This window comes from Phalacrocorax aristotelis, chromosome 4 (genome assembly GCF_949628215.1).
Source record: "Phalacrocorax aristotelis chromosome 4, bGulAri2.1, whole genome shotgun sequence".
In the NCBI taxonomy this organism is placed as follows: Eukaryota; Metazoa; Chordata; class Aves; order Suliformes; family Phalacrocoracidae; genus Phalacrocorax; species Phalacrocorax aristotelis.
In genome coordinates this window covers 53,308,445-53,452,623 of record NC_134279.1, presented here as the reverse complement: position 1 = coordinate 53,452,623, position 144,179 = coordinate 53,308,445, and the positions used below count along the sequence as shown (strand labels likewise).

The window sequence follows — 144,179 nt, the reverse complement described above, 5'->3', positions numbered from 1 at the left end:
TGTGTCTGCCCAGCACCTCCACCGTCTCGCATCTACCAAGGGCTGCCCCTGTGGTGTGTTATGGATAGACCTGTGCAGGCATCACCTGGGACGCAGGCTTTCCAAGGACTTCCTGCACAGAGCTTGGGGTGCACTTTGCAGGTGCTTCCTCAAGCTTAGAGGGTTGCAGCTCCCAGACGTGGACAAGTGCTCTGGCCATATCAACTTAACCTCCATTGAACCAATATCCAAAATACAATATATAACAAAATATATAAGATAATCTAATTGCTGGACACTGCCTACCCTTCCCTTTCAGGTGCCCTTCTCTACTCCACAGGGTGCCCAGCCTCAGCAGAGGAGTGGGTGGTCTGCTCCTCTCCAGCCTCAGAGGAGGGTCTGGATTGCCCTCTGGGGGCAGCTGGGTTCCTGGATAGTCCCGGGAGAGAGGAAGGCACCTTTCAGGACTGGATCTCCCTCCAGAAACATGCAGACGCACCTGCATACAAGAGGTTACAGGGCGTTACAAATGCCTCTCCATCTGTGCAATGCTATTCTACTGTCCAAATACAAAATGATGCAAAATGTAATTAAATCCTTTTTGCTGTTACCATGCAGGTTAAAGCTAACGCATCTTGTCTTATTGCATATGCCAAAAAGTTTCAACCTGGGATCAGTCAAAAATCATTTATTGCTTTCAGGTTGTTCAGTTAGCAAGCAAAAACTATCCCACCCCGCACCCAAAAGCAACCTGATGGCCTTTGAGGAAAAAGCCAACCTCCTGTGTGACAATATGCCAGAAATACCCACCAACCAAGCCTGCTGAAATTAAGCTATCAAAAAAGAGATTGTCTTCTAAAATGTCTAATAAAATGTGTCTTAGGCACACAGAGGCAGCCCCTAACCCCAGGCCACGAGGAACTAATTCCCCAGCCCAGGTATTGCTCATGTGACAATTCTGGGAGCAGGCCTGCTGCCTGGCTCTCAGCACGCACCACCCACCTACAGACCTTGTGCAGATTCACAGTTCATTTCTCCTCTTTCACCTGCCTGCCCCTGAAGATCTCACCGGCAGATTGACAGTAGCTACAGTCTCCAGGTGAGAAAAACCACTGGGAACTTCAGGGGCAGTGCAGTGTCACCAGGCTACCCACGGTCACCATGCATTATTGGAATGGGGTGGTTTTAAACTCACTGCAGGACTACTTTGATTCATTAGCAGCAAATCAGTTTCAGATATTAATTACTGCTGGCACTGCAGGGCCAAGTTCAGTTCCCCAGGCTTTATCCAGAAGTGTAGGAGACTATGGAGATACAACCTGATATGTTTATCTTTGCGAAGCACGCTCTCTGCCTCAGTCGTGTGCCAGATGTAGCCACAGCTGCAGGAAGTTGTTTATCTGCCCTCGCGACCTTGCAGAAGTGTCGGGCGATGGTAAAATCATGTTTTTATTGAGCATCTCCTCTCTTCAGCTGGAAACTCTTCACCACCAGTTAAAACGTACTTTAAATTCTATCAGGGAGCCAAGCACTGATACTTCAGAGCTCTGTAATCCAATTATATCCTTTACTCTGTGCTTGCTGTAAGAATTTATTTTGGGGAGCTAGCTTGAAAATGTTCACCTAGGTGAAAAAAACTGACTGTTTGAACACCTGTGATAGCTACTGTTACTGGTGCTCTTTCTAAATCTCTTAAGTCTGTATATTTACTGCTCTTTACATCTCCACATTTGATAGAAACTTAATCTATCACATTAGGCATACTATGACATTATTCTGGAGCATAAGGAAGATCCTAATAAGCCTAGGCTGGGCAGGCCTCAGTGCCCCTTGGATTTCACTAAAGGTGGACACTGAATTCTCCCAGGTCCCTCTAAAATATTTTAGTCTTTATAGTTCTCCAAAGGAAAAGGAATACTGTGTGTCAGATAATTTTGTCGAAATAAATTTACAGCTGCAAATGACAGAGCAAGAGCATTTGTCAGTAGAGCTAGATACTAATATACCTTGATTGATCAACACTATGGTGTAAGTGATAGTCCTGAGCACGGGAGAAAAAGGATTAAGCAAAATACAAGTGGTATGTATCCATCAACCTTATCACTCAGGAGAAAAAATAACAGTGTCATTAGCTAAGTTTCCAAAATAGCCCAGTTTCCTGCTTGAAAGTCAATCCTTCAGAAACAGGTTAAGCCTTCATTTTGTTATGACATGCTGGTAAAGTCACAAGGGTGCCTTTGGTCTTTTTCTGTCAACATTAATGTGTTAAGTGAAAATAATTGTTCCAATGGAAAATACTTGCTTGGCTCATAATACATTATAATTGCCAACGTTTCTTTTTAGTCAAACAGCAGTTGCATCACAGAAAGATCTTGTTTACCAAAAAAAGTGAGTAAAAGAATTTGGTAATGCATTGTTTTAATTTTTTCCTTCTACTTTTAATCACTTCATTTGAGCTGAATTAACATACAAATTTTTAGTAATTGTTTATCTTTTGCATTTTTAGAATAAGCAATGCAATTAATAGTAATCTAGTCACTTGAATATTAAATCTTCCACATAACATTAAAATCAATGCACATTTATTACGCCTGCGTCTTAGCTGGTAACTTCCAGACATTCACAGTAGCTATGTTTAGACACATTTACTATGTGCTCATGACAAAACCACAGAGCCATAGATGCTTTAAAGCTTGGAGTAGATCCCCATAAAGATGAGGCTGCCCTTGAAGGTTTGCACTGACAGGAGGTCAAATTTGAGAATTACATAATTATTCACAGCAAGCTCGTTTGTTAGGGCCCAGAGATAGTCAGTTTATATTTGGATACAGACCTGATTTTCTTTTAAGTTAGTTTAGTGTTCTTCAAAGTGTTGGGAGCAAATATCTTATTTAGTCACAGGCAAATGACAACTCGGGTAGGAGCAGCATAAATTCCCCACCTGTTCCTACTGAGGTGCCTCATTTCTTTTTCTGAGAGGCATCCTGATGGGGCTGAATGGGTAGGTCTGTCTCTATAGTCATTTTGGCCTTGGAATATCTACCTAGCCTCTGGGAAAGGTGCCTGCTAAGAGCAGTGGTGGTGGCGGTACCATGGTGCAGCTACTTGTGGTTATAAGACTCAAGAATCCTTTCACAGGGATACCAAGTAACCACTAAAGGTCAATAACTCTCACCAGTGATATGGGGACAAACTAAACCTACAAATAAGTTCCTCATGCAAGATCTTCTAGTTTCCCAGTGGAAAGCAAATCCTTATTTATTTATCTGGGCAATTAGATGACTGAATTACATAGACTTAGAGCATACAGTTTTTCAAAAGTGTTAGCCTGAGTCTATGCTTTATATGAATCTTTACTTCCTAAAATCCCCTTTTCCAAAAGCAAAAGAGCTCTACTCTAGGCAAAGACACCTTCAATAAAACTGTAGAAGTGGACCTAGGACATAATCCAGTTATTTGTGAGCACAGTAGAAACCCACTGACTTCACAAAATTATCCTCACACATTTTTAGTGACATATGATGTTGACATGCAAAATTTTTGAGGTTTCAATTCTACTATCAGCAATTAGGTGGACCAAATGAACCCACTGTCTTATTTAAACTGTATTCAGGTATTAATGGAGTACTAGCTGATCAGTTTTTTAAGCATGAACTCCTATTGCTATGGTATGACTTCTGCAATTCCTGGGCATATAATACAAACTAGGTAGGGAGGTTAGATTTCTCCTCTATCTGGCACGGATGAAATTGCTGCCAGAACAGTGGGATTCATTCTGGTGCTCGCAATCGAAGAGTGACTCTGCTCGATTGAAAGAGATTCAAAGAACAGCCATAAAGGAATTATGTCTTTTATGGACAGATGCAAGTGGTGGTCCTCATCTAAATTAACAAATAAGAACAGGGATGATTTGATCATAGGTGCATGCACTTTTGTTGAGTCTACAAGCTGGATTTTTAAATCTATCAGAGACCAAGGTATAGTAAGTCCATAGAGTGAGAAGCTGAAGCCACACAAATTCAGATTAGAAATAAAGTGTAATCTCTTTACCTGTGAGGATTACTAATCACTGGAACAATTTACCAAAGGCTGTTGGAATTCTCCACCACTTAAAATCTGTAAGTCAAGAGTAAATGTTATTTTTTTCCTAAAAGATGTTTTAGGTCAAACTTTCATGAAAGTCTCACATCTTTGCTGGGGAAGAAGAGGGCCTGAATTCACACAGCAGCTTCAGAGTCCATGGCACTGTCAAAACTGAAGTCACAAACATTCATTTTATGTAAAATACCATATAAAGAAAAAGTAAAAACAGAAACAGACATGATCTATTTATTCTTTTCTTAATTAAATATCATGGAAGTATACACATTTTCACAAAACTTTCCACCTGAAATTAATCCAAAAAAGTCCACCTAAGTGCACCACTGGGAAATTTTGGCCAGCTCTAGGTTCAAAAATGTAGCCTGAGGGCTCTGTGGTTGCTGTTCCTTTTTCTGTACAAACCTCCAGTTGAGTGCAATGCAAAATGTGATGCTACGAGAAACTCAGGACTGGACTGTATAGACAATTTCAACTCAAGCAAAAAAAAATAGAGGTGATATTTTATATGTGGCATCACTAATGTTTAACAGCTTCTTTAAACAAGAACATTTTTAAAAATGAGTGTTCTGATCTTTGGTTTTTTTGTTATTTTGTTTCATTAAGAAACAGTTTAAAAGTTGAACATACCCTTTTATGTCTCCTCCTCAAATTTATCTTTTCATGTCTCTACGGCCTCTATTTCTTTTGTTCACACCATAAATCTAGGTTCCAAGCCAGATATTTGTAATAAGTCTATAAAGAAAACAGAAAGAGGTGTGGTAAGTTTATCAGCTTGAACCACACATTTAAGTTTCTGGTGTACATAAAAATTCCAGACTTAAGTCTCTTGACTCTCCCTTCCAAAACATTTCCTGCATGGTTTAAGAGGGGGGGGGCAGAGTTTTTTCACAGGAAAGACACAAAATACAGTTCAATTAATTTTTTTAAAGGGTCTAATAGCAGAATTTATTGGATCCTCGGCAGTGGCATGTTCAGACTAGCCCCGCTGTCGGAACCCACCAATCACGTTTGATTTCTACAGCAGAAAGAACGGATGTAAGTAAGAAGCGATGGTATTTCTTGCTAAGATTTATGCCTTTTCTTCATTTCCAATGAGAAACAAAGAAAGAACAAACCCCATTTTGTTTCTGTGGGAGCATACAGGATTTTGGTACAGACCAGACTGAAGCTCCTGCAAGTTGAGGCGTAGGGAGCCAGCCCCCACTGTGCCAGGGCTCAACACTGCTGGTGGGCAGCGGTGGGATAGCACCGTGTCAGTCCCACAAACAGGAATCCAAAACCCCAGGGTGGAAAAATTAGCACTGCAGAGAAACCCCTTTGTTTTTCCTCCCTGGCATCTCAAAAATTCTGTATCATAACAGCTTAGCACTAGTCACAGAAGGACTTGAGGAAGTAACAGAGAACTATGTAGAGTTATTTTAATTTCCTCCTAAGTAGCCTCTTCCAATTCATCAGATCACTTTCCAAGTCTCTTTAGATGTAAGTGGAAACAAATGCTGCATGCAGATAAAAGGAAGGAACCAAGCAGGGAAAAACATCCACTGTCACAGCATTTTTAGGTGTGATGAACACCAAAGTTGCCTCTCCAGCACAGATGTCACTCCAGCATGGGTTGCTGGAAATTAAACCATCTTTTCCTGAAGTCCTTAAACAAGTTGGAAGGTGTTGATTCCATTAGGAGATGAATACACAGGACTGCAGGCTAAAACTGACTGGATCAGGGTGAAATCAAAAATTAGAAGTTAGATGTGCATTTCCTTAGCCAGCCTGGATTTTCAGAGGAGATCATCGAGCAGGTCAGGAGTTGAATTTAACCAAGGAGGTGGCCTTGGTAAGAAATGCTGAATCAGGATATTTTCCACCAGACTTTCTGATCACTACACACCAGTAGGCAGAGGAGATGATACTGTTATAACTGTTTTTTCCAGAGGCAGAGAGGAAGCAAGTGCCATTGTCCCCCGGACACCAGGTCAGGCAGGAGCTGAGGGCCAGCAGAGGGACTCGACATGAATGTTGCACAGATGGTCCCATCAAAATGTCGGAGTGATGAGCAGCAGGCTGGCCACTCAGTGGGGCTTCACAATTCTTACATACACTGCTCGTGACAGCCAGACCTCTGACTATTGTGCTAATAAATGCGAGTAAGGTCCTGAGTTTAACTCTATCCCTATTTGGCAAAGCCACTTAAGCTTGGGTTTAATCCTTTGCTGAATAGGGACAGGCTCCTAAGTCAGCCGCAAGATAACTGAATTTGAAGGATGGGGGAGAGTCACTCTCACCCATTTAGAGCTGTGATGTGCCATGGTCTGTCTTCTTAGCCAGCGCTGTTTGTGCACCTTGCCAGGCCAGCCCACCAGGCACAGACCCGTCACGCACGACACTCAGTGCTTTTGTCCCTGCGTCCCTGTCAATGACAGCAGGAGGCAGGGCCACTTACACCCTTCTGAAACGGTGTAAATGACTGACAGTGCAGGAGAGGTCTTTATCATTTATTCCCCTGTGCCCTGCCTACCCTGAGAGCTGGCTCAGATAAGCCAGGCTAGAAGGTTTAGTGATCCTACCTTGTATTTCTTCTTGCATCTATGGGCTGCACGGTTGGAAAGAAAAAAGAAATTGTTTATGTACTGGTCCAATTTGCTACCATTTTATCTCCCCTTTTTTTCTTCCATTACCTACTTCAGGACTGGGAGTGATTTTAGTAGGAGTACTGTTCTGTATGTAAAGCACAGCAGAGCTATAGGTAGAGCAGGGCCAGCGTGCTGCTCTATGCTCCCGGCATGAAGGGCAGAGGCACGTGCTAGCAACACATCCCGACTGCTCTGACAGCCGTTTTGTTGCTCTCATTTTAAAGGTTTTAAAGCCTGTCAGGGTAAGTCTCCATTAAACCAGCCCAGAAATCAGCAGTCTGGAGCGCGCAGCCTGCTTCTCCTCCTACATAACAATGCCAGCCCTGTGTGACCTCAGCTTTGTTTTGAGTCCAGACAATAAGAATATTTATTAACTGCTGTCTCAATTGCTGAATGGCACACAATGAATCTGGCAAGTAAGTCGCAACGTTAGCCAAAGCTGCTTGCAGTATCTGAACACAAGGGCTGAGATTATTTATCATCAGAGACCCCACATGCCTCAATCATATCTACCCGCTCATAACCGTTTATTTTTCTAGCCTGTAGTTCAGAGAGCAACAGAACAGCCTGTCAGTGCAAATCTGTAGGTAAGGCACTACAAGTAATTAACTTGCGGATGACCTTTTATTTGCTTTTACCACTTCCAGATTTTTTTAAAAATTATTTTGCCCAGCCGTGCACACAGACACTAATGAAGTGGGTACAGGCACACTTGCCTAGCTGTATCATAGCCTTTCTGGCTTCTCATGTCTCTATCACACTGAGAAGGCTATTTCCACTGGGAGAAGCTGCAGGGTACGTTTAAAAGTGCTTTAAAACTGGTATCAACCCCCAGCTCCCCTCACCTGGATGCTGCCATTTTAAGAGATTTGCCTCTTAATTCTGTGCCCCTCACTCAAAACCTAATCCTGCACCATCATGCATATGACAGATCTGGTAGGTAAGGGAAGCTAAGCTGTCCTACCTAAAAAATTACCAGCTATTTATCACTGATTAGCTGTATCTGAACATGCTTGCAGCACGCAGTGCTCTTCAGGCACTCTTTCTGTCTCAGCTGTAGTCAATATTTATCACAATTCTACAAGGGTTTGTAGTGTTAAGTCTCTAATAAATATTTATTGAGAAAATTACTAATATAACACTTTCCTGATAAATATTTACTAGATATTTTGTCAGGAAGCACACCGGGGGGGAAATTTTCCTTTAAAAATCCGTTACTACAAAAAATCAATTAGAAAAGCAAGCCAAGATAAAAATTAATCAAACAGCTGGCAAAAAGAAGTATACAAAATTAAGCATATGCCAGCAAGGGAAGAAGTACACAACAAAACAAGGCTTTGCCAGAATAAAGGAAGGTGTGTGAGCTAAAGGGGAGCTGCCTCTGTTCCCACTCCCGGTTTTGTTCGGAACTAGACTGGGATTTGTAACCAAAAGCTGCAGATAAAATTAATTTCCTTTGAAAAAAAATCACATTCTTTTGCAGAGAGGCACCTTCATTTGGAAATACTGCAAAGCCAGCACTAGTTTGTCTCATTTCCAACCCGCACATCAGACTGAAAACTTGAGCTCAGATGTATTTAGGATCAAGTCCTGCTAAGATAACTAAGTTTGAAGCACAAATGATATACTATTAGCACAGACCTTACACACTAGCTATGCTATCACCTTTTTGCCCTTTATAACAATTTGTGAATACTTGTAATAATAAGAAAACAAAGATGTTAAATTATCTTTCAGGTATTGCACTGAGTTAATCAGGAAGAGTTAATTTGCCAGAATGATATTTATACAATAAAGAAAAATGGAAAAAAAAAAGAATATTCATTAACAGCTTTCATTTCCCCGTGACATGTTTAAGTTTAGCAACACAAATGATTTTCTACAGCTGTTTTTACAGCTGTTAATTGTACTTAGTAGTTGAAAACCTGAATTTCTTTCTAGCCACAGGTCATGGACAGTAAGGGTTCATTGAACCGCTGTATCTTTCCCAAGGCAGGATCACTGGTAAGTATGAGCAGATACCTGAATGAAGCCTATGTCTTCATGTTAATGGCACAACTCAGCAAAGCACAGATAACGTTTGGAAAAAATACACATCTGCATTCTGGAACAATGCAATAGACTAACATTCTCAAACCTAGCGTTTTCCTTGATGAAGAAGGCAGTGTCATCTCTGGAACACAGGCATTTTCTTTGGCCTCCCATACCAAGGGAGAGGTACCCACTCTGGATGATGCTCATTTGGGAAGGTACTACTGATACTCTGTAAGAGCATCCCCATAGCCCATGATAAATATAGGTGATGTTCTTCAAACATCCTGGCATAGACTGGGTATCTAAACAGAACTCAGCTGCATTCACAACTCTCTGTGTTCACAACATTTCAGTACAAAATGGGGAGTCTCTTCTTTCCAAATGGGGCCATATGGATATTTCAGATGTGACCAGATCCACAGTCCCATCTTGAACCTGCCTCTACCTAGGAACACCAAAGCATGAGGACATTTTTTTTTTTCCTTTTTTCTCCATGGCAGATGAAATATCAGAGTTAGAATACAGGTTCTACATAATAAAGAGAAAATTCATAGCCAAGATTATTCTACAACACATCTTAGGGAAAAAATTTGTAGTTTTCAGTCCTTGCTGCTGTGAATGACTCAGCTAATGAGCAGTGGAAAAGCAACCACCTGAACTGTGCTCTCCATGACCTCTACAGACCATATGCAGGCTCCTTTCAGCAGCCACTGTACAGTTTCTCCAAGCTGTGTAAGTCAAATAAGCTGCCGGTCATGCCCACACAGGTTACAGCTTGGCTGCTGGGGAGTTTGGCCACACATAGGCCATGCTTTCAGGCTGACCCTCGGAATGAAAAGCAACCTCAAAATGGAAAGGAGCCACAGAGTGGTCCACAAGAGGTGGTGTAGACAAAGTCTTTCTCTTCAGATAGTTTTGAAGCAACTTTTATCTTCCTGGAACAACTTCTACAGCCACAGAGAACAGCAGCTATGACCCAAATTCCCTTCTGTTTCCCGATGATTCTTATGAAACAGGTAGCAGGATTAAAATACTTTCCATTCACAGTCCCAGAGACCTTAGGAGAGTGCCACTAATGCCATCCATTTCTACGGAGTGCGTAAAGCAGCACACAGAAGTTCTTTGTTTCCTTGAGGAAATCTTGGCCCTTCCTAATTGTGAGTTATAAATGTTGCTATTACCTTTCTTATTGCCTGCCAAGTTTACGTAGAGCTTTCCCTCTTCAGCTGATAGCACTATTAAAACTAACTGCCCTCCATGCTTTTATCAGCATTGGTCTTTCTCCTCTGGCAGGCAGTTGATGGCCCTGAACTCTCAACTCTTGTATTTGAGTCTGAAAGCTTCAACAGGAAAGTAAAAAAGTAAAAACCTTTAATTTTGAACCCGTGCCTGAATGCAGTCTGTCTATTCCAGGAAAACCACAATCATTTTGCAAGCAAATAGGTTCTGGCATATTTCTAAAATAACATAAAACAATATACAGAAGACAGAGACAGGTGAGAATGTCTTCCATAAACCCTTTGAGGATTTTGGTACAGAGTCAATTATTTGCCACTATTAAGGGTCTGAATTCTGCTCCTGCCAAGCCCTAGAGTTGTGTCATGGACCGGTGCCCTTTGACAAAGAAAGTATTAATGATTCATCTCTGAAAATTTTAAGTCATCTTCCTTGCTCTCATTTTAACCATAACTTACCTATATAATCATAAGTAAAGGCGTATTTATTTTTCATTAACCTATTCTGCAAATCAAAATGATTCAAGTGATAATTATGAGCTTTAGGTAGTTTTCTCCCTTACAAACTCCCTTAGATAATGATAGTTTTTTTTAAATCTAAAAGCAGGTTCATATAGCAAACAACAACCTGCCCAGACTTAGCCTTCACAGCATATGACCAGCCTGCGATCAATACCGTATCATACAAGCTATAATAAAGCTGCTTTTATTCCCAGGGTGAAACTCCAAACGGTCTCAGATTCCAAGTCGACTATGTCAGCAAGATACTTGCTAGCTATGATCAGTGAAAACTCAGCAAATAATAGCGCTGAATAGTGAACAAGTCATATATCTTAGCATCATGGCTCTGAGATGTAGAAGTCACACCTTGAAGTCTATGGATTCATGTGTATGAATTACGTATTAAGAGCTATGCAAACACAAGAGAGTTTATCCCAGGAGAACAGCTCCAATCCTACATGGGAGCTCTCATCTTATCAGAGAATAATTCCTGCTTTCCATCAGCTAGTGAAAACACTCACATTTTCTAATTTGAAAGCCAAGGGCACATAGTGATCCTTGAATGGTGGGAAGTGTGCTTCAGTGCAGGTTTCTCACATATCTGAGCACACTTTTTTGGTCCCCTGTGATTTATGTTTTCTTGGCCCCAGTATCTCGGTATTATCTTACAATGATTAAAACCAGTAGAGCACAGGCTACTACTTTAACCTTCAAAATGTAGCAATCTGTTGGATTTCTTGGTTTATTTTCCCACAAATCACAGAAGTGTGTGACTTTATTTCATTATGTTAATTAGCTGAATCAAGGAATGTTTTACTAATTAAAGTCCCTAGACCGGTTGGTACCAACCAACTTAATTAACACAGAATATCGTGTCCCATAACTGAGTACCTAGATTTTAGGGTCCTCACCCATATTGGTTTTAAGTTCATTAAGGTCTAAAGGCCAGTGGCCTTGATTTGTACTTTCAAGGCTTCCCTTATCCTAAATTCACATAATTCACATCAAATACTGTCTCACAGAGATTACCAAGAAAGCTACCTGTAGCAGTTTTATTCACAAAGCTTTTTGGGCTTCGTTAACAACTTAAAATCTTCCTTGAGAAAAAAAAATCTGAACAAAGCAACCAGCAAAAAGCATCTGAGGAACTGAATAATGTCCCTATTCTCCCTCATAAATTAAAAAAATAAACCAAAATCACCACATAAAATCAGTGGGTAAGTCTACCAAGTCCAGAATTGCTGTGAAATCTGCTCTGGGCTGGCTAGTAAACTGCTGACTTTTGTCCCTCATGCAGATAAATTCCTTTGAATAATATGATGGTCTGAGCTGGAAATCTCTGAAGCAGACCTTTGCTCTCCCACCCCTACAGGCATTCCACAAAGTGCTATCAGACATTATGGTCTGCTGTGACCCACAGGAGTCTAGCTTCGTGGTACATAAATCTGAGGTCTGATCTGTTCTTTCCAGCATTTTCTATATGGTTCAGCCAAGCCTTGACCCTCCTTCCCACCTTTTGCCCATCATCTTTTCAGGCTCGCTCTCCGTTCTCCTTGATGAACAAGTCTTGTTACAAGTAATATCTCATGGCAGCATATAACCTGTCTCCTTTAACAGGTAGGAAACACAAAGCAGTTACATTTACAGATAACTCTCTTGCATGGCCAGGGCCTTTGTGGAAAAGTGCTTTTTTTGTCAAGGTGAAAGCCTCACTGCTTGACACTCATCAAACCAACTCTAGGTCCAGAAGCATAAATAATTAATACCCATTTCTATTCTGAATCCTTTAAGATTCTTTTTCCACCAGGAGGATCTTCACCAGGGAGGACAATTCAGCTCAACAGCTCAGACCTCTGTGTTTATGAAGAACAAGCCTGGCACTCTGGAGGTACCTGTCTCCATCAGTTACACTAGGAAGCCACCTACCTAGCCTCAGCTAGGTGGTTAATTTTTAGGAGGGTAAAGTTAGGTAAGATGAACTCCCATCCATTAAGAAGGAATAAATGTCACAGAGCTGAGAACAAGTATTTGCCATGAAAAGCTAACACGCAACCACCAAAGGCTGCAATTGTCAAATTACAAAGCCTACAAACGCTATGGATATATCGACTGCTAGAAATGGCTAACGCCAGGGCGGACTGCGAGGTGAGAGCCCCGCAGCGCTGCTGGTGGAAGGATGCTCGGAGGATGCTCGGGGACCTCCCAGGCAGCAGGAGCCGGAGCCCAGGGCAGGGCGGGCGGGCCCCAAGGGAACCAAAGAGTGCTGGTGCCACCTAGAGGGAACCATTGACCTGAAAAGTGGGAAAAATCACTACCGCACACGGGTGGTACAATGTGCCACCTGTGTACAGCACCGGGGAAGAAATTCCTAGAGAGAATGGCTCTTACTGCTGTGCAAAAAATATACACAATTACGAGAAGTGGCAGCGTACAACTCACATCAACCTCAACATAACTTGCAAATATAAATATAGAAGGTATATTTAAAGTGACCAACTGCTGATGCCTCTTCAAACCATTTCCCAGCCTCACAGCTGTATTCCTTCCCTTCTTCCTGCAATTATCTGAACTCTGAGGAAATAGCCGGCACACCAACCGCATCTGGAGGTCGGATCCCGTGTCCCTGCACTGCTGCAGCACCGGTGGTGGCTGGAGCCAGCTGGCAGCGGGGTGCTTTGGGTGTCCAGGAAGCACCAACTGCGTGGACAAGAAAGCCTTGGGGACGCAACCTCACAGCCCTCTGCTGATCACCAGCGCTGCCAAATAACCCACCTGAAGCCTAGCATCTGCCCGTGTAACTTGAAACTGCTCTGCATTATAGCACGAAAAGAACTAGCAGCCACAAGGAAAGGAAGGACTGGTGCATAAATACAGGTCACCTTCTTTCTTCCACCATTAAATCTGTCACTTGCAACCTATGGGTGACTGTGATAACTACAGCAGTGACAATATCTCATGGGGACACTGTGGCACTTGGTGGGGATTTGCTGATGGGTGGACTCTGCAGCTGTTTCATAGTAGACTGAAGTAATTTTTGAGCAAGTGTTCGCCAAAACAGTGCTTTTCGCACCCTTAAGCTGCTGCACATGGTCCCTGCCACAGGCTGGTCTGTGGGCATGGCATTCATGCTGTGGCTTTTACTTGCTCCACAGGAAACCCCACATGGTAGCAGTGCTGGAGCCAAGGAATAAGACAGATACTGAAAGGGATCTGCTCCATCTGTTACGTCTGTTACAGCTGTACTTCTCCAACACTCATTTCTCTCTCTTCCCACCTATATGTCCTGGTAGAGTGCAGAGCAAGACTTGGCTCATGCTGACTAAATCCGTCTTTGCCTGGCTTTGCTAATAACATCGCAGTCAATGCAACACAGCTGGTGACACAGGGTGCCAAGGAGAGAGAGTGCCTCGATCCTTCCTTGCCCTACAGACCCATGCATAGTGCCTTTCTGTTCTCTGTTCCTGAAATAACGGTTAATTGACAGAAGAGTATTTGATGCTGAACATTTGCTAGTTCACTGGGTTAGTTAGATTTAGGACATGATTGAAGTGCCAAAAAGTTGGGTACCTGTCACCCCAAAGGGGAACACGGCACGATGTACTGCATGTCCCTGGGTGCGTGTGACCATCCTGCTGGAGCCCTGCTGTTGTCATCAGCTCCATCCCCCAGCAGCGTGCCTGTAGGCCCTTTGGCTGTCACAAGCCAGGCACCGTAACAGCCTTCACTTTACAAACACCCCCAAAGCCCAAACTGCACAGAAAAATATAAGTTCAGTGCAGTGGAAGCCAACGGCCTGCTCAGTATGCTGCAGGGTCATGCCGTACACCCAGCCAGGAATATTTGAAACATGATTTCATGAAAATGGCATCCACTTAGGCCACCAAAATTGCTGAGCAAAGCTGTTTTAAGTTTTAAAAGTTTGCTGCTGAGACAAAGGAAGGACCTTCTTTATGGGCCAGATCGTTTCTCCCCCTTGCCTTATCTGTCTTGTGAAAGGTGCAGAAGGACCAGCCTGCAGAGAAAAGGCTGCAGTGCATCTCCTTCACGTTTCAGAGAGGAGCTGAGGCTGAAAAGAAAGAGGCACGTCTGCCGTGCTTCAGAGAGACATGCTGCAAGAGCAGACACCCTCCAGCTCTAGGGAATGCACAGCACAAGAGGACATGGTGCCTCAAGTCAGGACCTGCAGAAGCACACTGCTGGCGTGACCTGCAGGCTGCCGCAGGGGCTCCCATGCTGTCACTGTGGCTGCTCCCTGCTTACACACGGCCTGCTCTGCCCAAACCAGTCACCAGGGCAGCACTCTTGAAACGTGGCCGTGTGGGACGCAGAAATACGTACCTGCCCATCTGCTCCCCAGGACAAGGGCGGCCATGGCAGCGCAGCTGCTGCCTGACCTCCCCAGGGTGCAAGGCTGGGGAGCAGCGATGACAGCACCCTTCCCTCCTCCCCAGTGCTGCCCCAGCGCACTCTCCTGCCCCCCGCCCTCACCGGCTGTGTGATTACTGGTACATTGCCTGCTCCTCCCTCCCACTCCCCAAAAATGTCCACTGACCTGCCTGGTATCTTCATCTCCTGCTAATTATCCAAAACAGCCATGAAATCCCTGAACCAGATATAGGATTCAGTTATATTGAATTGACAAGAGAATTCGACTGAGCTCCAAACCTTGGCATAAATTATATTGACTTCAAAATATTTATTATAACCCATTATGCAGATATAACTGGAGAGCTACCAACACATGTTTTAACAGAAAATGTGAACTCCCATGATTTTTTCCCAAAGCAATGTTATTGATGTCATGAGTGCTTCAGCTGAGCATGTGATGCTTTGCAAGATTCACTGATAGGATGGATTAACACAGTCGTATACATCAAAATAATTTAGGGAGGTTTTATACCTCTGTTTAGGAAAGTACACTGGTGAAATTTTAAAATTTTCTTTCAATCAAGCCTGAACCTCACCAAAAAGAAGTTACTATATGGGTTTGGTAGCTGGTAGCGATGCAGTTAAAGTGCTTATGACATAATTCAATCCCATATGGGAAAATTCATCAATACCTTTAAAGGTGCCTTGGGAGGTACCACTATACAGGCAGCCACACGGGTGCTGTGGAAACACATTGGTGTCAACAGAAGTTCCTCCTGAAGTCCAGAATCTGTGTGTACTTCAGGCCTGAATCTCAGTGAGCTGCAATGTGATGGCCATTGCTTTATTTTCTTAATCTGTTGATTTCATGATGGTTTGAAGTAGTACTAAAGACTAATAAAATTAGGTGGTTCTCTATTTAAACACTTGGAAATTTAGTCAAACTATTTTTCCTGAGAATCCTGACTTAAAATCTTATTTTACTCTAGAGCAGTAGTAAGTACTAGCGTAACTATGCCCACACTAGACATCGTTACTTTTTTCATACATATGGTGACAAGTTTGAAACACCTTTCAGTATCTCCTTGAAGGCAGTGAGTCAGGTAATTGACTCAGTGATACTTGGTCAGATAAACCAACACCTGAAGGCCTGCCAAGTAACACTCGAGTTTCCCTTATGAAGGGAAGGCTTGACCTGTGTCCCTGCATGCGTGCAAGAGAGATGCAGGCAGGACATTTTTTACTGGGGGTCCGAGGGAACCGACTCCCCTTGGTGCTGAGCTGGTTTGGCTTCTTGATTTCTCAGCGCAAAAGGAAGGCAAACAATGTCTTTCCTTTCTTGTCATGACAAAACCTGTGGTATTATCAGAACAAATCCTGAACACGGGCCCCCACAGACATGCACCGTGAAGGAGGCAGGTGATGGGTAAGCGTGCCATTGGGCTGCGCCCCGAAAGGGGAACTCGGTGAGATGACAGGCGGCTGCAGGGAAGCTGTTTCTGGGTTACCGGAGCAGACCACGGCATAACTAGCGGGCTTGTCTCTCCCCAGCGTTGTTAAACCCACGGCAGCTGCCCCACCGCCCCTGAATCTAAAGGAAGAGGTGTAACGCAGCCGGCCCAAGCGCTGAAGGATGCACGCAGGAAGGTTATATACACAGATCTCGGGACACCCGCGAGCTGGTTTGGGCGCCAGCTGCAGGGACCGAGCCCCGCCACCGCGACTCCAGCACCCCCCGGCTCCCTTCGGTCCCCCGGGGCTCACCCGTCCCCCGGCTGGGCGGGCCCGCTTTTCCCGAGAGCGGGAAGCGGGATGGAAAGGGCCGCCGCCGCCGCCGCCACCGCCGCCAGCCGCGCGGCAGTGGGCGGAGCGGGACCGGGGCCTGCGGCGGGCCGGGGCGGAGCAGCCGGGGCCGGGGCCGTGGCCGGGGCCGGGGCCATGCCGGCGGTGCTGGGCGCCGCCTGGGCCCTGCTGGCCGCCGCCTTCCTGGCGGCGCTGCTGCTCCTGCGGCGCGGGGGGGCCCCGGCCTGGCAGTCCGGCGGCGGCGGCGTCTCCGGCCTCTTCCAGGACCTCATTCGCTACGGGAAGACGAAGGGCGGCTGCGGGCAGCGCCCGGCCTGGCTGCGCCTCCTTCAGGTGCCCAAGAGGTGAGGGGGCGGCTCGGAGGGCTGCGGCGCGGCCCGCCCCGCTAGGCAGCCGCGGCCCGCCGCCATTGCTGTCGCGTGCCCGCCGCACGCCTCGTCCCGCAGCGCCGTCGGAATAGCGATGTGTGCATTCCCGTGGTTCGGCTGAAGGTGTCGAAAATAAATAGCTCAGTAGCTAATAGCTTTTTTTTTTTTCCTGCAGAAGTGTTGCTCTGTTTTTACAGGTGAGGAACCGAGGAGCACAGAGGCTGCGATCAGAGTCCACATGTTCCAAATCGGAACAAAAGGCCTTGAATCGTGGTCCCACGCAGTGTCTGCAGAACAAACCTTCCTCCAGGATTCGAGTCAGGGGCCTGGGAATGTGCATTCCTGACTGTGCAAATACACTGCAGGTTTACTGTCTTAAACTGATTCTCACTTGTCGTCGTCTTCAAGATTTCTTTATAAAATGTGACTTGGGATACTAGTAACAGCACATTAACATAACGATCTGGACCCTGCGTGAACAGTCTCTAATAAGGCAAAAGAACCGCTGTGTTATCCAAACACCTCTTCATAGATGTTTAATAGGGCAAAAGAAGGGAAAGAGGGGGAATAAAACCCTATTTACAGCTCTCTATAGGCTACTGGGATTTCATAATTTTTGATCAGCTGAGATTCATGACTAGAACTAGGCCTTTGACTTGGACATAGGCACGACAGGATCTTGCAAGGCCAGCAGGACAGGACTGGGAGGCTACTTAACACAAAGATCTGGTCGTCCCTAACATAATGATCTTCTTATCACTGATGCATTTTATATACATAGCTTTCAAGCCAAATGTTAAAAAAAAAAAGTGTTGTGACACAGCATGTTATTCATGGAAAGGTTGTTATGTAGCGTCTTGGTTATCAGGCTTCTGGTTACAGAAAGAATGCAGAGATGTGTCTAAGCTCTGCAGTACCCTTAGCGAAAATAAGGGCTAGGAAAGGCTTTGTCTTAATTGCAGCATACTGCAAAGTGCCACGTTCTTAAGGTCAGTTCTCATTTGAGCTGAACTTTCTCCAGCAGAAGTTTCCCACCTCCCCTTCTTAGGGAAGATGGTGTCTGAAGAATGTGGCTTTTTCAGGGAATTGATCTTGGGCTCTCAACATCTATGAAGCAATTCTGTTACTCGAGCAGTGAACCCATAAACCTGCTAGCTGAAAGAATAGAGAAGATCCTGAAGGTAGCTGTTGAGGCATTTTCTGTTTCCATTCATCTGCATCTTGTTTCCAAATAAGCATTGTATTTTCACTAGCCTGGGCTTGTTTTTAACTTTGCCATTCTGTCTTGTCCAATGGTATGATTCATTTCGGGTTGATTTGGCAAATAGTGAACATTCCTCATCCTGAGGCATGACACACGTACTTACTGCAGTGCTGGATCGCCCTGTAGGTCTGATACATCCCCAGCATAACTGGGATTGCTGAAAGCTCACAGGGCAAGTCTCAGCTAAGCTGGCAGGGCTTGTCTGTGTACTGGTAGCAAAAAGCAACATGTGTGGAGATAGTCCTCTGGCGAGTGATGAGACAGAAGTCTACTAACAAGACTGCAGGGAAGGAGCTTGAAACTTGGAGGTGGTGATGAGTTTTTGTTAATATGCAAGTTCTATTTGTCTTCTAAGCAGAAGGTGAGGGATAGGGGCTAAATTTTAATTCTGCTGTTGCAAATCAGCAGAGTGAATGTTGCTGTCTCTCCTGGGTAGGAGGTGGAACCGAGGAGAAGTGGTCATCTTAAAGGGGCTACCAGCTGCTAATGGGCAAGGTGCTCTGGAGCGTGCAGGGGTACTTGCTACCTCTGTGGTTCTGACTTGGCCTCTCCGTTGCTGTTGAGAGATACCCAAGCTGCTTTGAGAGGGGGTTGCTTTATTTGGTTTCACTAGGCAAGGGTGTTTTACAGCCCCCAAAAGAACAGTTTGCATGTTCCAGAGAAATAAATCGTCTCTGACTATACAGTTACAGCCTAGTTTTGTACCAATAGTTACATTGTCAAGACCAGGCCATCAGCATCTTCCCATGGTATGTATTTCCTCTCTTTGCAGGTGTTTCCAGAGGCCCTGATTTTTATTCATAGCCAGAAGGAAACACTGGATCTGCTAGTTTGAGCTGGATATAATAGGCTGTTTAACTCCATCCAGCTACCTATCTTGACCATAATGTCTTGTGTTTCAGTAATGTATAATGTGCTTTGACAAGTCCATTATGGGGTTGGGGGATTCTTTGTTTTCTTTAAAAAAACATGCGGTCTTGCCTTGTCGTCACCCAGAGGTACTGGTGGTCTCTCCTTCTTTTCTATTTGATTGTTACAGATCTTGAATTTGCAGAGGGACAAGACATTTTCGTGTAGAGCCAAGTAATTACTTCTGGGTGCCTTTTACCATCTGCATTTGTCTTTTACGAACTTTAACGTGTCATGTAATGCTTCCACTCGAAGTGAAGAAAATGGGAATGCTGCTAGGCGCAACAGCCTGGAAAGGCCCAGAAAATTAATTTGGATGTGCTTTCGTTGGTGTAAATTATAAAGAAAAATTTGTGTACATCATGATTAGTTGTAAACATTGAGGAATACCTTTGCAATGTGTGGTTTACACTTTTTCCTCTTTAGTGCAGCTATGGTTAGTAAGGTAAGCTAAGACAGAGGTTATGGCAGGAAGCATTTCACTGGGGGAATGAAGGTGTTAGGGTTATTCCTCCTTGGTACCACTGGAGTCCTGAGTTCTGTGCTTACTGATGTGGGGACCAAAAGGGGATGTACTCACCATCAGGCAAGCATGTCCTGCAGCTACATTTCCAACTAAGGAACGATGAGAACATTAATGAAGACCCTTTTTGTTCCCACAGGTGGTTTACTCACTTTTATGTAGTTTCTGTGCTCTGGAATGGCTTTCTGCTGATCTGGCTTTTCCGAGCTGAGTTCCTTGGAGGGTCGCTCCCATCATGGATTCAGCATGTGCACCGTGCTCTTGGCAGAGATTCTCAGAGTGGGGACGTGGGCAAGTATTCCAGCTATTATGATGCAGCTATATAAATACTAGCTGCACAGCTATCCTGTGCTGAATTTGTATTCTTCAAGTGCTACTTTGTCAGCTGCTTTTTAAACTAGGCTCCAAGTGACTTTCCTGGAATACCAAGTCTCTTTGCCATTATTCAAGGTAGCAATCATTCTAATTTATGGATATGATGGCTTTCAGCAGTCCTTTCAGCAGAAAGGGCTGTCAGCACCTTCTAGAAGTAACCTTGCTGTGGTCAGCAGTGCCTCACATGTACAAATATTTTTCCCCAGTACTCAGTTAATTTAAAATGAGGGTAAAATTTTGCTGTGGGGAGGGGGAAATAATAGCCTTTTTGAAGTGCTGGCGGGGTTAAATTGTTACCATCTGTCTCAAAGTTGCCTTTTTTTATCTGCAAGCAGATAGTGAGCACTTCTCCGTGCTCCTGGTTCTCCTGCTGCTTTGGCTGCATAGCTGTCGAAGACTTGCAGAATGCCTCTGGACCAGCGTGTTTTCTAATGGCGTCATTCATATTGTACAGTATTGCTTTGGACTTGGTTACTACATTGCTGTTGGCTCAACTCTGCTATGTCAAGTGCCTGCTAACGTTAGGAATGGTAAGTGCCTGCTGAATTATTACCAAAGATGTGGGTTTGCTCCCATTTGTTTCCATCGTGGCAAATGATTTCGTAGAGGGCTGCTTGTATGAGAAGTGTGTTAACTAATGAGACATAAAAGTACTTACTGGCGTAGTTCAAAGTAACTACATTTCAGTATATCGTGTAATCAACCAGCATTATACACTGACACAGACACTGACATGTCCATGTTAACCATCACTGTTATTTCCTGAGATGTGTCACATAGGTAGTCTCAGGATCATTACCGATCAGTTTTGCATTGAGATACATACACTTTATGAAGAACAGTAATAGGTACCAGTTCTCAAATGCCACTATGCAACTTTAGTTCTCAAACTGGAGTTTGATTTTTTGTGGTAAGCTTTCCTGTAAGGTGAGCCTGCAAGGCTGTCTTGGCCACCTCCATTGAGAACTTGCCACTGCTCTGCCTTCCATCAGTCAGTGTTTTCTTTCCATTGATACTGTAATACCTCCATTAATACAGCAGAAGTTTGAATTATATGACTTGATTCTGCCAACGTATTCCACCAAGTCTCACAACTGAGCTGCTGTTCCCCTGCACAGGTGAACCATGAGCTGGTTGTAGCACTTCTCCCATGGCTGATTTTTGTAAGGCGGTCATTACCACGTATGTAACTTTAGTGAAGTTTTTAACCACTTCCAACCACATCAGCTCTAGTTTAATCCAGTGATTTTTTTAAAACAACCTTCAGATCTCCTATGTGTAGGTAAAGCCATTTTCTTTCTGGACTTTTCTTCTACTTTTCACATCTTGTAGATTCTTAGAGACAGTGTGTTGGCTTGTAGATTGGAAATCATCCTCAGTACAGTTAACATTTTTTTTGAAGGCCTAAATGGTTCACACTGCGCACGCGCGTGCATGTGTGTGTAGGTGTTTGTATGTATCTCACTCACTGTGAACAAGACAAACAACTGTGTACTTATATGTTGACCTGGGCCACAACATCTTTAGGCTGATAAGAATTAGAGTGTTGAATATTGAGGTCTTAGACTGTCAGTTATGTATCGGTTGTACACCATGCTGTACCTCAAGCTACTGGATTAAAAACTAGGTATTTTTAGTACATAGCAATGAAGGGAAATGAACTACCAGCTGAGCACTTCATGGTGCAGGATTCAAAAGCATCTTTCAAGGGATTAGATGCTCACTACTAGAATTTTGTAAGTGTCATGGTTTTAGCTGGGATAGAGTTAATTTTCTTCACTGCAGCTGGCACAGTGCTGTGCTTTGGACTTAGTATGAAAATAATGTTGATAACACACCGATGTTTTAGTTATTGCTAGGTAGTGCTTGTACTAGTCAACGACTCTTCTAGCTTCCCATGCTCTGCTGGGTGCACAAGAAGTCGGGAGGGGAGGCAGCACAGCCAAGAGAGCGGATTCAAACTGGCAAAGGGATATTCCATATCATGTAACGTCATGCCCAGTATGTTAACTGGAAGGAGCTGGCCAGGGGAGAGAGGCGGCAATCGCAGCTCAGGGGCCGGCAGCGTCAGTCACAGAATCACACAGAATCACAGAATCCCAGGTTGGAAGGGACCTCAGGGATCATCTAGTCCAACCCTTCTAGGAAGAGCACAGTCTAGACAAGATGGCCCAGCACCCTGTCCAGATGAACCTTGAAAGTGTCCAACATGGCCGAATCAACCACTTCCCTGGGGAGATTATTCCAATGGTTGACTGTCCTCAATGTGAAAAATTTCCCTCTCATGTCCAATCGGAATCTCCCCAAGAGCAACTTGTGTCCATTCCCCCTTGTCCTCTCCATGTAACTCCTTGTAAAAAGGGAACCTCCATTTTCTTTGTAGCTACCCCTTAAGTACTGGTATATTGTAATGAAATCCCCTCTAAGCCTCCTTTTCTCAAGGCTGAACAAACCCAGCTCTCCCAGCCTACCCTCGTATGGCAGGCTTCCCAGTCCTGTGATCATCTTGGTGGCCCTTCTCTGGACCCCTTCCAGCCTCTCCACATCCTTTTTGTATAGCAGGGACCAGAACTGGACACAGTACTCCAGGTGTGGCCTGACAAACACTGAGTAGAGTGGGATGATGACTTCTTTATCTCTGCTGATGATGCCCTTTTTGATGCAACCCAGCATCCTGTTGGCCTTCCTGGCCGCAGCAGCACACTGTTCGCTCATGTTGAGCTTCCTGTCCACCAGGACCCCCAGGTCCCTTTCCACAGAGCTGCTCCCCAGCCAGGTGGATCCCAGCCTGTGCTGCACTCCCGGATTATGTTTTCCCAGGGGCAAGACCTTACACTTGTCCTTGTTGAACTTCATAAGGTTCTTGCTGGTCAACTCTTCCAGCCTATCCAGATCTCCCTGCAGAGCAGCTCTCCCTTCTGGAGTGCCTACTTCCCCACTCAACTTGGTGTCATTGTCAAACTTCATCAGGCTACACTTGATGCCGTTATCCAATAGAGATGTTGAATAACATTGGGCCCAATATCGATCCCTGGGGGACTCCACTAGTGACAGTTTGCCAGTTCGAAGAAGAGCTATTTACCACCACCCTTTGGGTGCAGCCTGTCAGCCAATTCCCCACCCACTGCACAGACCACTTGTCTAGGCCATAACACGTTAATTTCTCCAGGAGGAGGCTGTGGGGGACAGTATCAAAGGCCTTGGAGAAGTCCAGGTAAACAATGTCCACTGCCTGCCCCATGTCAACCAGGCAAGTCACTTTGTTATAGAAGGCAGTCAGGTTTGTCAAGCACGATCTGCCCTTAGTGAAGCCATGTTGGCTTTTCCCAATCACGTGCTTCAATTGACTTGTGACAGCCCCCAGGAGGATTCATTCCATAACTCTCCCAGGGATTGAAGTAAGGCTGACGGGCCTATAGTTACCCGGATCCTCCCTTGAGCTCTTCTTGTAGATAGGGGTAACATTTGCCTTCCTCCAGTCCTCTGGGACATCCCCGTTCTCCATGACTTCTCAAAGAATATGGAGAGTGGCCTTGCAATGATGTCAGCCAGCTCTCTCAACACCCTCGGGTGGATGGCATCAGGGCCCATTGGTTTGTGGGGGTCAAGCTCCTGTAGTAATTCATATACTAACTCTTCCTTCACTGATGGTTCGTTGGTGTTTGGTTCAATTGGCAATTTTGTTCCCAAAGCCTGGGATCCTACAGTGCTGGTAAAGACTGAGGTGAAGAAGGTGTTGAGAACGTGTCTTTTCTGCATCATTGGTGATTGATTCTCCTTTTCTGTTTAACAGTGGGCCTACGTTTTCCTTCTTTTTCTCCTTATGGTTGACATGTCTAAAGAACCCTTTCTTGTTATTTTTTATGTCTACAGCCAGTTTCAATTCAAATTGGGCTTTTGCTTTTCTAACTGCATCTCTGCACTCTCTGGCAATGCCCTTGTAGTTCTCAGCGGATAATCCTCCACTTCTCCATTTCTGGTGTCTTTTCATTTTGGATTTGAGTAGACCCAGGAGGACATAGTTGAGCCATGGGGGCCTTTTGCTCCGCTTACTTCCCTTTCCTTTGTAGGGGATAAATTGGCTTTGTGCTTCCAATAGAGAGTTCTTGAAGAATTCCCGGCACTCACTAGCTCCTTTATTCCATGGAAGCTTCCCATTGAATCCCTCCTAACTGAGCCCTGAGTGCACTGAAGTTTGCTCTTCTAAAATCCCGAATCCTTGTCTTAGAGGTGACCTTCAGCACACTCAGCAGGATCCCGAACTCCACAATGTTGTGGTCACTGCAGCCAAGGCTGTCACTAAACGAGATATTACAAAGCAGGCTTTCTCAGTCTGTGAACAGCAAGTCCAGCAGTGCCTCATTCCTGGTTGGCACATCTAACATTTGTATGAGTAAACAGTCCTCTACACATTCCAGGAACTTGGTGGATGACATGTGAGCTGCCGTATTGTCCTTCCAGCAGATGTCTGGGTAGTTGAAGTCACCCATCAGGACCAGGTTCTGTTGGCCAGAAGCTTGCTTTAGAGCCCCAAATATTGCTTCATCGGCTTCGTCAGTGTGGTTAGGAGGTCGATAGCAGATGCCCACTGTGAGGTCCTGCTTGGAGATGATCCCTTTGACTTTAACCCAGAGGCATTCAATAGAGCAGTCACAATCACCGTAGTTGACTTTGATACATTCAAGGTGTTCCTTGATGTAGAGTGCAAGTCCTCCACCTCTTCTACCTTGCCTGTCTTTACGAAAGAGCTTGTAACCATCCATTGCGATCCCCCAGACGTTTGAGTTGTCCCACCATGTTTTAGTTACTCCTATGATGTAATACCCTTCTGAGTGGGCACGGAGCTCCAGTTCCTCCTGTTCGTTACCTAGACTGCGTGCATTTGTGTACATACACTTGAGGTGTTTACTCTTTTGTTTCACCTCTTGGGAGACAGCTAAGGAACCTTTATCACAACACTGCTTGGCCTGACTTACTGCCCTGTTGGATGTGCTGGTGTGAGCGTTTTCGCCACAGATCCCACCCCCCAAGTCCTTTAGTTTAAAGCCCGCCTCACCAAATTAGCCAGCCTACTGCTGAAGATTCCCCTACCCCTTTTAGACAGATGGATTCCATCCCTCCCTAGCATGTTGTCATCATTGAAGAACACCCCATTGTCATAAAAGCCAAGTTGATGGGTGGTGAGCAGTTTATCATTTGTGGTTTTGTTTTTTTCCCTTTTTCCCTTTTCATTATATTATCATTATTGTTATAATCATTATTATTATCATTATTATTTTATTTTAATTGTTAAACTGTTCTTAACTCACAAGTTGTTGGTTTTTTTTTTTTTTGCTTTTGCTCTTCTGAGCAAGCGGCTGCGGGGTGTTTAGTTGCCAACTGGGGCTGAACCACGACAGTAGGACAGTAACGTTTTAAAAATGTGTACAGTGTTTTGGGATGATGCTTGGGAAGGTACTTCTTGGCCATATATTAATGAAACCTACCTCATTTAGGAAGAGAGCTTTCTGTGCAGATCTGCTGGTATCACATTGTAGGAGTTGTGATATACATTTGGGCCTCTCTTCATCAACACAGATGCCTTGTGATTCTAGCTAATCTTAGAAAAAGTAAATCAGGTAAGATGTTTCATTTCTGTCAACCATTTCCTTAGGTATTTTTTTCCTGGTTGTTTCAATAGCCTTCTGTAGCTTCTAATAACCTTATAACATGAGTGTTGTTCGGTTCTTGTAGTGTGGTGCTCCCTGTAAGACTTCCAGTAGATTAAAGGAGGCTGTTTGGAAAAGAAATTGGACGGCTGAATAGGGGGTGGGTGTGTCTGTGCCTGTATATATAGTTTATAGAACTTCAAATGAAGGTCTATCTTCTGGTATCCTTAGGACAGACATGCTAATGCTTAGGACTTGTGCCACTCCTCATGGACCTCACTTCTGTCTCTATGTGGGCTGGAAATAGGTTTCCTTACTCTGTATTTGTGCGGACAGCCAGAGGCGGCATCTTATTTCGTTTAGAAGTGCAAAGCTGCCAGATCAGATGGAGGTGGATGATGATAATAACTTTAATGAGCATGTAGTTCTGTAATTGTGAGTAGAAGAGGAAAGTTTGTTTAATGCATATTGTTCTCAACTAATTTCTTTCTGTTTGTTTGCAGGAAAGGTTCTAAGTCTGAGCCACAGTGTACCTTTTGGAGACTGGTTTGAGAGAGTTTCTTGCCCTCATTATTTTGCAGAGCTCCTCATTTATGTGTCTATGGCCATCATGCTTGGGTTTCACAATGTGACATGGTGGTGTGTAGTGATGTATGTTCTTTTTAACCAGGCACTGGCTGCTGTTCTGTGTCACGAGTTCTACCAGAAAAATTTTAGTTCCTACCCAAAGCATCGAAAAGCATTTATACCATTTGTTTTTTAGAATATTTCTTCTACAGTATCTTTAGTGCAAATTGGGAAATGTTTTCTATAAGGGAATAAGAGATTTACAGTTTGTTAAAGCCAAGGTAAAATCGCACATTAATTCTAGTTTAAAAGCTCATAATTTTAATGATAATGTCGTCGTGCTACCAATTTATGTGGGCAAATGTAAGGTCTCTGCACATCATACAAGCTAAAGAATGGTTTACTGTAGAGCTTAATTCAAACTGAAAGGATGCTAACTGGCTCTTTTCTGTTTTATAATTATATCTTGTGCATAAAACACTTGCTGTTGTGCAGCAAGCCCAGATACCTACACATGAAAACTGTGTAGTGAGAGTGCAGGGACTCATTTGAACTACAGTATTTCATGCCTTGTCTAATATTTAAGCACATTTTTTTCCTAGTTTCTTTTCTTTGAATTGCTTCAGAGGGAGGCAAATTGTGTATTGTCTTTCTGTGCTTCCCTGTTGGTAATTAAAACCAGCCCCTGCTTTATAACTGCAAGCACAAAAACTGGTGGAGAAAGCTGTGGGGGAGGAATGACTCATGCTCAGCAGTGGAGATAAACAGACCCATTCTCTGCATTATCTCTTCTGCACCGAAGTGTTTCATTCATTGAGGAGAACTCCTTGTTTATCCCTAAACTGGGAAAATCATGGAAGGCTCTCTGTCTAGAGAGACAGTAGAAGAGAATTTGCAGAAAATTAACGTCTTCAGTTATGGTATGTCGTCCTTATAGTGGGTTATTGGAATCCCTCACATGTTAGAGGGGGCAGTTACACAGGATGGCCATATCCACAACTACACTGGTTTTTAAACAGCCCGTGAGAGCAGATGCCGAGGTGGATAATGCGTGGAATCCAGTACCTGACACGAGTTGCAAAGAAATTCTGTCCTGGGGAGGTGATGTCACTTGGCACGGCAGGGCAGGGGGTTGCAACTTGCCCTTAAATATTTTGGTACTTTTCATGATACTGGAGTGAGTGATCAGTTTGCGTGATGTAGCATGTGGATGCAGGTGTTTCAGCAAGTTTTCTACTTACCGGCGTGTACTATTTTGTATATGAGAGGAATTTTTATATACTGGAGCATATCTTAAGAATTATCTAATTAAAAAAACGTTTATTATACCTATTTCCATTCCTACTTTCCTATTTCCATGTATAATTTTTCAAAGTTCTTTGGGGATTTTAGAAACCGGGTTGCGGCGAGGGTCGCGCGGGGCGGGGCGAGGCTGAGGGCGGGGCGGCCGTCAACGGCGTCCGCAGCCAATCGGCGTGGCGCCCCGCGGCCCCGCCCCGCCCCTCCGAGGCGGGCCGTTGCAGGAAGCGGTGGGGGGAACGGTTGGGGAGGCGCGCGGCTGGAGCGATGACGCGGCTCCTTTAAGAGGGGGCCTTGTGCCGTGCCGTTAGCCCCCGATTCGCCTCACCACCGCGCTTGGCCGCCATGGCCTTGCCGCCGTCCCCGCCGGTCGCCGCGTTGTTGCTGGCGGCGTCCCTGTTGCTGGCGGCCCCGGCGGGGCTGGGCGCCGCTCCGGAAGAAGAACCCGTCAGGAAGAAGGAGGCACCGCCGCAGCCGGCGGCGCAGGGAGGCGAACCGCGGGCTGAGGTGAGGTGAGGCGAGGCGGGGCCTGGGCTGCGACGGCTGGCTGCGGAACCACCGGCCCCCTCCCCGCAGGACGCCTCGCCTTTCGGAGGCCGCGGGACTCCTAAATTCCCTCCTTTTAGCAGGAAAAGGGAAAGCTGCAGGGCCAGCTGCGGGTGGCCCGGCAGCTTTCCCTTTTCCTGCTAAAAGGAGGGAATTTCGATCCGACGTGAAAAATGATCTAACGTTTGCTTTTTACCAGATAAATATTTCCCCCGCCCCCCGCTTGCTTGCATGCTGAGGAGGCGAGCCGACCTCTCAAAGTCTTCCTCACAGGAGCAGATGAAATCAGGCTTTGTTGCAGCTCAGAGCCTGCCGGTTTTCCGTCAAATATTTAAGATTAACATCTTTGCGTTAAAACTTTTTAAATGGTGTTCGTGGTTAGGGGGTTCTAATGCCGGGTGGTCACACAGAGGGATTTAAAAATTATTGACGTATGGCTTGATGTAGTATATAGAGCAATCCGGGTTTTAAATATCAAACCCAAAAATTTACAGCACTGCTAAAGATGGAGGAACTCTGGGAAGTCCTCATATATAATGGTTGGAAACTTCTAAACATCAAACCCAAAAACTTACAGCACCGCTAAGAGCGGAATGCTGGGAAGTCACCCTGTTAAAACACGTTGCAATCTGTCTCCACTGGTAGATGTGCTGAATCAAGCTTTCTTAGCCATCTCTGGTCAAGCATGTGAATGCCAGCTTCCTTGTTTTGGCACTCGCTTTTAACTGTAGATATCTTAATCTCTATAAAAGTAAACACTTCAGTGAGTAAGTGAGATCTGGAGTGTGCTGGTCCAGTTTGACCACTGGCACGTGTTAAAAGCTTGTTTTCAACAACCATAGAGCATGTATGAAAAAAGCTGATGCAAACTTGTGTAAAATTTTAACGTGGCTGAGATGCAAAGAGTCTGTAAGGGAAGAAAGTGGTCCTGGCAATTTTTGAAAGGACTTTGTGTTTCTGCTAAGCTATCTCAGTTGCCCAATTGAAAAGTTCAATTCTTAATATTTATATCAGAAAAATTGCCTGTTTGGTCGAGGTCATAAGGTAAATAGCCAGAGATTTTAAAGACAGCAATATTAGAGCTGAACTAAAGCAGCTTTCCCCATGTTTTGTTGTAATAGTGGTTCTCATGTTCTGGTAATAATGTGCCTGGTGAAGTGCTGTTTTAATAATCGGTGCGCAGTCTGATCTTCTTGCTAAGTGCCAAGCTTGCAATTTGAGGTAGGTGGCAGCCAGTAGATAGTTAACGGTCATTAATGCTGCATGAGAGGTGCATACTTAAAACGTGAGGCTTCAGAGTATGATATGACAGGAGAAGTACAAGTCTCAGTATTTCTGAATACTAACTGTTCAAGCCTAATTAACTAGTGGTGTTTTTTGTTGGATTCCCCCCCCCCCCCCCCGCCTCTTACAGAAAGCATCCTCACCAGTTGCTCCTGTTCACATTGTCAATGAAGAGTCAGCTGACAAGACTAATTTGGGCTTTATTCATGCATTTGTGGCTGCTATATCGGTCATCATCGTATCAGAACTGGGGGATAAGACATTCTTCATTGCAGCCATCATGGCAATGCGGTACAACCGTTTGACTGTACTGGCTGGTGCTATGCTTGCCTTGGGACTGATGACGTGTTTATCAGGTTAGCACTCTTTTCTTTCCATTTTATCTCTTAAAATATGCTGGGTACGTATTTATCAATACATATCAATTAAAGTTAAAATTAAGGTAGTAGCCATATGTAGTTTTCTGCTTTGAGGAGAATGTGGAGGTTTTCCTGGAGACCGTGACTCAGATTGAATATTTAGGCTGTAAAGAGGTGTTTGGGCTCCCTAGACCTCACTGTGCGTTTAGGGAAGAGGAGTGGGATTGGGAACCTAAGTACTTGCTTTCATTTTTGGGCCTCTGGTTTCCTTTTTATTTTTAGCTCTTGTTAAATAGCATGCCTAGAGGGAATGTGGGAGTGACTTCTCTCTTTCCTCCTAAGGCGAAAGATTCTTAATATGATGACAAATTTCCCTTGTCTGACTTGTGTCCCTGCATGTGTAGCTGTTTGTATTTGTGCTGGGAGCCGCAGAAGTGAAAGATGATGTTCTGCTGTGATCCTTTGGGATGGGTGGTGCTGACAGAGCCAAGAGCTAGTCGGGGAGTGAGGTGTCCGGCGGCACTCAAGGAACCTGTAGGTGTGGGTGCTTACGTGATTGTAAAATGGAGTAGCCTTCAGGTGTATCAGATGCAGCATAAATTTTATTGTATGTATGTATGTAGAAATGAGGTGTGCTCATTTCTAACGATGCCCATTTCAGAAACAATTGAAATAGAGTTTATTGGTTTATATAGGCTGGAGACAGCTGATTAACTGGCTTCAGGCTTCTTGTCGAGTGTTTCCATGAATGCTTTTGGATGTGTAGCTATTGCTAGATGTATTGCTGCAATTTTTATTGCAGTCTTGGAGGAGTTTCTGTTTGTACTGTGTGAAATGATAGCTTTGCATGAGTTTCTTCTATTACTCAACAGTCTTTGACGTTTCTTCCACTTCTGCACTACTTGTTTCGTTTAATGTTATTTAGTACTGCAGGTGGTGCACTCTTCTGTGAATTTTTCAATCTCTCTTCTCCTGCCTGTTATGGCTGTCCCACTTTCTATACTAATTATTTCTTGATGCTTTCTCATAAAAGCTTTCTTTTCTGTTTATCCCCCAGTTTAGAGGTTCCCAACTATTACTTCCTTTTCAGAAAGGAGCCTTTTTATTTTTTTCTTTTTTTCCCTTCTCCCCTCTCTCCTCTGTGCCTGTTTTATAGAAGCTGTGTCTGGAAATTCCTGGGGTTCTTGGCCACCTTGATTTCATGAAAACATGCTCACTTAACCTCAGTGGCTCCAAGTAATCGCTACTTGGGGTGTTTTTTCAACTCTAAGCTGTGCTTAGATACTTCTACCCTTCTGACAGAATAAGCTCCCTTATCATTCTGATTGTTTCATTATTTGTATGTTTGTATATGCAAGTAATGCTAAACAACCACATCTTTTTGTATGGTTTCTTGCATTGCTTTATTTCAGTATTTTCAGTCTTTAAAAAGACTCTTTTTTGATTGAGCTGTGCAATTAATACTGTTATTCATGTGTGTATGTACCTTGTTTTCTAATAGTACAGCCTGATTACTTTTGATCTCATAGTCTTGCTGTTGGTAGTGGCCATGCAGTTTAATTTCCAGATTATGTAGTAACTTCTGAGTGCATTTTTCAATTAAGAAAGTCTGTGCAAGAAAAAACACATGGTAATATGCTTCCTTTTAGCTAATTGCACGTGGTGTAAAACAACAGAAACAGTTGTGAGCGCATGGTCTAAGCAGCCTCGAATGTTAGGTGTGGAGTTTTAATTTCCTCTCATATATATAGTCCTTTTATGTTCAAAAATGCTAACTAATCTTACGTTGTGAAGAAGCAAGTACTTTGTCCTGGATACATATTTCTTCTTTGAGAACTAGTTTTGGCTTCGTTTGATCGCCTTTGATACTCATAAAAGTAGATGTACCATGGAGGTAGCTTTTTGGTCTTTGAGTGGGATCAGTGCTTTTAAATTAAAGGAAGATCAAAGCTGGTTGTGTTGTGTGTTTGTGGAGAGTGTGGGAGAGAATGGAATAGTCACATGCAGGCATTTGCATGTGGCAAAAGAAGACAGACACGGATTCATGGAGCTGGATGATTTGTGGGTAGGTCTAGTAGATTTAAGCTCTAGAAAATCTTATTCTAACTTTATCTGATAAATGAAGTGATTGTAAAGAGATGTTATCCAACATGTAGTTGTATATAAACATGGAATGAAGTGGTATACACCGTGACTAATAGAACATGAGCACAGATGATAGTTTCATGGCATGCTTGGAGAAAGGTGGGACTTGCATAGTCTTTGGGAAAGATAATGTTGCTTGGACTGGCTCTTGGGAATAACAGCGCACCAACTTTGCCTGGTATGCCTTGTCTGAGTGTTAGTAGGCTTCAGTCTCTGGTATGTCTAGTAGTGGTTGGCGTTTCTAGAGTGTCATTATCTTGCAAAGGACCAAACCAAAACAAAAACTAAGAAAAGATACAGTATGTATTTATTGGACAATATTTGAATTATAGGCTTTGATAGCGAGCATTTCTTAGAAACAATTGTGGTCCTCATGGTTATTTTCTAAAATGACACATTTGTTTTCCTTTCAGTTTTATTTGGCTATGCCACCACAGTTATTCCTCGTGTATACACATACTATGTGTCAACGGCACTGTTTGCAATTTTTGGCATCCGAATGCTTCGAGAAGGCTTGAAAATGAGTCCAGATGAGGGTCAGGAAGAGCTGGAGGAAGTTCAAGCAGAAATTAAAAAAAAAGATGAGGAAGTAAGTTATAAACTTTTTGTGAATTGTGGCTGATGAAATAGTTACAGCTGTGAAGCTGTAGAATGGCACTGTCATGTTTGGGGTGTTCAGCTCTGTCTGTGATTGATAATCTGACACAGAGAATGTGTGGTAAATGGGACAGAAGTGATGGCCCCTGGAGCCTGTTTCAACAGGTAATTCCAGTTCTGTGGCAAGGCTGGCTTCTCAGGGGAAAAAGGTGACATTCTCCATAGAGTCTTTTTTTTTTTTTTTTTTTCTCCTAATGCATTACTAGCCAAGAGGATATCAAGAGTTTGCTCTTGCCTCTACTTTTATTTCTTTTTATGGTCAGGCAGAATAATAGGAGGAAATCTGCTGTGTAAGTGCAACCAGTACAGGACTGACCGTAACTGGAGGTTAGAGATGATTACAGGTGTGTATATGGGTGGGGGTGTGTATATATATAGGTAGTTTTTTAAAATGGTGTCTAGTATAAATAATACATTGATAATGCAGCAGTTAGTGGCTAATAAAATTCCAGATTCGAGCCTTACAATTTAAGTATTTGGTTTGGGTTTTTTAGATGACACTTCTAATTTAATGGTTGGTTTTGTTTTTTACTTTTTTTTCTCCCCTTTGTCCTCCACAGCTTCAGAGAACTAAACTGTTAAATGGGCCAGGGGATGTGGAATCAGGGCCAGGCACCAGTATACCTCAGAAGAAGTGGCTACATTTTATTTCTCCAATCTTTGTTCAAGCTTTTACTTTAACGTTTTTAGCAGAATGGGGTGATCGTTCCCAGTTAACGACCATAGTCTTGGCCGCCAGAGAGGTGAGTGTTGCAGAATGCCCTCTTTTCTTTTGTCCTCCTTGGGGTGCCCGCAGAGAAGTGGGAGAGACAAAATACTCTTGCAAGAGGTGTCAGATTCACACCTGCTGTCTTGCTGTGCCTTACTGAGGCCTTGGCACAGCTGTAACACTGAAAACAAATGTACTGAAGCTCTGTGTAGCATTAAAACTATTGTTACATGATTGGGACTGCACAGGCATTTCTGAAAATAGTTGCTTTATATCATGCAGCTGAATACAGTTGGTTTTGTTACAGTGTTGAGAGATGTTACAGAACCTCTTTTTCTGTGATCTGTGTGGTCATACAGTTTTAACACAGTAGCTTTAAAAAAAGAGACCTCCATCCCAGCAAACTTAAAGCTGTTAAAAAGATACCTCTTTTTAAAAATCTAACTGAATGTGGTACAGTGTATAGAACTAAAATAAATTCTGAACTGCTGTGCGGTAATACTGTAAATGAAATTATATTCAGCATGATGATTGGAATGTATATAACTATTATTTTTAAAGGAAAGTTAGGGCTTATAGTCAACCTTTTAACAAGCATAAGTAGCTTGCCTGTGCTCTTTCATGCATGGAGGAAATTTACGTTTTTTTCTCTAGGACTTGTGCTTCTTTCAGTGCACTTTCACACCTTCCCTAGGAATAAACCGGGGCTGCATAATGAAGGAGGCTATAATCTGTAGGAACCTCTTGTCTTTATTACAGTGCAGGGAAGGTGCTGGGAGCCAACGAGGCAGCAGCAGGATGAGAGGATGATCTCATTGTTCAGGCAGTTACATGCCATCTTGAAAAATGAGGAATTATTACTGCCTCTGCTCAAGTTTTTATATGGAGTCAGGCAAGTTGCTTCTTAAGCCTGTCTTTTCACAGGTGGTGGCTGACTATTGGTTTGCATTTTCTGAGCATCCCATTGGGAAGTGTCCATCAGACTCTGATCTGTGAAGTGCTGTGCATTGCAACTAAAGGCTGTGGATGTTGTGTCTTTAGCATATGAAGTGTTTGCATAAGTGCTACAAAAATGAATACTATTAAAAAATGATTGAAAAATATCTTGAGTTTGTCTTTCCAAATCAGTGAATGATTATGATCTGGATCTTTTTTCATTTAACTGGGGTATTGTTTTATACCACTTTTGTTTCATAATATATTCAGATAAATCCTTGTCTGTGAATTACTAAGATAAATGGCAGGAGTACTACAGAAGTGTTTATTAGGAAAGAAATTATACAGAGATGAGTAGTGTGGTAGATCAGCTGGGGCCATACATTCTCACTTCACTTCCATGTGAAAAGAAAACAAAACACTATGTGAATGTTCATTAAGTGAGTAGTGTTCACCTTGTCACAACAGACAAACAGGGCTCCTTTGGAGGGGAAAAAGGTGGTAATTTGGCTGTCTTGGTATATACACTGGGGCAATAAGTTAAGTCTGTCTTAAACCTAATCCTGACAACAGTCTTTAAGAACTTAATTTTACACCTTAATAGTTTACTGTGTATAAGAATTGTTCATCTGTTTAAGGAAGCAGAAGAGTAAACTCCATAGTGTCCTACTAGACTGGGTTTGCCTCAGCTGCTGCATCTGAGCACTTCTGCTCCTGCAGATGCTATGCTGAGGGAAGCTGTTGTAACTTGTTACCTTCCAGGGACAGCTGTAGGGAGTGGGGTGGGGCGTGATGTAGATCTATGCTCTGCCAGTGGGGGCTCTACAGGTATCTGCTGACAGCAGGGAAACAGGGATTTCCAGGAACTTTGGGTCCTGCTCCCAATCCTGGAGGCAAGTGTGTTCTGGTGGCACAGCTCTGCTTCTGACCTGTGCATCTTGGTGGTTTCCTGCCTGGCCTCTGCTTGGTGCTCACCACCTTTTCCCACTGGCATGTGGTTTTGATTCTCTTGGCCAATGTTTTCTGTTTTCATCATATCATATCACTTCCTAGACATCTTTGCTGTTTGCCTGGTAGAGATTCATGCATTCCTCATGTGAAGGCAACAGCTTTTTTTCTCTGTTTGGAGCAAAAAGTCTCACTTAAAGATGTGCAGGGGACTCAACTCTTCTTTCTGTCATTCATCTTTGTACAGCAGAAAGTCATGCTCCTACCTTGCCTTGTTTATTGGTCATTAAAATATTGATTTCTCTTCCTGACGCTGAAGTCTTCTGTTTTATGAGGTGTTCAATACACATGCTGCCCTTAACTCTGTACTGTGTAAGTAGATCTGAGAAACTTCTTTACACTGTAGATTTGTTCATGTGTTGAGTAGGGATTTGTTATGCAGAGATGTGAAAGCTGTCGTTGATGATAAACTTTGAAAACAGTTTATCTTCTGGACTTATATTCTTTCATACTTCCCTCTTTGGATGATTGGGGGTGAGAGTGTAGAGTACAAGCTTGTGAAGCTGGAGTCGGTACATTTTAGCTGCTGAAACCTTTCTTTTGCAGTTCATGGATTTATTGTTGCCTGTCTTTATAATTAGGTTGGTGTTCTTCCAGCTGATGCATATTGTGTTTCTCAACAGCTGCCACCCTCCCTCTAGAGGTTGCTTAATTGGTGATTTCAGGGTGATTTCTGGATCTGTATTTAACTACTGGAAGATGCTTCTTGGTTGAAACATGCCATGTGTTCCTATATTAGATTTAGATTTAAGTCTGTCTCGCTAGCTGATGTACGCTGGTACTGGTCTTTGAGGCAGTGATGGATAGCAGAGCAAACACCAGAGAGTATCCTCCATGCTTGACAGTGTGCAACCGAGAAATCAAGGCATTGTTCCTCTGTGGCAGGAGGGTGTCGTAGGGCTGGTGGGTTTTCAACTGTGCTGATGTTTCCTTTCTGTTGTTTTTTCCTTTTTCCTCAGGACCCCTACGGTGTGGCGGTAGGAGGAACGGTGGGACATTGCCTCTGCACTGGTTTAGCAGTTATTGGAGGGAGAATGATAGCACAAAAAATTTCTGTTAGGACTGGTAAGTGAAATCTTACTCCAACCAAAAAAATGCTGTAATACTGGCAGTGCCTGTGGTGTAAACGAGTACATGCTTGGGAACAGCTTTGGGGAAAAGAAAAACTTTTTTTTTTTGAGTCCGAGTCTTTCATCCAACCTCACCTTGCCCCGCAGACAGCTCCCCTCGTGGGGGGTGACCCTGTGCTGTTTCAGGGCTGCATGTCCCCCCTGCCAGGCAAAGTCCGAGTGCGTGCCACCACCATCCACAGGGTGCTTCTAAGGGGCCTGGCCTTAATTGAACTTAATGGCTTACTGACCCTGACCCCTCAGAAAGGGTATTGTAGCTCCGGGTTTAAAGACGGACACAGGTGGAGCAAGTTCTGCTTCCCTATTAGCTTGTAGGAGACTAGAGGAAGGAGATACGGCATTTTGAATAGTATGCATTGTTGGACAGCGGGTAAGAGAAATTGTCATAACTCTGAGTGCAGACAGACCGTCAGGTGGGCCAGAGAACTGCACACTTACAAGTTATGCCAGCCATATAAAAGCTTTAAAAGCCACTCTGTGTGTAGCATAAATGTTTGGGGTTTTTTAATCATACCTGCTATCTATAGCAGGAAGTACCAATAAGGTTCCATTGTGTTGGGTTTTTTCTCCTTAGATTAGGTTGCAGCTTGTTTCAACTGTCAGTACTGTCATGTAGTGGGATTTCTTGGTCCCAGGAAGGATTCTGTGAAGCTGATTCCTATAAATGTTCATTCAGAATATTTGTTCCGTAGTTGCAGAGGTTGTGAAAAGACAACTTCACTGCAAAATGTGAAATGTGCAACCAACATCTTGTTGGTTTGCCAAGGAAGTTGATGACGAGGTGCTAATCTAACAATGATTTCATATGCTCCTAATAAGCTCAATGTGGATCTTTTGGCCACAGGAATAACCTTACTAGGTTAGACCAAAGATCCGTGTAGCTTGTTAGCTTGTTTAGAGAAAAGTGGGAGAACGGTCCGAATACAGTGGCGCTTTCCCGGAATACTGTCCCAGCCTCCCACAGGTTGTGGCCATTGCAAGCAGTTAGTGCATTCGATGCCGTCTCTTTCAGTATAGTTACCTAAACTGTGCAAAAAAAAATGCTAAGGAGTCTGTCACTCCAGCAGGAGCAATTTCCCCCATGCAGCCAAATATTCAACAGCAGGTGCCAACTTCACTTTTATACTGGCTGAAGTAATAAAGCTGCCTTCTAAGTCCCTGAATAAATGCTTGTAGACGCAGTTAGGCAGTGGGTCAGTGTATGGGCATCCTTATGCTAAGCTAGAAACAACGCCCGCTGTTCGCAGCATGAATTTTAGAGTAAAATTATTGGGGAACTGGACACTTTAAAAAAATCTGTAATGTCTCACAGAAGGTATTTAACTTTCAGTACCTAATTTCTTTTTGGCTTGTTTTTTTCCCTTTCAGTGACAATCATCGGAGGCATCGTCTTCTTAGCGTTTGCATTTTCTGCACTATTTATAAGTCCAGACTCTGGTTTTTAAAATTTTTTGTCACCGCAGAAGAACAAGGACTGGAAGCATCAAGCCTCTCTCCTTGTGCATTTTTGTATATAATGTACAGCATTATAGTTAAACAAGCACTGAAGATGAGACACTGAACTTTTTATAGGAGATGATTCACAGGACTGACACGTTTGCGGCAGCTGCTGCAGGGGAGATCTGCTCGCTGCCTGGTTTGTTCGCTCTGTGGTGCGTGCTCCCTCGGCGGGATTGGCCTGGTTTTCTTGCTTGCTGGACCTGGCTCGGCTGAGTGTCGAGGATCTACTCGCATAAGTATCGAGGCTTCCTCTTTTCTCCCTCTGTTACATGTGGGCACCTTTCCTGTTTCTTCAAGAGCTGATCCTTGAGGCTTCTCGAAGCAGACTCTGTCGTGTTCCGCGTTGCTCAACAGAGGGGGTTAAGGAGAAAACTGCTGCCTCCCACCTCCGAGGACTTTGGTTCTAGGGTGCGCCCGAGGGGGGATAATCTAAGCGACAAGAAACCCGGGAGCAGTTCCTCTACCATTGGGTGGCTGAGCCACCGACAGAGAATTTTATAACTTTAATTTAGAGGGAAAACTTCTCAATCAGGGATTTTTATCAGGAAATTGATGTGGGGTGATTAACAGCCTACCATGTTGAATATGCAATCTGCCTGGAGCTAGTAGTATTTGACTTTTTTTTTTAAATTTTGAAACATTAAAGTATATGGAAAGTAATAAACTGGTCCAACTTAGCAATGTTCCATTCCCAGGGTTGAACAGAAATGGAATTCATATTTAGATGTGTTCCTATTTTTCTTTTTAGGAATAGAAATGTAATCTGAAAGAGTATTAATAAAACATAGTGTCTCCATTTGAGTTATTTTCAGTATTGTTTTTGATGGTTCCCATAATTCCTACCACAAAGGTTTACGTAGTGATTATGTGCTTCAGGTGAGGAAAGCTTACTGAATTTAGTTTGGATACTGTTGTAGAGGCCAGTAATAAAGACTTTGAAAATGCCGGCTGCTGAAGATCTCAGCGTTGCTGAAACACGTGCTTTTCCCTGCTCTGCAGCGATGGTTTGGATGCTGAGCTGACAGCTCTGGTCGCCCTCCAAGATCTACTCAGTAGCAGCCTTGTAAAATGGAAGGGGCGGTTTCTAAGACTGAATCTGCCTTACTGAAGCTAAAGCAGTACGGAGCGTTACAGACGTGACCAGTCCATTTGTAGCTCACTAATGGGGCAGTCCCCGGTCCTTCTCCCAGGTTTCTCTGCCCAGAAAACCCTGTGAGACGGCAGCAGTGCGACGCCTGCCGTGCACGGTGGTGCGGAAACGGGCTGTGCTTCCAGGCTCCAGGTCGAAGTGTTCATGTCTTGGCCTGAAGGAAGGGTGCTGCTGGCAGCGCTGCCGCTAATTAGTAGGTGAGGCACCGTGTTGGTTTGGTGGTGTGGTTTTTCGGGTGTGTGTGTTTGGGGTTTTGTTTTTCTTTTGAACCAAACTGTGTGTGCCAAAAGCTGCAGCCTCTTCTTTCCCACCGCCTGGAAGCACGTGCTCTGTCCGCGGTGCGCTTCAGCTCCTGTGCGGAGCGCGTTTGTGGCAGAGGTTGTGTTACAACGGAGCAGGGACAGGGAAGCAAAAACAGGGAAGAGCCTAAACTCCTGACCACTTACTGGGGAACTGCTTGTTGGACCAACCAAAAGTGGTGCTGCAGCGCTACCGTGGGTTCGGGTGGGCGCGTCCTGGGTGAAGTAACGGTGGTGCTGCAGCGCATCCTGCTCAGAATTCTTGCTCAGGATCAGAAATGCCAAACCGCTTGGCCAGTCTCTAATGTAGAAGCTTCCCAAACTTTATATATCCTGCTTAAAGCTGCTTTGGTATGAAAACACTTGGGATCAACAAGAAGATGAAGCTGTTTAATGTGGTGTTTATGGAGGTAAGCGTGAAGTTGCAGAACAAATCTCTGCAGCTCCCCATTTGCATTTTACTATTACAGACACGCGCGTGTGCTCGGTACTGCCTTTGGCCAGCTGCAGCAGCGTGCGTGGCTGCTCTCTAACCTAGTGAGGCGGGGAGGAGCCGCTTCGAACAGCCGTCTTACCTTTTTGCGGAAGCACAAATGTTGACTTATCCTTGGAAATCTGTTACAGAACCAGGTAGCTCATGAAATTTTAGTAAAAGCTTTGAACGGTGCCTTAGTAGTTGCTACTAATCATTGTGATTTAACGTTGTCAAGTGCCTGCTGGAATTTTTCACCATTTAAAGAACGTGGTCAGGACGTAACTGGAGCCCGTCGAGGGCGATGGAGGGCTCCGCTGCTGCGCTGGTGGCAGCAGCGCGGTGCTGCTGCGCTGCCCCGCGCGCAAACGGCGCCCGTGCAGGAGGCGTTGGAGGCAGGGTGGGAGGAGACTGGGCTGGTGCTGCAGAGACGTGGGATGACTCCGCGCTCGGAGGGTGGGGAGCTGGAAGCTGCCGGTTTGGCGCTTGAGGTGCTGGTACACGTGCACCAGCAATTCATTCCCTGCCCCTCCTTCCCCACCCCGTGCCCGGAGTGAAAGTTAGCCATCTCTGAGTGAAAGAAACCCTTGTCTCTACTTCTTATGCCAAGAGATAAAGCAGGAGCCACAGGGCATGCCTTTCTGACCGAACATGCCGTGCAGCTTGCTAGGCTGGCGGGTTGCACCTTCATCTGACTTCATCTTTCAAGATCCTCAGCAAGCAGGATTAAAACAAAGGAAATGGGTTTTAACAGCGGAGCTGGGCGTATGGCAACTGAGTATTTTGTCATTTCAGCAGCCAGCTGTAGCGCTGCCTTCCTCTCTTCTGAGATGGAGTCCTGACAGGTTAGCTACCATCTTGCAGGAGCGTTAAGCCTGTGTGTTAAAGCACCAAGGGCGAGCAGAGCCTGTGGATGACCAAATGGGGGTGGGGGGAGGATGTGATGTTACAGAGATGCTCGAGCTCTGGAACTGTAGCCGAGCGCTTGGGGAGGGTGGTTTAGTGCTTTTGCCACGTCAGCTCACTCAAGGGGAAGAAGGGCAGCCGCGCCTGTAGCTGGGTCCTGCAGCCGTGGCGTTTGAGCTGCGCTCAGGTGGGAGGGAGGAGCCTTTGCAGGGCCCGGAGCTGCAGGGTTGCAGGTTTCGGGGTGGCGGAGCAGGCCTGATGCTGTGCTGGCGGGGAAGCGCGTCCCACGTGGCTTTATAAAGGCTTCTGTCCTGAGCCAAGGTGAGCCGCTTCCTAGATGGGGGTGGTGCTGTTGGGGAAGGAGCTGGCTGGTACATTAGCCACCCAAGGCCCGGCTTTTCAGGAACAAAATATAGAAAAAGTTTAAATAATAGTGCTCTTTCCCTTTTAAATGGAGGTAAGTTTGGGGGTGCCTTGCGTTTTGGAATATGAAAGAAACACTTCAGGTAACTTGCTGAAGTTTTAATTGTCACAGTCCTGTGCAGTTGCTTGTTCTTTTGTAGCCGGAGAACATGAACTACAGCGAGTGAGTGTTCCAGTGTCGAAGGGAAGGCTCTGCAAAAGGTCGCACCCCCGACGCGGGAGATCGGCACCTGTCCACCACGGGTTTCCCGCCCGTCGGGCAGCCCTCCCTGCTGCGGTGAGATGCGTCAGCAGCTGCAGCCGACTTCACCGTCGCGGCCGAGGGAACCGCCAAAGCAGCGTGCAAAGCAGGAACGGGCGTCTCTGCGTGTGCGCCCACAAGAGGTTTGAGCGTGCTCGTCCCCTGGAGCTACGTGTTTCCAGGCTTGAGCAACAGAAACGAAATGGAGACGATGATGGTCCTACTGGGGTGGGAAAAAAAAACCTCACATCAACCTAGATGTTTAAAATGAGGAAGCGCTTGTGCTTGTTGTTTTTGAAGGTGCCTATTCCCAATCCTTAGGTAAAGCCCATCTCGTTACGTGGTACGTGGCAGAGGGCAATAAGCAGAGATTAAAGTAAACTTGTAACTTCTGTCCTGCCAGGACAATGTTTTTCAAAGGAACCCGGTTGAACCGAAGTACGGGCCCAGTTCACAAGGAAGCCTGTTTCTCCTCGGGCAACGCCACCAGGTACGTACATGCTGGGCTGGTGCTCGGGCTCGCCGGTCTGAGACACAACGGTCAGATACCGAGTCTGGAAACTGGCACGTTAACGAGCGGCTCTATTCAGCGCGTGCTGCAAGAGGCAGCCTGCTGCCGTGCAGGCTTCCCGCGCCTCCGCTGCGCGCCTGGCCCCGGGGCAGGCTGCGCCGCAGCGGCCGCGCTCACGGGAGCGGTTTTACCAGCCCCTTTCTAGAAATGAGTTGTGGTTGAGCTTACCTGCGTGGTAGTCCCGGGTATTGTATATTTTTAAAAAAAAAACCCAAAACCTCTGATCTTGAATTAAGAGGGTTGGGCAGTTTCATCCTAACACACCCTGAGTAATTCTTCATTTCCAGAGACGTGGATATAATGATGTAACGGCATTTGCCGTACTGATACGGCGTTTTTCCGTGGATGACCTGGTGCAGTCCCTGCGCGCAGCGCGCTTGGCAGGTTACAGCTACAGGCTCTCGCTGATGGAGATACAGGTTACAGCTAACCCGTAACGTTTTCCATCGCTATGTGGCATGTGCTATAGATGTGTATTTCTTCTGGATTATTTAAATTTACTTCCCACGTGAGAATAATAGTTGCCAAAGGGTCCGACAGTGGTAGAGACCATGGGCTACAAGAATGCTGGTACGAGCATGGAAATTCTTGTTCTTATTGTATGTTACCCTCGAACAGCTGAAATCTTCTGGAATGCATATCTCTAATGCCTGAGACTCAGAAGTGCAACTAACCTTTGGATTGCTAATCTTTACAAGTACTTATCAGTTGCGTTCCTGTGTAAGTGCAGTTTTTGTTTCTAAGTCTGCACGACAGCAAAATGCCGTTGAACAGCATTGCTTCAGGTGCGGCAGCGGTTGCAATTACAGTTCTTTTTGATAAAATTATGGAAAAATATAGTAATATTTCCAAAGTTCAGTTCTAAGAAAACTGATAATCTTGCTTGCTACATGCTATTGGTCTTACGGCTGGTGAGTGGTGACAGTTTTTAACTGCGGCTACAGCACTCCTATAGCTAATTATGCTTTGACTCCTGGGGCGCCGGGGGTTTATGGCACCCACAAGTTACACACAACGTGCACAAGTATTAAAGAACTGCAGACTGTAAAAATGGCCCAGCATGTTTATCGTTTTCCTGGGCATTCAGCTTCAACTCCAGGATTTCCTTCCCTCCCACCTTTCCTTGAACATTTAATTAATTTCAATTTATTAAATGCTTATTATGTTCGCACTTCGATCAGCGCAAAAGGGTGAGGGCGAAAGGCCCGACAGGTTACACATCACCACACAGCCTGTCAAAGCAGTGCTCTACAAGAGTTGTGCTCTCGGCCAAATGCAGGTGTCTGCTTCCTTTTCCAGAGGCCAACATTTCAGATCATCTCTGAGCCTTTAAAAATATTTGACAGTTCACCAGCAGTGGAAATACCTAGGGACAGGAGACGAAAGAATTAAAGGGTGTTTTGCCCAGGGACTGAGGGCAGGGCCATGCTTGATAAACCCTCCCGTGCTCACGCCACGCTCCGCAGCGCTGCGCCGTCATTAGGAGGGCACAGGGACCGCACACGCAACGATACGGAAGTAGATTTAAGTTGTGCACGTTCAAGCAAGTGCCACGTGAGTGAACTCCACAGCAGTAATGCAAATACACAAACCAGACGTCTCTCGCCTTTAGAGTGGGGCATTGTGCTGGTTTGGGCTGGGCTGGAGTTAATTTTCTTCACAGCAGCTAGTATGGGGCCGTGTTTTGGATTTGTGCTGAAACAGTGCTGATAACACAGGGATGTTTTCGTTACTGCTGAGCAGGGCTTACACAGAGTCAGGGCCTTTTCTGCTCCTCACACCACCCCACCAGTGAGTGGGCTGGGGGTGCATGAGAAGGTGGGAGGGGGCACAGCTGGGACAGCTGACCCCAACTGACCCAAGGGACATCCCATACCATATGACGTCATGCTCTGCATATAGAGCTGGGGAAGAAGAAGGAAGGGGGGGACGTTTGGAGCGATGGCATTTGTCTTCCAAAGTAACCATTACATGTGAGGGAGCCCTGCTTTCCTGGAGGTGGCTGAGCACCTGCCTGCCCATGGGAAGGAGTGAATGAATGCCTTGGTTTGCTTTGCTTGTGTGCATGGCTTTTGCTTTACCTATTGAACTGTCTTTGCCTGAACCCATGAGTTTTCTCACTTTTACCTTTCTCATTCTCCCACCCCACCAGGGGGGAGTGAGTGAGCAGCTGTGTGGGCTTAGTGCTGGCTGGGGTTAAACCACGACAGGCATCAATTTATAAAAAGATGCAGAGAGAAGACAAGAAAAAAAACCACAGTATGCATTTTTACTGAAATCTCACAAGTCATTGGGCAGGGGGGAGAAGATAAAATCGACATCAAGCAGCCTGTGACAAGTTGGTTCTGTGGGTGGGGGGGAGAGAGCGCCTTTGTTACAGTTGAGGGAAGGGTAAGAGAGCGCTTCACTGTGAAACCTGGATGAAATGGACAACAAGCAACTCGGGAAAAAAACCTCCTAGAACCTTAGAAGCTACCAAAAGCGAAATTTGAAATGAGTTACATTTATTGAGTTAAAAAATTGACAGTTAGTAATGGTCACATGAACACCAGGGAACTGTATCTACATTTCCTGACGTCAATATGAGCGGCACTAGGGTTTTTCTGTTTGTTTTCTTTTACGTATACAAATCTAATGCCAGTTAAAAAAATACAAAACAAAACTGAAACCCAAGACACTGTGAAATCAACACTGCTTAAAAACTCAAAATTCAATCTGATATATTTGAAAATAAATAATTTTTACCTTTCTTGTTAAAAAAAGACAACTCGCCGACTGCTGTCAAAGCAGTAACATTTTAAGACCATTCCCAGAAGCGTTTCATAAATAATACCCACTGATTGTCTATTAATGCAGCATCTCTCAGTCTCACCTGGGGTCTCTATTAGTTCACACAGTATTTTGTTCAGACACAGTGTTTTGTTTTGTGTTGGTTTTTCCCCCCCCCCTCCTTTTTATTTAGGTACAATTTCTTTGAATATAGCGTATCATGCTGGCAAAATTCATGCAGATGACATAGCATGAAACAGAGCAGAGCTTAAAATCACCGCTTTTAAAAACAGAAAAAAAAAAAGACAAGGAATGTAGTGTTAAAAATCATGATAGAGAAGAAGCAACTATCCGGTCTCACGGACAACCAAGACAATTTCAAATATTCTCTCACAGTTGTCTCACCAACTACGATTTGTTTAAATATGTCTTTTTAAATCCAAATTCACTTAATTCTCTTCAACTTTTTCCACCAGGGAGAAGTAAAAAAATAAAAGGTTAATTATTAAAACTAGTCTCTTTTCCCTTTTAATCAAAATAACCATCTTCCAGCCCTCTGACTGTACATCTAATTTTAACAATGATTTCAAATAGAGAAACTTATGAATCTGACATGTTTGACATCTCCCGATGCCATGACATTTAAAACACTCATAACAATACCTGGGTTAAATCTCTGAAAATATAAATGGTTCTTGAATCGACTTCAACGTTTGCAAAAGGCCACATCTTTAAACCTTCAGAATATTTTCACACAGATTATAATCCCAAGGGACACTTAGAATTACTGCGCAGGCAAACGAGCCTCCAGATGATTCTCTCTCGTAGGCAACTGTGCAACTTAAAAAGTCTCCGTCCAAGGAAGCTACCACCACTAATCCCTTCCCCTGGCCATACAAAACACAAAGCCAACTGGGTTTAGAAGCCTTTTTAATCTTGCACCTTGAGCCTCAAAGGATCACCGTGGTAAAGAAACATTTTCCAGAAATGTCTCTCTTGACAGTTTTATGCATGTCATTCCTCGATGCCCCCCTTCTAAACAGTTTCACTGACTAAAGAAATAAACTGTTTTCCAAATAGTCTTTTCAGTAAAGTGCTTGTTATTACTCACAAAAAAAAAAGAGAAAGTGCTATTTCTTAAGAGAATTTCTTTTTCTGTGAAAAACTGCCTGATATAGCTTTATTTTATCCATTTTTACATAAAGCTGAAATGAAACCTATGTCTTGTAAGGATACCGGGTTACTAATTTTGGTGTTTGGCAGCAGGCGAGATGCCCACAGAAGGTGGTGACACACTGGAACCGTAGTGCAGAAGGTAAACCTTCTAGATGAAATGGAAGGCATATGGAGAGCTCCTACTAGAATCCTTTCATATTTATATACAAATATAATATATATTAAATATAATATAAAAATAGCTATATTCTTTTTCTCTGAAGTTATCCTAGAAGCTTTTCTTCAAATCCTCACCCCATCGCAGGCAAACACTGTCTGCTAAACTCCATGCAGCTATGCTGTCTTTTTCACTCCACTAGGTATCACCAGCCCGTTTCTTCATCAATACAATCCTCTCCTTAACAGACTCCTTCCCTTCTGTCAGAGTCATTCTGTAACGTTTACGCTCCAGAACCTGCAGCATCACAGTATTCATTGCCGTGCTATTTATTAGGATGTCGCAAATAAGTCTATGACTGTAGCAGACAAGTCGGGCAGAAGCAAAAGGCTGATTAAGAACGAGGCGATACCCTGGTCCTCTTCCCGCTCAAAATCAAGGACAGTTCGGCAACTGATTCAGCGACAGGGGAAGCTGCAGACCCTTAAAGTAGTACTATTTAGTCATTAGCTGGGAAACAAAGCCGCTGCATCCTTGCGCAGGATCTGGACCAAGTTCTACGTACTCGCTTCTGTAAAAAATTTGCCTGATTCATGGCAGGAATTTTTCAAATGCGTGCTATATTTTTCCAGTTTGTTTGAATTTCCCCACCTTCCAATGCTTTCCCTACTAGCTGGTACTTCTGTAATTGAATGACCTCTCTCTGAGGTTACAAAAAGCTTCTTGATCAAAGCGTACATTTCTATAGTTCTCTTTCAGCAGCCATGCTATTGTCATTACCTGATTTCTCTCACCTAGTTTAGCCTTTTTACTGATAGACCTATAGCAGCACACCGGAGTATCTGGGAAGTGGGAAACGGGAAGAGAAGTTTAAACGAAGCTTTTTATATAAAGCTGCATCATTAACGGTCTGGCTGGTATCTCTATTTTCTGTAATTATCAGTATAACAACTTAATAAACCTATTTTACCACTATTCAATAGTTCTAACAGCACTATTAAAGCTCTCCCAGTTTTCTTCTTTAGTGCTATATTATTATTGTGATTGGTTAAATTTTTTTTTTTATCTAACCTATTCTATTTTCCATTAAGCAAAAGTACTCATAGCACAGACGTCTAAGTCAACGCAGCTTAATATAGGAACAGGCAGAATGGCGTGGTAGGGACAGTAGAGCAAGGCAGGATTTCTTTACATAGAACTTTACAGAAACAGGTTTCTGACAATTTTTCCAGCCCAGAGAATGTCAGAAATCCCTTTAAAGAAGGGGAATTGTTCCTTGCTGTGTTTGGTATTGGCATCTGTTCCTTGCTCCAGGTTGCAAGAGGCTTCTTGGAGCAGAAAGCAATCTGATTCTCTTTGGTACCGTGCTTCTCACACTCTCCTTCCTTGTTCACTACTGTGCTTTTTGGTGCCGCACTCTTGCCTTGTAACTGGGGAATAGCGAAGGTCTAATGGCGGGACATGCGCAGAGGCGAAGGCTAGCCTCGAAACGCAACCAACTGCATCAAACGCTTGGCTAAACTGGTATTGCCTTCCTGCGGGTTTGGTTCATCCAGCAATACAATCAAACTGTTTCATAGTACAAAATAGTCCGTCACCATTTGGTTACATTCATTCAGCTCCTCCTCAGTATTCAAGATTAATCCAGCTTTCTCTCCCTCGCACTAATTTTAACTGCTTTTACCTTTTTTTTGTTTGCTTTTAATTATCAGATCTATCAGCATTTATTCATTTTCCTCTGAAGTTCTGGTTTCCACAAACTAGTACCATAAAAACCTACTGAACGTTTACTTAAAATAGCACATCGTATCTGTTGGAACTTTTTATTTTCTTTATAAAGTGAAGTTGCCTTCTGAAGTCTTAGTTCAGTGATATCTCTTAAATCAATAGCCTGGTAGTGTTAAATGCAGTCATGATCTCCCCCAGCACGCACTATTAAACGCTACAAAAATGATTAGAACGAACAAACAGACAAACAAAATCAGCTTATTATTCCTCCTCCTGCAAAAGAAGTAATCTATACTTTTAGATTTTTTGATCTTTTAAGAGTATTACCTTCCAGGTCTGAGATTTCAGAGACTCCTCTCTTTCTGGCTAGTGTTTGAGGGGGAGTACCACTCAAGAATGCTCATGTTCTCAACTCAGACCGTTACTAAAAATCAACAGAATACAGAAATAGCTACGAAGTAGATACACGAGTTTGGCTGACAATGTACTAAGACTTCAAAATCGAAAATGGTTACAGATTCAAGACGTTGTAATTCAAGATGTTCAACATTATCACCTGAATTAAAATCAAGGCACTATGGGTTTTGTTGTTGTTGTTAAAATGACCCTGAATTAGTTCTGACTAATTTTTGAAGGAGAATAAAAAGATTCCAACATATTTTAACAAGTTACAATTCTCACCACAGAGAAAGTGGTTAAAAAGTGCCCAAAAGGTTATTAAATGTAAATATATTCTTGTGCAAATTACTCCTATAACTGAAACATTCTTGAAAATTACTGTCATTTTTTTTTTTAAACCTTTTACATAAATATTTCCAACTATGAACTATATCAAAAGATAGCTTTGGGGAATAAAATTCCAAACCATCCGCAAGAAAGCAGTGCAAATTCCTATTTTTCAAATAAAATGATGAAATAATTATGAAATGATGGATGATATTCATGAATCTGAATGTCCTGAACCCTGATGCATGATCACCAGTTCAAACAGCTTCATCAATAATTTAACCTCGAGAAGTCAACTAACCAACACACTATACCTCACCGAACAAACCCTGACATCACAGACAAAGCACAAACAAGAGACTTGTGCCCACATTAAGGGTGAAAATAATGATGCATCATGTTGTAAACAAAAGGGTAGAACAGAGGAAAACATTAGTCTGAGTATGGCGTGAGAATTTGGGGAAACATATTCAAACCTACAAATAACAGATTACATTTTCATGCATCATATAAAATATTTTGCTCTTTCTCTTTTTATGCAGACATATACACAATATTTTACAGCATCTGTACAACAGAGAACTGGATTTCACACAACATTTTCAAAATATTTTTACTGTCCCATAATCATCTGAAAAAAATTAGATGGTTTTTGGACTAGATTCCTGGCATTTTTTTCTGCTAATTCAAATAATTGCTCCATGTCCATTTTAATACATTAAAAATGTACAGGATTGATAAAAATACCAATATTTTCAGCATCCCTCTCATTTCAGTCACATTTTGAGATTTCACCTGGGCAAATTAACACATGGCAGCAAATCCTTTAGAACACAGAAACTGGGGCAACTATCAAAGTTGGCCATGTCCCCATCATCATCTTGTGGCTTTTCTTAACCGATTCCAGAAGTTCGAAGTAGATCTCAACGGTGGGGTGTTAGAAAGCCTTCGTACTACTACCTCTGTAGCCTCAGTGCAACTGTTTGCGGAGCACCCTCCTCCTGGTAGTTTGCTTCAAAAAGAGGCAGAGCCCCATGCTATTGTGGCTGAACTTTGGAAGGGTCAGTCATCTTGTCAGTTCTGTGTCGTGAAAGTTGCTGCTGCTGCTGGGACTGATGCTGCTGGTGGTGGGGCTGAGTAAAAGTGCTTTGTTGTAGTGGGAAAGCAGCAGAGAGGATAAGCTGAGCTGACTGATTTCCATGAAGTAACCTGGATGTCTAAAACATGCAAATAGGGAAAGATTATTTTTTCCTGCTGCACTGAGAAACACAGGCCTAGCTGCTTTTTAACTTTTCAGAGGGTTCAATTAGAACAATCTTCTGATTTGGTAATTTAAGCTGAGCAAACAATGCAAAGATTAGTTCCTACTAATAAAGTTAATTAGAGCATCTGACCAATTAATAAAGCAGCTGTAACTGGTCTTCGTAATTTCCTGTGACAACGGGTAGGAATACATGGCAATTTGCCTCCATTTCAAACCACAAGAGCATAACAGGGCTTAAGGAATCTATTTGAACAACTGCAGGTGGCTGTCACTGCAGTCAAATGAAAAACCAGTGCATGACTTGGCACAGATCACATGTATCCCCTACAGCCAAAATGAACTGTCAAAGAAACTGCTGCACTTCCAGACCCAAACATCCCCTCTGAAGGGGGTTAACTACTACTGGAAATCATACTTAGTTTTAATACTAGTTTTCTTAGAACCAAAAAATGATGGTTTCTGAAGAAAAGCAATGAAGGATGGGTACAAACGCACTTGGATGCCTCAATCCAGAAACACGTTCTGCAGCAGAAAGCAAACCACGTCGCCTGCCGCACCCACAGATCCAGACTGGCCCCAGTGAGCAGTGGCAGTAAAACCACTGTTCCTTTTCTCAGTTTTTAAACAGCATTTCCTTCACTTCAAATTCTAGCCCTTTAATAGTTTGTATTAAAAATACTAAACTTTTGCCTAGAAAGAAATTCTAGGACAGGACCAGACCTTTGGAGATCTTAGTCTTCCACAAACCTGTTTTTCACCAGAATTAAGTCAAGATTGTACAAACTTTTTAATTCAGAAACAGAGCTACAGACACTACCAACCTGCTAAACAGCATTGTTGTTGCAGTATTTATCTGAGTTGACAGAGAACACAATCAAATCTGCGCTCTGGTTTGATTCAGTTTGAGTATCTCCCACTACATGAGTGGAACTAGGTATTCCAGCTCTGTTTTTGAGAGTCAGTTTGCAGCTGAAAAGCCTTTGCCTGATGCGTGACTCAAATTGGTATGTTTCGATGAAAGATTTTTCAGCAAGACAATATTTTCTGTCAGTGACCTATTTTACTCAGCCCTGAACAGAACCGTAACTGTTCCTTGTGCACATAAGCGTAGGTTAAGCCCTCAATTACTTACTGCATTTGTATGTATTCCACCTACGCAGAGGATCCCTCATTTAGTGCAAACAGGAGACCACACACAGCAAGAAAGAAGAAATACTTGCAAAATGGGGATTTTTAATTATGTATACTCTTAAAGAGTAAAAAAAAATTTACTTTCCCAGAGTAGTTAAAGAATGTTAAGAATGTGCACCAAATACATTGCAATAGTTACATGGACTTTATCTTTCTTTGGAAAAGGCAACATCAGAGGCCAAATTAAGATTTTTTTTTTAACCCACACCTTCTTGGAGGCATTTCCTCCTCTCTAGTGTTGTAGCTACCATAACACTTCCCTCACCAGCATCACCTGCTGTTGATTCCATGTTAATCACCGGCACAAATGGCAACAGATTTCCCCATCAATTCTGCCTACCACCTGGTTCTTCTCTTTTTGTAGGCTTTTCCTATCTGTCCCTAAACTCCTTGGGTTTTGCCTGAGTTATCATTTTCTTCACAGTAGCTCATATGGGGCTGCATTTTGGATTTGTGCTGAAAACAGTGTTGATAATGCAGAGATGTTTTAGTTGTTGCTAAGCAGTGCTTACACTGGTCAAGGACTTTTTCAGCTCCCCGTGCTCTGCCACGGACACAGAAGCTGGGAGGGGACACAGCCGGGACAGCTGACCCCAACTGACCCAAGGGATATTCCATACCATATGACATCTTGCTCAGTATATAAAGCTGGGGGAAGAAGGAAGTAGGGGACATTCAGAGCGATGGCGTTTGTCTTCCCAAGTAACCATTATGCATAATGAAGCCCTGCTTTCCTGGACATGGCTGAGCACCTGCCTGCCCATGGGAAGGAGTGAGTGAATTCCTTGCTTTGCTTTGCTTGTGTGCGTAGCTTTTGCTTTACCTGTTGAACTGTCTTTGTCTCAACCCATGAGTTTCCCCACTTTACACTTCCAATTCTCTCCCCAGTCTCACCGGGGTGGGAGGGAAGCGAGCGAGCAGCTGCAGGATGCTTAGCTGCTGGCTGGGGTTAAACCACAATACAAACATAGAGTGAAATTGCAGGAAAGACTACCTCTCCTTTAAGTAGCAAGATTTCAGAGAATGTCTAAAGAATAAATTTATCTAATGCACCAGGCTTGTTCATAGGTTACTATTTTAAGCACTCTGTTTTGAGATAAAGCACCCCTGGGATAAGCTAGCAATGCTGAAAGTATCAGGACTTCGAAAAATTTGTAGAGAATGCTACATTACCTGTAGGAACTGTTGGGGGTGCTGAGTCAGCTGCGGCTGAGCTGGTTGCTGAACTGTGGTGAGCTGCTGCTGATGGTCTTGCTGACTTTGCTGCTGCTGCTGTTGTTGCGTTATTGACAAAGTCTGTGGCTGCTGCTGTTGGGCAGCAAAAGTGGGATAAGCTGTCACCACCTGTCCCATAAACATAGTACTTGGTACCATTACCGCTCCACAGGCTACTGGGGCCGTGACAAGTTTTGTTACAAGTTGCTGACCTTGAGAAAATCTGTTAATGGAAAAAGACAGTTGGAGTCCCTTTAAGGAAAAAAAAAAAATCAAGCACCACATGCACTTGAGAGATGCAGATTTGTCAGACTCATACTTTGCTGTAATAACATGGGTTTTGATAAGCCTGCGAACATGTTATTTTGGGCAAAGTTTAGTTTAACAGTTGTATCCATATGTAGTTAAAAAAATAAATCATGTGTTTTTAAAATGCTAATTTAGTTCCTTGTGTATATGATGTAGCTATGTAAGCACATCATTATAGCAAGTCACCTGAATATTGAAGATTTACCTGATTTGTCTATCCTGTGTAAAAGTGGTTACTGCAGCAGCATTCTGGTTGTTGTTCTGTGGTAAGCTAGAAGGAACCTGGACCACATTCCCTGTTGTTGGCTGAGAAATCACCATAGTGTTATACAAAGGTGCTGAGACTGTGTTCTGTGACTGAGTGGCAAGAGAAGACTGTTGATTGTGTCCACTAAGCACATTTTGTTGATTATGCTGAAAAGAAAAAATATTTTATGAGACAGTTATTTGAAAACAGCCAGGTACTACAGCTGTCCTCCTCGCTGTCATTGCCCATACTTTATAACTCAGTTTTTTTCTCTTACAAATTATTTCTGAATTTAAAGTCAACAGAGATTTCTACCAGCTGAGGATTTGGAGGTGGGACTGGCCCTCAGGCATCTGAAAACCTCTTCAGGTCATTTTTTCCTGAATTTTTCAGCTACTTGCGTACTCTTTGTTCAGGATCCTATTTTCCACTCCTTTAGCATCTCTGTGCCAGACAGACTAAAACATGCACATCACGTCAATCAATTTCTTACTTGAAGTTTGGAACTAACTTACTGCTGAGATGATAACACTGTCCACCACTAGTCTGCCTCTTCACAAATCTCAAAAAGAAAGTATGGAATTTGGATAAAGGTACAGAGGAGGGTGACCACAGAGATCAGAGGTATAAAGAGCCTCCATACACAAAATGGTCAAGGCCATTGGAAGTGTTCAGCTTGAAGAACAGGCTTCTATGGAGATACATGTGACAGAGGACTTTGAAATCAAGTATGACTGAGAGGATGAAAAGTGAATAGCTGTTCAATGTGTTTCCTAGTATATGAGCTGGGTGGCAGGTTTAAAACACAAACAATCATATTTCACTCAAAGTAAAGCTGTAGAACTCACTTTGAGATACTGTGGATTTCAAAAGTTTACATGGAATCAAGAGAAACTGGATAAACTCATAGAAGAAAGATCCATCAAAGGCTATTACATTGCAGATGTGATACACCTATAGCATCTGACTGGAACTGGTGAAGAGAAGTTAGCTGCAGAAGCACCAATATATGCTTGTCCTGCTCCTATGCTTTTCTAGGTATTTGCTGCAGCCACTGTCTGGACACTGGGTTTCAAGCTCACCTAGTACAAATCCCCTGTTAGGTGTTCTGTCAACAGACAATTCATAGCAAAAAACAGGCAAGCTAAAGATTTGCTTGAGACTTGTCTTTCCAAAAAGCTACTTGTTATTAATTATTTACATGTCTGAGTCTTAAAATAAAAACAAGATCTGAACGTGCATTAGCAAGAACAGAAATGCATTTCAATTGTAGAACCTGGAACATGAAGAAATGAATATGATTCAAAGGGTATTGTTAAAAAAATTTGGGAGAGGGATGTCAAGGAAGCTGGTGCTGTGTTTCAGCTATGGTTTTGAGTATGCATTCTATCCAGTACAATCGGTAAGGAAAATTTTACCTGTGTTGCAGTACTCTGCAAAGGCTGTTGCTGTATCATGTGTGGTGTACTTATATGACCTGTGTTCATCCCACTTTGAGCCTGATTAGTCTGAACAACTTGACCTTGCATGTTTATTGGTGTCAGCTGTTGAACATTTGAAGAATTTCCAGAAGCAAGCTGCACAGAACCAAAGTTGAGTCCGGAAGTTGATTGCTGCAAGAACATCTTAAAAAAAAAAGAAACCCACAAGTTAGCTTTTAAGAAAAATCTGTTAATTGCTCAAGATGTTTTCGAGAAACTAATTATTTTAAATCAATCTAAGATAAAGTTTCATCTTAGTTATTAGAGGTGTTGAAATAGCACTGCCACCACTAAGAGCAAGAAGCTCAACTCCCAGAGTCAGTATTCAAAGCCTCTACTGTAACTGGTAAGAATCAGAACCCTGATTTCTAAAGCCCTAAACATTGTTTCATGTTTGTTCTTAAAGTACTATTTGGAGACTAACTTGTAACGTAGTCTACAACTGTCCAAAGACAAAATGTGCTTGAGATCACATTTCTATTTGTAGGATCTAATTCAAATGAAGAAAACCTCAGAATCAATAGATCCAGGCACAGCACCAAGAACATAATCTTCCTTGGCAATCGAGAAGTGATAATGATTATACTGAATTTTCCAACATCACTGTAATAAACTGAATTCGGCACAAAAATATTTGAGTAATTACAAAAAGTTAGGCTCAAGACTGCAACAAGTCCTGGTAATAAGGCGGAATGTGCAGCACTTGGATATTTTTCCCTAGTTTCCACAGTCCTGAGTAAGGTCACTCCACAGTGTATAGGAAGAGGGCTGTGAATCTCTCCTTTTGAGGCATCTGTAAGGCCATCTACTGCTGGCAGGCTTACACTAGACACAACAAAATACTGAAAATGGGACATGCCAGAAACTCCTACTCTTCAACAGACTTTAAGCAACATACTCAACACTTCCAGAAAGTAAATTTTTCTACTCTTTATTCACAGTTCACACTGAAAATATTTATATTGTTTCTTTAAGGTGTATTTTAGATTTTTTAGTTTGGGTTGCATGTTCTTTTTTTGTTGGTTGGTTGTAACTAGAAACAAACAATAGTATAATTTTTTTCTTCCAAAGATAGCTGCTGAAAGAGAATGACAAAACTGGAAAAAAAAATAGTGGTTAAAATACAGAAGTCGGGCAATAAGCTTCTAGACTGAGTAATGCATCCTCTAGACTTCTTGTCTTTCTGGCTTAGGAACTACTTCAGTACACCATGCAAAGCAGAACCACTTCACCAGGAGGGTGTGTAGGAGGACCAGAGCCTGATAGGACAGTCTAAGAAATAAAAGGTATGAATTTGACACCGTTAAGCTAAAAGAGGAAATACATGCTTATCTTGCACATTTTGGATTAATATTCTAATGGCTGCAAAACTATGCAAAAAGTAACAATCACTGCAACCTTTTTACATTCAGGTTTAGGCGTAAGCTAAGTTTGAGCTGCTCAACATTGAAAAGAGATGCTAGGGCACTTCCAGATACATTCAGAAGCAAAATGGCAGGTACCTCAGGAACAGCAGCTTCAGATGTTATGGATTTTGGGCACGTTAGGTCCAGATGGCAGCTGACATGGGGGGTAGGGAGGATCACCGTGTGGAATTAAGTGCCCAAGTCGCATTTTAGATGCCTAAAGTCTCTACAGATCAAACCTGGAAGAATTACACCAACTCACCTGGAGTCCTTGACCGTGGACAATTTGAAGCTGCTCTTGAATCTTACGCAACTCTTCCTGCTGCCGATGAATATTTGCCTCTATCATGCGTGTTCTTTGCTCTAGCTGGTCCTTTAGATGTTGCATAGCTCCCAGTTGAGCTGAAAACTGAAACACAGGCTGTAGTCAGATGAATAAATTAAAAGCTGAGCAAAAATAATGACATTTTATTTACAAGCAGTAAATACACTCCTCCACAGTAGTGTTTTAAACAGCTAATAACCATAATATGAGGACAAATTCATTAGTATGAAAATGTTGCAGAGCTCACATTTAATTGATGTCACATTTAATTGATGCATCAGAATTGGTGAACTAAAAAAACAAATCCATAGCAAAAGAAATTGACTCATGTCCAAATCACCAAGACCCTATTAAAAGCCTTAGTAATTTACATGGTACTGCGGATGTTAAAGCTCTCTCAGGTTAAAAATTAGAATTGTACCAGTTTACCAAAAAAATTCACCCGGAGCGAAAACGTATGCAGATAACTGGAGAATACCCTCAGTCACAAACATTTGAAGGCTGAGCCCACAGAGAAACTTGACAGCAAGTTGAACATGAGCCAACTGTGTGCCCTGGCAGCCAAGAGGGCCAACCGTGTCCTGGGGTGCATCAAGCACTGCACTGCAGCCGGTCGAGGGAGGTGATTGTCCCGCTCTGCTCTGCGCTGGTGTGGCCTCACCTCGAGTGCTGCGTGCAGTTTTGGGCACCACAGTACCTTAAGGATGTAAAGCTACTAGAGAGTGTCCAGAGGAGGGCCACAAAGTTGGTGAAGGGTTTAGAGGAGAAACTCTACGAGGAGCGGCTGAATTCCCTTGGTTTGTTCAGCCTGCAGAAGAGGAGACTGAGGGCAGACCTCATCATGGTCCACAGCTTCCTCACAAGGGGAGGTGGAGGGTCAGGTGCTGATCTCTTCTCTCTGGTGACCAATGACGGGACCCGAGGGAACGGCAGGAAAATGTGCCAGGGGAGGTTTAGGTTAGATATTAAGAAAAGGTTCTTCCCCCAGGGGGTGGTGGAGCACTGGAACAGGCTCCCCAGGGAGGCAGTCACAGCACCAAGCCTGACGCTATTCAAGAAGCGCTTGGACAATGCCCTCAGACACATGGTATGAATTTTGGGGTTGTCCTGTGCAGGGACAGGGGTTGGACTTGATGATCCTTGAGGGTCCCTTCCAACTCAGGACATTCAATGATTCTGAAACCATGTTTGCCACTTCTTCCCTAGACATCTGCTATGGGCTGAGGTCAGCACAACCTTTCAATACTTATCTCTAGATACTTATCAATTAATATCCTATTCATAGGGCATAGATCTTCAGTTGGACCTGATACCACTGCTCTTATTTCACAAAACTGTTTCATAGACTAAGTTGCCTTGTGTTACAAGCGTATGTGTAGAAAGTTAACAGCATAGTAGATGGATTTTTAAATTAATATCCTAAAATATTTTATCTTGTGTTATCTGTGTTTCTAATGGCCATGGCCAAGGCTGGAAACTATATCCACACAAATAATGGGAAGAAAAACGTAAAGAAAAAGTGTCAAATTGGGAAATTTGCTCATTTCAAGAGAATAATGTTAAAGGTGACTTTGGCACCCATGGACTCATTTTCTGAAACAGAAATTAATCTTATATTCAGGACAGGACTGTTTAAAAAATAATAAACAATAGACCAACTTAATCCATACCTGGGACATGCCAGACTGGAGCGGTAAAGCTGCAGGCTGAGACATCGTTGGCTGTGCTACTGGTTGTCCAAGAGACTGGGAGCTTAAAGACTAGGATTTAAAAAATTGTTTCATAACTGGAAGAGAATGAACTTCATACTTAACATGAAATATTTCTTTACATGAAGTGTCAATTCCAACACAGCATCAATGAACATATGATAAAAACAAGTAAACATTTCCTGAAATATCTAACAAAGAGCAATTGATTATATATATAATATATATGCAACTTTTCCACTGCTAAAAATTTTAAAAAGCAGTAGGTATAAACCACGAAAAACAAAAATTACAATTACAACTGTTTTAAAAGTCTTGTCTGTAGTAAGGGAAAAACTTTTTCAACAAGTTTGGAGGTTGACACCTTTGATTTACAAATCATCAGTTTAAGAATAAAAAATGCATATTTTAATAAGCATTCTGTTTCTGAAGTGAATGTGTTAGTTGAATGGGAACATGAGCACCAAGGACATGAAGCATGACATTTTCTCATGTTACCAAGATTTCAGAAACTGTATGAAAGTATTCACTAATATCCTTAGAGTCACAAATCAACATGAATTCTCTATAGGGATACACAGCATTACATTGGCTGTTTTATACATACATACACATATATATATAAAAAATTGCTTATATACATACATATATATTAAAAATGCAGAATCATAGAAGATATATGAGTGAATGCAGAGATTCATACACAATCTTGCAAACCCTAGTGCCGAAAAATACTTATATGCATAATTATTTTATTCCCTTAAAAAGTAGTGTACCCAGGTTGCATACTGATGATACAATTCTGATAGTCATGTATTCCAAGTGAAACTGTTACAGTTTAAATTATGTGTTTTCAGAATAAACAAAAGGTTATGTGGATTTAGTCATACCTTTTAAAGGTGAATTACAATGATTAAGTACAAAATTTTTCTCTGAAGAGTTACCTGACTACTCAGAGATGATCTTCTTTGTGCAGCCTTTTCATGACCGGATAAGCTTTGCCTTGGAGGAGTGCTAGTGTCCACCGTCATTTTAGTTGGTGTTGCTGACAATGTACAGGATTACAACAGAAAAAGACATGTTAATAGTAGTGTTAATTCTGCAATGCAATAATCAAATCACATGAAGCTTTTCATAAATAAAAAAAACCTTAAGGTTTGGAATCTTTTTCTACTCAGACTATCCAACAACCATGCAATCTGATGGACTGAAATAGGCTGCTATTGTACGTTTAGAAGCAGAAGTCACTATATAACCTCTGAAAACCCAAGCAGGTCAGCAGATCTCTGAACCATCGAAAAGGACATTTTCATTTTTACACTTTTCACAAAATGGTGATTAACTGCTAGTTATGCCTTTAATTTAAGTAAAGTAGAAAATGCCTTCATGAGGAAGGCAATTAATTTTCAACAATTGGTGCTTACATGAATGATCTGATACTGCAGTATGTGAAGATTTTCTTGAACTCCTGGAGGAAGCAGAAGGTGTGGGGCTGGTATCAAACCTTTCCAGTGCTTCTTTGAGACTCACTGTGTTTATGTGATTGTCGGACCCAGAGTCCTGGCTCTGAAGGGACACACACAAACAACACTTATTTTACATGATTCAGCATGCAACGTACATTTCTGTTAGCAAACATTTAAGACCATGCTGTGTATAATCAACCTCCTTACACATGTGACTGTACAGAAGTAGTGGCCTGGCTGACAGCTGTAAGCTCAGTTGCCATTTGAGGATTTTATCCTTGGAAAAGAAACCAATCCAAAGCCATATAAGCCTAGAAACCAAAATGCATGCAGACATAGGCCACAAGCTGACTGCTGAGTTGACCTTCCTTCTCTAGCAACTCAATTCACTCTGAACACCTGTGTAACGAGTGCACTGCACATTCTTTTGAGGAAGGATGAGTTAATTCCACTAGAAGAAGCACTGCCAAATGAAACTTGCTGAACTGCCAAGGGAAAACATTTCTGAACTGCCAGGGGAAAACATGACAAAGCATCTGCACAAGGTGGCTTACCTAAGACTCACTGAGCTTCCAAGGAGATTAATTCAAAATTAATTTTGCCTACTGCTAGGAAGTGGGACAGAGTCATACAATGAAACAGCTCCTGCTTTCCTCTTGGGAATTCCTTTAAGCCATCTTTGTGTGTTGACCTTGGTTTTTCAGATTATGGGTGCTTCCACTAAGGAAGAACATGTATTTATGAATCAAACTCTGCAGGAATCAGATCTTAATAAGGACTTATGGGTGTTGCCATGTTATAACTACATGCACATGAACTCCTGAAAAGAGGAGGGTTAAGTGTTCAGGCCAGAATACAGTTAAACGAACACCCTTCCTAGACTTCTTTGATAATTTTAAATAATCATATTATTTACAGATCAAAACAATTACTTTATCTGCAACAGGACAAAACACTTCTTGCTGTTGTGTATTTGTTTACATATTTTTAGTATGAAAGAAGAGGTAAAATAAAATTATAAAAGACACTCACTTTATCTGCTGTTATCTCTGGAAGAGACTCCTCAATACCGAGTTCTCGTCGTCTTTCTGCTCTAACTTCTGCATAACTAGAAGAACAAACCAAATATGACTACTATATGCTTGGATTATTTAAAAAACATACCTCAAAAAATAAACTCCTCAGAGATACCTTGTTTACAAAGCATCCCAGGAAGTTTTGCAATGATTCTGTAAACTGCTATGATTTCTCTACCTCCAGAAATACCAGCAACAGAGCAACCATGCCATTAGAATTTCTGTAATATAGATTTTTTACAAGATAACTTACCTTACAACAGTGTGCGTACAGACAATAAACTCTGGCCTGGAATTCCACTGGTGATACGTGATATAGTAATGTGTTTGCAGCCAAATCCATTGTTGTCCCTTTGTAAGGAATCTGTAGTAACATGACTTCCCTTTCCCATACTGCATTACTATAAAAGTGAAGAATAAAGTTTACTGTCTTTCCAGTCCGTAAATATTGCAATTACATAATAAAAATGATTTACTAGCTTCATATGGCCCAAAACCATGTCCAAATCCAGTATGATGATGATGACTAAGAACAGGTTTAAAACTGTAGCTTTCTACCAAAAACAAACAAACAAAAAAACAATCTACGGTGCATTTTTCAGAGAACCACAGAATTTAAACTTCCATGTTTCTTGGTTTTTTTTACATAGTATGAAAAATTCATGTGCAAACAATTTAAATACAGCTTTATAAAGAAAAACTTAGCTAAACAGAAAGCTTATTCTATTACATGTTTAAACATTTTTTGCATTTATTAAACAGAGCCTATTAAATGCTATTGGAAGTGGAGAAGTATTAGTCATAGTGCTGTGCACGCCATTTTACCACAATGAAAACTCTAAATTGTAAGATAAAGTTCAATCTGTTTTGTAGCTCTGTATCAAAAGAAAAAAGAGGAAGATCAGCAGTGCAATAATGTCAAATGAATGGGAGTAAAGAAACTTCACTCAAATAAATCACAGAATTTCACTACAGCATTTGTACAATTTAACAAACTTTAAACCAACATCCATAAAACAATCCCGTTCTTTGTAGCAACTTAGTCATACTCACAATGCTCGTGACATTTTGCCAGATTATCTAGATCATCCACATGATAATAATCATAGCCTGATGTTCCCAAAACTTCAAATGGAAGATAGCCTATTATCGGAGGTGCCCTAATTAATACAAAAATTAATGTCATTTTATTTTCACACAAAAACCCAACCAAAAATTATTTCATTATACAACTTTTCTTGTTTACAGTATGTGCTCTGAAAAAAATTAAAAATTAAACCCAACACAAGCTATGAGTAGTTAAGGCTGATCAGTGAACTCTAAATATTATAGCCACCACTGTGATTCAGCTACTATTGCTGCTATACATAGAAGGAATTGCACCTGTGATCCAAGAATAGGAACTTCCATTCTAAGCTATGTCTAGATGTGAACTCTTCATTGGGTTCTTCAACAGTGCACATTTCCTAAAAAGTAAAAGAATAAAAATCTCTCTCAAAACTGCTCTATTCTAATTCATAAGCTCTTTCGAAATTCAGACTTACCTAAAGTTAGTAGATAACTCCACAATGGTTATAATGTTATTTTTAGACAGCTTCATTAGCTTTGCTTGTTTAGATGCATAGTACTGAGGTGGAATCTAATCTCAGCTGTGCCAGGTTGACACTCAGTTGATTTAAATGGAACAACCCCAGTGTGAGATTAAACTCAAGCTCAGTATCTACAAACAGTAGTACAAGCAGAAATCAATAGTTCCTGCAGTAATGCTTTTACCTTGTAACACGCAAAAGAAGAGATGAAACACTCCCACCAGACACTCTGATTTCAGTATATGCTCATAATGGGAAAAAACCAACATTAGCAAGATGGTCACATTATTTTGACTTTAGGAATAGGATTCTTTTAGTGAATACAGAGTATTCTAAATCAGTTTGCCTTGAGGGCACAGACATGTACTACAAATTACATACCATTCTTATGTTTAGAACTCACAAACAGTAAGAGAACGATTGTATTTCCACTACTACAACAAATTCTCAAGGTATTCTGTACATCGTTTTAAATTTATTCCGCTCAGATCTATGTGCAATCAGTGAATGTCAGTCAATTTCTGTTGTCCCCTTCCAGAGAGGTAAAGATGCCCCAACAAGTACTGTGCCTCATGCCAAGACACTAACGGAACTAAGTACCCAACCCATTTCGTTCTTTTGCAAAATCCTCAGTACTTCCTTAAGAGAAGAAATCCGCATGATGGAATACACTCATACATACAAATACAACCCTCAAAGAATTACAATAAAACTGGAAATCAGTAAATCTTTCCTTTTTGGACACCTGCACAAGTTTGTCACACTTATAGGAGCTTGCAATGGCATTCACATTGCCAGGAACACAGTAGAATCTATTGATGATCAGATACCACAACAGTTTCCTAAAGACTACAATATAGAAGCTGCTGCTGCACTGACATAATAGTCACAACATATGTGGACAGATGAACACACTGCTGCTCTGCAAACATCTATAACTAAAATAGTCCTGTGGAAAAATACCGTAGAACTGTTGTTCCTACAAAGGGACCATCTTCCTTTTCATCCTTTCAGTTATAATACAAAGAGTTTAAGTGGATATTTTGCAGTTCTTTAAATAGATACTTCTAAGTTTTCTTTTTATGAAAGAAAAAAGTTAACATATCTAGGCAATGTTTCTTCCTCACCTAAATCAGTGTAAAATCTAAAGACAACGGCCAGAAAGTGAGTGTTATGATAGAGGTAATCAACAAAATCACTCTGGGCACAAGTTTGTGACTCTTGGTGTGACTTCCAGTTAGCAAGACTTAACCTTCAAAACTGAAACTACCCCTAAAACCCAAAGCCCATCTACTTTCCTAAGATTACAGCATTTAATAAAGCACCACTCATAGCAAAGTAAAAGAAATGACAGAGCAAGAGTATATCCCTCAGATATACTTTTGATTTGTTGTTTCTTTTAATCTAATTATTCTGGCACAAGTCAAAACAAAAGTAAAAATAACTGAAGTCCAGGCAGCAAAACCACAGTAAACACACCACTGTTAGAAAGGAGCTGGCAGCAGGTTAGTATCTGATTACTCAATGCATTTATATCAATGATTTACAGATATTCCACTTTAAAATACTCCTTGACAGAATCTTGATGTTCAACAAGGCATCTTGTTGAAGTTGTCAACAAGGCATCTAGAACAGAAAGGACTTCCATTTGTAACAAAAAGTATTTTGGTAGAATCCTTTGGCTGAATTAACCTTCCTTTTTGATAGGATTCAATCATCTACCAGCTAAAATGCAAGACAAATGTTTTAAATAATGTGTAGAGCCAAATCCCTTCACTGGGTAGCAAAATTTGTAGGACATTTTGTTACAATAGTGGTGGGGTCATATGCAGAAAATAAAAATGTGAACTTTCAGAGAATACTCTCATGAATACTATGGCTTTCTGGAAAAGCACTCTGTCCTTGAGAAATTACATTCTAGATAAAAAAAACCACACCCAGAACTGTATACCATCTGAAATAAAGAGTGGCAGATGAGCAGGCAGGTTCCACCTTAAACAAGGCAATCTAGTACTAAAATACACATCTCGTTACTGGCTGCATCACACATCTGTTAGTCAAGTTACTGGTATGGTAAAGTTCCTGACATAACACTTCTTTGCTAGAGTCTAGCCAATGCTAGCTTCAACAGTAACAGAAGGTATTAGAAGAGTAAAAACAAGTATCGTCAGATTAATAGTTTTCACTCTAATGTTAGTCATCTTCACAGGAATATTTCTTAGATGACCAGCACCAGCTGAAACCCTTGAGTGGATCTTAAAACCTCTGTAACATGAAAGCTTCCTTAGGCACTAGGGGCTCAGAAGTTCAGGTAAAGAGGAATGAAAGTTTGGCCAGTGAACAATCTGTAAGGCTTTCGCCCTCAGAGACCTGAAAGATCATAAGCGGATGTTCCCCAGCTTCCAAATGTCCTGTTCCAGAAGTAGGAAACACAGTTGTTTTACTATAGTACATTCTAAACTGTCAGACTTGAAAAGATAAAAATATTTGCAAATATCGCTGGGGTGTCTTTTTTTCCCCAAGTATTTCATGAAGCAAAAATCACACATTTAACATCTCTACCAAGCGTAGGCATAACAGGAAGGACATTATTTAGACCCGCATGGGAATAAAAGTGGCAGATGAAAGTTTTCCACAGCTTCAGGAAAAAATAAACGACAAACTCTCTGGTGTGCAGTCTGGAGAGATCCAATTCCTATTCAGCCTGACAGAAATGAAGTTTATACAACTTCTCCACAGGCTCCCTACTACACTTTCAAAGTGCAAAGTATGTAGACCACATCTTCAGAGGACACCACCAAAAATCTTCAGTTTCAGACACTAGTGCATTCAACTTATATGCAGAATATTTAAATGTTCAGAATTCTGCATGACAGACAGCAGCTTAAAAAGGTGCCATATACATTTCATGGTATTTCCTTACACTGGATTGTAACAACAAATGTTTGATAGTAGACTATCCTGTACCTTGCTTAATATAGTTGTAGAAAACACATAATCTGAAGGACTATCAGACTACCCTACGCTGTACCTGAGTACTTCTTTTGATTCACTTTTGTGAGGAACAGGCTTATACTTAGTCTATAAATTTCACACACATCCAATTCTAAACTTGTAAAGATGTCTTCACTGTGCATTAGCAGTTAAGCAAAACGTCCTCCTGAAACAACTGAGTTATTGAGTAACAAACAGTACTGAAACAAAATCAAATATCTTTATTACCTCAAACCTGACTCTCAGGTGCTGACAAATAATTCAAGGCTACATTAAGCCCTACAAGATTTGCTTCTGGGCCAAACTACAGCAAGATCATCAGCCGCATAAAATCTGTATTCGTGTCAACTAAAATTATTCATTTATCCATTGAAAGTGGAACCTCAGTGTTATCTTTCATTGTGTTTAAGTTAAACTTGGTAAATTATATTTCTATGGACTTCTATATTTATTTCTTGCATATTACTATTTTATATGACTATTTAGAAATTGCACACACCACAGCAACTCCATTTGATACTTTGCATAACATTTAACCCATTTGTATGCGAAGTAAGAAACACAGACTCTTTCACTTTGATAAATAAAATTCCTTATGGTTTTCATTAATAGTATTTGAAATGCTGTGTACATTCTCTCTGAAGTTTTCCTGTTCAGAGTACATTTAAAAATGATACAAAAGTGATTTCATTTGTACATACCTTGATAAACTGAGGTGTAGCTAATCTAACTGTGGCTACAAAGCAAACTTTGTCTTCATATGAAGGCCGGTGCGATCGCTGAATAGTTCCTTCAAAACCATTGTGTGCTGAGTTGGGAACTGAGGGAAGAGGGATGAGGTCAACACAGATTACAATATAAGCATGGATGAAAATGGCAGTAATATCACAAGACAAACAGCCCAATATTTATTTAATGTGGTTTGCTTATAACTTAACAAGCATTAAGAAAAATGTTACATATAATATATGCATATATGTATGCACAGGAATAGTAATTGTACAGTAGTAATGGGGACACAACCATCAAGTAACTTTCTCAAAGAACTAAAATTACAGTTAACATGGTATTGTCTCTGACAGAGCAGTCTTAAGAAACTAATAACAATTCTAATCCTTCTTGGTAACACCCAAAAACGACTGGAATTCATCTTTTTCAAAAATATCCCTAAATATTCTCTTTTGTATCAGCTTTTGCTAATTTTTTCTTTTGAACTCTGAGGTAAGTATTTCTTTTCTAAGCTTCCAGCACATTCAGACGACACAAGCTGAAGACAAAACTGAGTAACAAAACAGTCAAAGGCACAAGAATTATATACGTGGAGGTTTCAGGACACCAAGCTGAGAACAAAGAAATTCCACTGAATCACAGAGATGTATGCAATTATAAGGGGGCAAAGGATGGACTAGACCTCAAAACAGATTAACCTTATCTTTCATTTCCAGCAGATATCAATTTAGTTTATCTTTACTAAGCTTCAAAACGCTGTCAGGCTCTTCCAAGCCTAACTGGTTTTAGTTCAACTCTAGATTAGAACTGCCACTAAATTTTCTTCATGCAATTTAAGCTTACAGCTTCTTGCTCTTTCCATTGGAAAGAAAACAGGTAATTTCTTTCCTCTTTATTTTATCCCTCTCCTTTGTTCTTCAAAGGTTATCCTGCCTTGTAAGTTAGATTTTTAAATTTCTGATTGCTTTCATTGCTCTACTCTGAACTCTCTCCAACTGCTTTACTTACTCCCAACAAATAGTATCAAAAACTGGATGACGACATACTGCTGCTAAGTAGTACAGTGGGATTATTTCATGTGGTTTAGGCTATATTTTAGAGAGGCTTGTGCATTTTCACAGTTTGGTGACCGGTCATGGCGATTTGGTCAGGTTCAGTTTACATTCCACAGTAACTCCTTTTTCTCTAGGACTGCTATCTAGCTGAGCGTAACCTTTTCCCCTGTTCATATTGTTAGTTATTCCTAAATGTAGTAACTTGTATTTGTTTGTAGTCAATTTGCTTCCCTTACATGTTGTTGAGAACAGAAGATGATAACTGTCAAAAGCATATTTAAAAAGTCCATCATTTATTTGCACTTTGACCTCTTACCCACACAGTGTATTGCTCTTTGGTAGAGGAAACTGAATTGACTTGATGCTATTTCTACCTGAAGAATCCACAATGGTTGCTATTCAATTCCTTGCCAGCTTCCTGAAGCTCGCATATAGTTTAATTATTGTTCAGGAATATTTCCCAATACTGAATTGCAACTGATAGGTCTGCAGTTTCCCAACTCCTCCTCTTTCCAAGACTAGCACCATATTTGGCCCTTTCAGGCCTGTTTCTTTCCTATAATATTACATACCTGCATTTGGTACTAAGAATCAACCTTTCCCCATTTTGTGAGAAAAATACTGGTATCGCATAAAAAACCATAGGCTTACTTATAAGATACGGTTTCTTAAAATATTTTTTTGGGCAATCTTTATGAAGATCACTACTGACCACACTGCACAACCCATTTGGCTGGCTGGCCAAAAACCATGCCTCTCAAGTAAGCAGTCAGCACAGGTTGGCCAAACAGATTAGAGATGTAGGACAGAGGAATAATATTAGTACATAACTATTAAAACGAATAAAACTAACTTCAGTGGAAGGGAGAAGGAACTCAGCGCAGAAAACTGTACTGGCCCACCCACTCACCTGAGCGATGACTCCTGTCGGTGAAGGGACAGAACTGAAAGAGGGGAAACCTACACTTTATATCCCAGTTCACTGCATTATGAGAACTGCAGGTACTCAGTACCACTGATCCGACCTTCAAGTTACTTAGTCACCTGCTTAAGAATGGATTACGCTTAACTAAATTCAGGCCCTTTATTTTGAAGTGTTTGCTTAAATATCTCTTACATTCTTTTAAAAGATCTTTTACATCATACTAGTTTTCTTTAATTGAAAGCTTTAAGCGTAATTACTACATTTTGCATTCACACACACAGATCTGTAATACCTGATAGGCAGTTTTAATTCTTTTTCATTAAAACAATATAGAAGTGATGTAACTCTGCTTCAAGCTCTTCCTTTGGAAGACCTATTTTAGTTCATCATTAGGTTTTGCACAATCGTCCCAAACCTGTTCATCTGTGAAGCTGCCAAAGTATTCCACTCTAACATCACTGAAATTACTTACCGTTATTCAAACACTTGAAATTTCCTATGAATTTTACATATTCATATGTAGGTTGCTCTTTTGGATCTATTGTTCCTCGCAGCATATGGCAACAGAATTCTAGCTGATTTTTTGCTGAGAAAAGAATAAACAAATTAATAGGCTACATGCTTGATGAAGCGCATAGGCAACATGAAATGGAAAGCAGGAATAATTAAGCTGCATACTTATTGAGATACTGTAAGTGTTGTGATTACAAATGGCTACACACTCGGCTTTTAAGTAGGGTGATATTAACTAACCTAAAGAAAAGGAGAACTCCTTTAGAATTTGTGCATGAAGGGCCTGAATGCTAATGACATAGAAAACCACTGAAAACTAGAGCTATTTTAAAGAAGTAGCTGCCCTAAACTTAAGTTTACTAAAGCGTGCCCTTCCAAACCCCATTAGGCGACTATGTTTTCATTCTTGCCAACTGCTACAACTGTCTAAATAGGAGCTATATAATCAAGATGAACATTTCTAATACATGGGAAAGTCAGAGTGAAATGCAATGCAATGCTGAAAATTTTACTCTTGGCGGGGGGCACCCCATAAAAAAGTGCTTCTGTTCTTCAGGGCTCACCCATATGTTTCTGCTGAAATAACATCAGAAGAAAAGAACTGATCACATGTGATATAAAGTAGATTATTTTTAACACAACTACTGTACTGGTTTCATCTGGGGTAGAGATAATTTTCTTCAAAGCAGCTGACGTGGTGCTGTGTTTTGGATTTGTGACTAAAACAGCATTGATGACACAGGGATGTTTTCGTTACTGCTGAGCAGGGCTTACAGAGAGACAAGGGCTTTTCTGTTTCTCACGCCACCCCACCAGCGAGGGGGCTGGGGTGCACAAGAAGCTGGGAGGGGACACAGCTGGGACAGCTGACCTAAGGAATATCCCACACCATATGATGTCATGCTCAGTATATAAAGCTGGGGGAAGAAGAGGGAAGAGGGGGATGTTTGTCTTCCCAAGTAACCGTTATGCATGATGGAGCCCTGCTTTCCTGGAAATGGCTGAACACCTGTGATAGCAAACAGTGAACAAATTCCTCATTTTGCTTTGCTTTTGTGTGCAGTTTTTGCTTTACCTTTTAAACTCTATCTCAACCCACAAGTTTTCTCACTTTTACCCTTCTGATTCTATCCCCATCCCACTGGGGAGTAAGCGAGCGGATGTGTGGGGCTGAGCTGCCTACCAGGGTTAATCTGCAATAACTACTTACATTTTAAGTATTCTGGTGTCAATGAATCACTTTCCAGCAGATGAGAAGACAATATTTTATAAATTTCTGAATGCTCCCCCTCTGGGATAAAATTAAATACACTCTGATCCACAAGATCAGACTGAAAGGAAAAGATTTAATAAGCATTAAACTAACACAAGACGTACAATGTCACAAAACCTACTATTTTAATGCAAAACAATTCCACAGTTCAGAAGAACATTACTGACTCAACAAAGCCACCTGCTGGAATACACATGAATATTTTGCAGGAAAAAAATTTCACTTTGATCTGTCTTAATTTTGACATTGCGAACCATTTAATGAAAAACACTATGAACAGAGCAGATACACATATATGTTAAAGTACAAAGGAGCTTGTATTAACCTCCCTGGGGTGCAACAATTCCAAGTAAAAGAGTATTTTAACTAGAAATTATCAGATGTTGTTCTAGGGCACTGTAACCTGTTGGTGGCATCCAATACTTGGAAATGATATCTTGGACAAAAGCCAGCCCCTCCCTACTTCGTATCAGTTATTATGTTACCAGTAATTATACCAATTGCAACTGATTTTATGAATACTTTTTATAATCAGTTCTGCAACTATGTACACAAAAATGGGAACAACAGAGATGAATGCAATAAAATTGAATAAATGAACAACTGATTATATGCATAAAAGCATTTGATTAAGTATTCAGAAAAGGGGGATCACAGAATGTTTGTTTAGAATATATAAATCACACCTAAAAGAAAAGAACAAATGTGCCTCTGAGAACTTGGTAAATTCAACTTAAAAAAAAACACCCAACCAAAAAATCACTATTACCTGACCATTTTAAAATTCTCAGGCTGCTATCATGCATACCTTAGGGGAATTTGTGTTTTGCAGAATCATTTCTTAAATATACCACTCCAAGTTTTACAAAATACTCTTATCACAGTAAAACAACTAGTCTTTAACAATAACTTGTCCTTCTCTTCTAGAAAAGAACTCACTGTTTCACTCAACAATTGTTTGCATTTTTGAGTACTAATCTGCCTCATTTAGAATAACATTATTCAAAGGTAACTTTAAAAACCAGAATGTTAAATTTACCAGTGAGCAACACCACCGACATTAAAGATGAGTGAATGTCATAAAACCCAAAGTATATACCTAGCTTAAAAAGCAGAACCAGTAGCAATGTATTTCTTATAGGAATTCTTTGGCAACAAAGGAGTAAAAAAGTAGTTTAAAAAATTTCAAGGATATAGCTCTTTAGAATACTCTTCTGACTCATGTGGAGGCTGTGACAGATGTGAACTCTAAAGGGTCTCCTGCAGTCAACTACGTTATTTCAGTTATGTTGAAGAGAAACTGAGACTAGCCTGGGTCTTCATAATCCTGCCTAACAGAGTGCCAACTGCATTCTGTACTTCCAAAGGAAATGTTTAATATAGGAGGCAGACCAGTAGGAAAGAGTTGTGATGAAGAAAAAGAAGCAGCATTAGAACAAAGCATATACCTGTTCTAGAATACCAAAAAGGCTAACAATTGATTAGTACTCATAGCTGAACACCATCCATAGACAAACTGATAAGTTACTGAAAGCAATTTGTACTTACTGGCAAATGTTCAAGTAAGGGAGTTATACTTTCAGACACATATATTATATTTCCATCTGTCATAATTGCTAAAAAAAAACCATCAAGAGCCTGAAATTAAACATAATGGGCAGTTAAATAAAAAGAATCAGAGGATATTAAAAATGTTAATCTACATTCAACATGGAAAATAATTTAGACCAATTTTAGTTTAGTTTATTATAGAAAGGGAATGCCTTTCACTGCTAGAACTTCTTAGCCTTGCTTTTACACTATGAGCATTACAATTCCCACACTGTTCTGTTCTTAAATAATCTGTGGTTTCAGAAGCAAGTCCATATAAAGTTGGCTACTGTTTCCCCCACCTCCCACTCTGCCTGCCTTTAATTTTTAATCCCATCATCATTTTAAACAACAGAAAACTCAGAAAAATAAGCTAGAGACAAAAGTAAGAAGAGGTGGAAAAATTAAGAGAAGGACAACTAAAAGAGGAGGTGAAATCAATGAATTCAGGTAAATCTCAATATTCCCAATCTCAGTAAAAGAAACTTGTAGCAAGATTTTATTGAGACTTGAAAACTGTGAGATACAATTCTGACTGCTTTACCTTCTGCTTAACTCTAACTTATTTCTAATTAACATAACAACTATCTTTTATTTGAATGCTACCAAACATAAAAGCATGACAGAACTGTATTTCTAAATAGGCAATTTTAAAGCTCACATCTTCGAAAATATTTCTTATATTGTATTGTTCTAGCTTTACAGTCACCAGTTGCGGACACATATTTTGTAAGAGGGCTAGAGAAACACCAAAACCAGCTACAAAAAAAACTTGAAAACCAGAAGCAACTACTTCACTAACTTGTTGGAAAAAATATGCAAATTCACCACAGAGGATTTTTCAAAACTTTAAGTACAGAAAATCAGAGCTTTTTACTTTTTAAATCTGTCTCTCAAAGAAAAGGTTTAACTATGGAATGAAAATAAAAAGTGCTTGTTCATTTACGTTAATAACTTTCATTTACCTATTATTACAAATTGTTTCACTAATAAGACACAGATGACTTATCCTCATTTCGAAGGAAATGATAGCTTATACTCAAAGTTTAGTTCTAGTTGTAATCCAACTATTCATGTAAACTTCTTTAGCAGAGTAATGCTCACACAATTTTTGGAAAGCATAACAAGCAAAGAAATAAAACACTTTATTGCTCAAGTCACGTGGATGTGTTGAGCCTTTTTTATAATTAAGATTTTAATTTATGCATAACAACTCTTTATTTAACTAGTACCTTCCCTATGTTGATATTTTAAAATATCCACTTTACTTTGACAGTAAATATGTTCACTTGTGGACTTGCTCTGTTGTAACGTTTTATGTAACTGAAAATGCAGTTAAACTGCTTTGCATTACACTGCATACACAGGAATTCTGACTGTTCATCTTCATGAAAACGTATAGTTACAATTAAAATTAGAAAAAAAAGTTATGTCATCAAACTGAAAAATTTCATAATGGAATGACTCCCTGTGAGGAAATATTCGACTCCCAGAAAACCAGAAATAATATACCTCTAACATTAACTGTGTGAACTCTTCATTACTAAGGAATGTCGGTTTCCAGTCCTGTCGAATCTCACTGGCATCCGATTGTGCAGTAATTTCTACAATCAAACATATATAGAATATAAGGATTCACACTTCCAAACGCTATTATTTTCCCACTAAGCAACATATACACAGTAGGAAATAGCAGAAGGTTCTCCAGTCTCCTCTGTTGTTCATTCATTATACATAGATGTTGTTCCTTAAAAACAAAATATAAATGTCTTCCCCCCAAGTCATAATTAGATTTGTCCTCTCTTTCCTTCTATCCGTTCGTGCTACAGTCCTGCCAGACTTTAAGGTAATGCTGAAGTTAATGACAGCAAGTAATGGTTTTTAACAATGGAAAAAGTACTCTTTCCTCCGAGACTATAATAAAATGTTTTATTAAGAGTGTTGTTTTCAAAGATTTAGAAAGCCAAAATTCCTGATCAGTTTAGGTCATGAAATGGCTAATCCTCAGATATCTTGGCCAATCCTGGTCATCCTAACCTTTGCACTAAAAATTGTCACTGTTCTCCTCTTCCCACTCTTTTCTGTAAAGAAATAGGTTACATTAAAAAACGAGTACGTTTTCAACAAAGACTATTAAGAGCTGTATGACAGACTCCACTGCAGAATTACTCTGAGTCATATGCAGAGATGAATTTTGAACAGAGATCTCTGTAGGGTTTAAAAGAAATATATAGATTAACTACCCATACATAGGTGAGAGAAAAAACAGCTGCTACGCAAAACCAGACACCAGGTTCTGAAAGCTGATGCTTCCTTATCAACTGATAACCAAAACAACAAGAAGTGAGACCGCACAGTACTTCAGTTTTGATGAGTAACAAGGGTATCACAGAAGTACTGGTTGTAATAACAACTTTGAACAAGTAATCATGATGCAAGTATTTAGATGAATTGAAAGAACCAAACCATGTCTTTAAGGCTTTTGATTTCTAAAGGACAAGTCTGTACAAAGGCCGTAAGCTAGTTTGTTAGTTCAGATGGCTCAGAAAGCACAGAAAACCTGAAATTGAGTTAAATATGCAAAGGGCTGGAACAGTTCAGAATTTTGGTTCCCAGACTGAAGGGGTAAACCTTTATGACGGAGCTTTAGACTTAACTAAAAGAACTGTAAACACCACCAATGTCATGCAAAAAACTGGCAAGAAGCAAAGAGCTGCAAGGAGGGGGAAAAATATCAACAGATACGCCGGACCAGAATTTCCAATGATCAGATCTCAAACAAGGCATAAATTGATCAGGCTTCTGCTATCTGTTTTGAAATGGTATCACAAAGCAGTAATAGTGGACTGGAAAAAAAGAGTAACCTAAGTATAACCCCAAATCTAACTTTTCAGTCAGAACAAATATATTGAACACTTCAGGGCAAGTCAAAGGACATGGAAATGAAAAGCTCTGCCATCAAAGCAGCAGCAAAATTCAAGGAACTCAACGTATTCAGTCCACAGGATGCAGATAATCTCCACTTTAGAACTGGAAAAGTCTGATTCATTGGCTCATTCGGGTTCATATAAACATCTTACTTCAGAGTTAAAAAAAAAGTCAGTCTGGCTACTGCAATAGAAAGGATTTATACTAAATAACAGCTGAAGTTCAGGCCTTTAACAAACCACTCTGAATTATCTTGCCACAAGTACAGGTGTTCTTTTACACTTCCTGTAATTAGAACCAGTATGATATTGGAAAACAGAGCCAAAGTAACATGGAAAGAACTTGTTTCATCTGGTAACTTCAGAGAAATGCCTGAAAATTCTGGCAAAAAGTCGCATTCAAAGATAAATGGCACTGAGGTCACGTTCCTGAGCTCAATAGCAGACAGAGGAGCATAACCAAACTTGCACATTAAACTCCAGTCTTCAAAACCTGAATCTGAAGCAACTCTGCATCAGCACTGAACATCCTCAAAAGAAACTGCCAGCTGGGCCAAGATCTGTAGCATTTATCTGTGGGATGTATGAATATCAGTCTACTAGTTGCAATCATAAGCAACGAAATTCTTCAGCATTTAATAATTTTCACAAATTCCTTGTTTACAAATTCAAAGGAAGATGATAGGCAGCATTAGCCAAGAAGCAGCTCTCAGTAATATAATTTCAGTGTGTTTAGCCTGCTGGTTTTTCCCAATGAGAAACAGAATCCACGCTGGCCAATAACTAGCTGAGATAGTTCATCTGGAGCTGCCGCCAGAGTACCAAGCCTGGCCAATGTGGAAATGGTCCAGAAAGAACCAGAAGCTACGCAGTTAATCAAAACCTGGTGGCTGAACACAGTAGGATTTTCAACAATAAAGCAGCTAATCAGTGCTGAACAATTCATTTATTGCTAGGGTCACTCTGTTTTATTATAATAGATCCAAGCACCTCAGGAGGCAAAATATGCTTCTGACCTTTGCCAACATTTTGTCCAAAACATTTTAATGTAAACCAGTGCAGAGCAATGCTACCAAGCGCTGGCAGCCAGAGCATTAGAGACCTTAGTATGATATGTGCAGTCACACAAAGCTGCACCCTGTCTCACCAGGTGAAGGTCAAAAGCGCCATGCCCTAAAAGGCACCCATCTCCAGAGCTGCTTTTTCCCCCTTAATAATTATTATTTTAAAAAATAATCTCAGAAAGCACTTTGAAGAAAAAAGTATGACTGGTTGTTGGCTGGCTGACACACATGTTCATTCTACACTCTGTATTTTATGATAGGAATCATCAGTACAAGATAAAGTGATTTTGGAACAGAAACGTTTTCACAAAGGCCTTAGAACCTACAGAACTGTTTTTTACAGAAAAGGAGCCTTCATCCTGCTTTTCTTTTTGTTATGAGACAAATGTATTCCAGAGAATTAAAACAGCATAATCAATATTTAGTTGGCAAAAACCCGCAAACTTATGAATTTGCACACAAATTATTCCCCTCTCCCTTTCGATTTTAATTGTTATGTTTACCCTTTTAATGGCACATTCAGTACATGTCTGCTGCTACTTGAAATGTAATACTAATGGAAGACGCATGCTAGAGCATGGAAAAAATATTTATCATACCTTAACATACCTTAAACTGACACACATATTGTTGATCAATACACACCTAGGCATCCACATTGTACGTAGTTTATTTTATAACCTTATAGCTGATTCTTTTGTCCCTACTGCCTTCTAGTTAGTATGCATGCTCAGAAATTACTCATGGAAACGGGTTAACTGCGAGAGAGTTCCTTTTCTTGAATTGTTAATCTTGTTTTTGGCAGTATGAACCACAAGGTGCCATATTAAGAACAAGTGTAGGAGCAAGAACAGGGATTTTTTATATACATAAATATCAAACAGCCATAAATAAGTATATGCTAGGTGGAAGAAATTTTTCATAACAGAAATAACAATCTGTAATGAACTTCAGTACAACTTATCTGGGTATATCCCACCATCAGCTGATGCAAACAACCAGAGAAACAAAACACAGCAAGGATGTTCAAAGACATTCACTGTTTTGACATTTCATATGACAGTTTACAAAACAACAAACACATGATCAGGGGACTGAAGCATCTCCCTTATGAGGAAAGGCTGAGAGACTTGGCTTTGTTTAGCCTGGAAAAGCGAATACTGAGGGGGGGATCTCATCAATACCTATAAATATCTAAAGGGTGGGTGCCAGGATTATGGGACTAGGCTCTTTTCATTAGTGCCCAATGACAGGAGATGGGGCAATGGGCACAAGTTGGAACACAGGAAGTTCCACCTCAATATGAGAAAAAACTACTTTCCTGTGAGCGTGACCGAGCAGTGGAACAGGCTGCCCAGGGAGGGTGTGGAGGCTCCTTCCCTGGAGACATTCAAAACCCACCTGGACATGTTCCTGTACCCCCTGCTCTAGGTGTGCCTGCTCAAGCAGGGGGGTTGGACAAGATGATCTCCAGGGGTGCCTTCCAACCCCTACCATTCTGTGATATTCATTGGTTTATACATCAGTGGATATGTCTTGAAAATGGGAAAGTTCGGCTAAAAGTATATTTTCTGGGTTTTTTTTCCAGCTAAAAGGAAAAAAGAAAAAGCCCATGCTCCTGCCCTGTATGCCCACTGCATGCCACCCTCTCTCATCAAACAACCTACTCAATAACACTTGCTGGAGACCACAATGCCCTATCACCTTATCATCTTTGTTAAAGCGGCCAGTCCTGTAGATACCTGACATGAAGAGAGGGAGCAGTAAGTTCCCTTGGACTAGCTTTTTCAGTGATTTATCTTGCTTTATGTGGAACTTGGATCAAAAAACCAAATGTTCAAAACAGTCTTACCTAAATATCAAAATAAGTACTTCCAGAAAGTACTTCCACTGAAATGGATCAGCAGTTTTCCTGTGAAGCAAAACTTTGACAACCTGCACCTGATGAAGCAACTATATTCTAAAGGACTCCATCTACCCAATCAAAAAAATGTCAAGGTTTTTTCAAATATAAATGCTTTTCTTTATGAAACAGACTTCTTTGACAACCATGGGACAAAAAGATATTAGTATTGAAACATATTAGCAAAACCATAGTTGTATCTGCTACCTAAATTAGGAACTTAAGAATATCTTTCTTCAGGACCTCTTTAAATTTTTTTACAATTTCCTTAAAGGAGCTGCAAAGTTGTTAATGTTTTATGTACTGAGTGAGCATCATTAAAAAATTTAAGGATTTACACTTTTTTTTTTTATTTTATTGTTACAAATATTTACCTTTGTGCTTCCGTAAAAAGTCAATGCTCTTCTGCAGTACAGTGGATTTATCCATCTTCCGAGCATTACCTGGAAGCATGGAACCCAGCTCTTTGATAAGTACATTAAACTGATCTCGACGTTTCTTTTCAGACTTGTTTCTAGACACTCTGAAAAACAAAACAGAAAATGTTTTATAACAACTATAAAACTTTCTTGTAATAAGCTGCATAGTACTGCCAGGTTCCTGATGCAAACAGCCCCTTAAGAATTTCTGCTGTGAGAACTGTAACAAAAACACCTAGTCCGTATCTCAGGCACCATTTTTGAAGAGTTGCTTCCTCCTTCTCATGGAGCGGTGCAGCTAAGCCTTTGGAATAAAGCTCTCTTTTAGAAAAATACAAATCATTAAACCACAGTTATAAATACACAACATATCTGAAGAATAACAGTAAAATAAATGCTGTTGAGTAATATGGTTATTTATAAAAGAATCTCATTTTTAGTGTTTAGAAATCACCCTGGTAAGTTCAAGTGTACAAGTATAGGACATTTCTTAGCTTTAAATAACTTAAAAACTTACCTTTTTGCTTTATCTTTGTCATCTTCTTCCACCAGCCCATCAAAAATGCTTCCATCATTTCTGAAAGAAACAAAAATAAATAAATGTTGGAGTGTAAAATTTCTCTCTTGTGGATTCCAATCGCAATGAATGGGGGGGAGAGGAAGAGGTCATTATTTATCATCTCCGTTACATCAAGAAATCGAAGCACTGTTTTACTGTGATTTCTCACAAGGACCATCATCAATCACCTGAAGCCAAGTCTGCTCTAAGTTCTCCTTTTTGGACATTTACTAAAGAAAAAACCAAAACCCATTACATTTCTGACACATCTCAGAAGTTTTTTTTGACTATTTCTAATGAGAACTTACAACCCTATGCAAACACTTAATTGAACACTAGTTAATTTTATTTTCCTATGTTCTTGATTATTTGCATTACCTTACCCTTCTGAAAACATGAGAGAGGACATATGTAATTTATTTTTACGTATTGGTAACTTCCATTCCAATCATTGGAAATATTTATAGTAAGAAAGTATATTTTTCTTAAATACTGAAGTATTATTAATGAAGACAGCTGAGGAATATGTTATACTTCATCCATGTATGTAACTTTATAAATATACAATTAATATCAATGTTAAACCATGACAGCAATTACTCATTGTATTTACTTCCTCACCATGTATCATATAACTTTTCCTCAGCTTCACAACTGTCCATGTACTGCTAAAGACGTATTAAAATATCAAAATGAGAACATGTTTTCCTCTGAAGATGCCTCAGTATATTTCATACACCACCTTTGTTTCATTTCCTTTTGTTTGAACAGTAAAGTCAGAACTGATACACATTCTTGTTTTCCAAAACTGCTGTATAATGGACTTTCATATTTTATTTCTCTAACTTCTTCTGTCTGCTTTCAGTCTATTTAGTGCTGTCCACACTGACCTCTGCGTGTTTACCCTTAATTTTTTTATCCTAATGTTTCCTTCCCTTAAGGCAAGTAACCGTCCTTCTAAAAAGCTTAGGTCATCTCTCTGATTTAAAACTGATAAATCATCAAGCAACTGTACGTTACTATAAGCAGTGATGTTACGAAGTAACTATTTTGTATACTACTACAGAAACAAAGCCTTTAAAAGGAATATATTCAAAAGGCTGAAGTTTCAGTGAAATGCCACAAAACTTCACTAAAATTTACATGTCTCAATCATTTTAGAAGTTTTACCCTTTGCTTTTATCGTTATTTATTTTGATTGGGTTTAATCTTCTGTAGATTTGATGCAAGTATCATTTCCTGAAGTTTCAAAAATGGTAATATACAGAATATTAAGGACAGATGTTCACCTAAGCTGCTAAGAAAGTCCAGCTCAAGGAATCAAGTAGAGAACATGTCTCAGCTATTACTTTTCCTTTGTAATAGGTTAACAGGTCACTTTACTATCACCTCCAGCACCCCTAATCATTTAGATGTATTTGTTTTCCTTAAATATTGAAGTACAAAAAAAAAATAAATCCAAGTACACATTAAAAACCAGCTCAGCTTGCACAGATGCTGTGCCACAGCTGAAAACAAGTAATACATTTTACGATTAATCTCAAGCAATAAAAATCATAATTTCCAATGACAACAAAAGAACACATCTAACAACTACCAAAATAACTTTGTCAAAAATAGCCAAAAACTGACTCTTCTTATTTTTTGCATAAACTAATATTCTGTATATATTATCCATAAGAAAAATACTACTAAATGAAGTGTTGAACAGTATTTTCCCCCAAACTCTCAGTATCTATTAACATACCTGTCTGCAATGGAGCTCATTTTATGGGTACTTATGGTAAAAAACATAACATATCACACTTTAGTCTTGTGGTAGACATTTGTACGTTTGCCTGTAAGAGAAGAAAAAATATCAAAATGTGACTCTGGAGGGGCAAACAAGTTCTTTATTAAAGCATACTGAAGTTTTCATTTGCTCTACAAGCTGCTCTTAAATCTTCCCCTCTCCTCCAACCTTCTGCTCTGCTCTCCTACCTTCTCTAATGGAGTCTCCATTACCATCATAACCTGGACCTTATTATCTCATTTTACATGACAGAGAGTTCAAGAGAACATTGTTTTATTAAATGCCACGATAAACAACTCTGGACTAAACCAATATAAACCTTTTTCTGACTCTGACATCAGATACAACTTTTCATCTTTATTTTACCTTTTAACTAAAACTCTCATCATTCTGAAGGCTGACCAGATGTAAAATACACTCCTCAGTTGTAATACGTTCTATTTAGAAATTGTGCAAAGTATTTGGGATATAGTATTTCACAGCTATAATTTATTCGTTACTGTATTTTTTCTTGAGCACATTGTTATAATAGACATGTGAAATGATAACAATAAGATACATATTAGACTGTGATGTCCATACTGTAAGAAAGTTAGTTAACCTGGCCATTTCATAAAGCAGTCACTTTATTAAAGTTTCAGCAGGAAGTTTTAGGTTTTCCAGCTGTACGTATGATTTTGAATAATGTGAATTAAATATTAATAGTAAGAGAAGAAATATAAAATTAAAATAAGTATTTAACTCAGCAAGTACCTACCCTTAGGTACCCAAAATTCACAAAATTACATAGGTTATGGAAAGACAGAAAGTCAAACATAAACCAGTACAATTGAACCTTTGTCTTTGACATAGAGAAGTCAGTTGTCAGAGGCTGCTCAAATGGAGCAGCAAGACTGTAACACTGTCAATGATTAAGGTACAACTGCATGCAACAAAAAGTTTTATATTGAGCTGAACTTGTAGATCTTCAGGAATTTTTATTACGTTACAAACTTAATAGTAAAAAGGCATTGCATTTATTTCAAAGGAGCCGGTTTTAGTCACTTCAGTGACTCATAGTTTCTGAGAAGGAAGGATTTGCTTGTTTCTGAGAGTGCCAAATCCAGTGAAACTTGCAGTGTCAATACCACAAGAAATATGGCAGCAACTCCATGATCCACAGTCTGCAAAACATTCTGGGAAAATCTTATCCCAGTTTTTTAATATATGGGGAAACTGAGGAAGAAAGCTTATGTTTAACCAAACTGTCTCAGAGTCTACAACAGCCACAAAAGATGCAGGCTTCCTTCACGAGACTGGCATTTTTGCCCACGAAGTTTCTTAACCTGAGTGCAGCAGGAAAGTAAATGGGAGAGCTGTGCAGCAGCACAATCTCTTTCAAGGTACATCACAAGGTATGCATATGGTTTTGCCCAAATGCCCCATGAGCCCTCTCACCCACTTCTTCAGTTAATATGACTCAACTTTGCCTTGCCTTTACTCTCCAAAATCTAGTTCTCTGAAGACACACTGGAAGCCAACCACTCCTTCACTCCAATTCTTCAAAACAACAATTGCATTGGCCATACTGACAAATTAAATTCCCCAAATCAGCTGGCCAAGTTTTATAAAGTAATGGAGTTGCACTATTTGAAAACCAGCCAGAAATGGCACGAGGAAAGTAAATTATGAAGTATTTGTTTGAATTTTTGTCAAAAGCACGCAGCAACAGAAGGTTGCTCAGCAGTAAAAGCAAAACACCATCGCTGGCATGGAATTAAATTTAAAATCAAGACACCAGTTAGAAACTTGTTTTCATTTAGATTACATAGTATGCACTAATACAGGTATGCACTATTTACACTTTTAGATCTGTGTTAATTTTTAAACAAATTTGGTACCTAACATTATAGGCAGCAAGAGTAATATGAAATTCTGAAGGAAAAATGATATATTGTTCCCTTAACCTGTAAAAAATACATATACAGCTAACTACAGAAAACTTTCACCCCTGACATAACTGACATCTTCACATCAGTTGTATGTAAAACAATGTAATAGTACTTTCACTTTAACAAAGCACTCGATTTCTACAGTTCAATAAAATAATTCACTTGTTACAGTATACAGATCCTATGTCAGAACTGGCAACTTACATTTGGTATCCAAGACAAATAGTTAAAAGAACTTAAAGACTACAGGAGATGCGCCTGCAGTGCATTTGTTTCTCACTTTTCAAGGTCTGACCCTTCTGTCTTTGCATCCGAATTTGAAAGATGCTGAACATTCTCAGTGCTTATACATGCCAACGGATAAGACTGCAGAGATAATTCAGTGAAACCAGTCAAGTTTAAAGCAAACACTGCAGAAATCAAGGACTACATCTATTTCCAAGATTCAAATTCAGCTGTGTTCTGGAGAACAAAAGGCACTACTTAACACTGCTACTCTGCCCTTTAGTGTTGATAACTGAAAGCCATAGGAACCTTATTAATTACAATTTTACCTTTTACACTTTCCGACTTGTTAAAGTATGAGGCTTAGGGATGAAACCTGATTCCTTTGAAGAACAACGTGGAGTTAGCTTTATCTTCTTCTGCAGAAAAGCATTAAATTTTGAACTGTGAAAAAATAAAAAAGGAGAGGTTTAAAATCAATGAGTTTTAAAATGATCACTTTTTTTTTAATAAAAGTGAAGTAATCATTCCAACGAGAGTAATTTTTAAATGCAATAGTCTGCTTATTAGAAATATCTCAAGTATTTCACTACCCGCATTCACCTTGCTTTAAAGCTTTTCTCCTTGATAAGCAGGATATTCTGACACAATTTCGTCTCTGCTTTAAGCTAACACTTTATGCTTTTCTTTAATCTTGACACCATTTCTACTTTTGAATGCCATATCACCTACACCATCCACATCTTCACTTCCACTTGCTACCTTCAAAGTATATCTTTATACCATTACTTAAAAACCCTTTTCTGCTGAAACTCTTATTTGGGCCTCTCCTGGCTCTCCCTGTTACATCTTCTCCTCACTAAGTCTCCAAAATTGCCACTCTCAGGACTCCAAAATCTGTGGAATGCTGCTGGCAACTAGCAAAGATGCCCAGCTGCATTATTGCTACTCCCTCAAACACAGCCATTAACCCCTTCTTTCAAAACCCACTACAAAAACACTTTCAAGAATGTATTGCAAACTTATCTCACAAATGTACTTTTTCCATAAAAAAACCTCAGCACCAGTATAAGTGATCACTAAATTCCAGTCTCTTTATACCATTACATTTCATTTATACAGTTTCTTGCCTTGAACCATACTACTTTCCACACTTCAAAGTTACATGAAATCAGTTTTTTCTCTCATCTTTATCCTGTTTCTATCTGCCTTGCTTACTGTTCTTAATATAAAACGTATTCACTACACAATGTACTTGTACCACTTCTGAAAAAATTTATTTTAAAGCATATTAATTTCTAAAAAGGAAGCTGGGATATAAAAACTAAACCTATGCTACTCTTAAATTCGTTAATGGAGTCTATGGACAACACCAGAATTATCTCTTATTTGATTAGAAAAACTAAGTTTCTCTTTCCCCTGCACCTAACAGAGGTTCTCAAGTGGTTAAAATACAGATGCAAATATTAACATAGGAAGTTAAAGCATAGCAGAACAATCTGCCAACAGAAGAAAAACAATTACAGCATGATTCAGTGGAGCCACTCGTTCTTTTCTGGCCAAACAACCTGCTGGCCCATTGACCTACTTTTTTAGGCGCTTACAGCCTCCTCTCCTATTCTGTTTTGCTCGGTTTGACAAGTGCAAACATTAATAGTGACAAAGAGTCCCATGGAAGTCTCGGTTACAGAGACTGCAACATGAAACCCATGTTTTTAAACTGCTTGGAGTCTAACAACTCTGCCAGCTCTCACCCAGCTCCTAACAGAGTTCTAATGAGGAAAATTTTAGACCTCATCTCTGCGGTATGTAGAGGTGCATTTTTTAAAAAATCAGAACTAAACACTTAAGATAAACACCACAGGACTTAAGCACAAAACTATATTTGATCATGCCCAAAACTGAATGAAGGAAGAGGAGGGTTTTAAGGACACTTCCAAAAGGGATTTTAAGATGAGGAGGAAAGGAATGTTTATGTCATAAATGGCCATAAGCAAGCTTAAACCAGACCAAAAGGAAAGCTAATCACAGTGGAAAAGCTTTTGTAACCAAACCCACATCGATCCCTAACTCAGTAGAAATGGCATGCGTGTGAAAGCCAGAAGAAAGGTTAAGACGCCTACATACCAGCATTGTCAGCCACAAGTGTTCAAAGGTCATGGGTCTGTCTCTACAGTTCATGAGGTTTTTTTTTTAATACAGTGAATTATGTGTATTTCTCTCTAGATACTATGTCTTTTGTACACATTCAGTGCATGTTTTCAAACTAGAAACTTACTATCTTTAAGAATGCTGAAGCCCTCAAAACCCTTAGCTGCTGCCATGGATATACAAACTATTAATAAACAACATTGCTCAATCTGTAGCAAAATCACAAAAACTAGCAACACTGCATATGCTGACTTACTACTTACAGAGAAACAGTTAGTTTTTGGGTGCCAAGTTATTGCTTGGCCACAGAAACAAGGTTCTGAGTAAGTCATAGCATAAAAAGCCACTGTGATGGTTTTGGTTGGGATAGAGTTAATTTTCTTCACAGTAGCAAGTAGCTGTGTTTTGGATTTGTACTGAAAACAGTGTTGATGACAGAGATGTTTTCGTTACTGCTGAGCAGGGCTTACACTGAGTCAAGGCCTTTTCTGCTTCTCACACCACCCCACCAGCGAGTGGGCTGGGGGTGCACGAGAAGCTGGGAGGGGGCACAGGCAGGACAGCTGACCCCAACTGACCCAAGGGATATCCCATACCATATGACATCATGATCAGTATATAAAGCTGGGGGTGGAAGAAGAAGGAAGGGGGGGACGTTTGGAGTGATGGCGTTTGTCTTCCCAAGTAACCGTTACACGTGATGGAGCCCTGCTTTCCTGGAGGTGGCTGAGCACCTGCCTGGCAATGGGGAAGCAGTGAATCAATTCCTTGGTTTGCTTTGCTTCCATGTGTGGCTTTTGCTTTACCTGTTGAACTGCCTTTATCTCAACACATGAGTTTTTCTCACTTTTACTCTTCTGATTCTCTCCCCCATCCCACTGCGGGGGGAGTGAGTGAGCAGCTGCGTGGTGCTGCGTTGCTGGCTGGGGTTAAACCACATGAGCTACAATCCAACCTAAGGTAATTGTGAAAAGTTCACACCATCTGATAGAACATTCCCTGTTTTAGACTGAAAGAATTTCAGTAACATCTGTCCAGTGTTATCAACAATACTGGTATGCATGCTGGTGATATTAAATCCTAGAAACAAATACAAAGATTGAACAAACTGTGAAATTACACTACAGTCTTGCTCATGACAGATGTTCTGTCAAGACAGAACTGAAAAATGGATGGGACACTAGACACTGTATTGTCCGTACTTAATTTTGTATATAATCAGTTACTGAAACCCTTAGGTCTCCAGCACTTCAACATAAAGACAGCATGGCTAAATATTTTTGAGGAAGAATCAATATTGCCCTCATATTGTAAAAAAGACTTATATAAAAATGTCTTGATTTTAAGTAATATTTTCGTGACTTTACAGATTACAGTGCTCAGACAGAATTAATGCAAGATGACATGTATTATTAAAACAAATAATTTCTCCCAGGAAAGATCCCAGGAAAAATATAGGAAACAATACAGTTTTCCGACACTACAGTTTCTGCAAACAGAAACAGATTAAGTTCTTTAATACAACCTGATCTCTGTGTCATAACCCTATTTTGCCAGGGGAATAGACTAGTTATTATAATCACTGAGGACAAGCTTTAGAGATCTTGTTTAAAGAATCAAAATCACAGCACACCAGTCTGCACTTCTTCAGCACCCGATGCCCCAGCAGAGCTTTAACACTAGTTACATACCAGGGTAAGCAAGCCGAGGAGCAGAAAAATCACACTGTGAGCAAACAGCTGAGCAGAACCTGGCTCCCAACATAAGCACAGCACCAAAAGTCCTATTCGCTACACAGATTCTGAGGATATTTATAAACTACCTTGATAGTACTTTCCGTGAGCACGGAAACATTTGCTTCTGATAACCTGGATTATGAACTTTGGGGATTTACTCTACTGGGACATCCCACTGTAATGGGCAAACAGAAATCCATCCATTATCTCATTTCCAGAATAGTGCATCACCATCACTCATGTTTTCCATTTTGGTCTTTGCTGCATAGATTTACTCCCAGCCCAACCATTTTTCTCTTTAGCTTTTTCTTTTTTGGAGGTGGGGTAGAGGGAAGGAGAAGGGGAAGAATTTATTTTGGTTTAGTTCCTCTCTAATAACCATAGACTTTCACAGAGAGTGAGAGATGTTTAGACAGGCAAACCATAACCTGCCCTCTAATCAGATATAGGCTGGCCTAATAGAACAAGCCAGCAGGTTTTGAGGTATTTGCTCCTTTGCTTGCAATAGTATACTCACCAACAGAAAGCAGATTAGGGTAATCACTGATTGATCCCTTCTCACTAATCAAAGGCTATGTGTTAAAACATTGTGTTTTTAAAACTGACATATGTCTCCTTCATTTTCTACCTCAAAATAAAAAAAAGGCAAAACAAACAAAAATAGCAGAAGATAGGGCTGAAAGGAATTTGAAGAAATGCTGTCCAAACTTTGCAGCTGAAAAGGTTATTCTAGCAGCTGGGAACGGTCATGTATTGCAAACTGTTCTCTACCATGTCAACAAACCAACTGCAATCTTGGTCTGAACTTGTGCAGAAGAGCTGACACACCCCAGAAATGACATTTTCTGTAGATAAACACACTCTAACAGCAGGTGTACATCTTAGCCTACTTCACATTAAAACAGAGTAGAAGAGGGTTGCTTCTAGTGCAGACATCCAAACAACTTGATCCCAAGATGGGCTTTTAATAGGAAAACTTGTGAGTGGACAGGAGTCCTGGCAGAACAGCTTGCTCGGGGCCATTACCTTTGCAGGGAGTAGACAAAGCCACATCTGTGTGCAATATAATGACAAAAAGGCAGCAGGACACGTGACTGGTGGTGCACGTTACCATTATCAGAATAACTCATCCAGTCTCAAGTCTGCTCATGAGGGACTTCTGGAAAAGTGGCTAAAACCAAGTGGTCCATGGGAGAGATGAACTGCCTGGTAGGAGGCCTGTTCTGGTAGTGCTCAGCAATATCACAGATTTAGTTGAGCTATAAAGGCACTTGAGAGAGTGCATACTATTTGCCCACAGACCTATTTGTACGTAGTCCAAATAAACAGCGGCAGCTGGAAAGAGCCTACAGATCACCATGAGCAGGAGAGAACATAGCAACCACAGAGGTAAAAAGAGGTTACGTTATTAGGAATGGTTTGTCACACAGATGGGTCCTTGTCTACTCCCTGCAAAGGTAATGGACCTAAGCAAGCTGCTCTGACAAGTCTGGTTAAAAGTCACCATAAATAAGATCCTCATAGAAACATGGATGATGAAGATTACAGGAAAAAGCAATTTTGTCCTGCATTCTTCATGTATTAGACCATCCTGCCACCAGGAGAGAACTTTGCTCTGTAACTCAGGACTGAATGCAGTTTGCAATTTTCACCTCTCTACCTCACGGTTAAAGGAAACACCTCTCTACCTCACGGTTAAAGGAAACACCCCTGCCCACCTGTTCCAGATCATCTGGGGTGATTTCTGCTCAACCAGCTCTTCTGCTACCACCCTTCCGCTCTTCTCTGGAGTCTGCATCTCCTTCCTCTTCCTCACCACAGAGAAAGGCCCACAGCTCTCTTCCTGATAGGGTGTAGCTCTAATCTTAGTTCAGACTGCAGTGAAGGTAAGTGCAAGAAAGCTGTAAGATGCCTCTGACTCTTCACGTGGGCTATGTAGGAGCCTGCGCATATCTGTCCACATACCCCACTGATCTGGCCTCTGACTCACTGATTTGACGACTCGCTGATTTGACTTCTCGCTGATCCTCAGATCTGCCTCCTCATTGGGAACTTGCTGGCCATCTGGGCACTTGCCAGATCCTGGCTGCTCTCCCCTGGGAGCAGCCTGCCCCTCCACTGACCTGAGAGCGACCAGGACAGTGCTCAGCAGATTGCCAGGCTTCTAACAAAACTGGTCCTTGACAGTGGGGTGCTGAACCACTTACCGGGCTTTTTTTCCCCTCCCCATCCCTTTCCAGGCTGTTTGTATTATCTTTGCCTTCTAGGATCCAAATTAACCAAATTAACTGCATTTGGAGATAGCTGAGGTGTTGCTTATGCACTCTGTTCAAATTATTAACAAAGATTATTAAAATAAAGTCATTATAATACTGATTTTCAGATTTTGTCAGTGAACCCTCTCCATGTTTCGGAAAACTGTAAAGGATCATCAAGAAAGTACAAACCTAACTAAGTTTGTAAGATAAATTTGAAAGGCGGTGTTTAATGATCAAGCCATCAGAAACAATTGCTATTCTTCCATATTCTAATTTAAAATATTTGCTCAGTCCTTTCTATGCACAGTTCCTCACTGGAGATCCCCTTCCTCCAATAACAAAGCCGTAAGTGTGGCAGAAATGCTTGTAAATCCTGTGCAACTAGTCTGTACAAGAGAAAGACTGTGGCTACATGTTAGGTGTCACTTGCACCTGCTGTTACCTATAAGGCTCCACCCTGCCCCTTGTCACCCTCCTGTGGCTTTTACTGGTGGAGCACACCCCTTCAGCTCCAGGCACGCACTGAAGTAGATTTGTGAAATGATGTGTCTAAAAGAACCCACGTATCACACAGTTTTAAATAAAATTGTTATTATCTTGTTCTTATTAAAAAGTGTGGCTTCATGTACCTTTGAAAATTGGCACTGCTGAGGAACAGTACCCCTCTGCAAAGAGGAGCAAGAATCTCTTAACTACATCTGCCCACTCCTGGATCTGTAACAGGGAACCATGGATTAGAGTTAAGAGTATGCATTGTGTTTGCACATCTAAAATACAATTCAACTCGTAATCAAAGCCTGGCTGAAATATACACCTACTGCCTCCTTAAATGGTGCTTAACAAAAAAAACCCTCAGTCCTTCACAACATGAGTTTTAATCACGAGAACCTAACATGTTAGAGTTATAATTCAAAACTGAAAATCTTCACATCTCTGTAAATCTCCATCTCCTTTAATGGGATTCTGAGCAGAAACAACCTGCACCCAGCCAGCTCAGGGACAGATCCCAAATTTATGCTCACTGCACTGTGGAAGAAGTGCTGGAGATGGTTTAAAATCTGGAGATTCTGCTATCCTCTCTCACAGGAGGAACTCAAACTTGGTATATTTTACAATGAACAAATAAAATCCCAGCTTCCTTCCTCCAGTCTCTTAAATAGAACTGAGAAGGTAGAGAATTTACAGGGTTTTTTTGGAAGTTCAAAAGGGGAAAAAATACCACACACACATGCTCACAAATTTAAATTCCCACTGATTATTACTAATCATCAAGTGAAGATAATTTCTCAATATTAACAGAAATTTAAGGAAAAAAGCCTTTAAAATATGGTACCAAAATATCTATGCTGGAGCCTGGAGTTAACACCACTTTGAAATGATTCATCCAATTACAAATATGCATACTTCTGAAACAGAGCATTAACAATTTAAAACGTTTTCTATCAGATACAGATGTTACTTTAAACAACAATTTGTCTACAATGGTTTTTCTCAGAGCTCAAGTAGTACAAAGGATACTAATACATCTCACCAAAGAGGAAAAATTAAACACACTATTCCTTACACTGAAAAATATACATGAAAAATCATGGAGAAATGAGACAAAGAGTTAAACATTGCTTTCCCTCTACCCCAATGACAAGAGGGAAGAATGTCTAGATATAGGAAGTAAACTGATTTTTGAAAACTGTCCTAGAGAAAATTCATTCCCAAATTCAGGAGACATAATTATTACACATTCAACGCAGGAAAACACCACGTAAATTCTTCTTCCATTCCATACAAAAATTACTGCTTGGTGTTGATAAACTCATGTTTAAATTTAGAAAACGAGACTTTACAATTATTATTACTGCACCAAAAACAAACACTCAGCTATCCACTACAGCTAATCTTGCAGAAAAACATGAACCTACATGTTAGGCGAGCACCTTAAATGCATGTCTGTGTTGCAAGGTCGGAAAGGTAGCTAAAAAGCAGGTTTTGAAACTCACACAAATGAACCTTTTCCAAAATTCTATCCTACACCAGAAAAATCTACCCAATGAAGACTTATTAGCTTTTATATCCAAATGAATGCTTACACTTTTTACATATCTCACTACTGCATTCTAAAATAGTCAGAAATCCAAGAAGTCAACAGATAGCCAAGAGGGCCTGTAAGAAGTTACACAAGTTATTTCTGCACCCAATGCCTTTACAGTCTATTTAGGAGAAATTTTAAGGATATAGCTATCAGTCTTAAATTAGTTTTCCTTGATTTATAATCCACCTTACTTTTTAAGGGACAACCAACTATTTAATATCAACAACTTACTGCTTTAAGGTACCATTATCTACCACATCCAAACATCAAGAAACATTTTACTGCTTCTCAGTTACGCACATTAAAAAGGCGTAGAAGGGGCAGAGGGGAAGTGGCATGCCAAGCCAGACAACTCAATGAAATGAACTCAAGGTTTTGGGGTTTTTCAGGGGTTATTTTTTTTTTTGTGTGTGGTGTTTTGTTTTGTTTTGGTTTGGTTTTTTGCTGGTTGTTTGTTTAAACAGGCGACAAAGACTTATTCTAACTCATGGACTGGGAACCCACCTAGGAAGTGGGAGTAACAGACTAAGTATTTCCTCCAAATCAGTCCTCAGGTTAAGAATTGTCACACATAAGAAAGCAAGAACAATATATACATAGATCATGCAGGTAACTACATGGCTACAGATACTAGGCACTTCACACTCTAGCAGTTATATTTGTAAGCACTTTTATCAAACTCCTTGGTTAAGCTGAAACTTTTCATGTTAGCCTTTGATAATTACTTTGAATGCTCATTTCCATACCCATATTAAACTCCCTCTCTTCTGCTAACATTAGTATCCATGATCACACAGTTAACACAGCCTTAAACTAACCCAAATATTGTTTCCTTCAGCTAAATCAACTAAATTTGTTGCACCATATGGCTGCTCAAAAGCTGTGTTGGCACAGGGGAAGGGGAAGCAGTGAATCACCAGGTTAGACATCTTTTGGCAACAGTGCCATTTCATGCTGACCTACGCCATGTGTTAAATTACTACCAGAGAACAAAATTAGGAAAAATGAGGTTCAAATCTGTGCTAAAAGAAACAAGTGTTGTAGCTACTACTTGAGAGGTCTGCTTTATATTTAAATGAAACATCTGTATTTTCCCATCCATTGCTGCATCTTATGTGGCAACCCGCGACAAATGAAATTTCTGGAGAGAATGAGATTTGCTTATATACGCTGACCCAGACTCATGGGTCAGCTTCTGGATATGAAAACAAATCCAGAACTCAGCCTTAGAGTCAATGGAAAACTCAAGCAAGATGTAAAGCACAGGAGTATATATACCTGACATGTCGGTAAGTAGTTATCAACCTATCTATCAAATAACATGTTAATTAACAGGAACCGTGACTGTTTTAAGATGATCCTCAGTACAGATAATTATACAAGGGTATTCACCTAAATGAATAATATGAAACTAAGTAAATTTAATGAAAGAATGATTTATACCAACAGCAGGTATTTATAACTCTTAGAATTTTACAAGTGTACCGAACAGACACATATAAAAAAAATATTAGACGGTTGCTAACAGCAACACCCAGGAAAAAGTGACAGGTGTTTCAGAAAGCTAATATTTAATATGAAACTTAATTATCCATCTCATGCAGAAATGCAAACATGTAAATAACTTAAAATATTTAGTGATGGGCATAATTTTTTTTCCAAGTTGATTGCACAATCCTTGATTTGTGCAGCTGTGGAAGTGCTTCTGATGCTTAGATTTCCCAGCATGGGTGACTCATGCACAGCTAAATTATTCTGTAAAGCCTTTGTGAAGAGTGGACTGACTGCCTGAAGAACAGAAGTAGGCAGTGCACTTCACTGGAAAGCGTCTTCAAAAAGAAAGAAGTGAGACTTCACTTGCACATTTCCATAAAATGAGAGAGTAGGGAACATTTTAAGGTCCAACATGAAGCACAGACCAAGTCAAAAATTATCAAACAAGCAGCTTCTCCTCCCTGCCTCCCCCCATCCCTTTCCCCCAGAAGTCCTGCATGTCATCCTGGAGACCAGAAAGTGGTAACAAAAGAAAAAAGAACGATGTAGTAGGAAAACAGAACAGAACAAAACAAGGGAAATGCTAGTGGATGGTAACTTCAGTGTGTTCAAAAAATATGTGGCAAAATACACTTCTGTATTAGCGTGCTTACTGTTATGCTCATAAGATTAACAAGACTTAACAAAAGTAAAGACTTACTTTTCTAAAATTCTGGTGTCTGCCAGTGGATCCTTCAGTGTTTTCCCCAATACAACACCTGTTATAGAAAAAGAAGTTAATACATTAAATAAAAACTCAGTACTATAGTTACAGAATTTCAAATGCCTGCATTGCACTACTCCTTAATTTCATTAAAAAAACACTAGAGATACTCTTTTTCAGAACTTTCAGTATAACAATCCAGGCTCAACTGGAATTACAGTGATTGCAAAACCTGAGATACAGGACAAGTTTTTCATATTACAGAGGCAACAAGTGCCTTAACAGGAAAGGGAAAAAAACCAAAACAAAATAAAAAAGTTTTGCAATTGATGCAGAGAGGAAATGTCTTAACTGTTGCCCTGGCTAAAGAATGGACAAAACCAAGGCAGAAAGACTTCACTTTTCTTGTGCCTGGAAACTATTTGCAAAACACTTTGTAACGACTTTTGGGGATCCTTTCACCACCCTGCTATAAGCAAGAATCAAAAGGAAAATGGAACATCAGCCAACGTTTAGTCAATAATTGGACTTGATCAGGCAGGAAAGAAAGATGGTGCATTATTTTAACAAAAGGGATAGTACTGCATGAACTACGCAGAAACAGCTATGCAGCAACAAAGCATATGAAGTCAACTCTAAATTTAAGGTAATTTTACTGTAATCATTCTGCATAAATATTCTTACAGATATTGAAATAAAAAAGGAAGAACATCTTTACTGAAGTATTCAAATATTAGAGCACTGAACATAACTGAATTTCTGAATGTTCAGTAAACACTGTTCAAAGGAAAACCATAGTTTGAAGTAGCACTGTTAACATCTCACCAACTGGTTTTTTAGCATTCTGTGTTTCTAAAACATTATCGATTTATGTAGGTATTAAATTTGCTCAAATTCTCTCTTCGTTCTCCTGAGCAGCAGCAGTATGCACTCCTCTGTGGCTTGCTACTGACACAAGCAAAAACTTTCAGAGCTTGTGCTGACTAAGCGAGTCCAGAAAACCTACTGACTTCACCTTCTGAGGGTCACCAGAGAAGCAGCAAAAGCAGGCTAACAAATTCCTTGTTCCCATAGATCAGCATGATCTTCAAAATGTTGGTTCTTTTTTTTTAAATGAAAGCTTTCTGGACCTTGCAGACTAAATCAACACACATAGCAAAAATTCTGTAAATTAACTCCCATTCCCTCAGCTCTTTCAAAAATATTTTAAGATCACGATATTGACTGGAAGACATAAAACGTACAATAATTGAGGAATTCCTAAGCCCAGCTTTTTAAGCTTTGCTGCTACCATGTTTGAGATAAGATTAGGTAATGGGGAAGAAAAAAATGTCACAAATTCAGGTCTTTTTAATATTTTGGGAAATTCAGGTTCTGCCCTGATACTTTCATATAAACTTTTTAAAAGTTTCAAATGAGTCCTCGAAGTCATTTACATTGATGAACTATTAGTCCTTTTTACTATCGACAATACTCAACGCAAAATCATATCAACTACTTGGGACCATACTCACTACATTTATATGACTGTAAACTCTTTTCCTCAGCTTTTTTCTTTTTCTCTTTTACTACTTCTCCAGCTTTTCTTTCACAGAATGATCAGACCACACTGTTTCTATCTACCAAAACACATGCCTCGGTATGCTTACTTCTTGCCCTTCAAAGCCTTCTCTGCATTCTCAAGTTCTCAACACCTCCCAAATTAGTACAACGATATTTTATTTGTAAACATTTAGAACCTTCCCTTCCAGGTCATTACTGAAGATGCTAAAATTATCACTGCTTAAAAGACTGTCATCTCAACTAGCAAGTAGGACCTAGTTAAAAAAAATCAAGTTGCACTAGAGGTATTTTACAATTAATATTTTAAATCAAAGCAAATGTGGTAATCCACCCCTTATAGGCTCTTTTCCCATTTTATTAACAGAACCTAACTTAGATCTTCCAAGCACTTAAGTCCTGAAAAGTAACATTAAGAAAGTATTTATAAAGGCATTATAGCTACTCCAATTTTCAATTAATATATCAGTTATCAAAAAGTAGAACTATAATCAGGTTTTATTTTCAATGGCAATTCTCTTCTGTTCAGAACATTGTGAATATGGTTTCAATGACCTAGGATCCTGCTAGTCGCCTATTTAACACTGGTGTTGAGGAAGTGGATTCCAAAAGCTATCAATATTTACAGGAAATCCTGAAACTAGTACAAAAGATATGTTGAGGCCACATGCTAGGAGGCTAATGAGAACAGCAGTATTGTATGCAAGCATACATTAAGACTTGAAAGAGTTTAGTTATGTCTAACACATTAAGAAATACGCAAATAGAGTGAGAATGAAATATACGCTTCAACATAACTGTGCAATATTCGTAAGACAAGATTACTTCAAATAATCAGGACTCTTCATAACATGCTGGCTTACAGTTCTCATGATTTAACTTTCAACATTTTTCTTAATTTTAAATTGAGGCTTGTACCTGCCTCAGTTAGGCCTCCTCCCAAAGCATATATGAAGCAGCTAAGTACTAAATTTTGATTTTTACCTAATGCATTGGGTTTTTGCTAGCTAAAGTGCTACATACACACATGGCAGTAATAATCGCTCTATTAGAAAGGACTGTACAAATTGAATGGAGATGTTTAAGCATAGGAGAATAAAATATGCTAGCTTTTGTTAGCAAGTGTGCAAGATTCTTGTGAATCTCTAAACTTAAAATTACACAGGGCAGATGGGGAGAACTCTTACAACTGTTAGTTCAAGATAAAATGAGTTAACATGGGCAACTAAATATTACCTACATTTTCAAAACCTTAACAACTGCCACCTACAACCTCAAATTGAGGAATTGAGTCCAGGGCGGGGAATGGAAAAAAAAGAAATCTGTCCTGATTGGTTACAGCTCAATGCACAGAAAGACTGTAAGAACTGCAAGCACCTATAAAGACCATCTCTTTTTCATTTTTTGTCTTGATTCTACTTAATGACTCAATAAAACACTGGCTTGCTTTTTTTAAATGCAGATGAGCAGCTCAAGCAAAACACATGGGGTGGGAAGTATACAAATTCGAGAATTCTATATAAAAATTATGAAATGAAAGAAATCAGATGATTCCCATTTTTAACAATTTAAGAATATAAGCAGGGAATAAAAACAGACTAAGCAATCAAAATTTCAGAAGGCAGTTATGATTTAGCAATTTGATTTACTGTGACTTGTAGCATTTATCTGTTTCCTCAACAGTTATTATTAACAGAAGTTGCAAAGAACATCCATGGCACTTTGAAAGCTGTAAATATTAGCACTGAAACTTATGTACCTATTCTACAAATCCAGTTATATCACAGATGATAATTGCCCTTACCTACTGACCTATAACCAAAGTGAACAATTTTGGCTACGTCTCCATTAGCAAGTAATCTGGAGCAGCAGAAATGGATCAGTAGATCAAAGCAGCTGGTGCTGACACTCCTACGCTAGGTGTTCAAGAGAGCTTATTTTACATTAGATTTCACTTGATCTCCAGAAGCAACCACCACCATCACACTGGCCATTCAAAGGTTTTCAGGGATTTAATAATTGACTCAGACCTGTACATCCCCAACAGAGACAGAAGGGCGCTCCGCACCTGCAGAACTTAAAAACTAGTTTTATGGGAAAGACATATAGTTCAAACACCCTGAGCAAGTATGTGGTATGGGGACATAATTGAGAGATTTTCTCCAAAACAATATTAATGATCCAAATAAAAATGGTAATACATACACTGGAATTTTATCCTACTTTTCTAAACCAGGCTAAGCAAAGCAGGTGTCATCTCACCAAACAGAGTATTTGAGGGCACTGAAAGACTCTAGAAAAATTCACAGAATCACACAGAATCCCAGGTTGGAAGGGACCTCAGGGATCATCTAGTCCAACTTTTCTAGGAAGAGCACAGTCTAGACAAGATGGCCCAGCACCCTGTCCAGACGACTCTTAAAGGTGTCCAACGTGGCCAAGTCAACCACTTCCCTGGGGAGATTATTCCAATGGTTGACTGTCCTCAATGTGAAAAATTTCCCTCTCATGTCCAATCAGAATCTCCCCAAGAGCAACTTGTGTCCATTCCCCTTGTCCTCTCTATGTGAGCCTCCATCTTCTTTGTAGCTACCACTTAAGTACTGGTACGTTGTAATGAGAGCCCCTCTAAGCCTCCTTTTCTCAAGGCTGAACAAACCCAGCTCTCCCAGCCTACCCTCGTATGGCAGGCTTCCCAGTCCTTTGATCATCTTGGTGGCCCTTCTCTGGACCCCTTCCAGCCTCTCCACATCCTTTTTGTATAGCAGGGACCAGAACTGTGCACAGTACTCCAGGTGTGGCCTGACAAGCGCTGAGCAGAGTGGGATGATGACTTCTTTATCTCTGCTGATGATGCCCTTTTCGATGCAACCCAGCACCCTGTTGGCCTTCCTGGCTTTTACTCCTAACTCCTCACCACAATGAAATTAAGAAAAAAGAAAAAAAAAAAAAGGAGAAAGATTGTAGTACATGGCAACCTATTGGCTACCACAAAAAACTCATTTTCCTTATTGCAGAATTCAGCAGAAGACATAAAACTGGATAACCCTATCACTTTGGCTTCATTTCTCTTTGCTTGCTTTCTTAACTCCATCTTTTACACCCCCCCAGCCCCTTTAAATATTTTACTTCCTTTCTTGTTTCCCCCTTATTTCTTTCAGGTTTTTCTCTCATTTATTTATTTCCTCCTATTACCTGTGCTATCAAATGCAGGAAGAGAAAACTGAAGATTCTGGCACATCTGAACTTTCAGACAGAGCTGTCATTGTTTTTTTTATTTGGCAATTCAGATGGTGTAGACTGAGACAAGCATGTAAGCACCACCACTGTGATTTAACTTGCCCTAACTCAAACAAAATTTAAAAGGGCTAAAGATGAACATGTGTTTGCTTCAATCATTCAAATTGATCTCTAAATCCAGTGCTGAGCAACTACATGAATTGAAAAAAAGCAGATTAACGACACAGGAATATTAGTCTACTATAAGGCTGAAATTAGCCTGGCTCTAAGCATCATCTCAGCAAACAGCCACAGGAATACCACGACAGAAATGCTAAGGGAAACCAATCTAGCAACTTATGTTATGGAAGAACTTTGTTACAGAAACACTAGATAAAGATATATTCAGCATATACACAGCCTTTTACCTTAGGAGGAAAGCCAGGAATATATTGCTTAATCTTTGCCTTTTTTTTTCCCCTTCTGAGCTATGTCATTTGTTTATATAATAATTTAATATTCTAGATATTAGGTTAAATGTAGAGTTTCTCTTAGCACTGTAAGTTATAAACAGGATTTTGTCACACACGATTAACTCGTTAGTTGCTTAGAATAATCAAAATATTCAGACTCACCCAGTTTCACTGACATTCAATATAGAGCATCCAAGTAATTTTCCAGAAGAGTTTTGCAAATGGAAGAATGGGCTTCACTCTGCATTTGCTAAAAATTTAGATGAAAAGAAAGTCAGATCTCTTTAAAACAATTCCTAAAGACAAATTGTCTTTTAAGAAAATGAAAAATAAACCACAAAATAACACTATACAAACTTTCACATGTACATAAATAGAACATTTTAAGTATAATGATAATCCTTTTCATTTCACAAGCTTCCTTCTGTGTGGGCCTCGGCTTCAAAGTAAAACCTAGAGTTCGTAAATAATTCTGGTTTTAATAACAAATCAGTTAGAAGCAATTTTCATCAACATTAAATATTACTTATTTCATTGATTTTTTAAACCCTATTAAGCAATTACAGAATTTTAATATGAATTCAATATACTTTTAATACATAAAAATCTAAGAAGCAATAAACCATTCCGTTTACTCCTACACTGAACACAAATTCCATCTTCCTATAACTCATGAACACCAGACACTCTTGGGTCACTTCAACACAAAAACCCCAAAATATTTGAAAAGAAAGTTCAGTGCAGTCCTATAAGCAGCAAAATGGAGGGGCAGAAACGTCAAGATCATCCTCCACACTACACATTCTAGTTTCAGCATTAGAAAGTGGAACTGGAAGTCTTCAACTTGCCTCATAAGTCTGTCTTCATGTTTCACAATTTGAATCTTTAGACAAACAACCTGGTGATTTCTCCCACACAGCACCTCTCCCTCCTGTCTGCCTGGCCTAGGGTATACCTTGCTTTGGTCAGCAGCTCCACTACGTTATTTCATTAATTTAAGTCAACTCCGCTGACCCAAATGTAAAACCTAAGATAATCTCTTAGCTTGCTCAGAAATTTTCTTTTCTCCCTTAAATTTCAGCTAGGAAACAAGAGACCATTTTCAGATCATTAGCTCCATATACCCTATTAAACACATTTTGATGTAATGAGTGGCAATTTTTCTTCACCAAGATAGCCAGCACAGCCCCAATAATTATGACCAAGATAACTAACTGCCCTACAATACTACATTTCCCATTCCTTGTGGATGAGCTCTGATTGTGTGCACATCTACAGTAGGCATATAACAACAAATCTGAATAAGAGAGTAGGTTGGCTTCACCGCTCTCCTGAGTAAATGTGGTTTTGCATAAGTAGTGACATGGGAACGTTTCCATAGAAGGACTGGGGCACTACTGCAAGGACTCACACACGCACACAAGTCAGTGAGAAAAAGTACAACTTTCAAATCTCTTTTCTATTTCTACAAATCAGTGTCAAAAGTATTTTCTCTCTATTTAGTTTTTTGCTTTTCATGCTTCTATGAAAAACATTAAAAAGTATAAAAAGATGTTTTTATTCAAGTAAATACAAAAGTTCTGTAACAGTTTTAAACTGATGATTTTTAGCACAAGTTAAAAAAGTAGTTCTGAGGAAGAAACACAAGTAAAAGGACTAATGAAAATGTAAAGATGAAGGGAAACAGGCCATGGAGAGACAAGCAGTAAACAAAGCTGATGCACACCCTGGAAAACACAAATTCTTAATAAGACAAAGCAGGTCCTTGTGGTCTGAAAAGGTTAGTTGAAAAGGAACCCCAAAGACGCAAAGCATGCATAAGTTTTCAGGATGTTTAAAAAGAAGTCTTTTGTAACTTTTAACCACACACAGCATGCATTGTTCAAAACAATATATTTTATGATCTGTTCCAAACAGAAGAGCATCAATAAGGAAGAAAAATCAAAAAATACAGAAAAATTGAATAAAAACTGCACAGCCGTTATGGAAACACACTACTAAGGCAGTGTTTGGAGGACAGAATCAACAATAGATGGGGAATGGGGCTAAGGAAAAGCACAAAGAGTGCAGAAGAAAGTCTCCTTATTCAGTGTTTGTACCTGACGTCACAATGGAGTAGAGGAGATTAGGCCTGTTTACTTCTCTCAGTCCAGCTAGAACATGCTCAGTAACTCTGTTTGGTTATGACTAAAAGGATTTGGAATATATCTACCTCATCTGATTTGGACAGATTGATTTAGAAAAATCATTGAACTGGTACCAACCGTATTTTCAGATATCTATCATGCCGCCTAAGAGGTTGGGATGACACACAAAAAAATAGCCCAATACTGTAGCATAACAGTTTAAGTTTTCTCCTAAAACTGTGAATGCATGTTTTAACATACGCAGTTGCTTTATCTTTCCAGTGGTAAGATCTTCATTGCCTTTGGAATCAAGAAAAGAGTACCTTTCTCAGACACAGGCTGGCTTTTGGTAAAGTTTTAGCTGAAGCAGATATGTAACAAAATAATTACTGCTCAGTGATTTAAGTCTTGCTAAATTATAAGCAAATAAAACCAGGGTCTTAGAATAGAAAGTGTCGAGCATCATTAACTACAAGCACTGCTACCTGTAACTGCATTCACGACCAAACATCTCCAATGCATGCTAAGCTATTAGGAATATAGGAAGGCTTTCTGCCAGCAAGGCAAAATAATCCAGTTTCAGCAAGATTGGCACAATGTCTGATCTACCTAAATAGATCAGTTTCAAGGGAGCATCTGAAAAAGTTTAACAATAACATCTACAAAGAAAAAGTACATGAACACATACATGAAGGCTATGGGGGACCACGGTCCTCATGATACATCGAATCAAACCCCCTTTGTCACTCATAAGACGAACCATAAACAAACCACCCTGTCATGTTTCTCTTTGCGTAACCATGGATGTACAAAGCAATCGGTAACCCTACTGCAAGATAAGACAAATACTGCAAAGATGAAAACCTGCACCTCCTAGCCCGTCTTCAGCTGAACAGTACATAGTGTCCTATCAAGGAAGTGGGTAAATGCAACACTTCCACAAATAAGAGGACATGTAAACAGAGATATTGCTACTTGAACCTATTAGGATGCATTCTTTTGCTTTCTATATATTCTTACATCAGTGAAGCATTAAGCCCATTCTCCACTTTAGCAAGAGCATCTGCAAAAAAAAACCCCACCCCAAAAAGCTGCGAGCACAGCAATACATATGCTCATTCACTACAACGCATCATTCTGCATAGCACACTTCATTGCTGGGGACAGTGCCATCATGACTTTCCCCCCCCCCCCCCAGTTTCCAAGGCAGCTCAGGTACAGTTAGTTCAATTGTTTCATTCCATGCTCCAGTGTACAGGATGAAAGCTTATTAAAAGCTTATTTGAAGTTTATTCTTGCCCCATACAAATTAATTTCAATCTCAAATTGAAGTGGAATGTCTTCCTTGCCTGAGGTTGAAAAAGAGATGCTTCTGTTTAAGGCATTACTGTTCTAGTAGCAATAAAATCTACATACTTACTTAAATTACCTAGAAATGCATTGTGCCTTGTAGAGTGGGTGGATAGCATTAGTAGTCCAAGTGTGATGTCATCTGAACAAAAGTCGTCTTTGGCACAGTCTTCTGAAAAACAACAACAAAAAACCCCACAGTTCTAAAAAGATGAATCCATTCAAAACAACTTTTAGAGCTGAGTCCTTGATTGCTGCTGTTTTCTCTCCTGCCATTTCAGACACTTTATTTCCACCCCTAAACTGTCCACAATTTCACTTTCCAATTTCTCTATGCAACATAATGAAGTAAATACACATGAAGGAGAACTTCAAAAGTGCATACCACCTTTTACGTAGCTTTGGCACTACCAGAAATCCGAATCTGCGAGACAAATGCAACAAGCCTAATGGTAACATTAAAGTTACAGTTCTAACAATGCCTACAAAGCATTAGTATTACAATTATTACATTACAATTGCTTTGGGGTATATTATGACCTTGCAGAACATCAATAATACACCAGGCAAATTTCTGGAAAGAAAATACATCAATACAGTCTTAACTCTGTGTGTGTACTACAGTTCAAACAGGACACGTGGTCTACCTCGAAACACAGTTTAAAACTCTCAGAGAACATGGTACACAACAGCGTAAGAAAGACTCAAACATCTTCCCCTCACTAACGAAAAACTAATTTCAATAAGCTGTACTGAGCAGAAGCTAACTATACAATAGATATTTCTATACACAAACACTCTACTTACTCCACAAAAAAATACCTCCCTGTCTTCCGCAGATCACAAACTCTGTAATCCCACATACAGTGCTGTGTTTTGAATACGCACGCGCCAATTTGGTAGCATAGTTTTTACTGCTGACAATCCTGCTGGGAAAACCACTGCCAGTTATCACTATTGATACTCTCTATTCAGCACTCCCATGTGGCAAAGTATATCCTTTCAGGTATACGTAAATCTGTTTCCTTCCATCAAATGCAAGCATAGGCAGATTTCCTTTGACATAAGATAAAAAAAAACCCAGGAACTTCAAACCCCCTGTTCTTTACCGCTCTGTGCCCCAGTACATAGAACCCAAAGAAGCAGCTGTCAAGGTGGGGTAGAAGAATGCCTATGTTTGAAGAAGTTCTACTGGACAAGCCAAACGGGATAAGAAAGGTGGACCATTATCATCTACTTATCTACTTTTCTATACAGTAAAATGAAATAGTCTAGAGTTAGAAATCAATGTTTTGAATCAAATACCAGTATATAGCTATATAACTATATAGGGCAGGAAAAGTGCCCAGGTGCCATTTTAAAAAGCAACCTATAGAAGTTTATGAGAGATTATTTTTCATTTCTTATCCCAGCAGTATTAAAATTAACATAACTACATACAAATAAAGTATAAATTTAATTGACCATATAAAGGTAGTACCAGTTTAACTAAAATAATTTTGAAATGCAATTGCAGTTATTTTAATGAAAAGAAGTTTATGATCCTTTTGACTTAAAGTGGTAGTGCCTCAATTACCTTTGATGTTAGAAGCTTCTATAGCCCCACTTCAATTGTGCTGAAACTCATAAAAAGTCCTTCAGCTTATACAAAAACTGGGTGTAATAGGAGGCAGTGACAGAGCAACATGAAAACCTGAGACTGAATTTTCAGGCACAGTTGCCTATTTTGCCGCTCACTTTAAAAGCAAGTTAAATTGACAGCAAAATTTCTTAAGGGGTTAAAAGAAAAATTCTTAGTACTAGAATTTGCCCTGATATTCCTGCCAAACCAATCAAACCAGCACATTCTCAAATCCTTTTCCTGTCTCATCTTTTTTTTTTCCTTCATGAAAGCCAAACCCACCAACATAATTCATAAGTTTCTACATATCTTTTTCTTGCCCCAATTCCTAACACCTTCTAGTTACTCCTCATCTTGATTCAGACTACTCTTCTGATTTTATTATGCTTTCCAGATCCTGCAAAATAACACATTTTCCCTCTTTTCCTTCAAATCCCTACACTATTTGGGCTTGCTTTATGCTGTCTTTTGCCTCTATAGTGTCATCTTCCTCTTTGCTGATCTACCTTATTCTGTTCTTAGAAATCCCAACTTGTTCAATTCACTCACTTAAGTGTGACTCACTTATTAATTTGAATCCTTGTTCCCCTTTCTGAGGTCATTCTCCTCATTTTCTATGTCAGAGAAATTCAGATCACAAGCTCTTCAAGGCTGGAACTGTATCTTATTATCTATGAAACATCATGCAAAGCCTTAGTGCAGCACAAAATGTTTAACTACTGCTTTTGAGCTGGAAAAAAAAACAATCTGAAAAAACTTAAGTACCGTATTTGAACAACAAAAACATTTTCAGAAAACATATTTTAAGCAAAATTGCTGAGATGTTAGAGGCTTATCATTGGAACTACCATATAGTTCCAAACTCTAGTTTCATCCTCAACCATGCAACTGCTAGTAGTAGCTTGATTATATATAATGAATGCTGCTGCTGTGGATGGCAAGAAAAACTATTTAATCACATTACTACATTAAAATTGACAGCGATGCGGGGGGAAATCTGCATTCCTATTCCGACAGTTCTTGGAAGATGTGATTCATGCTGCTACTTGCTTTTCTACTCACAGTCAGAGGAAAATCCGGTTTCCTTTATAATATTTGTTGTTACTATGAAAACTACTTTAAAATAAGCACAAGTCAAAGTCACCTATTTTGCAGTCCATTATGAGATTTTAAAAATGAAGTATTTTAATACTTGAAATTAATGAATTCAAATTTGTGAATACTATAAAATTTGTGAAGATATCGGTTACTGAAGGCTTAAAAAGTATATTTGAAATTTCTGAGCTGAGCAGGGAATTCTCTAGAAATGAAAGCAGCAAGCTAATAAAGTTTCCTTCACTTTCATCATTACTAAGACTAGGAGAAGTTTCTCTAAACCTATCAGCAGGACACACTACAATTCTCCACTGAGACTTGATAAAAATCTTACAAGTTGAACATGATGAGGTAAATTTCAGTCTGCTGTTTATAATAATTAATAGGTAGTGCAAATACAGGCAAGACAGGAAAGAACCAGAGAAATGTCATTCTAGACAGAAGTCCAGCTCCTTCTGCTTTTCAACTAATAACTCCATGTTACAAGACAGAGGAGTAGTTGGCTTACAGGAACTCCCATTTGGAAGGTACTATCTTTTGTTCTTATGCTGAGAGAAAAATCTTATTCTTGGGCTATGAATGGACGTATTCCATAAAGTAACTGGTATGAACAGACATCCTTAGTCTGCACCCTTTCAGTATTATCTCTCCACTATTAAAAGCACTTATTTTCTGTGGCCTTTACATTGAAAAGTCCTATTTCTTCAGCTCAGGTTACACTTTCTTTTCCTCTTTACTACTGAAAGTGAGGTCTAAGTTCCAGTCTTTCCAAAGAAATACACCTAAACCATTTTTTCTCCCAAAACAATGGGAAAATATTAATTTAAACACAGCTTAAAACTACTCTTTTAATTTCAGAAGGATTTATTTTACGTACTAAATCAAACTAAGACCAGGCAACCCTGCAGCCACAGGCATGTGTATCATCTAATATATGACGTTATATCGCCATATCTTACCATAGTATCATCTAATTCCAATGACAGTACTAAATAATTCCATGTAAACAGTCAGAATATCTTCTACCAGCTTATCATTAGGTAAGCTCTTCAGCGGGCAGTAAAGCACAGTTCTGACAGCTCTACCCTTCTTTCCCCCACCATGAGAAGCCAGCTTCCCCTGCTGGCGTACCTCTGGCACACCACGACATTCTCAGTCCCCATCCCCTTCCAAAACAGCCCAATGCTCTGCCGGTCTCCTCGAGCCCTGTTGGCACATACAACCATCTCCTGTTCTCCCACCCAGCACGTGCTGAAAAAACCAAGTCAGTACCTAACTCAAAGTGCATTAGCTCTCTCTCAAGAGAGGGTAGTGACACGTTTCTCTCTACCCAGTTGGCCTATTTTCCCCAAACCTGGGGGAACATTACAGTCTGAGTTTTCTATCCTTGCTACAAACGTGGCTGCAATTGATCAACGATTTTAAAAGCTAGTGGCGAGTATATAAGGAAAGAATGAGAGAAAACAAGGAAAAAGCATAAATCATGTTTCCTTAGGAAATTGGGCTTAAAAAGGCAACTCCCTACAGCTTTAAATGGAGAAAATTTCTTGGTTGTTTACTGAGCCAAGGGAAATAAGCAGATTTTGGCAAAACATTTCCTGATTTCTCTGGCTTTTCACAACTTCACACTTAGGTTTCAAATATACCTTTAGGGGACTGAGGACTGGGAAAGTTACTCCGTGTAACAAGACAGTTTTTCCCCTAATACATCTTGAAGCTTTTGGATGACTGATGAAAGCTCAGATAACCCAAGCCTTTCGCACTTCTCTGACAAGACCCATCTGAAAAATTACGAACCTTCTACCTTACCAAACCAGCAGGAGTTTACCCTCTCCAAATTCACAACGACCAGTAGACACCTAACTGATGAAATATTACCCTATCAGGGTGCATGTCAGTATTAGCCACAACTAAAAAGGCAAAACCTGTCTGTGACATTACATTAAACATGCAACAAAATAGCCACCAAACACATCAAATGCTCTTAAATGCCAAAAACTAATATTTGCTATGTCATTAAAGACTTTAGTCAAATGTAAATAAAACATAAGTCGCCATTTTACAACAGCAGCAGCATTCTCAGAATTGGAAATATGAAATTAGCTATATTAATACACTTTATTTTGAAGTATTTTTATTAGGCAGTTTAGTTATCTCACACTCTCATTCTCTAAGATCATCATTTAATATGTAAAAACATATATTTCCTCAGGTTTTCTAATGCACATGTTAGGAAATTCACACATTATCTTTCCTCCCTCCTACAATAGCCACTTGTTACAGGCCTGCCTCCCCTGTGTTGACAAACATTTGCCCCAACAGTATTAAAGAGCTGGAACTTTCTGGATATCTAGTAGTTCAGCAGATAGTGAGATGCTTATGGGATCTGAGATCATCCTTCTGCAAGCAACTGAGATATATTCACAAACCTGTGGAGCTGCAAGCTAAGAACTCTTGTAGATATCGTTGTTAGCAGCACTATGCCCAGTAATAAAGCACTTAAAATTCAAACATCATGCTGAATGATCAGCCCGTTCCCAGGTACTCCTTCTCTTCTAAGCATCCCACAGCAACACCACTACCACGTGATGAACTAATAATTAAGTTTTGCTGCCTGCTCGGGCTGTAATAGGCAATACTTCCCTAAACTATAGTCTTCACTAGAAGAGATTATTAGCAGGTCACAAAACAGAGGTTTAATACAACAGGATCCACAGTTCTAAAGTACCAAAGCCAGGGACCAATGTATCACTCAGGAAGACTTTTGAAAAAGTTACTGGAGACAGAGATGATAAAGGTGAACACAATATTATGCCTTTATCTTCACCTGTTTCTGAAGGCCTAGGACACAGGTAAGGTTCGTACTCACAGTCCTGGACCCTGTCCTTGACATACATAGCTAAGCTTTTCCCATCAAAACAGGAGTAATATGTTCTTTTAACATGCCAGCAGGAGGAAAAAGATGTGCTCTCATTTTGTCCAGCAGCACGGGGTTACAGCACAGTAACCTGGAGCAGAGAAGTCTGAAAGCCAATCTCTATTCTGTCAGAAGGGATTCAAACCATAATCTCTCAGCAGGCTCCCTGTTGCACTGGGAAGATGGATCAACTCACAACTTCCCATTTTAGTGGTAATCTTCAGAACATGGATGAAAAAAAAGTAAAGCTTTGCTGGGCATAGCAGAGCCAGCAGTCTGCATGCCTCTCTAGGGAGAAGGGCACCCAAATGAGAGACACAAGTCCTGCCTTCCAGTTCTTAATGGCATTTAAAATTTTAAATGGAAGAAAACACAAAATAGTTTTTGGAACACAGGCCAGAACACAGGTACTCCTCTCCTTTTTCTCCAAGAAAATAAGTGGCCTAGTATCTCTCTTCAGCCCAATTAGACCTTAAGCATCTTGTACACAAGGAAAAGTGGATTTTTCGGGTTTAGGGTTTTGTTGGTTTGTTGATTTTGGCTTTTTTTTGGATGGTTGGTTTGTTGGATTTTTTGGCTGGGTTGTTTTTTTTTTTAAAAGGAGACCTCATCAAAGCCTTTTCCTTCTTCCCCCTTTCTGTTTCTGAACAAAAGGGAGAGTCACCACAGGGTTTTGGTCCAAGTCCAATCCCATAGGTGTGCCTGAGGTGTGGTTTGAACATGCCTTTGGACAAGTGAATGCCTAATTTACAGATTGCCTAATTTATGAATAGTAAACAGATCTAGATGCCAAGATGCTCAGTTGTGACAAGATTATGGAAGATCTGAGTGAGAACAAAATTTCAAGGTGTTTAGAAAACTTTATTAGTGAAAACCTAGAGACCTTTAAAATTTAGCCAACACATGGCTACGATTTTATTTGGGGCTAGATACCCAAAATCCATCCGAATCACAGTTTTGACTCATTTATATTATTTTATGGTTCTGGCCATATACCAAAATAACATGAATCAAAACTCTTCTCAGAGACACCTGCAAATATCCTTTTTAACGGAACTGTAAAAGAACCTCTATAGAAGAACAAGGCCACATATATTTAGCTTTAAAATCCACTTTAGATGGATCTGTCTTACTCCAGGAACTGTTTTCTTCTATTTTAACATAAGCATAATGGTCTAGCACCATTTATCTTGTGGCACCAGGCCGTCATTATGGATAAAGTAATATTAACCTCAAAACTGAAGCTTTCTCACATACTCTGAGATTATTAAACACACCATTATAAGGACAAACCATTTAAGCAGCCACATTTATGCCAAATTTGGCTACATTTTTATCGTGGAGATGAGGAATGCCTGCAGTATCTACTAAGCTTTGTAAGAGTCACTCTCTAAATACACCTTTATCAGTCTTGAACCTCATAGGGTATATCTAATTTTTAAGTATCTATATTTAATAAAATATTAATACCACTGACGATGATTTTATAATATACTCACGGTGCTCCTCTGAACATCAGTGCAGAATAAGAAAACTAATTCAGTGATTTTAATGACAAAATGTAACAGTTGGAAAGGGTCCAAAGTATGCACCACTGAACTGCTGAAAGAATCAGAGAACCAATGAATCTTTGTTGCTTCCACATAATACTAAGTATACCAGAACTGCAGAGCGCCAAAACTTTTTACATATATGATTATATATTCTGAAAGCAGCTATAATTAAGAATTTGTATTACACACAAAACGTATGGTACGAGAATATTAAGGCTATAAAATTAAACACTCAGGCATGAGGTATGCCAAAATTAAAGTGGCCTTTGCATTACAAAGGAATTTTGTGGCAGCAGTAGGGGTTGGAATTCAATCCTTCAGGGCAGAACACAGCTGCATTAACCATGAGTCTCTTCCTCTTCCATGATTTTGCATTTCACATCTTATAACTCCTGCAACAAATGAACTGGGGAACGACCAACAAACAGTTTCAATTTATTACAGACTGCCATTAACTGAGGTAATAAGCAAGTGTGATAAGTTCTTTTCCCCAGATGGACCACCCACAGAAGTGAATAAGATACCTTCCCAATGGATGTAGCCAGATTTGCTTCTGGTAGAGTTACACTGGAATCTTTTATTTCAGACTCCTATACCTCTTTCTAATCTGAAAGACAACTAAATTCAAAATAAATTCAAAATAATACCGATAGTACTAATAATAATCCAGCATTAGTAGAAGATGACAGAGACAGTTGAATGGTCTGGCCACACTCTATAGTCTCACAGATTTTTTTTTTTTTCCCTCTCTAGAGATAAAGCTACCTTAAGACAGCTGCTGCTCTCCCAGCAGCCTGGCAACTCTCTCCTGTTCTTGTGCCACCCCTTTGGTGGTGCCAGTACAGCTTTCTACAGAGTGAACCAACTCAATTAACATAGAAAGGTTAAAAATATATTGCAAAATAAATAAATAGAAGGTAAGTATGGTAGGAGGAACTACTACTGTCTTTGCTATGCAACAATCTACTAACACCATCTGTCCTCGGAAACATTTCTAGATCTGCCTTATCATCTGGTATTTATAATTTCCAGCATTCATACGGAAGCAAGTACTTTAAAAAGGCTGAAACACTAAAATGCACTTTTCTTTACTTCAAACATCTACCAAAGCCTTTTCCTCACGAAAAAATAACTCATTACAATGTGATAAAAAGGAAGGCACCTTAGCTGTAATTCCACTTCTTCCTAATTACATTGTGTGTTTTGTATTAAAAACGGAATTAGGGTACTAATTTTCTATTCTACGAGAACTAACCATATTCTTCAATATATGAAGTTAGGCTGAAGCTGTGAGGCTCTAGACAGCAAATTACACATCTCTCCTGGAAGGATACATAGCTAAAAAAATGAGCTGTTTTCAAATTGTGAAATTACCTAGAGAAGAAAACTGCATTTTTGCTTCACAACTAATTTGCAACACAAGTCTATTATTTTTAGCAAAAACCCTCACAACTTTTCACCTTGATAAAAACATTTCATATAAAGAACATGTGGGGAGCGTGGGGGTTAACATCTCTACTACTAAATTTGTATCTTCAACTTTTTGCACAAGTTTAAAATACAGCCAAAAAAATAGCAAAAGCCCAAAGCTCTCAAAAGCAGCAGTTTCCTTGGCAAGAGCACTCCATCCACAAAGATTCATGACTTCAGTGAAATTTTATACTAACAAGATAATTAACCAAGACTAAAAATTAAATTTAAAGTAATTACCACTGAGTTTTTAAATTGCTGAGTACAAGAAGTGTAAGATTAGCTACAACAGAAAGCTTATGGGATTCTTGGAACATTAATAAAGAAAACACTCTCTGCTTTCCTCACATCCTTTTATTTTACCTACATGTGTTAAACTTTTCTATATAAGAACACAAAGCGGAAGAAATAAAAAACAAGACATAGCTGAATAACATCTTAAACTATTAAATATCAACCCGGGAGTTGTGTGGGTTTTTTTTTCTCCTGTTGGGACTGTTTCTTAAGAAGAGGTAACTCTTGCCTTACCAACAAAATTCTCAGACCATAAACATGCTAGCACCCACATGCAACCAAAAAGCTCTAACCCAAACATGTAATGTTTGGTAACCTGAAAGCAGCATCTGTAACACTTTTAAGAAAATATCTTAAAAGGTTATACATGAAAATCAGTAGTTTATTAAAAAATCTTTGCAGAGCTACCTGTGCCGTCAAGTCAAATTCCTCTATTATATCAAATACTGCCTAATTCCAAACAGCAGGCCCAAACCCCACAGATATTCATGGACAGAATCGGTTTTATTCCTGTAAGATTAAACAGCGTGAAACAACTGCAACTGCTCATACTGAAGTTTGCCAGAACTACGACAGTTGAGGTGTATTTCTCAAGTACTTCTTTCACTAGAGTGTTTGCTTAAACAATGCCCTTGCCTTCTGGCACACCTGTCACCCAGAGAAGTGATCTAGGTTAAATATAACCACATTTAAAAAAAAAAAAAAAAGGTAGTTAATTTTAACCTGGATCATTTCCCCAACCCAGTTACGGGACATGGTTCCATGAACCGTTGTGCTGGTACAGCTGAGGGGGGCAGCAAAGAGGTGAGAGCTGGGAGCAAGGAACAGGCAGGCCTGTTTAAATCAACACTGCCACCAAAAGCGCTGCTTGTCAAACTATGTCATAAAAAAACCCACTTGAAAGATTTAGAGCATCAGGGTCTATGATCAGCCACTCAGCTGCTACATGCTACTTCATATCCCAGCTAAACTTTCCTTGTGCCTCTTAGCAGGTCAACTTTTAACATGTACAGGAAAACAACGGCCATATAAAAATCTCTCTACCAATACATTTGATTAGTTTATAAGTGCTCCTCCTCATAAACAAACAAAAAGAGAACATTTCAAATTTATATCCAGGCCTAAAGTACCAGGAATTTGGAAGTGAAGCCAAGCAAAAATCAAAATCTACCTTAACAGAAACACAAAAACGTAGTACCACGGATTTCCAGTCCCTCAGCGGTCGGTCATGTTTTGCACATGTACACATAGAGTATTCGACATACTGATTGTAAGGATGCACCTAAGTCGGGAGAGGACCGGAGCTGCTGAGAAGTCCTCACATTTAAGGGCGCCAACACACTGCAGGCACCGCAATAAAGTTATCAGAGGGAAAAGGAAATAAAACGAGCCCAGAAAGCGCGTACTCAGCCCCGCACCCCGCCGCTCCAGTCCACCTGCCGCAGGAGCGCCCGGAGCCCGAGGCCGCGCCGAGCCGTCCCGCCGCGGGTGCCCGCCACCTCAGGGCCCAGCCGCCTCCTCAGGGCGGCCGCCGGTCGGGCACCCGCTGCCGCGGCCCCCGCCCGCCCAAACGCTCGCCTCACCGCGCCGCGCCGCCGCAAAGCTGCCCCTGGGAGCACCGCCGGCCCCCCCCCCCGGCGGCGGGGGCGGGAGGAGCGGGAGCGGCCCGGGCGGGCGCCGGGCCAGGCGGGCAAGGCTCCAAACGTGCCCGGGAGTTGTGACAGGAGCAAAGTGGGTCACCGGGCCTAGCGGGTGCCCCGCGAGCGCCCCCCGCCCCCGCCGGCGGCCGCCCCCGCCCGCGCCCTGCCCAAGGGCAGCCGCTGCCCTCCCCGCGCGCCGCCGGGGCACCCGCCGCTGTCGAACTTTAACGGCTCCCCTCCGCTCCATCCCCCCCACTCCCCACCGCCGCCGGGCCCGGCCGGACCCGCCCGCCCCGCGCCCGCAGCGCGCTCTTCTTACCGGGCGCCGCACGGCTGCTGTCCGCCCGCCTGACCTCTCCCGGCGAAAGCCGCTGGCTGCGCGCAGCCCCGAGCCTGCCGCCGGCGCGGAGCCTCCTCCCGCGGCAGCACCAGCAGCCGGGCTCGGCAGTCCCGTGTGTGCGTCTGTGTGTTCCCCCCCCCCGCCTCCCGCTCTCGCTCACACCGCGCCTGCGCCGCCGGGCCCACCGCCGGCAGCCGCGGCGCCTCGCGCCACCGCGCGTGCGCCGAGGCGCATTGCACCCCGCAGCACCACGGCCCCCCGCGCCGGGCCGCCGCCGTGCCGCGCTGCGCATGCGGTGCCCGGCGCGGCCGCGGAGGTGATCTCCACCTCCCCTCCACTCTCCACCCGCCTGTGTACGCGTGCGCGGCTGTGAGGGGGCTGCACAGGCGCAGTGGCCGCCGCGCCGCCCTGACCTCGCCTTACCTCGCCTCACCTCACCCCGGCTCCGCTCCGGGAGGAGGAGGAGGAAGAGGAAATGGCGGTAGCCGCGCTACTCAGTGGGGCGTGAGCCTCCGGCTGCGGCGGGCGGTGCTCCTGCCGGGTCAAGTCCCGGCGCCTCGGGAACGGGAAAGTTCTACTCGGTGAGACCCAGCAGCACCACGTCTCCGTGGCTCGGGGCGTCCGGGCTCTCCCGCTCACTGGGCCGAGGGTAGCCGGGCTGCGGGGCGGGGAGCCGGGGAGTGGTGCCCGGCCGCCCTCCGCCCCCGGGCGGCGGGGCCGCGGGAGGCTGTGAGCGATGGGCGGGGCGGCCCGGCGGCCGGAGGGGCTGCCGCCGCTCCCGGCGCGGTGTTGCGGGGCTCGTTGTCCTGGCGGGCGCGGAGCCCGGGGCCCAGCCTCCGGCGGGGGTCCCGCCGGACAGAGGTGCTCCTCTGCTGAAGCGTGGTACCTGGTACAGCCCGGCGTTCTGGGCCGTGTCCCTGCTTGCGGCACGGTACCCTGCGCCCGGCCACGCGTTCGGTCCCCGAGGGGAACGAGCAGCATCTGGGATGCTCCCTGCGAGCAGGCGTGCCGCCGCAAGCTGTTTGGGGGCACGGGCAGCCCGTCCTGACGGTGGTCGGTGGCTTCTTTTACCGGTGTGCATAAACTGGTAAAACATAACGGAGTGGCCGAGAACAGGCTTGACCTTCTTCTCGGTCCTGTTGTCTCTATACAATCCTTTTAGTATCAGTTTTATAAAACATGGTTACCTAACGTTAAAAATGGGGAATGATCCTTGCTGAGTTTAAAATCTCTACTCCTAATCAAATCCTGTAACTTTTAAAATACTGTACTAGTATTGCACAGTTTGTACAATTTGTGTTGTACGGTCCTAATATTGGCAGTTGAAGTCTGAGGGATTTCTGGACCATCACACTGATGGAAGGCTCACAGTAAGTAAGCTTCCTGCTTTCTGACTGAAAAGCAGCAATTTAAATCCATTCTTCTCATTTGCTATTCCTTACAGTTTGGGGTTTTTTTGTGTGGCTGCAAGGTAAAAGAGTTAATTGTGAACTTGATAAACTGAAGTGCCCTGTATGGGACTGAAATATTTTTGTTAGGCAGGCTACACAGTGGTGAGGTGTAGATTTGTTCAGAAAATGTATCATTTCAGCACAGGAAAACGCAGCTGTGGTAGAGGTTTGCAGGACTATTCGGTGGTCTTGTGTTTGTGTTGGTTGAGCTTACAAAAACTGTAAGATGCGCCTGTATTATTGACTTTAGAGAGACAGTTGTGAAACGGCCTAGCTAATAAATACAAAGATCATCAGGTACCACAGTTAATCAGAAAGGTGACTAACTGGTACTGCACTGGTTTTATGTGGAACTGTAATGGGTTCCAGCCATACTGCCTACTGCAGGACTGGAATATGAATCATAAAATCATTAAGGTTGGAAAAGACCTCTAGGATCATCAAGTCCAACCATCAACCCAACACCACCGTGCCTCCTAAATCATGCCCTGAAGTGCTGTGGTTACATGTTTTTTAAACACCTCCAGGGATGGTGACTCCACCACTTCTCTGGGCAGCCTGTTCCAATGCCTGATCACTCTCTCAGTAAAGAAATTTTTCCTAATATCCAATCTAAACCTCCCCTGGTGCAGCTTGAGGCCATTTCCTCTTGTCGTATCACTAGTAATTGGGAGAAGAGACCAACACCCACCTCACTACAACCTCCTTTCAGGCAGTTGTAGAGAGCGATAAGGTCTCCCCTCAGCCTTCTCCAGACTGAAAACCCCAGCTCCCTCAGCTGCTCCTCATATATGTAAATGTGCAGTGATTATGTTAGTATAAACCTGTTCTGGGTGCAGCAGAACATAGCAGCAAACTGTTTCCTGTAAAACAAAATATTGCTCAGTGGTAGTAGTATGTAAATATTCCCAGGGTTTTTTTCTCAGTTACAAGGATGTTTATTTTTCAGTTGATCTCCTAAACAGCAATATATCTGAAAGCATGATTTCAAAAATGTATCTGTCTAAGCTTAATTAGCGTTCGTGTCTGGAGTGAAGTAAGGAGCTTGACCTGGCTGTAAAATCTTCTGGATTTTTCTTTCTGGATTACTTTTCAGGTAGATCAGTTTCCCAACTTGATTCACCATGTGACCAAAATCTTATGCAAAGGTACGTGAGGGACAGGAACCTCTTTAGCCATAATGTTGCGAAAGAGCCAAGTTAAGTTAGTTCAGCTAACCATGAGCTCAGTTCTTCCACAGGAAGAAATTTTAAAAGCATTAGTAAAAACACGTATTTTTGTTACTTACTGATTCATAATATTCTAGTTTTCAGTTGAGGAAAATGTGATATAAACAACACTAATCATTTCATTACTCATGCAAAGGATAATGCTCCTATGGTGAAATGTGGTAAAGCTAATAGGATACAGCAGGAATGGAAAATCCAGGAGAAAAAGCAGGAATATTTTCAACAAAAATGTGTCATTACCAGAACTAGACTATGGCCAAGAAACTGGGAGGTTGAAAATAGCATCAGGCTGCTTGTGTCAAATTTGCCACAAAATCTTTAGTAACCAGTAGTAATTCTTCAGAAAAACACGGTAGAGATACTGCGCTCTCTCCACACCCTGCACGTATGGGAGCATAACATCTACCTGCTGCAATGTTGCAGCAGCAAATAATTCTTTGTGGCTTGCACGTCTTAACAATTTGGGATTTGACAGGATCAAAACAGGCAGCACAGCTGTGGAAATGACACACATTTGTGTTTTCTGCCAAAGTTATGGCCTAACCAAGGTCATTTTTTAATGCACCTTCTCTTAGAAGGAGCAGGACAGAAAGCTTAGAAGTGATGTGGTGGTTTTATAAAACTATTCTCCACCTAGATATACTTCTGGATCTTATTGTCAATGTGAGTTTGCTCTGGTGTGTAACAATAGCTTTGTTTCACTCACAAAGGTTACATGAGAGCCGACATCATTTTCAGACATTGCCGAATTCTGAGCAGTGAATCTTTTGTTAATTATTGAATGATGGGACTAGGCTGGGCCAGAAATGCAGAAATTTTCAGTGCAGTTCCATTAGCTATAGCCATGTTTCCTACAGAACTGTCGTCGCCATCTTGTGCATGATGTACGTCAGAGCCATAGAATAATCATCTGCTCACAATGTTCCTTTTTGGTCCTGACTGGCATATTCAAAAGAGGATCTGTTTGAGGAAGCTGATTTTGAAAGTGAGTTTCACATCACTCCAGAATACTAAAATCAGTGGATTTAACAAAGATGCTGACTTGAAAGCCTGCCACAATCTACTTAGTCCTTGTAAGGCAAGGTTGGCTAACATTCATTCCTAGGCCCTTTTGCTACAAATGGTGTAACAGACCAAGAACCAGAAACATCTGCTTCTAACCTGCAGATTCCCTTGGATTTTGCTGCTGCTTTGTCATATCTCATGGCTGTAATCATGATTGCACGGTCACTGCACTTCGACATAGGTAAGGGTCACCAAAGGTGAGGTTTGGCGCTTTCGTGTCATATCTAGCAACATATTCCAATTACTCCCAACGTGACAGCTGTACAGTGACAGCTTCCAGTGGGACAGCTCTTCCCTTGTACAGTTGTGTATTGTGCTGGTGTACCTCACGGCAGCCACAGTAGCGGGAGGGAGGCTCACTGCTGAGCGGAAGCGGTTGGTAGTGCTCCTTTTATAGCAGCCAAGACTGATATTTGCCTGACCTGACTGGAATCATATCTGAAGTCACTGATGACCCATTTACATTTAAAACTACTAGTTAGCTCTTGAGTTTGAAGCGTCAGATAGTGACAGATAAGCCATTATCTCTGAAATGCATCTGCTAGTTACCTCTTTGAATCTGCAAAATAAAAGTTTGTAGAAGTGGTGTCTGCCAGTAGGTGTCTACTAATAGCACTGCTGTATCATACCGGGTGGAAAAAAAGGGCTAATGTTAATTTTCTTGTTCTTAGGTATCTGTGTGCCAAGTGTTAAGTGAATGGTTTCTGGTTTATTTTTCTTTCTGCAGCCTGATGCTATAAACTGTGACAGCTGTGTGTAACTAAATCTTCATTAGCACACTGAAATTAGATTTTTTTTTTTATGATGAGTGACTGGAAAAATAACATTAATACTATGTAATTTGATTCACTCTCAATAAATAATAATGCTGAATTAGGAGCATGGGCTTTTCATTCACTCATGTAGTTTTGCTTTTCTACAGTTGTACTGTAAACTATTTTGTTAAGGATATACTTATTTTTGTTGGGAAGGAACAACTGATCCAACTGTCAGTATTTTAAAATAGTAGTAAGATTATCTTTGTTAGAGAAGATTCTTGGGCATCTGTCAAACAAACAGAACTATTAGTCGATGGATTCAGGGCCAAATCCTGACTTTATTTTGCTAATCACATAATTTTCTTTGGGTCAGCTTTTCGGGGGGGTGGGGGTGGGGTGGGGGGAACTGAGAAGGCCCTTTGCAGAGCAGAGTTCACTGCAGTTGTTTCACTGAGAACTGGAGTGTCTTGCACCCATGCTGGATAAAAGGAAGAAGTAAGTACAGGTTAGAGCCCACTGGGTAATACCCTCCCCTTACCATTGCATGTAAGCAGAGTTTGTATGAAACGGAGAATCCAGACTCCTGGTGTCAGTGACAGCCATCTGTGTGTATCCAGAGGTAACCGTGGCGTTCATTTACTACATCATTTTCTTCAACAAATCAAAACAAAAAAACAATACAAGTGAAAAAAGCTTTTTTTTTTGTTTCAGACTTCCCAAAGGAGTAAAACTGTATTTGAGCTAATTTGTCAGAACAGATGACCTGCATTAAAATTTTCTCAAGTAATAAGTGGTTTCACCACATCACTGCTTTTTGTAATGGTGTCTTTATGAGCAGAAATATTTCGTCCTGACAGTGTCACCATCATGTCCTTCTGGGGGTTTTCTTCTAAGTCAGTTTTTATTGCTCCAATTTATGCTAGTTTCCATTCAAGTTCTGTAAAAACAAATGACAATTTATTCTATTAATTGCAATAAATTCTCACTTAAGAGGAAAAGGACTTTTGTTAAAGACCAAGCTCCATCTCAACAACAACAAAAAATGGAGCCATTCTTGCGACAACCCAACTTTATCTCAGTAAAATAGCTAACCGCAAAATTGCAAAATATCCATGCTTATCCAATATCCTTACCACAGAATTACATAAATTCTTCTCTTTTTGTAGACTTTTTTCCTACAAAAATACTCAAAACCTTTTTCCACCTTTAAGCAGTGATCTTTAATTATTACAAACAAAAAATCTTCTGTAGTGTGAATTATTTAAAATTTTTTCTCATACCCTCTACTTTAAGGTCTATTCCCCCACAGTTAGCCACTCCAATGAACCTGTGTTTTATTTCACAGGTTTTATACACAAGTATTGTGGGTAAATATGTCATAGTAATTCCAAATGCAGCTGTTTACAATGTTTTTGAGAAACTTGACTTCTGGAAACTTTCTGGCTAGCAGGCTGAGATGTGCGTTAACCAGTAAACACATTGGGATGCTAGGAAAGAATGAGAAAGTATGATGACAATTCTGGTGCAAATGGTTTGTAAAATAACTGAAGTTATTAAAAATAAAGCCTTTGAAGAATAAATGTACCTTTCCCTATAGTCTGCTTCTACTTCAATTTGTTTTAAGAATTGCACCACAAATTTTATTTAGCTTCTTCTAAGATCATTGTGATTTAAAGAGCTGTCCAAATAAAAATGCTCAGTGCATACATAATAGGCTTTATAAAGTATGTCAGTAAAGCTACCAGAGGCTTCAAGTGTTGTGCCTCAATTCTGTTCTCCACCAAGTTTTTAAACCTCATTTTGTGCATTTATTGTAGAGTTTAAATGAGATTTTTTTTAAATCTCTAATATAAGTTTTACTTTAATTTCTACTGGCTTTCAGTTTAACACTTCATTACTTCTTTGTTCTTTCAGTAAAATTGAAGTAATGTTGGGGAAACCATTGTATTGTCATATTACCACCATAGGCCTATTCATTACTTCCATAGCTCCTATTTGCCATGCAATCACCATATAAACCTCAGTTAAAAAAAGAAGAACAAAGCAGTGCGGGTTTTTGTTCCTCTTCAGCCTGTAAACCTTTTAGAAATTAGAATCTTTGTTGTGACTGACTGTTGTGGTTTAACCTCCAGCCACTAAGTACCACCCAGCCTGTCGCTCACTCCTCCCTTGTGGGATGGGGGAGAGAATCCGATGAGTAAAAGTGAGAAAACTCGTGGGTTGAGATAAAGACAGTTTAACAAGTAAAGCGAAAGCCACACACACAAGCAAAGCAAACCAAGGAATTTATTCACTGCTTCCCCATTGCCAGGCAGGTGTTCAGCCATCTCCAGGAAAGCAGTGCTCCATCACACATGTAACGGTTACCTGGGAAGAAAAAATGCCATCACCTCCTACTTCCCCCAGCTTTATATGCTAAGCATGATGTATGGTGTGGGAAATCCCTTTGGTGAGTTGGGGTCAGCTGTCCCAGCTGTGTCCCCTCCCAGCTTCTTGTGCACCGCCCAGCCCACTCACTGGCAGGGTGGTTGGAAGAGCAGAAAAGGCCCTGACTCTGTCTAAGCCCTGCTCAGCAGTAACGAAAACATCCCTGTGTTATCAGCACAAATCCAAACCACAGCCCCGTCCTAGCTACTGCGAAGAAAATTAACTCTGCCCCAGGCCAAACCAGCACAGGGGCTGAAGTCAGAGCGGCTGATTTAGGGCCTGCAACGACTTCCAGCAGCACCCTCTCGTGGCCAAAGGCAGGTGCGGCAGCTTTGTTCGTAGCCGAGAGAGGCTTTGGAGGTCTCGTATTCATTGTGCTAAGGAACTTTGAGTTTCCTCCTAGACTCGTATTTATGCAGTGATAAAGTACAGAATTTGTTCTCCAGTAAACAAAAACAATGAAAAGTATGAAAAGCTGCTATTTTCTTTCTTCAGATAAGCACATTTAAATTATCGTTATTTGAACAATTTCATATCATAGAACACCAGGTTGGAAGGAAGGGACTTCAAGGATCATCTGGTCCAACCTTTCATGGCAAAAACATGGTCTAGACAAGATGGTCCAGCTTATTATTAAAAGTGTCCAGTGTAAGGAAATGATTGTGCCCCTGTGCTTGGCACTGGTGAGGCTGCACCTTGAATATTGTGTTCAGTTTTGGGCCCCTCAGTACAAGAAAGACATTGAGTTGCTGGAGTGTGTCCAGAGAAGGGAAATGAAGCTGGTGAAGGGCCTAGAGAGCAAGTCTTATGAGGAGATGTTGAGGGAACTGGGGTTGTTTAGCCTGGAGAAGAGGAGACTGACAGGAGACCTTATCGTTCTCTACAACTGCCTGAAAGGAGGTTGTAGTGAGGTGGGTGTTGGTCTCTCCTCCCAATTACTAGTGATACGACAAGAGGAAATGGCCTCAAGCTGCACCAGGGGAGGTTTAGATTGGATATTAGGAAAAATTTCTTTACTGAGAGAGTGATCAGGCATTGGAACAGGCTGCCCAGAGAAGTGGTGGAGTCACCATCCCTGGAGGTGTTCAAAAATATATAGATGTGGCACTTCAGGGCATGATTTAGGAGGCACGGTGGTGTTGGGTTGATGGTTGGACTTGATGATCCTAGAGGTCTTTCCCAACCTTAATGATTCTACGATTCTATGATTTTTTCCGCTGGCTGATTGTTCTCATTATGAAAAATTTTCCTCTTGTGTCCAGTCAGAATCTCACCAGGAGTAGCTTGTACCTGTTACACCTTGCTGCTCCCATATGACTCCTTGTAAAAAAGGAGTCTCCATCTTCTTTGTAGCCAATATTTACATACCAGAACCTGGTGATAAGGTCTCCCCTAAGCCTCCTTTTCTCAAGGCTGAACAAACCCAGCTCTACCTAGCCTTTCCTCACGTGGCAGTCTTCCCTGTCCTTTGACCATCTTTGTGTCCCTCTCCGGCCTGTCCACATCTTATTTTCATAGCAGGGACCAGAACTGTGCACAGTACTCCAGGTGTGGCCTGACAAGCGCTGAGCAGAGTGTGATGATGACTTCTTTATCTCTGCTGATGATGCCCTTTTTGATGCAACCCAGCATCCTGTTGACCTTCTTGGCCGCAGCAGCACACTGTTCGCTCATGCTGAGCTTTCTGTCCACCAGGACCTCCAGGTCCCTTTCTACAGAGCTGCTCTCCAGCCAGGTGCACTCCTGGGTTATGTTTTCCCAGGTGCAAGACCTTACACTTGTCCTTGTTGAACTTCATAAGGTTCTTGCTGGCCCACTCTTCCAGCCTATCCAGATCTTCCTGCAGAGCAGCTCTCCCTTCTGGAGTGTCTGCTTCCCCACTCAGTTTGGTATCATTGGCAAACTTCATCAGGCTACACTTGATCCCATTATCCAGATCACTTATGAAGATATTAAACAGCCTTAGGCCCAGGATCGATCCCTGGGGGACTCCACTTGTGACAGGTTGCCAGTTTGAAGAAGAGCTGTTTACCACCAGCCTCTGGGTGCTGCCTGTCAGCCAATTGCCCACCCACTGCACAGACCACCTATCTAGACCATAATGTGTGATCTGATTGCCCAATTCCTATTGCTCCTGGAAATAATACTCAATTCCTGACAAATGGGAAGAATCAAAGATGATTCCTCCTCCCAACAGGCTTAAAAAGAAGGAAAAGAGAAAGCTGGTCTGAATCTAAAAAAATGCATTGAACATTCCATACTAATTCTCAGTGCTTTTGAAAAACATCTAATAGAGTTGCTAACATATGCCAAACTAATCATGGGAGTCCTTTGACATTTCTGCTGGATCCTGTCACAGCTTTTGCTACCATTAGAGAATTTATTGGGGAACTGATAAACTAACAAAGTCGCTAGCTTTCCTCAGTTTTCATAACTGAGAGTTTTCCTATTGGGCTTTTGATTTGTTCGAGTCAAAGGGGAAAATAAAGGTTAAAAAATCCTGTTAGAGCACTCCTGCTGAGAAAAGAACCTGCAAACAAACTTCTCTTAGCATAGAGAGTGGACACCACTTTCTCAGTGAAATTCAGAAATCTCAGTGAGGTTCAGTACGTGGTGATAAGCATACACAGCAAAAGAAACCTGTCATATAATGGAACAAAAGTGAAATGATTAACTGTCACAAAGTGACTTAACAAACCAAGGAGGTCCCATGCTCTATGATTCCATTGCCCCCAAACAACTGCTGTTTCATTAGTCTATTGTATTGCTTCTTAATTACCAGTTCAAATCCCTGTATTGAAGTATTCAACATCTTAAACAAGAAAGTAATTACCTTGGCCAATAAAGATTAATTATAACCCAAATATCCTCTGGAGCATTTGTAACTTCCTTTATATACTGCTCTCCACAAATTTCTCTTAGCCCCCATACTTTTACATCTGCTGAAGACATTTCCATTCTTGCAAGCGTTGCTGCCTAATTAAAAAGTAATAATAAAAATAAGCATTTTGAACATTTAAAATGTATTTTAAATCATATCTAGTGCCTTTCTCTCAATTACTTTTAAAAGTGCTTTGAGTAACCCTTTAGCTCAAGGTCTTCTAATGTAATTTCAGAGCTGGAAAGGCTTCTATGATAATCTTTAGTCAATTAGGTAACATTAAAGTATATTTTCTTAGTTTTATGTTCCTCAGTATCGGATTTGGGAAGCTTGAGTAAAAAACATGTTGCACAAGGGTTTATCATTTGAGGAAAAGCAAGCAAAAATTAAAGCAGGTGCTAATTGTTTTTCTGATTCTGAAAATGAGACTAGTTTGAGGAAGAACTACCAGTTCTACTACATTTACAAGACAATTTAAAAATAATTAATGAAAATTGGAATGTAAAAACAGTAGGTGGCAGTCTTCAGCTGTAAAAGTACTTGCAAGGTAGAAAAGGAAAATGCCTCACTGAGATTTGTTGAAATAAAAGCAGCTATTAATTTTATTAACTGAAAACCACTATAGAAATGGCTTTTTTAAAAAAATAAAAAAATAAAAAAATATATATGTGAAGTTATTATACTCTAGCAACAATGCAGGATAATTTAGGTTAACAATTTCCACACAATTGTGTGAATTATTATCTTCCTGTGAGAATACAGCACTAGATACACAGTGTTAGCACTAGAATTATTTTAGTCATTTTAACAATGCAAAAGCAGTAAGTACAGGTAGAAGCTAGACAGAGGAAATGTTTTGATCATATTAGCATTTTTATTCCACTGCCTGTCTCATTTTTATTAGTTACAGTATGAAGTTCTGCAGAACTCAACAGAGTACTTTGTAAAATACTTACAAGAATATACATGTGAACATCCAGTATAGCTAAAATTACTAAGTCTCCATGCAAGCTGCCAGAGTTTTCTGAACCTGAATTCATAAAACATACTGACTCTGCATGGTATTGTAAGTAAAATCACAGAATCACACAAGTTGGAAGGGACCTCAGGGATCATCTAGTCCAATCTTTCTAGGAAGAGCAGAGTCCTGCTTGGAGATGACCCCTTTGACTTTAACCCAGAGGCATTCGATAGAGCAGTCGCAATGACCATAGTTGACTTTGACACATTCAAGGTGTTCCTTGATGTAGAGTGCAACTCCTCCACCTTTTCTACCTTGCCTGTCTTTACGGAAGGGTTTGTAACCGTCCATTGCGATCCCCCAGTTGTTTTGAGGTGTACCACCATGTTTCAGTTACTCCTATGATGTCGTACCCTTCTGAGTGGGAACTGCCCTCCCATCTGCCATTTCTCGGGACCCCTGCAGGGGCTGGGCAAGCTGCGCAGGCGTGGGGCAGCAACACTGGCCCTCCCTGCCCTGCGGGGCCCTGCGACGCCCTGCGGCAGGCTTGGCCATGCCACTGGAGCTTTGCCCTCGCCCTCCCTGCCACCTTGTCCTTCTCTCTCTGCCCCCGCTGGCCTCACCACGACATGGCTCTCACAGCACCCAGCACTCCTCTTGGCCCCAACAGCTGCCCTCCTGCAGCATCCCGCATTTCCTTGGTGCCCCAACTTCCTCATTGCCCGTGGTTTCAGCTGCTGCCCCAGCAGGACAGCTCGAGGCTGGGGTGACGCTCTGCACCCACCTGCATGGCTTCCCCCAGGGAACTGCCTCTCCTCATGGAGGCCACTAATCTGAACCAATGGTGGCACGATGGTGACAGCTGTAGGGGCAGGGCCACCCCGCCCTCTCCAGTTCGAATGGTGGCATGAGGTGGGCAGGCAGCGAGGTGGCTGAACAGAAAACTAACAAAAGTAAACAAAATTCAAACAAACAAAACATCAAACATGGGGCACTTTCAGTCTGGGCCAATTTAGGCTGTGGTTTGGTGCTGGGTGTGACTGGAGGAGGCAGCCCTGCTTCCCTGCCTTGCCCTTCAGCCATGGCTTGCTCATCCCACTGCCTGCTAGGCCTCCTAGTGTGGAAGGTGACATTGTAAGGCAGTTGTGGGAAAAACTTAAGCAAATAATCTAATTTAATACAATACAATGCAACAAGTGTTTTGTGGCAGCAGGCCACAAATTAGTTCTGAGCAGGGGTCATATATAACTGGATCCTCAGTTCACAAATAATTGCACCAGTTTGACTGGAGACACAACAGACTAGAGTAAAAACAAGTGGGTAAGAAGAGGAAAAGCTGGTTTCCACCTCTGAGGCCATCCATTTTCCCAGCTACCTTCTGAAGTTCAGCTGCTCATCCAAGCTTGCAGAAGCAGTAGTAATGCTGAGGTCAGTTCAAACCATGACTAGCCAATACTATGTTAAAACAATAATCTGCTTCTATACTGAATGATTAGTTACCTTCAATACAATTACAACCTCAACATCATATTTTAACACAACCCTGGTGTGAAAACAAACTCAGAGAGAGAAGCTAGGAAGATTGCAAGGCTAACTTGTTCTTTTGAGTTGAGTTTCTTTACATCTATATGAAAACCAGTTTTGTTTTCAAGAGAATCCTAATTCTGGAAGAATGTAAATAATGAGGTTAAGTCTTCTTCTGAATGAGAATCATACTGTGTTCTTAATAGATAAAAAAAAAGATACCATTGTATTTCAGCTGAATTAAAGTCAAGATAGTTCTTCAAACTATGCAACTTGTTCAGTTTCCTTTTGTTAAGGAAATTGAAATTCTCAATTTTTTTTCAGCCAATGAAACATATTAACCTTAAAGCTAATTGAGGACTGCCAACTCCTTTATCATCACTATAGCTCTATAGATCACTGGCAGAGCACTTCACACTGCAGACTGCCACAGGCTACAGTGAAGGAACTACAGGGGTGGAGAACATCATATTGAAAAGCAAACCACACCTTTTACTTGGCCTGCCTAGATAAGCTGTGATTTTAAAGACTGCACAAATCACAATTTATTTAGAAAAAATGCAATAGGTTACATTGGTTAACATTCTCATTAAAGCTACTGTCTGAGTGCCTTTATTTATAAGGGAAAATATAAATGTACATAACAGTGGCGTTAGAGGCAATGTCTGCTGCATGCACATGCTGACTTTTACAGTTGCATTACAGACAGTTGTAAACACCATAACACTAGGAAACACATAATTTTAATATGCTTTTAATATCATCAACAAAGTAAAGAAACATTTGAATCCTTAATGGAATCTAACTTAAAAACATTTACATTCTAGTGATTTTTAATTGTACATTAGGAATGAAGAATTTTTATAAGGAAAACAGTGTGTCCATGTACTCAGCATTCCTGCAGCATTAGTTCTAGGTCAGGAATCTAAAATCCTGAAAAATAAGAAAAAGCTTTAGCTGTTGGCATGATATAACACTAAATATTTAAAATATGATAGAGAAGTAAGATATATTAGAAAACAGAGCATTATAATATTGGCATGGAGAAACTTCTTTATATCTCTTCAAAGAATTGAATGATTTGAAATTAAATCCTGAAGGCTATACTTTGTTTCAGTGTGAGGTTTTTTCCTGAGTAAGAACAGGAGGATTACCCCCAGGATGTCAGTCTGTATTTTGACAGGTGGTTGAATCTGTTCTTCCTGACATACGCTTACCACCATTGTAAACTTTCTAAAGTTTACAAAGTCTCGGATATTTTCCATTTCTTGCTGCCTGAAACAGCTCTGAAATCTCAGTTCTAAGAACTGAGTAATTACAGCTTCTATTCACCTCACCTGAAGATACATGAATTTAGCACATCTGGGAGAAGCTTGTCTGCAGAAATCTAAGTTGATGAAACAGTTAAAGGCTTTCTGAGACTACTCCAACAAAAATATTGTGCCGTATTTGTATAAAGATAAATAAATATAGATTGTGATTGAAAGCATTAAATAAATACCTCCTTAGTGAAAATCCACTGATCTCCTTCCATTGCGTGGCTGAAAGACAGATATCCAGTAAGTGCTCTATAAAATTGACTGGTTTCAGTAACAAAGCCCCACCCAACTTTGTATGTATAGAAATTGGGAAATTTCTCAGTTCTGCCAATGTGATCATCATTAAAGATAAACCTGAGACCAGTCATTGTTTAATGACTCCACCTCTGGAGAAGAATTACACAGCAAAATTTACTGAATACAGATTGAAGAATGGATTATGCCCACCCTGTATGATTTTATAAAGAGGGAGAAAGCCACAAGAAGTCACTCTAAGAGACCATAATCCCTCATTCTGCCTTCATTTTCTTAAGATGTGCTCCCAGATTGTTGTTGCTATTACATTATGTGTTTGTTGTAATTAACAAAGAAATATATGTCACTCAATGATTTTATTTTTAGACTCTGTTCTTTAACATGGGCAAAGAGTTTCTCCATTTTCACCATGGTCATTTCATAAATATTTTACACTACAAAGGAACTTGATACAATGTCTACTAAAGCTGACAAAAAATCTCTTACTGAACTTCATAAGAATTTGCTTTTCACTCTGGCATCATGAATGCATTGATGTTAATGTTACCCATAACTTTGGCCTGCCATAAGAATTCTAAAGATCCAATCCTGATACATAAGAACTATAACTATAAAAACTTGCCTTCTTTTCATTAGCCACTTTCTTATTTAAACAGAAAAAAAGATTAACCAAAATAAAGATAATTATTATTAAAATTAACTTGCCATCTTTAACTTGCTCAATTTTGCAAAAATGAAGTACAAAGGCTCTAAGGCATCAAAGATGAACAACGTAGTTTCATTCTCATGAGAATTTCTGTTTCTAGTTTCTAATCTTACTGGTCAAAACACAAGGAAAACGGGAAGGTCAGGCCCAGTATCTGTTTTGGTACAGTATGTAAGCATGGCATTGCATTTATATCACATGCAAATGTACCGTATTGAACAATGCTTTAGGATTGTCTGAGATGGCATATTTTCTAGAACTTTCTCAGAAAATTATATACATAATAACCAATTACTTATTAAGATATAGCATAGGACTATGAACATACAGACATTAAGATGGGTACAACAACTTCCTTCTGTGCCTTTATTTTAATCAAAGAAAACGTCTGGAGCAGATCTTGGGTAGTCCTATACGGTGGGACACTCTTACTGAAAAAGTCTCCTCAGTCACAGTAATTCTTACTGTAATTCACTGGTTTCTCTACTTTTAGTTTTGTAACACTTAGCATGAAATGGAAAGAAAAAAAGTCGAACAAAACATACCCTGTAGAAAAAGTAGCCTCTACTTTGAATCCCTCCAGGTCCTTGAAGCTCTTCCTGAAAAAAAAAAAGTATTTTAAATCATAACTACTCTTGTAAGTTAATGCAAACAGAGTGGTTGTTTATGTACTTATTAAAAGTGTTTCTTCCGTACTACTATACATGCCTTAAGGCATGCTTTATGTATATTTATCCATGTCGATAATGAGAAGTTCACACTGCCATGTAGAAATAGCAGAAAACATGTCAAGTTTTGGCACAGTTCAGTTTGCTTTTGAATGGTACTAGTAATGATGAACAGCCTTTGCCTTTGACTTTCCAGGCACAACCAGAGTGTTTTCATGGCAGTAGAGTCTCTACAAAGTAGAGCTGGTCTTTGCACCTCGCAGAAAAACAACAATGCGAAGCTTAAATACCAGAAATACTTGGCTTCCTCCCAGGAATGAGATCCCAGACTGTCCCAAGAGGTGTATCACCATCACCCTTCTCAGATTAACTCCCAAAGAAAAGACGAGTGCTGGTGATATTTTATCCTGTCTGTACTGCACACATTGAGAAACAACTGTCTACTGATCCACACAGCAAGGAGAGGCGCAGAAATGATGAAGAATATAGAAGTTCCATTTAAATATAACATGTACAAAGCATGAACTATCCAGTTGCTTTAATGAAACCTTCATGATTTGAGAACACGTAAGCTTAATCACAGTATTTTCATTGCTTGTGTTAATAGCAGATACATGACTGAGGTGTCTGTCCTGCAGGTGGGGAGACAGGCCAGCTGAGAAACAGAATAGTTCAAATCTTTGTGTTTACCAGAACATAAAATGTAGATGGAATTTATTTATCAGTCATGGTATTTCTCAATTAAAAACTGGGGTCATGTGTTCTCTTGGGTAATGACCATAACCTGAGCTGTGATAGAAAGACAACACTTAATGCTCTAGTCTAATGCTGTATGAATTGTGGAAAACAAGATGGCTCCCATCATTGCCAAACACAGGAGCAGCTTCAATCCAGGGAAGCTTTCAAAGGAAGTAGGGTTTAAACTACACTTAATCTTCAAGTCTTGCTTTTAATTTTTACTTCAGTTCATCAGGTATACCTTTACACCCAGTTTCTTTGCTGTACATAAAACATCTGGATTATTTTTATTATCCACCTCATTCTAGCATTACCTGGTTTGAAATACCCATGTCAGATCTATAATCCATTCAATACTTTTGTTTGTTATATTTAAAAAGGCTAAAAATTTATCTGTTAATGGAGTCTTGTACATTGCCATTGGAGTGTCTTATGATAGTTATAATTCATTATTTTTCTACTGTTTCTATTCAACATGTGAACAAATATAAAAACAAATGAAATGGCAGCTGTTGCAAGTTAAGGAAATTGATCTAGAACATAAAAGGAATCAAGACTGCAATTACTAATATGGAATTGTGATTTATTTTATGGATTTTTAACATGTTAACATGTCATTGTCTGCTTACAACCAGACACCTTGAAGATGACTATGTAGTCTGTCTGATTTCATGTCAGAAGGATGGTACTAGAAATAAACTGAAGCTACAATCTGTCTTCATTGTAACACTTGCTTTCTAAACTTCCAAAGGTTTGGAGATGTTAAAAAATAACTAATATATGCATGTATATTCAGAAACCTGCACATATGTATGTATACAAAAACATGTATTCATGAATAAGTATGTTTAGAGTCAAATGCCTGCCCTCTAAAAGTTATCTTGTTCAATCTCTTAGTCTGGCTTGCCAACAAAGTGCTCTTGTTGCTTCTTAGATCATATTATACCAGCCAAGATGGAGCTCAAGAGGAATCAAATTCATGACAAAATCTGGTGTCAGTCCAAACTGGGAAGAGAGCATAAATTTAATAAGGCATGTTTCCTCCTTCACCCATCCACCTTTACAATTCTTTGTCTCGTCAGGGAGAGAGGTGGGTGTGCTTATGTACAACAAGTTCTGGCTTTCTTTCCAGTATTAGGCAAAAAAAAAAAAAAAAAAAAAAAAAAAAAAAGCAGCGTGCTAACCCTTCCTGAAGCACATTCTGTGACACCAGCGTCTGATAGTCCAACAAAAGGTGGGCAGCCCACAGGAACATGGTGCTTCCTGCTCCATGGGGAATCAGGGTTCCTCTGCACATCTTAGGCAGGGCTGCTCTGAACCTCTACCTGTGCCATTTCCCCATCAGCCCATCTGGTAGAGTCTCTTGGAAAGATAGATTTATAGCTTTCTTACGTTCAGAGAATAACTGCAGTACTTCTATTATTGGTAGCAGATTATTTCAGCGTTTTCTTAATTTTCTTATAAACTAGTATGGCCCTCAGCAATAACATTTAGAGAGCATTTTAAACTCTTACACTACAATAAGCTGAAATGTGCCATATAAAAAAATATGATAAGCATAATATGGATGAATTTCAAAGATTAAATAAGTAAAATAAATAAGGTGCATGCAAAGATACCAAAACCAAAAGAGTCTGCAAGGGAAACTGCTTCCAGAAGATGCTAGGACTTTGTAAACGTCTGGTGTTTATGCACTGTACAAGAGTAAATAACACCTTTAACAAAGTGACTGGTATTGAGAGCAGGAATTGAGAACAGGAAATCAAAAAGTTGCTTTCTATAAAATACAAATCAATTTAGAGTTGTTTTCATTGTTTCCTTAGATTTATACGAGTATTTAAAAATAGCTATATTCTGTAAGTGTTGGCCATGTCATTACATCATAATGCATAACGTCATGATTGCAAACTAAAGACTACTACTTTTCACAGTGCAGAATGGTTGGAATTCTAACTGTTGCTATTTCCATGTACCACTAGTTAAGAATGCAATAATACAAATAACAGGAGACAGATGTTTTAAAAATCAGCCACTTGAAAAGATGACTAAGGAAACACATAATGCTCACCATCATTCATTAATTTCTACTTCAAAAATCTAATGAAAATAAGGTACCTTACAAAAAGAAGCTTGATAAAATGTTTGCATTTTGCCACAAAGTTGTATCAGCCTGCTCTGGGCTTATTCCCAAACAATATAATGTTTTTTTAATATGTTTTTTTAATTTCCTTTGGAAGAAATATTTCCAAACACTATCCTGAAAAAAGGTCTTTTTATATCAGTAGATGTTTACACTTTATATCAGATAGCTAGTATACTTTTACATTTTTTCCTGAGGATTTGTAGAGTAGAGATTTTTATGTTTCTTTCAGGTAAAAAAAAATGTTTAAATTGTTTGTCACATGATGGCTTGACAGCTCTTAAACAGAAACAATTTATTAAATTTCATTTTTGAGCTGTTATAACTATAGTGACTCTAAATTTATATATATAAAGACACATGATATATTCTATAGAGTTTGGTGTTATTATTACATGGAAAAATATAGTTCATTTTTGAGCTCACTAAAAATAAAACTGCCATGAACAGGCTGAAATATGTTGGAATGTGTCAATTAAGCCACAAATTTTAGGTTATTTTCTGCTCATTAATGTATTCTGCTCTATTAATTATGTCATCAACCTCAGTGGAAGTAAATTCAAGATATTAAAGTATTCTAGCAAAGGACTTTAAAGGCAGTTTCTTTTCACATCAGCCATTTTGTGTTCTTGCATTTACGCTTTCCTTCCCATTCTTCGTCTTAATTGACATTATGTTCATTTAAAAGCACAAAAAGCAATTCCAAAAATATTCTTTCCCAGTATATAGGTCTAATGGCATAAATACAGTTCACATCAATGTCATCACAGAATGTAAATTTTACATGGTATTTTCCTTTCAGATGTGTAGTGGGTTAAATTTTTCATAACAAGTTTAGTCCATGAGAAAATGTACCAACTCTAAGTTCTTATATGTGGCCAGGTTCTGGCACTGGGTAAGAAAAATGTGCTTCAGGGCATACAGTTGGGTTTATGCAGTGATCTGAAAAGAGAGGTAGATAGTTTTACCAACCTCAACCATGACTAGGTGAAAGCTGATATATATAAGCATAGGCTCAAGAGTTCATTGAAAATTTGGTAATTAACAACACAGCCTTTATTTGGATTAATAAAGGAAAAGTCCTACTTATGGGAGTGCTACTATCTGAGTTTTAAAGTATCGCACTGATACACCTACTTTAGCTTGTGTATCAGTGAATATAAGGAATCACATCAATGAATCTAAGGAATAATCAAGCTGAAATCAATGCAAAACAGGAATAATCTGGATCTTAGCTTTTGTTATACTTTAAGAATATCAAAGATCCCTGTATGATAAAGGGGAAGATTCTTATACATCAGACTGCATTTTTCTCTTCTGTCCATAGCTCCATTAAAGGGATGGACATTTCAATCCATCTGCTTTTTGAAATTTGGAATTGCATTTGCAGCAGCAAATATACCCAAGTTTTATGGTATAAATAGCTCAATTGTTTCAAAAAATATGTGAAACTTTTGTTCCAAAACACACTATTTTTCTATGGAAAATTAATTTCACCGAGAACTTTATCTGCACCTTAAGTTAAACAGTAAATGGCCCATAAACTACTTAGCAATTCTTAGTGCTATAAGTCATGAATAATATAAGTTTAAGGAATAGGTTTGAATTCCAAATGGAGGAATAAGAGACCCCCCCCTAGAAAATATAACTCAACTGAAATGTAACAGTAGAGATTAAATTTAAAGTATTTTTCCTTTTATAAAAAGAACTAACAGATCCATTTTGATACCTAGGCTTTGTGTTCTACCAGTGTTCTGAGTTAGGCATATATTACTTCAGTGTTTTTTGGTTTTAAGCATTAAATACCAGCAGAGTTATTTTTCACTAATTTAAGAATATAAAACCCTTCCGTTTCTAATGAAAATGCGATAGCGTGATATTAAATCTTGAAAATAATGTTATGAGCAGAAAGGGCTGCAAAGACATTTTTAGAAGAGCTAATGAATCACAAAGTGTGAGAATGCAAGCATGCAGAGTTTAAGATTACATACGTCCACTTTGTATCTCTTCAGTCTTCTCTCATTAAGCTGGGGAACAAGTTGCAGCAAAGGATGCAGGACAGACGACTGAGAGGACACGAACACAGACACATGAGCAACAATGACATTTGGACCTTATGATGCAAAAAAAGTCTCTTCCCACAGTCTTGGCTTATGGACCAAACATGTACCAAAGAAGGACTGAAGATGTTAATTGAGAAACTTGTATTTTAACATTCTGACTTGACAACAAACAGGTACCAACATTTATATTTACACTATGAACGCGACTCTCAGAGCGATGGAGGGAAAAAGCTATGCATCCTCACCTTTACTCGTTGAAAGTTCAGAACTGCTAACAGACTTACTGCCCAGGCAATTGGAATTATTCAGACTTTGATCAGCCTCTGTGAGTCATACAGAGAATATTTCTATACAGTACTCCTACTAACATTTCTACGATTATCTACTATGGAAGTTAGCAACTTCCATCTCCATTGTACTAAAAAGTTCATTTTACTTTCAAAAAAACTTAAATAGCAGCAAGAAAAGTTTTGGGTTTTTTTGCTAGAAACCAGTGTGCAGGAGGGATCCATTCTCAGATGAGATCTGTAGCCATGGCACTGGTCACTCGACCTAAAAGACAAGCTCCAGTCGTTAAATTCCTTGTGTGCACAAGACTTCATGCTTGTAGACAGCCTGGTTAAGCACAGTGCCATTGTGTACAGTGTAAGTGCCCCCCTGGCAAAACACAGCCATGTGGGCTTGTGGAGAGAGGTCCACAGTGAGAAATGAAGTAGAAAATCTTATGTTCCATCAACCAATTTAAACCTTCAACTCACGTAAACGTAGACATAATGCATTTTTATACAATACTTCTTAGAAAAGTAATACAATGAAAAGGATTATAATATAAGGAATAACTAGAGTTACCAAAGTGTTAGGGTACTTAGTAGGTACCATGATATTGCCTACTTGGAGCCATTTTTGCACTGCCTGCCTAAGGTAGGCAATGTGCATCATAATAGCTAAAAAAGTAGAGGTCTGATGTGTAGTGGAGGAGTTAAAGGGTATCCCAGCCAGGCACTCGGGCTCTGTCTTGCAGCCAGTGGAGAGAAGTTAATAAAGCAGAAGAGTGATGGATTTTACCGAAGTCAGTATCTCTGAGAACTGGACTAGAAAATAGTCACCTGAACAGCTAAACCAGAAGAGGTGAGAAAGCAGTAATTTCTGGGGGCAGGCAGGGGCAAAGGTATTCAGAATGGGGACGAAGGGGAATTCAGCAACCTCTTAAGCAGGAGCAGCAGCAGAAATAGCTCATTTCACTGTGCCCTGATTACCATTAAACCTCCAGAACAGCTCCATCACTAAAACACTGACCCCAATAACGTTGATATCACTGTCTAGGAAATATACCACATGGTTCCAAAGAAATGTAAAGAACAAGGCAAAAAATGGACATTAACATATAAGAATGATTGTTAAGAAATGAGAAAAAATGAATATGTTTAACTTTCTCAAAATCCTACTGTGCAGAGGGAAAAACACATAGATGCACACAAAAAATGGATTGTGTTTGCACTTTGAAAGCAAGAATGGATCACACATAGTTTGGCTTATGAGAATATTTTATAGCAACAATACTGAGCTATTTTTAAAATCATATTTTTCATTTAAAATATAATCAAAGGCTGAGTGAGACTTAAACACTATTTTGCCTGATGCATATTTATGACAGGCACACAAAAATACATAAAATGTAGTTAATAAAAATTCACTAAGAGTTCTTGCTATGTATGGTCTTGTTCTCAGCCTGAACAAATCCACATTGTTTCACTGCATATGTTATGTTTCAGCACCAGAAACAAGTATTTGGTCTTATTCTTAAATGTTGTCTCTACCAGATTAAGATGCAGTTGGGATTCTATGAGTGGTTGGTTTTTTGCACACTTGGGCAGTGTTGATGATCCTCTTTCATGTTATTAAACACATCCTATATCTTAAACACGAAACTGCCAGTTCTGAGCTTGCTATACAGTTGGAGAGACTACTGCAAAAAGGAACACTACCTTCTTTTTATGTACAAGAACATGTGTACTCACAAAGAGATGCTATGCCACTTACCATGATGTCTGAGTTGCCTGAGTCATGAGTCTTAGAATAATGAAATAAGAACTGTTCAAAAAAATTGAAAGTGGGGTTTTACTACAAAACAGGGCAAGGGTGTTCTGATTTTCTTGACAATTTCAGCGTGAGCATAAAACATACATAGAAATCTTACCCTTTTGGTGTTGTCTTTTTCATCTAAACCCTGTAGGAATAATAATCGGTAGAGAAGCTTTTATTTCTTAAAAAAAGAGCAATGGGCAATTTTGATTACATTATAAACTTTGCAGTACTGGATTGGAATATTGTCTTTCCTTGACAGATATTACATGTCGTTGCTTATCAGTGTAACTTCTCTTTTCAAACTCTGTAGAGAGCATTGATTACTCACCCCTATAAAAGCAGATGGCTTTAGTGGATGCTCCTTTGCATATCCCTAGACTCTCATAAGTAAATTTCTTTCTCCATTGAGAGATCATTGTTTTTCTAATCTAAAGCAATAAAAACACCCAAAGCTTTGTATCCAACCTGGAGATTATTTTCCAAACACTGGAGTCTCCCTGTTGTCTTTAATAGGTGTTGGGATAGGACACAGGGCATTTCAGAGAAAGAACTGGTAGTATTACTTCCAGCACTGAGTGACACTTCAGATACTGGGTCCTCAGAATTCGTTGTAGACACTGGCACACTGAGAGATCAGGCTTCAGAATTGCTAAGTAGTCTTTTGTCTGCATTACCTGTAGTTTCTGGAGAAATCTCATGACCAGAAAACAAAGTTCTTCCAGCACACTGGATGCCTAATGCAAAGAAAACATGAACTCAGGTATCACACTTCTTAATCCTACTGCATATAACAAATAGTATCAAAATAATAACATAACCTCTATCTGACTCACCTGAGGCTGAGAATCTGCGGACAGGTAGGCAGAACATGCATCATCTATCTGTAAAAGTTCACACAGTCCTTTTTTAAGAAGTCAGATCAACAAAAAGAAGTGAAATACATACATTTTTTTAAAAAGTTCAGTTCATCCAAAGGTATGGCAAGCTTGCCCACCATAAGGAATTCGTATAGGTACATTCATGAAATATTTTGTATTCAAGGGCAAAAAAAGCCCTTCAAATAAACAAATTTATACTTGTTTGATCACAATGAACACAATCATCTCTGGGTCCTTTATTCTCTTACCCCACTCATGTCCCTCTTGTTTGCAGCCTTCTCAGACTAAGTGATATATTAAATTCTTATTTTAAGCATCTGGGGTATGGTCTATGACTTTACATCTCTTCTGCGATATCTCTGGATTATACAAAACTACAAAGAAAATGTCAAAACTAAAGCAAGTGATTCAAAGAGCAGTCCTTGAACACCACTCTTCCCATTGGATTCCAGCATCCCTGCAGGTGTATGACACATGCATCTCTTGGGTGATTATGATATGTACCAGCATGTCTTATGCATGCCAGCCAATTTGTGTGAGTCACCAAGCAGCCAATATCAAAGGTTTACTTATTTCTTTGGCAAATGAGGAGCCTTACAAGATTTCTTTTAAAGGAGGTGGTTTCCAAACCACAATGCTAGCAAGAGATATATTCAATATATTTCAAGGGATCTAAACTCAAAGAGCACTGTGAAAGAAGTCATTGCTGTTGAACTTAAACATGTCAGCACAGAACAGAATGTTACACACATAGAGACAAAACACACACAAAAAAAATCCACAAACCAAACCAAGAAGCCCCAAGCCCCACCAGGCACTTCACCGGGATCAAAACAAATGTCCATTTAGCTCTGCATTTTATCTCCAAAAATGGCCATACATCAGCACCTAGGGAAGAGCCTAAGAAGACACCAATGGTCTAGTAAAACCCATGCTCCCCAACCACAATGGATTTCTGTGCTGTGAATTTGACCAATCTCTCTGAACCACTGTAAACTTTTAGCATCCATAATGTCCTGTGGCAAGAGTTTCCTAAACACTGCGTGAAATATCACTTCTGTTTCTCTTGATCAGTCTTTGCAAAGCTAGCTTCACTCAGTGCTATCACCATCTCGTCTAGGAAAAAGTAATGAATAAGTGACTCCTACCCATCATCTCCCTGCTCTTCATGACCTTGTGCAGAAAATTAATCACATCCCCTTTCTGTCGTCTCTTTTACAAGGTGAAAGAATCCCATACTACTGAATCATTTTTAGTGGAATTATTAATCAGGGAGGGAAAAGAAATGGAGTAAAGGACATTTGAATTCATGGAAATAATATTACCAGTGCTGAAAACTCAAAATATTCTGTAAGGAAAAGAAAAAAAACACCAGTAGTCCAACTGAAGCTGCACAGCTTAATAATAATGGGGTTTGGGTTTTCTTCAACATTATTATTAAAATATGGTTTACCTTTTCATTTTATGACTTTAAAATTGTAACAATAGCAACCTGCATTGGTATGCACCATTTCTTCCATTGAATATTTCACACTGTTTACCTAGAGGCCAGAAAGCTTTGCCAACCATCTATTTCATAGACTGCATAAAAAAATGTTTGGTAGTAGTTTTTTCTTTTTAATAAAAGAGCAGGCAATTCAGTGAGTCTTCTTATTTTATTATAGGTAAAAAACCCTAAAAACACTTTTTAACAATGAAAACATTAAATGAAGAAAGGAATAAACAAATAATGCATATCTGAGTACTTCAAGACAAGAGATGATTCATGTCTCTAGAGGCAATCTGTGAGAAAACATTAGGAGAGACAGTGGGAAAGATAATAGCTCACAGAATTCCCCTTTCAAATAGTTTTTGTTGTAACACATCCTCCCCATTCGCTTTTACCTTCATCTTGCATTTGCTTGTCTCTGTTTATATTAGTTCAGCTTCACTACTTTCAGAGTAAGAAAACATAGAGGAGAAATCAGCAGTGAAGGAGATAAACTAAGCTGAAGTCATTTTGGAACCCTACGTTAAAAGTTTGCTGTTTCTTCTTGTGGAGGGATCTTTTGTTGTCGTTTTATATTGGTTTATTTGCTTGTTTTGTAGTTGGAGGTGACCATTAAAGAACTACCATAATTCAGTAGCAGGACAAGCCAGACACTGCTTTGTGTTTGACACAGTGCAAAGCAAGGTATCTCAGCCAAAACCTGTAAGGACAATGCAAGGGCTGAGGAGAAGCCACAGTTTCTGTTAATTCCTTTTTTAAAAATAAAAATTTAATAGTTTCTATCATCCTTGAAGCATCTTCTCAGTAATTTTCTCTCCTGTCTCAGAAATGTGGCCTGAGAGTGGGAGCTTGTGAGTTGTTTGGTTAAATAACACAAAGAAACAAAAGGATGTGAGAGACAAGTAAAGGAACACAATACTTAGGTACAAAGTTCCCATATTTGTAAACTCGGAGTCAATCCTGGAAAATACTGGGTTAATTTAGAGCCAGGGTTTCTCCTGAATGATCCACTAATAAAGTAACAAACCAGGAAGAACTGATTCTTTTCACTCCAAGAAATGCTGGTGAACTAGTAATGTTCAGTAATCAGTTTGATTTAGGGCATATAGCTATGCACCTAATTCTCATTCCTTAGACCTTCTCCAGTCCTGCATTATTCTTGCTACAATAGTAAGTTTTAGATTGCTTATATTATTTAATTTTATACATAGAATTCTCTTCTATCATAATAGAATATTACTATATTTTACACATATCTTATGCATACTTTTTTGTTCGCTGAAATCAACAGGAACTTTGTCTTTGCCTCCAGTCACCATAGGGACAAATCTTGTGTTGCAAATGGCAAATCTTAGCAGCAAATGCCAGAAAGTATAAAATAGCAATTTTCAATCCAGAATGTAAATAACTCATTTTCATTAACTCCTTTAAGCTATCAGGACCTTACTTCCCAAGAGACCACTTTTTCCCATAAGATAAATATCACTAGGGCTTGTTCAAGTGCCAGTCCAGAAATATGTTAGCATTTGAGTCAACACTTCCAAAATGAACTAAGGGGAGCTGACAGAAAAGGAAGTGTCTCCTGTAATGACCCCAATAGGAACAAATTTATTCACTGTATCTGTACCCCTGGTGAGTCACTTGCTTTCTAATGTTATCAGAAGCTAGAAAATTAAACATCAACAGAATACTTGAAGGTTGCAGCAACGCCAGGGCACATGAGTTGCAGGCTAAGCCTCTCTGCGTGCTGTGCCCTGTCACTCCATCTGTTCCAAAAAGGCAGTGAAAAGCCCATGTTAACACACGTGTCACATCCTAGAGCCAAAACAAATGTTCATGTCAAAGGTAAGAGTGGAAGTTATGATAGTGATCAGTACCAAAATGGTAGAGGGGCTAATTGACAGAGTACATTATCCTTTACCTAGCCAATTCAGAGGCTAGGATAGGATTAAATACGGTGTCCCGGCCCTGCATGCAGAGCAGAAGAAGCAAGAGGTAAGACTGGATGAATTGAACCAGTTACTGCATATCATGTACAGACTATAAAAATACCAGATGGGACACTGTGTTTCTTCCAGCAACTGCCTGGTCACTGGCAGTTAAATGACAACTGTAACCAAACACAAGTGTCCATTGAGCCAAGACACAATCTTTTCCCCGAACAACATCTCAACACTCAGCCTCAACATTCTCCTGGAGCAATTGTTCAGAAAATCTGGAAAATAAGATGTTTCACTTCTTCACTGATGTCAGGCTAAGAGATATACAGGAGAAGCATGACTGGAAGAAGAAGCACCTGAACTCCATGCAAGAGAAATACTGGAGAGTGAGGTGTGACCATAGGAAGGATGGGCACAGAAGAAATGGAGTATACCATACGGCAGTGTGCAGATGATGCTTACCTCTTTCCACAGCTGCAAATCCTGATCTGCCTTGACTGCTTGGGATGGCATCGGTGCACCTGGAAGCACAAACCATGCTTAGCAATGCTGCAGAGCAAAGGTGGTTTTTATAAGTAACCCATGTCAGTGACTTAAATAAAAACTCTGAACACAGTATGATATATGATACCTAGCACACTTCCCATTGTCCAGTAGTTTCTGCCAGCTATATGTCAGCAACACAGTAGGAGGCTTCTTCACAAGTTCACAGCAGATACGGATGCTCACATCTCTCAGCAATAAACACCGTGGAAGTTACTCATCTTACACCAAGGGTCAAGCTAGCATTAGTCCGTTCTCAGCGATAAGTAGCGGGCAAGAAACCTTGTGTGGCAGCTCTCAAATGCTAAGGCCTGTTCAGGAAAACACATTCCAGCACCTACAACCTCAAGCTTTCTGAGAACTCAGCTCTCCTCCAGCACAAGCATTGCAAGTTGAGAATCTGGATCCTACCTCTTGCTTTGTTGCATGGTACAGTTAAACGATTAAACATGTGCTATGTAACATATACTTGCATATGAATAATACCCGTGGCATTTTTGAGGTGATAAACAGTACCTCTGTAACTAGATTTGTTTCCTCTGTCTGGTGTATGTGGTGTGGAAAAGCTCAGTCCCTCAGAAGGCTGAATGTGTTATTAATTGCATAACGCTGCAATGATGCTCTGCTTGGCTTGGGGGCAGCTCCTTTCTCCATCTCTGCCCACCCAGACTACAAACCTGGATTTCGCTGTCTCTGGGTCCCTCCTGACCCAGCCTCAAGAATATCCACCTTTGCACACTGCTATTTTATCTGGCACTATATTCCTAATAATAACAGCGTATTATCAGAGTCTCTGTAAACAATAGAAATGAGCATCACTGAATTGTGAGTACGCTGGAGATCACGTAAGCATATCAATGTGGGGATGTGCTGTAACCCACCTGGTAGGGAGATTGGTGCTGGAGAGGGTGGTGGTTTATCTGTACAGCCCTAACACTGCAGGAGACACTCTGAATCAGATAAATCATCTATTATCACCCTGCCCAAAGCTGCTGCCCATGAGCAACGCCTGACCAGTTTATACACTGTTCTTAAAGACCTCAGATTAATAGAGATTTTATGACCTCACAAACAGTCTATAATTACCTGCAGTCACATTTTTTTTTCCCAAATAATTGAACCAAATTATACAAAAGAGATGCAGGTAGACTTAGCTAGAATGGCCAGGTGAGCAGGGTACAAATGCCCATCATCTCCATTGGTTTTACTGGTACCACTAATAACAATAATTACAACAGTAGTTAGTTCCAGATATTAAGGGGTGGACTTCAAAACCACATTTTGGTATTTGCACAGACTTAAGGTGACTAATTATTCTGGATGCTTGTTTTTCCCCCCAAAAAAAAGAATTAGAGGGGCTCTTAATTTCACACAATGTAGAAGTGGGATATTTTTGAATCTCTGAGATGTTCATATAACAAGAAAACTGCTTTCCAGTGAAAAATTTACTTTTTTTTTAAATTTTGTTTTAGCTCAAGGAAAAATGCCAAAGAAATGAAAGGTGCTACAATTCTTTTATTTTGTTTTCTATTCTTAAATTAGTATATTTGAGTATTGGCCAGGACTGGTATCCTAGTTACCAAGAGTGGAAATGGGCATCACTTCAAATTAGCACACCTTCCCCATTAAAGCTTTGCCTGCCTGTCTCTGAGCACTGCTTCTGCCATTGTTTGGTTCCCAAGGCTTTCCAGGGGGAGCAGATGAAATCCAACAGCCTGTAAACATCAGGGAATCAGGCAAGAAAGCCTGAATATTACAGGTTGCCTTTATTTTTTTAAACCTGAAACATAAACCTTTGGACAAACAAAATGCAGTTATTTCACTAGCTCATAAGTTTCCTTAACCCTTCTCAACTTATTCATAAAACTCTTGTTTCACGTGCAGTCCCTCTGTTCTGTGCTCACACCTAGGACTACGTGCCCCCAAAGACGAACGGTGTCCCTCCATCACGCCGTCCAGAACAGCGCTGCAGCCTTAGGGACTTCCATCATTTACACACAGCGGCACACAGGGAAACAGTAAATTACCTTGTGCTATACACAGAATACCCATGGCAGGGAGGGGGGGATGGGATGGATGGACACGAGGGAAGAGTGCTACTGAGGAAAGCAATCTTATTCAAAAGGAACATATAGGAGGAAATCCTCCTACAAAATTACCAGTCCATGGTATATTTTTTCTCTTATCCTTCAATTCTGCCAACTTCTAAAAACTCAACTTCTTCCAAGGCAGCAGAATACCAGATGTACAATTTCAGTCACTTTTCAACCTGGGATTCACCTCTTAAATCTCCTCTTCCCTCCACAAGCTTCTGGCAATCATTTCTGCAAGAACAGTGGTGAAATACTGTGTGCCGTTGCCCTTCCTTGCCCTCCCTTTCCTTCCCTCCCTTCTTCCACATCTCCAGAATTTGTTTTTAACAGAATATCCAGGATACTGTACTTAGATTTCTTTGATCCTTGATATTAAAAAACCCACAACAAATGAAACCAAAAACTCCTGGTGAAAGTAACTCACACAATATAATACAAACAAAACAGAGCTATTCTTTGCACGGCAACTTACTGTGTAATGTTACTTCGCAAGGTATAAGTAGTTAATCTATCTGGAGTAGGAAAATAGAATAGAAAAAAGTATGTTTTCTTAAAAAGCCCATTAGCAGTGCTCATTTCACAAGCACTCCCTGCTACAAATATAGCAACTTTCAGGTGTAAGACAACATTTCAAATTAAATCAAGATAACCAAGCTTTTTGCCTAAAGCAAGTCAGCCACTCTATTCTGTCTCACTTAACCCCACCCCCCAGGGATTCCTCATGCAATAAATATTGCTTCAGGTTGCTATAAGTGACTTCCCGAGCGTGCTAAATTTTCCTATAATTCCATCATACATCTCATTTCTCTTTTCTCTGCTTTTAAATCAGAGGAAATTATACTTAAAATGAAGTCACTTTTAACAAAAAGCGCTTCCCCAGGCTGCTGGAGTGGAGGTTTGCCAGGACAGGGTAATCCTGCTGGATACACGAGGAAGCCCCCCAGACCCAACCCCTGAAACCGTGCCCAGCAGCTGCAACCTCCTGCGCATCCGCACCCCTCCCGGCCCCGCAGCTCACCCGCGCCCCGCTCGGGGGCAGGCGGGGGCGGGCAGGGGCTCGCTTTGCAGCCCCCTCGCAAGCCTGGCAGGCTGCTGGGGTCACACACACACCCACCCTCCCAGCCCCCCAAGAAAAAATATTGCAGGGCTCGCAGTGCGGGAAGGGGTTTGCCAGGAGGATGCTCCTCACCTTTGCAAGCAGACATCGAGGCGGCGAGGAAGAGGAGGACGAGCAGCAGCGGGGACCCCGGCAGCGCCGCGCCGTCCCCTGCCCTCCTCAGGCAGCGCTGGGGGGCGGCTGCGGGGGGCTGCTGGTGGCAGAGGCTTCCCATGCCCGCCGTGTCCCCTGCGCTGCCTCCCTGCCAGCCGCTCCTCTGAGCATCCCCCCGCTCCCTCCCCAAACTTTTTAAATCCCCCTGACACGTGGACGAGCATCAGCCGGAGCGAGGGAGGGCGCCGCGGCCGCCCTGCCCACCCTGCCCGCTCCCCCGCCGGCCACCCCGGGGCCGCCCCCGCTGGTGACTCAGCCCCACTCCCACCCGCGGGGCAGATCCACCCGTAACCCCGGCTGGGGCGCCGGGGGCCCCTGCTTGGCAGCCAGGAGAGGGGCTGGCCAGGCTCTGGGTCCTTTATTAAACCCCCTTTTTGAGAAAAAAATCCACGTTTTAAAAAACACGTGTGGAACAGCCCGAGCCCTGACAGCAGCCCCGACGGCTGGCGCAGAAGGTGCTGCTTCTGCCTTGCCGTGCTCGGCCGTTCAGAGCGATGGCACGGAGGTGGCAAAGGGGAGCGTTCAGACACTGTCCGATACCAGTGAGGAGGGGACAAGAGGCACGAGTTAAGATGGGGAAACCTCACGCAGATTTACCCCCAACTAGCTGAGTTACAACTCACTGGGCCTGCGCGTGGGAGAGGCCCTCAGTGGCTGCGACGTGGGGCTCCGAGCACGTGCACCCACCTGCCCCGGGACCCGCTGCTTGATCACCGCGTTTTCTGGAGGACCCCACGCTGCAGGCGTGTGACCAATTCCTGGCTTTCCCCACATCATAAATATACACACACGCAATGCCACACCATGAAACAGAATTTGGTAATATGGTGCTATTTGGGGATTAAAAGCCTAATACGGTGCTTAGCAAGGCATTTTACTTAAGCTACAGCTGCAGGCTTTGTCCCCAGTTGTTATTTTGCCTGTAAATAGCCAAGATAACTACATTCTAAGGTAGTCAAAAGCACACAGACCCCACATCTCTGAAGTCACTTGGGCAGCTTAGCCCAGGCACCCCTGAAACACAGCAAGCCCTGGCTCACTCCAGCAGGAGCCTGCTTGTGCCCGAGCTGCCCAGTCATGCCAACGCCCAGCAGGATGCTCAGGCGGGTGCTGACCTTCTCCTCACGCCCAGCCCTGCGGCAGGTCTGGCTTTCTCCAAAGGCATGTGTCTGGCTGCCTCTGCTCCTTCACCATTTCCTCCAGGAAGATCCTGCCCAGCTGAGGTGCAGCTCCAACGGTGAGAGGCTACATGAGAGCATTTCCGGCCAGCATCTCCCAGTTTAGTCTAGCTTTGTGATTTGTTTCACCCCCCCGACTTTTTTTTTTTCAGCCACTCCTGTCTTTTTGCTTGATTGATTTTTTTCTTACTTTCAAAGGAGATTTTACATCATGGTCCAGCAATGAGGCAGTGGTACGATATCAGAGATTGTTATTTTCCAAAACAGTTCTTTTTGACCATTTCAGTGGATTTTGGCTGGGGCGTGGTGGTGGAGCTAAGCTGCCTGACAGGAGCGGTAGGTGTTACTGTGAACCAAAGGATAACTTTGATTTATAACCATAGCATTGCTGTCTGCTCTTTGCCTTTAACCTTATCAGTCGCACGTGCTACAAATTGTCATCGTGAACACTTTGACAGACAATCAAAATTTTGAAAGCTTTGCCAAGCAGCACGCTAAGGTGCTATAAAATTCTCATAGTAATAGAAGGATCTTCTCTATCAGATTCAGTAGCAAAGCTTCCCTTAATATGACTGGGGGCACTGTCAATGGACTGTGTCAATGGAAAGCTGGTACATAAATTAAAGAAGCCTGTATTTTGTATGTATTATTGTATTTATATCTGCCTAATTAAAAGAGTTGTTTTAAAACAATCCAAATTGAGGAATTGCATTTGGTTCTGGTTTCTGTTAATAAAACCAGAAGAAATTTATTTAGAAGATA

General features: G+C 40.7%; 5 protein-coding genes and 1 long non-coding RNA gene across 11 annotated transcripts; 3 read left to right on the top strand and 3 right to left on the bottom strand.

Annotated features, from left to right (window-relative positions):
- Positions 1 to 16,642: 16,642 nt before the first annotated feature.
- On the top strand, positions 16,643 to 27,634 carry SRD5A3 (steroid 5 alpha-reductase 3). Its single transcript, XM_075091457.1, has 5 exons — positions 16,643 to 16,992; positions 19,852 to 20,003; positions 20,423 to 20,621; positions 25,587 to 25,705; positions 26,239 to 27,634. The coding sequence occupies exons 1-5, from the start codon at positions 16,658 to 16,660 to the stop codon at positions 26,496 to 26,498; spliced, it is 1,065 nt and encodes a 354-aa protein (XP_074947558.1). The 5' UTR covers positions 16,643 to 16,657; the 3' UTR covers positions 26,499 to 27,634.
- Positions 27,635 to 27,802: 168 nt separating this feature from the next.
- Positions 27,803 to 38,671, top strand: TMEM165 (transmembrane protein 165). The gene is made up of 6 exons (XM_075091456.1): positions 27,803 to 28,108; positions 29,562 to 29,787; positions 32,349 to 32,524; positions 33,153 to 33,335; positions 36,205 to 36,310; positions 37,744 to 38,671. The coding sequence occupies exons 1-6, from the start codon at positions 27,947 to 27,949 to the stop codon at positions 37,818 to 37,820; spliced, it is 930 nt and encodes a 309-aa protein (XP_074947557.1). The 5' UTR covers positions 27,803 to 27,946; the 3' UTR covers positions 37,821 to 38,671.
- Positions 38,672 to 48,865: 10,194 nt separating this feature from the next.
- CLOCK (clock circadian regulator) lies at positions 48,866 to 112,466 on the bottom strand. 5 transcript variants are annotated; one of them, XM_075091450.1, is made up of 25 exons: positions 112,180 to 112,466; positions 100,897 to 100,998; positions 97,513 to 97,600; positions 92,096 to 92,153; positions 82,000 to 82,114; positions 79,470 to 79,560; positions 77,681 to 77,740; positions 77,119 to 77,267; positions 72,363 to 72,454; positions 70,809 to 70,898; positions 69,198 to 69,318; positions 67,947 to 68,060; positions 65,467 to 65,585; positions 61,566 to 61,648; positions 61,236 to 61,342; positions 60,436 to 60,583; positions 60,139 to 60,214; positions 59,065 to 59,206; positions 58,585 to 58,685; positions 57,602 to 57,691; positions 55,869 to 56,027; positions 54,138 to 54,344; positions 52,678 to 52,886; positions 52,122 to 52,386; positions 48,866 to 49,710 (listed from the first exon to the last, which is right to left on the bottom strand). In XM_075091450.1, exons 6-25 carry the CDS (start codon positions 79,514 to 79,516, stop codon positions 49,531 to 49,533), a joined length of 2,559 nt encoding a protein of 852 aa, XP_074947551.1. In that variant the 5' UTR covers positions 79,517 to 79,560; positions 82,000 to 82,114; positions 92,096 to 92,153; positions 97,513 to 97,600; positions 100,897 to 100,998; positions 112,180 to 112,466; the 3' UTR covers positions 48,866 to 49,530. The 5 variants fall into 5 exon arrangements, with proteins under 5 accessions (XP_074947551.1, XP_074947550.1, XP_074947553.1 ...); XM_075091449.1 differs by lacking the exon at positions 112,180 to 112,466 and adding an exon at positions 111,736 to 111,925; XM_075091452.1 differs by lacking the exon at positions 112,180 to 112,466 and adding an exon at positions 111,736 to 111,925 and having other exon boundaries at positions 55,869 to 56,015.
- On the top strand, positions 112,209 to 128,878 carry LOC142056522 (uncharacterized). 2 transcript variants are annotated; one of them, XR_012660370.1, is made up of 4 exons: positions 112,209 to 112,337; positions 114,304 to 114,355; positions 115,604 to 115,682; positions 127,197 to 128,878. It is a non-coding gene; the product is annotated as an uncharacterized LOC142056522 (long non-coding RNA). The 2 variants fall into 2 exon arrangements; XR_012660369.1 differs by lacking the exons at positions 115,604 to 115,682; positions 127,197 to 128,878 and adding an exon at positions 115,294 to 115,519 and having other exon boundaries at positions 112,216 to 112,337.
- PDCL2 (phosducin like 2) lies at positions 117,039 to 122,879 on the bottom strand. Its single transcript, XM_075092491.1, is given in 6 exon segments — positions 117,039 to 117,196; positions 117,540 to 117,634; positions 117,636 to 117,746; positions 121,520 to 121,610; positions 121,613 to 121,662; positions 122,848 to 122,879. Coding segments are annotated over 6 exon segments (537 nt in total).
- NMU (neuromedin U) lies at positions 124,577 to 142,342 on the bottom strand. The gene is made up of 10 exons (XM_075091455.1): positions 142,159 to 142,342; positions 138,796 to 138,854; positions 134,860 to 134,907; positions 134,701 to 134,760; positions 134,139 to 134,168; positions 133,982 to 134,032; positions 131,870 to 131,944; positions 126,878 to 126,931; positions 125,554 to 125,593; positions 124,577 to 124,985 (listed from the first exon to the last, which is right to left on the bottom strand). Exons 1-9 carry the CDS (start codon positions 142,298 to 142,300, stop codon positions 125,558 to 125,560), a joined length of 555 nt encoding a protein of 184 aa, XP_074947556.1. The 5' UTR covers positions 142,301 to 142,342; the 3' UTR covers positions 124,577 to 124,985; positions 125,554 to 125,557.
- Positions 142,343 to 144,179: the final 1,837 nt, after the last annotated feature.

Coding starts and splice junctions, on each gene's coding strand:
- SRD5A3 (XM_075091457.1), top strand. CDS start 16,658: ATGGAAAGGGCCGCCGCCGCCGCCGCCACCGCCGCCAGCCGCGCGGCA. Junction 16,993..19,851: donor CTCCTTCAGGTGCCCAAGAG/GTGAGGGGGCGG, acceptor TTGTTCCCACAG/GTGGTTTACTCACTTTTATG. Junction 25,706..26,238: donor TCTTAGAAAAAGTAAATCAG/GTAAGATGTTTC, acceptor GTTTGTTTGCAG/GAAAGGTTCTAAGTCTGAGC.
- TMEM165 (XM_075091456.1), top strand. CDS start 27,947: ATGGCCTTGCCGCCGTCCCCGCCGGTCGCCGCGTTGTTGCTGGCGGCG. Junction 32,525..33,152: donor TTAAAAAAAAAGATGAGGAA/GTAAGTTATAAA, acceptor TGTCCTCCACAG/CTTCAGAGAACTAAACTGTT. Junction 36,311..37,743: donor AAAAATTTCTGTTAGGACTG/GTAAGTGAAATC, acceptor TTTCCCTTTCAG/TGACAATCATCGGAGGCATC.
- CLOCK (XM_075091450.1), bottom strand. CDS start 79,516: ATGTTTTTTACCATAAGTACCCATAAAATGAGCTCCATTGCAGACAG. Junction 77,741..79,469: donor ATGAGCTCCATTGCAGACAG/GTATGTTAATAG, acceptor TGTTTCTTTCAG/AAATGATGGAAGCATTTTTG. Junction 65,586..67,946: donor TTTCAAGTGTTTGAATAACG/GTAAGTAATTTC, acceptor CTCTTCCCTCAG/TTCCCAACTCAGCACACAAT.
- NMU (XM_075091455.1), bottom strand. CDS start 142,300: ATGGGAAGCCTCTGCCACCAGCAGCCCCCCGCAGCCGCCCCCCAGCGC. Junction 138,855..142,158: donor CTCGATGTCTGCTTGCAAAG/GTGAGGAGCATC, acceptor TTGTGCTTCCAG/GTGCACCGATGCCATCCCAA. Junction 125,594..126,877: donor GAGGCTACTTTTTCTACAGG/GTATGTTTTGTT, acceptor TCTGTCTTTCAG/CCACGCAATGGAAGGAGATC.